Source organism: Capricornis sumatraensis, chromosome 22 (assembly GCF_032405125.1).
Source record: "Capricornis sumatraensis isolate serow.1 chromosome 22, serow.2, whole genome shotgun sequence".
Classification (NCBI taxonomy): Eukaryota; Metazoa; Chordata; class Mammalia; order Artiodactyla; family Bovidae; genus Capricornis; species Capricornis sumatraensis.
The window spans coordinates 12512314-12653580 of record NC_091090.1 but is presented as its reverse complement, the minus strand read 5'-3'; the positions used below and the strand labels follow the sequence as shown (position 1 = coordinate 12653580).

At 48.8% G+C, this 141267-nt stretch overlaps 5 protein-coding genes and 1 non-coding gene across 13 annotated transcripts; 2 read left to right on the top strand and 4 right to left on the bottom strand.

The window, feature by feature from the left end:
• Positions 1-61463: 61463 nt before the first annotated feature.
• ZBTB9 (zinc finger and BTB domain containing 9) lies at positions 61464-62875 on the bottom strand. Its single transcript, XM_068961134.1, has one exon. The coding sequence runs from the start codon at positions 62850-62852 to the stop codon at positions 61464-61466; it is 1389 nt and encodes a 462-aa protein (XP_068817235.1). The 5' UTR covers positions 62853-62875.
• A 3006-nt stretch (positions 62876-65881) lies between these two features.
• Positions 65882-94126, bottom strand: SYNGAP1 (synaptic Ras GTPase activating protein 1). 2 transcript variants are annotated; one of them, XM_068960448.1, is made up of 19 exons: positions 94060-94126; positions 90759-90880; positions 88556-88661; positions 82394-82485; positions 81871-81992; positions 79980-80133; positions 79662-79760; positions 77688-78314; positions 77409-77553; positions 77050-77194; positions 75321-75557; positions 74996-75197; positions 74637-74815; positions 74053-74094; positions 72671-73751; positions 72155-72328; positions 70838-71049; positions 69664-69754; positions 65882-66046 (listed from the first exon to the last, which is right to left on the bottom strand). In XM_068960448.1, the coding sequence occupies exons 1-19, from the start codon at positions 94124-94126 to the stop codon at positions 65900-65902; spliced, it is 4044 nt and encodes a 1347-aa protein (XP_068816549.1). In that variant the 3' UTR covers positions 65882-65899. The 2 variants fall into 2 exon arrangements, with proteins under 2 accessions (XP_068816549.1, XP_068816550.1); XM_068960449.1 differs by lacking the exon at positions 74053-74094 and having other exon boundaries at positions 66004-66046; positions 69650-69754; positions 70838-71043.
• A 2136-nt stretch (positions 94127-96262) lies between these two features.
• On the top strand, positions 96263-97784 carry CUTA (cutA divalent cation tolerance homolog). Of its 2 annotated transcripts, XM_068960889.1 has the most exons (7): positions 96273-96345; positions 96429-96480; positions 96734-96942; positions 97089-97148; positions 97257-97302; positions 97430-97479; positions 97596-97784. In XM_068960889.1, the coding sequence occupies exons 2-7, from the start codon at positions 96439-96441 to the stop codon at positions 97720-97722; spliced, it is 534 nt and encodes a 177-aa protein (XP_068816990.1). In that variant the 5' UTR covers positions 96273-96345; positions 96429-96438; the 3' UTR covers positions 97723-97784. The 2 variants fall into 2 exon arrangements, with proteins under 2 accessions (XP_068816991.1, XP_068816990.1); XM_068960890.1 differs by lacking the exon at positions 96429-96480 and having other exon boundaries at positions 96263-96345.
• A 184-nt stretch (positions 97785-97968) lies between these two features.
• Positions 97969-103279, bottom strand: PHF1 (PHD finger protein 1). Of its 6 annotated transcripts, XM_068994283.1 has the most exons (15): positions 103140-103279; positions 102230-102404; positions 102065-102146; positions 101871-101966; positions 100993-101093; positions 100750-100898; positions 100491-100586; positions 100242-100310; positions 99963-100086; positions 99790-99857; positions 99526-99630; positions 99228-99417; positions 99051-99145; positions 98699-98779; positions 97969-98553 (listed from the first exon to the last, which is right to left on the bottom strand). In XM_068994283.1, the coding sequence occupies exons 2-15, from the start codon at positions 102386-102388 to the stop codon at positions 98265-98267; spliced, it is 1704 nt and encodes a 567-aa protein (XP_068850384.1). In that variant the 5' UTR covers positions 102389-102404; positions 103140-103279; the 3' UTR covers positions 97969-98264. The 6 variants fall into 6 exon arrangements, 3 of the variants coding, with proteins under 3 accessions (XP_068850384.1, XP_068850382.1, XP_068850383.1); XM_068994281.1 differs by having other exon boundaries at positions 99228-99630; XM_068994282.1 differs by having other exon boundaries at positions 98699-98776; positions 99228-99630.
• A 1236-nt stretch (positions 103280-104515) lies between these two features.
• KIFC1 (kinesin family member C1) lies at positions 104516-114629 on the bottom strand. The gene is made up of 11 exons (XM_068960856.1): positions 114621-114629; positions 111823-111963; positions 111641-111734; positions 111067-111120; positions 110902-110952; positions 110308-110705; positions 108865-109644; positions 107528-107818; positions 107358-107431; positions 107168-107243; positions 104516-104560 (listed from the first exon to the last, which is right to left on the bottom strand). The coding sequence occupies exons 1-11, from the start codon at positions 114627-114629 to the stop codon at positions 104516-104518; spliced, it is 2013 nt and encodes a 670-aa protein (XP_068816957.1).
• TRNAG-UCC (transfer RNA glycine (anticodon UCC)) lies at positions 114436-114508 on the top strand. The gene has a single exon. It is a non-coding gene; the product is annotated as a tRNA-Gly (tRNA).
• Positions 114630-141267: the final 26638 nt, after the last annotated feature.

Below are 141267 nucleotides of genomic sequence, written 5' to 3'. Positions count from 1 at the left end.
CCTTCTCTGGGGATGGGGAATATTCCTTGATGAGACCTGGTTTTTCTCCTTCAGAGTGGCTCCCCAGTCTGTTGCAGGAAGCGAACTACTTCCAGGGCCTAAGAGTGGGCTCTTGTCTAACTATCAAAAGACATGCAAAAAAAGCAAAAGACTTTATTGCGAAGGGGTGCCCTGGGAGATAGCAGCAGGGCGAGGGAACCCAGGAGAACTGCTCTGCCACGTGGCTCACAGTCTTGGGTTTTATGGCAATGGGGTTGGCCTTGTAACAGGAGAGAAAAGGGCGGGGCACAACTTTTGAAAGAATGGCATAGCCCAAGGACACAATATAAACCGATTCGAATCAGGTGAGTCCAAGCTGCCAGACAAGTCTTTGAACCTCAGCCGGCAAGCTAATGACACGCCAGAGGTGCCACAACAGCTCCAAAAGTGAAAGTGAAAGTCGTACCCAACTCTTTGTGGTCCATGGACTACACCATGGAATTCTCCAGGCCAGAATACTGGAGTGGGTAGCCATTCCCTTCTCCAGGGAATCTTCCTAACCCAGGGATTAAACCCAAGTCTCCCACCTTGCAGGTGGATTCTTTGCCATCTGAGCCACCAGGGAAGCCCAAGAATAGTGCAGTTGGTAGCCTAACTCTTCTCCAGTGGATCTGCCCGACCCAGGAATCAAACCAGGGTCTCCTGCATTGCAGGTGGATTCTTTACCAGCTGAGCTACCAGGGAAGCTCTATGATAGTTCCAAGGCGCTGTCAAAAGACCAGGGAGTGAGTGGTGGCCCAGTTGCTGGAAATCTCTACCCCTTCCCCCAAACAATTGGAATAATCCTCCCACTTATTAGCAGATGAAATTAATTAGCCCATAAAAACTAACCATGCCACATTTTGTGGCTTCACTAGCCCTCTGCGCTGGCCCACACTGTCTGCGGAGTGTGCTTCTCTCTGAATCCGAATAAACCCACTTCTTACCTATCACTTTGTCTCTCACTGAATTCTTTCTGTGATGAGACGTCAAGAACCTGGGCTTCACTAGGGCCTGAAACCACGGGCTTTGGCTGGGTTTGCGTCCCAGCACAAGGGTTCAAGTCCCAATCTGAGGTAGGCGGTTTCAGTTTCTGGGTTGTCTCTGGCCAATGACTCCAACTCAGTGTCCTTCCTGGTGGCACGCATCACTCATCCAGGATGGAGTCCAGTGAGAATGATTCTGGGAATCTGATAAGACGTGTGGACTGGAGTCTCCTCTCCCCTTCTGCCGTTTCTTGAATGCTTCTCTTCTTGACAGCATTGGGCTTTACTTTTACCACCAGACATATCCACAACAGAGCATCGTTTCCACTTTGGCCCAGTTGCTTCATTCTTTCTGGAGCCATTAATAATTGCTCTACACTCTTCCCCAGAAGCATACTGGACACCTTCCAACCTGGGGGGCTCATCTTCTGGTGTTATATCTTTTTGCCTTTTCATACTGTCCAGAGGGTTCTCTAAGCAAGAATACTGGAGTGGGTTGCCATTTTCTCCTTCAGGGGACCACGTTTTGTCAGAACTCTTCACTGTGATTCATCTTGGGTGGCCCTGCATGTCATGGTTCATAGCTTCATTGAGTTATGCAAGCCCCATTACCACGACAAGACTGTGATCCATAAAGGGGAAATTGGACGTTGTCAAGCAGGAGATGGCAAGAGTGAACATCAGCTTCTTAAGAATCAGTGAGCTAAAATGGATGAGAATGGGCGAATTTAATTCAGACAACCAATATATCTACTCCTGTGGGCAAGAATCCCTTAGAAAAAATGGAGTAGACCTCATAGTCAACAAGAGTTCAAAACACAGTCCTTGGATGAAATCTCAGAAATGACAGAATGATCTGAGTTCATTTCCAAGGCAAACCATTCAACAGCACAGTAATCCAAATCTGTACCCCAACCATTGATGCCAAAGAAACTGCAGTTGATCGGTTCTGTGAAGACCTACAACACCCTCTAGAACTAATACCAAAAAAGATGTCCTTTTCATCATAGAGGGTCGAAATGCAAAAGTAAGAAGTCAAGGGATACCTGGAATAACAGGCAATTTTGGCCTTGGAGTACAAAATGAAGCAGGGCAAAGACCAACAGAGTTTTGCCAAGAGAACACACCGGTCATATCAAACATCTTTTTCAACAACAAAAGAGATGACTCTACACATGGACATCACCAGACGGTCAATACCAAAATCAGACTGATTATGTTCTTTGAGTCAAAGATGGAGAAGCTCCATACAGTCAGCAGAAACAAGACCTGGAGTTGACTGTGGCTCAGATCATGAGCTCCTTGTTGCAAAATTCAGGCTTCAGTTGAAAAAAGTAGGGAAAACCATTAGGCCATTCAGGGATGACCTCAATCAAATCCCTATGATTATACAGTGGAGGTGACCAATAGATTCAAGGGATTAGATCTGGTAGACAGAGTGCCTGGAGAACTGTGGATGGAGGTTCATGATATCGTACAGGAGGCAGTACCTAAACTGTCCCAAATAAAAAGAAACCTAAGAAGGCAAAGTGGTTGTCTGAGGAGGCTTTACAAATAGCTGAGGAAAGAAGGGAGGTGAAAGGCAAGGGAGAAAGGGAAAGATATACCCAGCTGAATGCAGAGTTCCAGAGAATAGCCAAGAGAGATAAGAAGGCCTTCCTAAAGGAACAATGCAAAAAAATTAGAGGGAAATAATCAAATGGGAAAGACTAGAGACCTCGTCAAGAAAATTATAGAGATAGGAAGGAAATATTTCATGCAAGGATGGGCACAATAAAGGACAGAATTGGTAAGGACCTAAAAGAAGAAGAGATTAAGAAGAGGTGGCCAGACTACACAAAACTATTCAAAAAGGTCTTAATGAACTGGACAACCACGACTGTGTGGTCACTCACCTAAAGCCAGACCAAAGTTAGCAGAGGTGATGGAATTCCAGCTGAGCTACTTTTTTCCTTTTTTTTCCTTCTATTTTGGGCTGAGCTGTTTAAAATCTTAAAAGATGATGCTGTTGAAGTGCGCCACTCCATATGCCAGCAGATTTGGAAAACTCAGCAGTGGCCACAGACTGGAAAACGTCAGTTTTCGTTCCAATCCCAAAGAAGGGTAATACCAAAGAATATTCAAACTACACTGTAATTGTGCTCATTTCACATGCTAGCAAAGCTATGTTCAAAACCCTTCAAGCTAGGCTTCAGCAGTACATGAACTGAGAACTTCCTGATGTACAAGCTGGGTTTCAAGGAGGCAGAGAAAACAGAGATCAAATTGCTAACACTCGTTGGATCATGGAGAAAGCAAGGAAGTTCCAGAAAAACATGTACTTCCGCTTCATTGACTACACTAAAGCCTTTGACTTTGTGGATCACAACAAACTGTGGAAAATTCCTAAAGAGATGGGAGTGCCAGACCACCTTATCTGTCTCCTAAGAAATCTGTACATGGGTCAAGAGGCAACAGTTAGAACTGGACATGGAACATCCTACTGGTTCCAAATTGGGGGAAAGAAGTACGTCAAAGCTGTATATTGTCAGCCTGCTTGTTTAACTTATATGCAGAGTACATCATGTAAAATGCTGGGCTGGATGAATCACAAGCTGGAATCAAGATTGCTGGGAGAAATATCAACAACTTCAGATATGCAGATGACACCACCCTTATGGCAGAAAGTGAAGAGGAACTAAAGAGCCTCTTGATGAAGGTGAAAGAAGAAAATAGAAAGAAAATGGCTTGAAACTCAGTATGAAAACCTAAGATTATGGCATCCAGTCCCACCACTTTTCAGCAAATAAAAGGGGAAAAAGTAGAAGCAGTGACAGATTTTACTTTCTTGAGTTTCAGAATCACTGCTTACAGTGACTGCCATGAAATTAAAAAAACACTTGCTCCTTGAAAGGAAAGCTATGACAAACCTAGACAGTGTATTAAAAACCAGAGGCTTCACTTTGCTGTCAGGGGTCTGTATAGTCAAAGCTATGGTTTGGATGTGAAAGTTGGACCATAAAGAAGGCTGAGTGCCAAAGAATTGATTCTTTCCAACTGTGGTGCTGGAGAGGGCTCTTGAGAGTCCCTTGGACTGCAAGGAGATCAAACTAGTCCATCCTAAAGGAAATCAGTCCTGAATATTCACTGGAAGGACTGATGCTGAAGCTGAAGCTCTACTATTTTGGCCACCTGATTCGAAGAGCTGACTCACTGGAAAAGCCCCTGATGCTGGGAAAGATTGAAGGCAAAAGGAGAAGGGGAATGGCAGAGGATGAGATGGTTGGATGGCATCACCGACTCAATGGACCTGAGTTTGAGCAAACTCCAGGAGATAGAAGAGGACAGAGGAGCTTGGGGTGGACATGACTTAGAGACTGAACAACAACAAAACTTTATCTTAGGCTTGTGATTTGAAGCTGAAAGTTATTACATAATTTGATTACATTTGTCAACAGCATTGAAATCTTGACGATAACTTGACTTCCACATGTAGACTCTTGAATTAATACATTTGGGGGAATTATTACATGATTAAGAAGATTTTTTTCTTGCTTGACTTGTAAATCTGTCCTATGAGGCATTTGAAGTGCTTGAAAAAAAAGCAAGTATATTAAATTTGTAAATGTAGTTTAAATATTTAAGAGAAGCTAATTAACTAACTTTGTAAATGGCATGATTAATGTTCAAGCAAATCTAATATGTCAAATCCACTGACTAATTGAACATTAATCAAGGAACAAGCTCTTGCTCTAATTTTTACACAAAAATTATAACATCTCTAAATAGAACATCAAAGTTAGGTAAGGTAAACTTAAGAAAATTTGTTTGTAAATTTACAACTTTAATTAATTGAAAATTAATTTAAACAGAACCAACTACAGTCTTTTCTGCTCTCAGATGTGTCCCTAGGACACCCGCCTCCTTGGCACTTGACTACCTCTGTCTCTCAGCGTTGCCCTTCGCCTGATCTGTGACAGCCCTTATTACTGGGAGCGCTTTCACTGGGCCCTGTCCTCTATGGTTATGTGACTTTTATCACGAGGCACATTTGTGCGTTTGGAGAGCAGGACTACCGTGAGGAGTTTGGCAAGTATCTGACTTTGAAAAAACTCTAAAAAAATGTGACATCTCCCCATCACCTTCATCATCTCTCTATCCGGAAGCATCCACAAGCCTCGAGAAATACTCGCTGAGGACTTCCCTGGGGGTCCAGTGGTTAAGAATCCACCTGCCAGTGCAGCGGACATAGGTTCCATCCCCGGCCCAGGAAGATCTCACATGCCACGTGGCAACTCACATGCCACATGGCAACTAAGCCCGTGTGCCCCAACTACTGAGCCTGTGTCCTAGGGCCCAGGAGCTGCCACTACTGAAGCTGGGCACCTAGAGCCCATACTCCCCAACAAGAGAAGCCACTGCAAAAATAAGCCCACAAATTGCAACTAGAGAGTAGGCCCTGCTTGGCACAACTAGAGAAAGACTATGCTCAGCAACAAAGGCCCAGCACTGCCAAAAATAAATGAATGAATAAATAAACAATTTTAAAATTTAGTTTAAAAAAAAGAAATATTCATTTAATATCTTTTATCTTGACGCAGCATCTTCTAAGAGTTTGGCTTACAGAAAAACCTTATGAGAAAAAGCACTTTATCGTCAAAAATGTTCATCTGTGGCAGAATTTCAAAGAGTTAAATATTAGAACTGTCTATTTCAACACTAGGGAATTGCTGAGCATTTTTAGTTAGTCCTTTATATAATGCTGCTGCTAAGTCACTTCAGTCGTGTCCGACTATGCGACCCTGTGGACAGCAGCCCACCAGGCTCCTCTGTCCACAGGATTCTCCAGGCAAGAACACTGGAGTGGGGTGCCATTGCCTTCTCCCCTTTATGTACTACCTTGTTTCGAAAGGGCGCACAGCGGCCTAAACCAAAGAAAAAGGTAAAATATGCTTAAGGGCATACCTGGTGGCTCAGTGGTAAAGAATCCACCTGCCAATGCAGGAGACGGGATCCCTGGTCGGGGATGCCATGTGGTGACTAAGCCTGTAGGCCACAACTGTTGAGCCTGCGCTCTAGAGCCTGGGAGCCAAAAATACTGAGCCCACATGCATCAGCTAGTGAAGGCCATACACCTAGGCCCTCTGCTCCATGCCAAGAGAAGCCGCTGCTATAAGCGTGCACACTGCAAGGAAGAGTAGCCCCTGCTCGCTGCAACCAGAGGAAGTCTGTGGGAGCAATGAAGGCCCAGCACAGCCAAAAGTAAGTAAATAAATAATTTTTAAAAAAACCCCACTGAAAACAAACAAGAAGTATAAGGCAAAAGGATAAAAAACAAAATCCACAAAATGGGAGAGGGGCTAAGACTACCACTCAGTTCAGTTCAGTCGCTCAGTCGTGTCCGACTCTTTGCGACCCCATGAATCGCAGCACGCCAGGCCTCCCTGTCCATCACCAACTCCCAGAGTTCACTCAGACTCACGTCCATCGAGTCCGTGATGCCATCCAGCCATCTCATCCTCGGTCGTCCCCTTCTCCTCCTGCCCCCAATCCCTCCCAGCATCAGAGTCTTTTCCAATAAGTCAACTCTTCTCATGAGGTGGCCAAAGTACTGGAGTTTCAGCTTTAGCAATACAAAAAAATACACGTGCTAAAGTCGTATATCCTTGATCCAGAAGACTTGCTTTAAGCTTTCTAGCAGCCAACACAACTCAAATTCAAAACTCAAAGGATCCACATGTCCAAAACTAACATATTGCTTTAGAAAAGTTAAACTCTTCTGGAAAGCTAGATAATAAGAAGGTCCACCTTTGAGTAGAGAGAGGCCAAGTAAGAAGTGGCACCATCCTCAAGAGCTTTATGGAGAAAACACACTACTGAGCTTGAGCACCAAGCAGAAGACCGGTAAACAAACTCAGTGCCAGCACTCTAAAGAAGGCTGGCACTCCCAGATCAGTCCAGGCGATCTGACACAGAATGAGTGAATAAAGGATGTTCAGCTCAGCTCAGCTCAGTTCTCAGTCGTGTCTGACTCCTTGTGACCCCATGAGCCACAGCACGCCAGGCCTCCCTGTCCATCACCAACTCTCGGAGTTCACCCAAACCCATGTCCATCGAGTCGGTGATGTCATCCAACCCTCTCATCCTCTGTCATCCCCTTCTCCTCCCGCCCCCAATCCCTCCCAGCATCAGGGTCTTTTCCAATGAGTCAGCTCTTTGCATGAGGTGGCCGAAGTACTGGAGTTTCAGCTTTAGCATCATTCCTTCCAAAGAAATCCCAGGGCTAATCTCCTTCAGAATGGACTGGTTGGATCTCCTTGCAGTCCAAGGGACTCCCAAGAGTCTTCTCCAACACCACACTTCAAAAGCATCAGTTCTTCGGCACTCAGCTTTCTTTATAGTCCAACTCTCACATCCATACATGACCACAGGAAAAACCATAGCCTTGACTAGACAGACCTTTGTTGGCAAAGTAATGTCTCTGCTTTTTAATATGCTGTCTATGTTGGTCATAACTTTCCTTCCAAGGAGTAAGCATCTTTTAATTTCATGGCTGCAATCACCATCTGCAGTGATTTTGGAGCCCAGAAAAACAAAGTCTGACACTGTTTCCACTGTGTCCCCATCTATTTCCCATGAAGTGATGGGACCAGATGCCATGATCTTCGTTTTCTGAATGTTGAGCTTTAAGCCAACTTTTTCACTCTCTTCTTTCACTTTCATCAAGAGGCTCTTTAGTTCTTCTTCATTTTCTGCCATAAGGGTGGTGTCATCTGCATAGCTGAGGTTATTGATATTTCTCCCGGCAATCTTGATTCCAGCTTGTGCTTCTTCCGGCCCAGCATTTCTCATGATGTACTCTGCATATAAGTTTAATAAGCAGGGTGACAATATACAGCCTTGACGTACTCCTTTTCCTATTTGGAACCAGTCTGTTGGTCCATGTCCAGTTCTAACGGTTGCTTCCTGACCTGCATACAGATTTCTCAAGAGGCAGGTCAGGTTGTCTGGTATTCCCGTCTCTTTCAGAATTTTCCACAGTTTACTGTGATCCACACAGTCAAAAGCTTTGGCATAGTCAATAAAACAGAAATAGATGTTTTTCTCGAACTCTCTTGCTTTTCAATCCAGCAGATGCTGGCAATTTGATCTCTGGTTCCTTTGCCTTTTCTAAAACCAGCTTGAACATCTGGATCACAGTTCACATATTGCTGAAGCCTGGCTTGGAGAATTTTAAGCATTACTTTACTAGCATGTGAGATGAGTGCAATTGTGCGGTAGTTTGAGCATTCTTTGGCATTGCCTTTCTTTGGAATTGGAATGAAAACTGATCGTTTCCAGTCCTGTGGCCACTGCTGAGTTTTCCAGATTTGTTGGCATATTGAGTGCAGCACTTTCACAGCATCATCTTTCAGGATTTGAAGTAGCTCAACTGGAATTCCATCACCTCCACTAGCTTTGTTCGTAGTGATGCTCTCTAAGGCCCACTTGACTTCACATTCCAGGTTGTCTGGCTCTAGGTGAGTGATTACACCATCGTGATTATCTGGGTCGTGAAGATCTTTTTTGTACGGTTCTTCTGTGTACAAACGATGATGATCCAGTAAATGGGCAATTGTTACTTGGGTCACAGAATGGGGTGTGGAGAAGGAGTGCTCCAGTGAAAGAATTAAGTGGGAAAACGAGATGACAAAAACACAAAAACATCAAACTATGTGTAGAATATCATCAGAGTAAAATTCACTAAGATAACATACGTTATTTCTGTATGTTAGGGATATCATTGCTGTTTTTTTAGGTGTCCAGTGGGAATGACACTGGGTAAAAGTATTATTTATGAATTTTTAGGTGTCCAGTGGGAATGACACTGGGTAAAATTATTTTGAAAGATGACTTACTTAAAATGTGACTAGGCCAAGCCTTGCAGCAGCGTCCGGGCAGCACATTTCAGGTTAAGGCCCGGACCGCGGTACTCACGCATCCCACACCGCCCACAGATTCTCAGGGTCTTCTGCGCACCCCAGGGAGGACCGGAAGTCGGCTGGGGGCGGAGCCCAAGGTGGCCGGCTGGTAACACCACGTTTGACAGCTGGCAGGCATTGATAGAATCCGTGCAGAGGACATGCTGGCTGCGTTCTACCCTCCTGTACCCACCTTGACCTCGCCTCCCAATGCTGCCTCTGTCCCAGGTGACAGTGGGTGTGGGTCCTGAGCCCCCAGGCTTGGGGTCACCGGGGTTCTGCCCCTTCGGTGGCCCCTGTCCATCTCCCACTTCTCAAGTTTCCAACCCTGCTGATCCTTGGCAAAGCAGGTGAAGGGATGACCCTGGGCCATACTGGACAAACCTCCAGTTCCAGGAGACTGACCTTGGATGGTGTAGCCATGGGCTTCAGATACAAAGAGTGGAAGCATCTGGACTCCCCTCAAGAGGCCCTCTACATAGACTTGAGGCCCAAGAATTTTGGAATTGTTATCACACTGAGTAAGGACTTTCCTCTGACCCACAGTTGGTCTAACTGGAAGGCTTAACTGCTTTTTTTCTAATGGATCTTCCTTCTGCCTTCCCCTTCTGTGCTATGAAATGTTTCAGGGACTGGAAAGCTTCCAGAATGTGTCCAAGTAGACCTCTGAGCTTAAGTTTCTAATTTTTTTTTTCGGTCTGCATTTGTTTTTTCTGTCTGTATTTCTTTTCTGCTTTATTTCTTTTTATGTCAGGCCAAAGGCTTGGAATTTGCTGGTGTCCCTTACTGACTTCCCTGGTGGCTCAGACAGTAGAGAATGTACATGCAATGCAGGAGACCGGGGTTCGATCCCTGAGTCAGGAAGATCCCCTGGAGACGGGAATGGCTACCCGCTCACTGCAGAATGTCACAACTGAGTGACTTACTTTCACTTATTGGTATAAGGGCTTCCCTGGTAGCTCAGTGGGAAAGAATCTGCCTGCCATTGCAAGAGAGGAGGGTTTGATCACTGGGGCACGAAGATCCCCTAGAGCAGGAAATGGCAACCGGCTTCACAACTGAGCACACACACACACTTACTCTGGTGAGAATGTTGCTGGCTGAAGCCATACATTTCTTGATCCCCCAGGAAAGACAGAAACCATTGAGGGGCTCTTTGGCCCTGAGGCAAGATATTTCTACTCCTCAGCTCATGTCTCCAGATTCTTATCTGTTAAAAGTGTGCAGTTTTTGAGCATTCTCAGTTACTGCCTTTCTTATACCTGCAGTTCTTTATAAACAGGATCACAGGCCTGGGACCAACTGGTAGGTTTCTAGGGTGCTGTCCACTGCAGTTGTCTTTCATGTCATCCAAGCACACAAAGAGCTTCCCAGGTGACTCACTGGGTAAAGAATCCACCTGCAATGCAGGAGACACGGGTTGGATCCTTGGGTTGGGGAGATCCCCTGAAGGAGGGCATGGCAATCCATTCCAGTATTCTTGCCTGGAGCATCCCATGGACAGAGGGCTACAGTCCTTAGAGTTAAAAAAGAGTTGGACACAACTGAGCTACTGAACGCACGTGCACACAGTCATACAAAAAAGATGTGCTCACCAGGACCACATTGGTTTCCTGGTCTCAGTATATTCTGACTCCCCAGAGAGAGCATATTTCTCCAAATTCCCAAAATATAATAGATGTATGCTGGAAACTCCTTGGCTGTCCACTGTTTAGGACTCTGTGCTTCCATTACAGGGGGCACAGTTTTGATCACTGGTCAGGGAACTAAGATCCTGCAAGCTGTGTGGCATAGCCGAAAAAAGGAAAACAAAACGAGTCCTTAGTGCCTTTTGTTACCGTAATCATGTAACAGAATGATTTAATTAGACTAGATTGAGGGGGGGACATTAAGAAGGAAGACTCCTTTGTGAGTCCCTCTTACTGTGAGTTCCCACGCCAAGAGTTGGAGAAAGTAGTTAAGGATGGAGTGATAAGAGATTCCCAGGATAGCATCTTAAAAAAGGAAAACTGGGAACTTCCCTGGTTGTCCAGTGGCTAAGACTCTGAGCTCCCAATGCAAGGGGCCTGGGTCCGATCGCTGATCAGGGAACTGGATCCCACATGCCACAACTAAGACCCAGGGCAGCCAAGTAAATAAATAAATGAAAACCAGAAATTCCGTAGACCTTTGAACAACATGGGTTTGATTCATTTATAAGCCAGCTCTTTCCTTAAATACCTCTTGCAGTACTACTTGATCCGTGGTTGGTTGAATACACAGATGCGGAACCATGGGTAGTGTGGCCTCACTCTACAGTTATAGGGGATTTTTGACTCTCAGAGAATTGGTGCCCCCAACGCCATGTTCAAGGGTCAACCATATAGACAAGACTTTATCTACCCGTTGTCTGTATTTCCATAGTGACCAGCAGAAAATTTTTATCTAAGAAGATTTTTTAGGTGAGAGTGGACGGCAGAAAAGCCAAAAACTGCAAAGTCTTCAGCTTGTTCTGCGGAGAAAGGACAGAAGGAAGTAAGTGAGTATCCAGAGCCTGCAGGAAGGAGCCAGCGGCAGGGACAAAGAGGAGGACAGTCTTCTTAACTGGGGCCCTGGGATCAGGGGGCTCCCCAGCAGAGTTGCCCTGATACCCTGATTTCTTGACATACTGACCATTTTCCTTGCTCACAAATAGGGTTTGAAGTTTATAAACCTGAAGTGTTAAGCCATTTGGAAAAAGGGGAGGCCTTGTGTGTCTGGGCTGGACAAAGAACCTGAACCTGATGGGTGAGTGCAGGAAGGTCCTGGGGCCACTGATCTGCCCTGCCTTCAACTTGAGCTGATTATAGTAATTCCAAAGCAACATGAGTTCCGTTGTTAAGGATATAGGCTCATTCTAAGAACATAGGATCCTCCTGGTTGATTTGACGATTGCCAGTGATTATCCAGCCTTTCTCTCGCAGGTCTCACTCTGGTTCACGGTTCCTACGAAGGAGGACTCAAGGCGGGGTCTCTTAACACCTTCATCAGGGCCCAATGGACTTAGGATTTCTAAGTGAGCAGAGTGTAGCATGTAGTTTTTGCGTGCTCTATTTCGAAGTTGCATCGTCAGTTTCCTTTGGAAATGGAAGCAGAGTTGAGAATGGCTCTTGGATCGAGAATCCCCACATTCTCAGAACCTCCATGTTCAAATAAGCTGCTGGTTCTGAATCCACTGGTCTCTGTTCTGACCCTGGACTGAGAATACGTGTCTGCCTGATGGTGACGGGACCTCTGACAGTCTTCCTCACCTCCGTCCTCTTGGTGAAGCTGAGGTAGAAGATAGGTGGACCCCAGGCTGGGCAGCCACAGTTTGTGAACAGATACTCCAAAATAGCAGGAGCGAGAGAAGAGCTCAGCCCCCCCCAGTTAAGAGGTGAAAGGCCACATAGTCCTCATTCTTGACGTCAAGGAGGCCTTCCTGACTACACATGCGCAGAAAGGCTCCTTGACGGTCGAAAAGGGAGAGAGCGGCACCTTGAGTAAGTGATGTCAGCCTACTCCCAGGCCTCTGCGCTGGAGTCCGCCTGGGCTGAGATGTGTGTGCACACACGGAAGGCCCCTGAGATATACTAAATATGGACTTAGAACCAGGCAAAGCAAGATGATTGCCCAAAAGAAACCTGGAAGCAAGCGAGTCAAACACCCACGAGGGCGTGTCTCTTTCTCTCTTGGCCGACCTATGTGTCTGTCTACCGGTATTTCCCACCTCTGTCTACCCTGTGTACTTCCCACACATTTGATGGGTCACGGCCTTGTCACTGACCACTGGTCCCTGTGGCCCCGTGATCAGGATCTGTCCCTCTCACTGCCTCAGCCTGATGTCAATCTCTGAACGGGAGCTGAAATCCTGTTTCCAGGGGAAGGGGAAGAGGACTGGAAAGTTCTCTCAACAGGAAAGGCTGTTTTGGCCTTTGAAGATGGAGACCTTCCCTGGCTTCGTGGAGGACCACGAGCCCTTGCCTGTTTAAGGCACTCCTGGTTGCTGAGGAGTTGGCCCTGGCTGTAGTGCAGGACAGATGTGTCCCTGTGCAGGACAGACAACTTGGGTTCACCCTCCCCACAGGTTTCCTAAAGGTGAAAGGATAACTCTAACCACCAGACATTTAACAGCTGAAGCTTTATTGCTGATAAGGTTAACCGAAACATTAGACTTACACTGATTAGACTTTGGGGACTTCCCTGGTGGCCCAGCGGCTAAGACTCCCACCCCCCAGTGCAGGGGGCCTGGGTTCGATCCCTGGTCAGGGAACTAGATTCCACAAGCCCCCAACTAAGAGTTTGCACGCTGCAGCTAAAGACTCCACGTGCCACAGCTGGAAGATCAAAGATCTTGTGTACAGCAACTAAGACCTGGAGCAGCCAAATAAATAATTAATGTTTTTTAAAAAGTGATTAGACTTTTGTTTAACAACTAAATCTAATAAAGTTATTGTTTTTATTAATTTTTGTCTCCACAGTCTTATGAGTAGAGGAGGTTGCCAACACTGACCCTTTCCTGGCTTAAGAATGAAAATCACACCTTCCAGAAAACCTTGTGTATCTGTTTAACTAGTGCCTCCAGGACTACAAATTATCAAGTAACCAATCAGAATCAGAAACTTGAAAAGTTAAAGATCACTTTCCCAGGATATATTAATAGTAACAATATCTGAAGTCCAGGGGTCTTGAAAAACTACTTAACAATAACCTTGGCAAAAGCAGCTTTACAATACTGAATAGTATTTGCTTTTCAGCAGCTATAGGAGAACAGAGAGACTTTTTTTCCCCTTGCTGAGACTTTTTCACCAGCAAAGTCAGACTTGGAATTCTGGTAGTTCTGGTAGTTAGGACAGGAGGACAGAAAAGAAAGGCAAATCTGAGAAGCTCAAACTTCACCACCAAGAAAGGAAAAGGGCTGAATAGGATAATTATCAAACGGAACGTGGGGATGTAATGGAACCCCGTTTTCCATTTGTCAAATGTGGAGGATTCTTGTTAGGTAGAACACACATCCAACTGAAGTCCCCGCTGATCCCGGCCATTCACAAGCTCTCGGGTCTGCACTCATGACCTCTTCTCTCACTGCTGTACCAGTCGGTTTTGAGCCAGCGGCTAACCCGTAAGCCCTGGGTCTAGTGAGGAAAGGGGAGCAGAGGCTGGCTCATGGGGTGGCCCTTGGCCCGCTGAGTCCATGTGGAGCTTCTGCTCAGACCCTCTCCTGCCCTCCCCCAGGCTGGTATGGGGTCAGGAATCTCAGGAGGGACCAAGGGACTGGGAGCCAGAGATCAGCTCATCTCTGTTGCCTTTCCCTTCTGTCCAGGATGTCCAGAGAGGGAGGTCCCAAACTTGTGTGCAGTCGGACCTTGAAATAGGTCTTCTGAGTTATTTACTTAAGACCCAGTGTTTTGAAGAGAACTCTTCCTGCCACCTAAGTAGACAGTTTTGGTAGAGAATATGCCTGCCAATGCAGGGGACCCAGGTTCGATTCCTGGTCCAGGAGGATCTCACATACCACAGGGCTAAGCCCAGCTGCCAAAACCACTGAAACCTCTGTGCCCTCTTGTGGAGCCCATGCTCCACAAGAGAAACCACTGCGATGAGAAACCTGAGCACTACAACCAAGAGTAGATCCAGCTCATTGCAGCTAGAGAAAGCCTGCGAGCAGCGGCAGTGACCCAGCGCCGCCAGTAAATGAATTAATTTACAGAAATGAAGAGCAAAAGGAGTTGAATTATAACATACCATTGTAAATCAACTATACATCAGTCAATCAGTCAATAAGTAGACTGAATTGAGGTACTTCTGGGCAGTCCCCCGTCCCCAGGGAGCCATAACCCCTCACCAATTTGTCCGATTCCAGCTGCTTCACTCACATTCACCTTTAAAGCCTAAACAATTGCAAATTTGCCAACTCAGCTCTAAGCTTCCTTTTCTGTCTGTTACCTGCTGTTCACAGGAGGGAGAAGCCTGCTGGTCTCTTGGCCTGGTTTGACAAGCGGGGTCCCCCCAGGTGAGACAGACTGGCATATCCGCAAAACTATGCTATTTTCATTTCAGCGCTACCCACTAATCATTGCTGAGCAACGCCCACCTGCCCCGGGCTGCTCTAAGTGAAGCATTTACCTGTCTGGATAACCTTAAGGGGGAGGTGCTTTTATCCCTATTTTACAGTTAAAGTAATTGGCACGGAGAGGTTGATTATCTTGCCTAAAGGTCATCCAAACGATAATTTTAAAAAACTTCATTGCTTCTTTTCCGATTGTAGAAGTAATTCTTGTTCATGACAGAAAATGTGGAAAATACACAAAAACAAAGACATAAATTTATAAAATCACAAAATAACACGAATCATCTCTAACTGCACCCTGAGACATAACCTCATGTTAGTAAGGTTCTACCAGGTTTTTTCTTCCCTGAGTATATATATTTTTAAACATAGCTGGGATCATTTGGTACATCTGTTTTATAACCTGATTTTCTAAACATCCTCATTTGTGAACATTTTCCCATGGCAGTATCTCCTCTTTTACGTCATGTTTTCTAACGCCTGCATTGCCTTATATATGTGCACTATAATGAATTTTGTTCTTAACTGATTCCCTATTGTTGGACGTTTATGTAACTTCCAAGCTGTTATAGTTCACCAACTTGCAGATTTACAATGAGAAATATATCTGGCAAGCAAACAAGACTATTTCTGCACGTTGGTCACACATCTTTTCCCTCTAAGAAAGTATGTGGAAAATCAACCTATATCACTGAATTCAGAAAGGGGGCTTTGGCCTTAATAAGCAGGGTCAGCAAGCCAGGTGGTAGCCTGTTAAAACCTGTTTGGATAAGACTGTCTACACTGCAGCCTTCCAAGCTACATCAAAGACCATGGATGTCAGGGTCTCCTCATCCATACCTCTGCTGACTAGTACACAGGGGTTTGTCTTCCTTCTACATAGTAGATCGTTTCCAGGTGAAGAGCTGGCATTTCCCCTAGGATTCTGTATTTCTAACAAAGTATCACATTTCAAAGGCTTTGAAGAGCTTTCTGCAAGTGGTATCCGGTGACTCCTGCTTTCTTCTCATGGCCAGAACCATACCCTGGAACCAGCTCTGACACGGGAGAGACTGGGAGATGTGGTCTTTTTATTTTAAAAATTTATTTACTTAGTTTTTGGCTGTGCTGGGTCTTTGTTGCTACGAGCAGGCGCTACTCTCCAGTTGCGGCGTGTGGGCTTCTCACTGCGGTGGGTCTGTGGAGCTCGGGCTCCAGCGTACGTAGATTTCAGTAGCTGTGGTGCACAAGCAAACCCGGGTCCGCTGTGTTGGCAGGTGGATTCCTAACCACCGGACCGCCGGGAAAGTCCCAGATGTGGTCTTTTTAGGTGAGCACTTGCTCACCCTGAATGCAATGTGTTTCTGTTAGTGTGAAAGGAGAGAGTGGTATTAGTAGGTGACTCAGATCACATTGGAAACTTAAAAAAAATTGTCCCATTAATAGTTGCAGTTCATTTTTGGTAGAAAGTGCAATTTCCACTGCCTTTCCACTATAGAAATATTTTCCCAAGGATGTTTTCCATGAAACCAAAATAACTGTAATATTAAGTGATGGACCTTAGCATTCTCCCTGGCTATAAAGTCTCTTTCCTAGAGTTTTCTATTCTGATTTGTGAAAAAAGCGGCCTTCAGGAGGGGCCAAGATGAGCTAAGAGAGACCAGCTCTTCTGCTTGACTTTGCTTATATGCTTTCCTTTTACATTCAGCCTGTAATGTTATTTTTCTTTTTTAAAACTCACCTGGATGCTTTATTTATTCTATTTTTTTCACTGCACCTCAGAGCTTGCAGGATTTTAGTTCCCTGACCAGAGATTGAACATGTGCCCCCGATAGTGGAAGTGTGGAGTCCTAGGCACTGGACCACCAGGGAATTTCCTGTGATGCTGTTTTAACTCCAGATACGAAGATCGAATACCTTGTAGATTTATGACTATGTCAATATAAAGAACAAAAAAAATCTCCAAGATCCTGATCCAGCTGCAAGAAATCTTTTTGAGATATTCTCGGTCATCAAGACCTGGTAGATGGGGACCACCGCAGAGGTCCGATGGTTGAGGCTCCACACTTGCAGGGTAAGAGGCACAGGCTCATTGTCTGGTTAGGGAACGAAGATCCCACATGCCGAAAAGAGAGAAAGACCTGGTAAACGAAATAAGAACGGCAAAATGTTTACTGCTGCAGTTAAATTTTCCATGCAAAAGTCTTTCTTAGAAGCCTTTAAAAATTGAAAGATATCCAGAACATATAAAGTATTCCTACAATCCAACAACAAAAGAGCTCCATTAAAAAAAAATGGCTAAAGGACTCCAAAAGAAGATATGCAAATAACTAATAAGCACATGAAAAGGAGCTAAACATCACTAATCATTAGGGGAATGCAAATCAAAACCACAATGAGATACCACTTCACACCCATTACGATGGCTATTAGGAAAAAACAGAAAATAACGAGTGGTGGCGAGGCTGTGGAGAAATTGGAACCCTGAGCAGCGCTAGGGCAGCTGTTGCGGAAAATGGTATGGCAGTTCTTCTAAAAAAGTAAAGATAGAACTACCATATGACCCAGCAGTTCTACTTCTTGGTAGATACCCAAAAGAACTGAAAACAGGGGTTCCAGTAGATAATTGCACACCCATGTTCATAGCACCGTCTTCACAATAGCCAAGAGGTGAAAGCAACCCAGGTAGTCAACAGGTGACTGGATAAACAGTGTGATATATATATGCATAAACCGACAAACAAAAAAAGCGGAATGTTATTTGGGCTTAAAAATGAAGGAAATTGTGATCCATGCTACAGCATGGAGGAACCTCGAGGACATTGTGCTCTTGAAATAAGACTTTCAGCTTTAGCATCATTCCTTCCAAAGAAATCCCAGGGCTGATCTCCTTCAGAGTGGACTGGTTGGATCTCCTTGCAGTCCAGGGGACTCCCAAGAGTCTTCTCCAACACCACACTTCAAAAGCATCAGTTCTTCCATGCTCAGCCTTCTTCACAGCTCAACTCTCACATCTATACATGACCACTGGAAAAACCATAGCCTTGACTAGATGGACCTTTGTTGGCAAAGTAATGTCTATGCTTTTCAATATGCTATCTAGGTTGGTCATAACTTTTCTTCCAAGGAGTAAGCGTCTTTTAATTTCATGGCTGCAGTCACCATCTGCAGTGATTTTGGAGCCCAGAAAAATAAAGTCTGACACTGTTTCCACTGTTTGCCCATCTATTTCCCATGAAGTGATGGGACCAGATGCCATGATCTTCATTTTCTGAATGTTGAGCTTTAAGCCAACTTTTTCACTCTCTTCTTTCACTTTCATCAAGAGGCTTTTGAGTTCCTCTTCACTTTCTGCCATAAGGGTGGTATCATCTGCATATCTGAGGTGATTGATATTTCTCCCAGCAATCTTGATTCCAGCTTGTGCTTCTTCCAGCCCAACATTTCCCATGATGTACTCTGCATAGAAGTTAAATAAGCAGGGTAACAATATACAGCCTTGACGTACTCCTTTTCCTATTTGGAACCAGTCTGTTGTCCCATGTCCAGTTCTAACTGTTGCTTCCTGACCTGCATACAGGTTTCTCAAGAGGCAAGCCTCACCAGTGTCCTATTCTAATAAATCACTTATCTACAAATCTGCTCATTTAATTCTTTTCTGCGCTGAGACATAAAGGACTATGGTATCAGAGCTCTTCAGAGTGCCCCCCCCCCAATGACACCCAATCAGTTTCAAGAAGAAAAAGGGATGAGAAATTATTGCTTAATGAATAAGGCATTTCAGTTTGGGAAAATGAAGAAAATTCTATCGAGACTGGATGGTGGTGATGGTTCTATAGCAGTGCAAATGCACCTGATGCCCCTTAACTGTACACTGAAACATCATTAAAATGGTAAATACATTTTGCCACAACTTTTTCAAAAAGAGTGATCACTGGTTGGGTTCAACCATGAGAAAGTCTTCTTTGGGATTGTTCTTTCAGCGTGGATGCCGTGGAGCAAAGTCATAGCCAATTACAGCCCTCACGTGATATGAGTGAGAAATCAATATTTGCTGCCATTTAAAAAGTAAATATATTTCATGTTATATTTTTAAACACCTTCAAAAATACTTATTATTTATTTGGCTGCACCGAGTCATTTGTTATAGTACATGGGATCTAGTTTCCTGACCAGGGACGGTACCCTGGGCCCTCTGTGTTGGGAGCTCGGAGTCTTAGCCACTGGACCACCAAGGAAATCCCAATGTTTTTATTTTACTATAATAAAAATATTTGAAACAAAACTTTTTTTTTAATGAATGTAATACAGGTGTTTGTTTTTTTTTTTGCCAAGCGATGTGGCTTGTGGAATCTTAGTTCCTCAACCAGATATTGAAACTGAGCCTTCAGCAGTGAAAATGCCAAGTTCTACCTACTGGACAGCCAGAGAATATCCATGAAAATAGTACAGGTTCTTTGTGTTTTTTTTTTAAAATGTTGAAAGGAAATACTTCTCTCAATCCTTTCCAGGAGTTTAGAATAAATTCGTCCAGATTTTATATATGAATATATATTTTGTAGAAGGACCAACCTGAACCTTGTTTTTCCACTTGCAGCAACTTCCTGCATCGTGAAAAGATTTCCAAGTCTTTCTATAGAGATCTACTTTATTCTCTTCATAGTGCTTGATATTTCACTAGGTAGATATGCCATATCTATTTGACCAATGGAGGTTTATCCTTTCTGATACTTTTGTTTACTTGTTTAGCGGCCCAAGTTAGGCTGGTTAGGGCGTATGCGGGTAGATTTTAAAATTCTGAAAGAGTGAAGCCTGCCTGACTTATTCTCCCACTTGAGGGAGGTGGGAGGCGTTGTCACCCTTGAGAGTTTGGTTTCTGAAGTGGGTTTGGGTGCAGTTTCAGAACTGCAGGGCTGTGCACACTCCTCCCCAGCCCCACCCCCATAAACATTCCTGCTTTGTGCGTGTGGCCCCTCCCTGGTCATGGGAGTTGGTCGGTGTACAAAGCAGGGGGACTGCTTTTTTTTTTTCATGCAAACTTTTGCTGCGGCCTCTGCCAGTCGTGACCCCAAAGTGCCCACCTCCCCTCTGGTCATGGCAGCTCCCCCCCTAGCACTTGGGTCTGGGAAGCCTTGTTTCTGTGGTTTCTTTCCCAAAACCTTGCCATGCCACTCAACCAAGGTTTGCATTCCTTCTTGTGCTTAGAATATATTTGGCTTTTGGGCCCGGTTCCTAGCAGAGAAATCTCTTAAGCGTTGGAATTTCCTGATTGATAGGAGTATCTTGTTAGCTTGAAGGGAGCCCCTTTTGAGCACACTGGAGTTTATGCTAATAAGGTGACTTAGGGTGGGGCCCCTAGATGGCCTCAGGATGAGGCTAGACCCCAGAAAGACCAAACGATTAGGTCACACCTCTGAGAAGGGGGTGGTGCTGGATCTTAGGCTTCATTAAAAACTCTTGGACAGTGAGATGTGATGAGCTCTTCGGAGCAGGTGAACAAGAAGGCACCCACGTGCCAGGAGGGCGGCTCGGCTGAGGTCTACATGGGGCAGAAGCGCCTGCACTCTGCCTATGTATCTTGTCTCTTATCTTTTAACGCCCTTTACTGTTTTTCTGAGTTTCAAGAACTGCTCTAGCAAATTAACCCAACATCTCCCCTTCCCTCTCTTTCCTCTCCTTAACCCTTCCTATCCTTCCATTTTTCTAGTCCTCCGGCCTGGACGCAGGAATCTGGTCGAAGGGCCCTCAGCCTGAGCTGAGCATTGGAGACTGATCACCTCCTCTTGGCAGAGAACTCGAATTCTGGTTCTGGTCTGGTCTGATTTCTGGTAGGGCTGAGTTCCAGTCCTCCCTTCTCTGGAGGCCCAGGGAAAAGTCCCATAACGCCTGGGCATCTGTAGGTGGCAGGAGACGTCTGTAAGGCCACCCCTTTTGCCCCTCCCCCCTCCCGCCTCCTCCCCCTTCTTGTTTCAACCTGGCTGCCTTTCCTCCCCTGAAATCTTTGATGTTAGTACTTGGATCTGAAGTTCTGTCTCTATAGGAGGTTTTCTGAGAGACTGTATTCTTGTATTTAAGGGCTTCCCTGGTGGTGCAGAGGTTAAAGCATCTGCCTGCAATGTGGGAGACCTGGGTTCGATCCCTGGGTCGGGAAGATCCCCTGGAGAAGGAAATGGCAACTCCAGTATTCTTGCCTGGAGAATCCCATGGTCGGAGGAGCTTGGTGGGCTACAGTCCACAGGTCGCAAAGAGTCAGACACGACTGAGTGACTTCACTTCCACTTTCACTTAAGGAGGGGTTCGTGGGAAGCTCAGGTTTATAGCTATTCAATCAGGAGCGCCGATGACAGACAGCCTGGACTTGAGACTGGTGTCAGAAGAGGAGGAGGTCTTCTGCGACAGAGCCCTTGACCTCTTGACCTGTCCCAAGTAGAGGAAGTGTCAGAACTGAGATAAACTGTGGGGTGAGAACTGCTTGGCACAGGAACACCCTACTCCACCCAATCCTCCCCTCCCACACACACACCTGGCGACCAGCAGTGTTGAGAACAGAGAAGGAAAACAGAATTTTTGCCTTGACCTTCCTGTGCTGTGCTGACCGCACAGACCTGACGGTGGCCCTCTCTGTGGGAGAGTCTTCCTAGACGTGAGCCCCGGCTTTTTGTAGCAGAGTTCCTCTTGCTCATCAGACACAAATAAGAGACTCAGTGCCGCCCCCTACTCTGCTGAATCTGGCTGTGCCCCTCAGGCATCTTCCCCTGGTGTGGTAGAAACCACGAGCGTCAGGATCATCTGAGGAAGTGGGGGCGTGGCCATAACCCTCCACGCATGAGGACAGGCACTGACCCCTCTGAGAAGAACCTCCATCAGGACGTGATGGAGACTCAGGGGAATGTGGTCTGACTCAGTTCATCCCTTGCTAACCAAGTCTTTGCTGCCACCCATGTGTCAGTGATGTGGTCTGAAGTATCCGTTTAGTTGGTTTAGTTTCTGACTCCTTGCAGGCGGCATGGTCCCTTCTGATGAGGGTGGGCTGTTTCTGCTTCTCCCTCGTGTTCTGCTCGGATGTTTTCCTCACTGGGGCAGGCAGCTCTCCTGTGCTCTGAGTCTGCCCTCACCTCCCTGGCACTCATGTCATTGGCCTTTGTACTGAAGACCCTGCCCCTGGAAGTCTTACTTCTGTTGGTTCCTCCAGCCACATCAGGTTCCCGCTGACAGAAGGGTTAAGGCTGGTCATGATCCATTATCTCCCCTTTCCTGTTTTCAGTGCTATAAATGGAATTTTGTGTTTTTTTTTTCCAACCTAAACTGATCATCCTCCTGGGAGAAGGGGACGCACCCTGGGTGCTACACCTGCAGGCAGCTGAGGATGGAAAGCCTCACTCACAGGTGAGGGGGGAGTCTGCTAGACCCCCACGTTGTGGCAGCTCCTTCCCTTGGGCCATTTACAATGTTGAGGAACCCAGAGTGGAGCGCTAATTCAGATGCGTCTCTGTCTCCGCTTGGACTCTAAGCCAGCAGGTGGGAATCTGATGGACACCTCCACAGAAACACCTCGCCATGCGTTCTCCTCCTCTGGGTTAGCTGCCTGCACAGAAGGGACAGTAGCCCAATCCCTGGTCAGTCTGCAGGTGGTGAAGACGCCAAGGACGCCTTTGGCTCCCAGCCAGTCTCCTTTCCTGCTGGGAGTGGACCTGACTTCTGCATATCTGCTAACATCCCTGTTTCTTCCCCATATGTTTCGTCCTGTCCTCTGTCTCCTCCCTCTTATTCTTCATGTAGCACCACTACACACTGTCTGTGGGTTCTTGGAGGTTTCCGTTTTGGCCCCATTCCCTGTCCTTACTAGTCAGGGTTGTGAAGATGCGTGCTGAAGCTGTCATTATTCTCTCTTGGTTGTACTTGATTATTCTGTTCTTCTCACATTGATTTTTGCTCAGGATCAGGATCAAGTCACGTGTTATTTGTCAGATGGTGAGAGAGGACCAGTAATAAGGCAGGGTGTTTCTGAGGACACAAGGCCTGAAGGGGAGGCATCGGGAGGACCCCTAGAAGCAAGGCCCCAGAGGGCTAATTTTGTTGAATCTCATGGATCCCAGGAAACCACAAAAGGTCTTAGAAGAAAGGATTCTGCAAATACAGTGTGTACAGTTAGGGATCCACTAGGAAGCCACCACTTGCTGCCTGGCAGAGGAGCTTCACTGGAGAGAGGTTTGTTTGTAGCTGTTCCTGCAGCCCAGAGGACTTCCACTGGCAAAGAGTCCTGTAGATGTGAGCAGTGTGAGAAAGCGCTAAGAAACAGACATGTGTTCTCACCATCCGAGTGCTCACGCCAGAGAGAAACCCCACACCTGCACCCAGTGTGGGGAATGTTTCCAGGCTAGTGGTGTGATTGTCCCCTGCAGAGTGAAGGCCTGAGAGTGTGAGTAATGTGGCAGAACCGTAGCCCTGGTCCCCAGCCTACACCATGGGACAAGTCTGAGTGCTGAAGGTGTGGAGGAAGCCACCACTCAAGCTGCCCATCCATGCTTCACAATAGAGAAAGCTCACAGGTGTCACAAGTGTGAAAGAAACTTCTGAGACATGAGGCCCTTTCTTCTCATCAATGAGCACACGGGATTATTGCTCGGTCACTCAGTTGTGTTTGACTCTTTGCGACCCCATGGACTGCAGCTTGCCAGGCTTCCCTGTCCTTCACTATCTCCCAGAGTTTGTTCAAACTTATATCCATTGAGTCAATGATGCCATCCAACCATTTCATCCTCTGTCATCCCCCTCTCCTCCTGCCTTCAATCTTTCCCAGCATCAGAGTTTTTTCTAATGAGTCGGCTCTTCTCATCAGGTGGCCAAAGTACTGGAGCTTCAGCTTCAGCATCAGTTGTTCCGATGAAGACTCAGGGTTAATATCCTTTAGGATTGACTGGTTTGATTCTAAGGAACTCTCGAGTCTTCTCCAGCACCACAGTTCGAAAGCATCAGTTCTTCGTTGCTCAGCCTTCTGGGAAGGAATATATCTGCCAGGAGGGCCTTTCCTCAGGAGGTCACTCTAATTGTTGGTCAAACAGTCCACACAAGAGAGAAGCTGAACAGAACATGAAGAGTATAGGAGAGATTTCAGAGAGAGATCACATCTCATCACACACCCATGTTCACACCCCAAGTAGGCCATGTGCATATCACAGGTGTGGAAGAGCTGTCATGTATATCATATTAACCTCTGGTCACTGCAGAGTTCACAGGAGAGAGAGGCCCCATGCGTGCAAAAGCTCCCAATGCTTGGTTTTTCTGAGTGTTCACTCTGAGGAAAGCCTTGCATGCATGGTGAGTAAGGAAAGCCCTTTGGGGATTGACCCCATGGCACTGCCCATCAGAGAATTTATACTATAAAGAAGACTTAAGAATGGTGTAGAAAAGCCCTCAGCCAAAACTGGACTCTTGGGGCCCGTCAAAGAGTCCACCAGGAGAGAATCCTGGAAGAGCAGACGTGGTCAGACACCTGCCTGATGGATCATCAAAGACTCCACTCTGGGGAGAGGCATCAGCCAAGAGGGAAGAGGGTGCGAAGGTCATCAGTAATCACGGAGACCTTCACTGACACGGCAGGACTCACGTCTCCCATGAGTTCAAATCCCACGAGGGTGATGACCAGGGAAGGGGAAGAACGTTGAACCTTCCTCTAGCCAAGAACTGATGTCGGAGACGGCAGGACAGACAGAACAAGGAGTGGGAAGCCTCCACTGTGGCTCACCTGTCCCAGAGCAGACCAGCGAGCTCAGTAAAGGGCCAGTGAGCGAGCACGCTAGGCCTGTGGGCTCTGCCATTGGAGCGTGGAAGCCGCCAGACGGTCAGTACACGGATGAGTGTGGCTGCATTCCAGGAAAACTACAGAAACAGGCAGCCAGCCAGATGGCCTACAGGTCATACTTTGCCAACCCGTGTTGTAGAGAAAGCCTTTTAGAAGCCTTAATGATCCAAAGGTGGAGTCATGCTTGACTGGTTCCTTCTGCAGAGAAATCCTACAAGAGCCTGATCAGCGGAGCAGAACCTTCCCAGAAGGGGTTCAGGGTCAGCAGGCCACATGTGGACGATCCTACCACCTGGGTTCTACCACAGAATCGCTGAAGGGCTGGTGTCCAAGGGCTTGTCAGAGAAGAGCAAGACAGGATATCTAAAAGTGCTTTCAAAGTGAATGTGGTAAACACATAAAAATGGCGATTTATGTGAAAAGACCCACTCTTCAAGGATTTTTCTCTTTTTCCAGCTTTGTTATTTTTTGGATTTTGGTTTTTTTGGCTGCAATGTGTACAGTCTTGCAGTCTTAGTTCCCTGACCAGGGACTGAACCTGAGCAATGGTAGTGAAAGCCCAGAACCTAACCACTAAGCAACCAGGGAACCCCCTCCAAGTAGTTTTTGAGCCCCTACTCTGTGCCAAGCTCCCGCCGAGGTAAGTTCGGAAGAGTCATCATGCAGATGGTTTTAGAGTCAGGGACTGGGTGCTTTTACCAAGGGCATTAAAAAAAAAAATTTACACTATTTATTTGGCTGTGCCAGATCTTTGTTGCAGCATGTGGGACCTAACTCCACGACCAAGCATCAAACCCTGGCCTCCTGCATCGGGAGTGCAGAGTCTTAGCCACTGGACCACCTGGGAAGTCTCTCACCGAGGGGATGCACGAAAGCTTAGTTGGGGACCTCCAACATTTAGAAGTCAGGATGAGGAAATGAGGGAACCAGCGTGAAAGATTGTGAAAGTGTCCTGTGGAGTCAGGAAGCAGAGTGCAGGGAGTGTCTGAAGGGTGGGGTGCTCACCCCCAAGTGCTGCCATCGAGTGGCTCAGGGCAGGACGTGGACTGGGACACCGGGTTTGTCAAAGGGTAGTATATTAGTTCCCTGGGGCCACTGTGACAGATCGCTACCAGCTGGTGTCTTAACGAGAATTTATCTTCACCATTCTGGAGGCCGGATGTCCAAGACCAAGGCGCCAGCAGGGCCGGGCTCCTGCCGAGGCTCTAGGGGATCTCACGCTGCCTCCTTCAGCACCTGGAGGCTCCAGGTGTCCCTTGGTGTGTGGCTGTAGAGCTCCGTTCTCCTCCTCCTCCTTCACAAGGCTGTCTATTCTTCCTTTCATTTATTTCTGGCTGCACTGGGCCTTTGTTTCTGTGCACCGGCTTTCTCTGGTTGGGGTGAGCAGGGGCTCCTCTTTAGTTACAGAATGTGGGCTCTAGGTTACTCGGGCTCAGTAATTGTGGGGCGCAGGCTTAGTTGCCCTGTGGCACGTGAGATCCTCCCAGACCAGGGATGGAACCTGTGTCCCCTGCATTGGTAGGGGGATTCTTAGCCACTGGACCCCCAGGGAAGTCCCAACAGGGCCCTTTCTTCTGCCTGTGCCTCTCATGTGTCTCTTGGGACACTCACCATTGGATTCAGAGATCACCCAATAATCCAGGACAATCTCAAGATTCTTAATTATATCTGCAAACACCTTTTCTTCCCCCCAATTAGTTAACATTCATAGGTTTCTGGGGTCGGGATGTGGAGGCATCTTTTGCAGGGCACCATTCAACCCACTCACTACAGGTTGTGTCAGTGCAAGGATGGTAGTGAAGCATGTGAGCTGTTCCAGAGAGAACGGGGGCAGAGGGAGTGCAGACGGCGCGCGTGTGTAGAGCTAGAGGCTAAGACTGAGTCACGCCTGCCTGATGAAAGCAAGGATCCTGTCTCACCCACCTCTCTGTGTCGGATGCGGTGCCCACACACACACACACGCGTTCTCAGGAGGAGGAGAAGGAGGCGGCGGGGAGGCAGTTGTAGCGTGGTATTCCTGTTGCACAGCCGTGGCCTTTCTGGAATCAGCCACTGCAGTGGGCGTCAGGTCTCTAGACACCAGGAACCCACACGAACTTAGCTGGGGGTTGGGGAGACAGCATTGGCAGGGCAGGTGGGCAGGAGCTAGAAGAGAACAAAGGTATAATGTGCCGGAGGTCCTGTGAGCACCTTGGGAAGCCCTGAAGCCTAAGCTGAAGGCTTGCAGAGACTATACTGCCTTCGGTACTGAGGCGGTCATCCATAAAATAGATTGCATGTCCTCCTGCAGCCACAGAGACTTGTCCTTCCAGCCTACACCCACTTCCCCGGCTTCCAGGAGAAAGAGATGGTCTTACCTGCAGGACATCTACGCTAGGTTTGGGATTCAGGGCAGTGTCCAGATCTCCAATGGTAGAAGCCCACCCTGGATCTTTTGCACAGGATTGCTTAGACAGGGACTCAAACAGTGGTGCCCTTTGGGAAATGGTAGTGTGACTCTCAGCCTTGAACAGGAGAGAACAGCAGGTCTTAAGAAGGAGCCATGGCCAGAGTAGGCCAGGTTGTGATGTGCAGACAAAGATGGTGATGCCAGGATAAAATGACTCACTGGAAAGGGATAGCACCTGGAGGAAAATGGCTTGTGGGGGAAGAGGTATTTCAAGTTGGTTGAAATGTAATCTTTTCAAAAAGATTTTCTGAGGCACACCCCCAAGTAAGTTGCATACCTTGTTCTTTCAATTCACTTGTTTGGGGCCCACCATCAGGGTTTGAAGGTAACTCCATGATGACAAGGATTGGCCACCATCCTGTCTAATACAGCTGATGGAACAAACTGGAGGAGAAAGGAAGGGAGAAACAATCGGTTTTCTTCTGCATCTTTGTTCTGAGCAGTTGCTAGGTGATGTCTAGGAGAACCACTGCCACCAGCTAGCTGCAGGAGCTGTCCTGTGAGCTCCGGCCCCTGCACAGCACTGGGCGGGGGTGGGGAGATGCAGACGGAGGGTGTCTGGCCCTATTGGACTCTCTGACGATGGACTGCATGCCATCTTCCAGCCAAAGGTTTGCCTTGCCGGTTTCTACCATCCCCAGCCATTGCTTGCCACCTCCCAGCTCTTCCCCTTCTCTGTCCTCATTCCCAGCCTGAGGGATGCCAAACTGAACAGTGTCCTTTGAGTCCCCTCTCCCCTCAGCTTTCTCTTCTGTCCCTTTCAGCCAGCCTGAGCTGAAGAAATGCTGCAGAGACTGGTGGTATGTCACCTCCAGTACCAGCGCCAGCCCCGTTACCTCCTTCCACCCTCCCATCTTCAGATACACTTCAAGCCATGAGACGGATACAAACACTTCTACTTATTGAGAAACGGACTATTTCCTGTCATAGCAGTAAACAGAGATGTCACAGTCATCAGCGCTTCCAGCCCTTCAGGGCACTCAGGAAGGAGAAGAATACCTGCGTGATCGAGCAGCCATCAGCTGCAGCCACTCCCTACGGAACTCAGGACGTGAAAAATCACAGGATACTGGCCCCAGATAGCTGAGATGCATGTGAAAGGAATGGTTTCAGTGAGCCCAGACTCTTGCATCTTCCCATATATAGAAAAGTGCTAAATTCCTTAATATTTAAGGAATATTAAGGTATCTGGTTTTCTTTAATTCATAAAAATGCTTTTGATGTTCAGACTACCTGCCCTTTGTAACAAACTTCTATATAACCTGATTCCTCCCCTCGTCTCCTGGGAGCAGTTCTCCCATGGTTACTTGAAATGCTGACTCCTGGGCTTGAAATCATAAAAATCCCCACTGAATAAAATGTAACTCTTGACATTCAGGTTGTGACTATTTTTAAAGTCAACCTCCTGTTATATACACTTCTTACTGAGGATAAGATAGGCCAGGCACTCAACTCTCATGTGTGAGCAGAGCATTAGGTCTCTGCTCAGCTGATCGTCCCATAATGAACATCAATTTCTTTTGGAACTGAATGTGACACACAAAGTCCACATGACTGGTAAAGCACAGATTTTAAAAAGATGTATAACCTATTTTTGGCTAAAGAAAGGTTGTAGAAAAATATCTATTTTTAATAGATAAATATCTAATCAAATAGTTACTTTATAAAGATCAAAGCCTAGCTCTAACCATGTCTTTTGAGAAGAAAAACAATGAGAGGAGAGTTGGCCTAAAGATATCAAGACTTTTCATGAAGCCACAAAATTCAGACAATGTTGAACTCGTACAGAGACAAATGGCCATCGAAACAGATCCATGCATATGAATGCCTGATATAAGAGGTGGTATTGCAGAGAAATTGAGGAAAGGTGAATGTTCTGGTAAATAGTGCAGGGAAGAATGGCATTCACATAAAAATAACTTAAAATGAATCCCTACCCCACACCAAACTCAGAATTAATTTCAGGTGGACTAAAAATCTAAGGATTTTTCATCCATGGATGAAAAGCAAACCTACCAGGGTCTTAGAAGACAGTCTAGGAGAATATGCTTATGATCTAGGAAGAAGGACTCATCTAAAAATTCACATAAAAGCATAAACCATAAAGGGAAAAACTCATGAATCAGACTATGTTAAAGTAAAGAATTTCTATATGAAACCAAAAAGAAAATGAAAAGAGAAGCCATAAATGAGAAAAGACAATTGCAATTCATGTAATAAAGAATGGGAATCCAGAATGTGTAAAAAGCTCCAATAAGTTAGAGAGTAAATAATTTGTTGTTATTGCTGTTAAGTCACTAAGTCGCGTCTGACTCTTGTGCCACCCCATGGACGGTAGCCCACCAGACTCCTCTGTTCATGGGATTTCCCAGGCAAGAATACAGGAGTGGGTTGTCATTTCCTTCTCCAGGGGAATCTTCCAGACCCAGGGATCAAACCCAGGTCTCCTGTAGTGTGGGCAGCTTCTTTATCAGCTGAGATACCAGGGAAGACTTCTTTAACGGCTAGTGCCACCTTGCTGTCATTCAGTAACTTAGTTGTGTCCGACTCTTTGAGACTCATGGACTGCAGCACTCCAGGCTTCCTTGTCCTTCACCATCACCCTGAGCTTGCTCAAACCCATGTCCATTGAGACAGAGATGCCATCCAACCATCTCATCCTCTGTTGCCCTCTTCTCCTGCTTTCAATCTTTCCCAGCAACAAGGTCTTTTCCAAGGAGTTAGTTCTTCATATCAGGTGGCCAAAGTATTGGAGTTTCAGCTTCAGCATCAGTCCTTCCAATGAATACTCAGGACTGATTGTCTTTAGGATGGACTGTTTGGATCTCCTTGCAGTCCTAGGGACTCTCAAGTCTTCTCCAAAGCCGCAGTTCAAAAGCATCAGTTCTTCGGAGCTCAGCCTTCTTTTATGGTCCAACTCACACAACCATACATGACCACTAGAAAAACCATAGCTTTGACTAGACGGACCTTTGTGGGAAAAGTAATGTCTCTGCTTTTTAATACGCTGCCCAGGTTTGTCATAGCTTTTCTTCCAAGAAGCAGGTGTCTTTTAATTTCATGGCTGCAGTCACCAACCACAGTGATTTTGGAGCCCAAGAATATAAAATCCGTCACTGTTTCATTGTTTCCCCATCTATTTGCCATGAAATGCCAATAGTGCCACCTGGGAAGCCCTAAGAAGACTTGATCAGATCTTTAAATATATAAAAAAGTGGCCAATAAGCATAAAGAAAGATGGATGCTGAACTCTTCAGCAATCAAGGAAATACAAAGTAAAATCATCAGATACAAAAGCACATCCATCACTTAGCAAAAACTAAAAAGCCTTATCGGAGAAGGCGATGGCACCCCACTCCAGTACTCTTGCCTGGAAAATCCCATGGACGGAGGAGTCTGGTAGGCTACAGTCCATGGGGTCGCTAAGAGTCAGACACGATTGAGCGACTTCACTTTTTCTTTTCACCTTCATGCACTGGGGAAGGAAATGGTAACCCACTCCAGTGTTCTTGCCTGGAGAATCCCACGGACGGGGGAGCCTGGTGGGCTGCCGTCTATCAGGTCGCACAGAGTCGGACACGACTAAAGCGACTTGCTAGCAGCAGCAGCAGCAAAAAGCCTTATAATACCTGTTGAATTAAAACTTTTATTATTGCATTTTTTTAAGAAGGTGTATAGCCTTGGAATATTTGAGAAGTATATATTTCATTGCCGACTGATACACCAATTGCAAAGTTTTTTCTAAGTGATGCTCCTTTGCTAGTTGGGGAGAGAGGAGAAAGTCCCACAGTCACTTTTAGGGACTTGTCTCCAGAAGTGGAGTGGACTTCTTCATAACGCAGGGTTTTGTTGGTATGATGCTGCATTCTGCATGGCCTCCAAGTGATGCCCCAGGATCCTGTGACCCTCTCAACTCATGGTACCAAATATGTGATCTGAAAATAAAAATGAGGATGGTTCCTGTTTTATATACAATTTAAGATGAAAACCCTTAAAATGGGACCAGTCCTTTTAAAAATCAAACTTTGCCCCTTAAACTTCTTAGATCGTGGTTCTGTTCCTTACTTTATAAATGCTGACATATTTGATTTTTAAAATTTTTTTATTTTTTTACTTTACAATATTGTATTGGTTTTGCCATACATTGACATGAATCCGCCATGGGTGTACATGAGTTCCCAATCCTGAACCCCCGTCCCACCACCCTCCCCATATCATCTCTCTGGGTCATCCCAGTGCACCAGCCCCAAGCATCCTGTACCCTGTATCGAACCTTATGAAATATATTTGATTTATAATGTTGCATTAATTACTGCTGTATAGCAAAGTGATTCAGTTATATATACATTCTTTTTTAAAAAACATTATTATTATTTTTTTAATGTTTATTTATTTGGGTGTGTTGGGTCTTCGTAGTGGCATGCAGAATCTTTTGTTACGGTATGTAGTATCCAGTTCCCTGACAAGGGATGGAACCCAGGCCTCTGCATTAGGAACAAGAAGTCTTAGCCACAGGACTACCAAGGAAGTTCCTATACATTCTTTTTAAAAATATTCTTTTCCGTTATGGTTTATCATGTGTGTTAGTCGCTCAGTTTTTGCCACCCCATGGACTGTGGCCCACCAGGCTCTTCTGTCCATGGAACTCTCCAGGCAGGAGTGCTGGAGTGAGTAACCATTCCCTTCTCCAGGGGATCTTCCCAACCCAGGGACAGAACCCACCTCTCCGCATTGGCAGGCTGAGAAGCCCGTATCCACCACACCAGCTGCTTAAATATTTTGAGGGGTGGTATTAAAGACTGAGTTTTTTGAAAGCAGGGATCCATTCTTAGTCATCTCGTATCCTCAGCACTTCATGTGAAGTCCCTGATTGAATGAGGGGCTGAGTGAGCCAGGAGCTTTCACGTGGGCCATAAAGCACCAACCAAGTGCCTGCTCCTGGGAGGAGGTAGGCTTCGCAGTCAGACCTTCCTGCCCGGCCGGCTGGCCGGGAGACGGGTTTCCGCTGGGCGCCCTCCAGCGCCCCCGGCCCCCTAACAGTGAGGGCGGTGCCTGAATCGAGCGGGTGCGATAGGCTGAGCGCACCTCAGCCCGCCACCCAGCACCAGGGAGCTGGGATGCTGGCTGGGAGGAGGACAAAGAAGCACCTTGAACCCGAGGAGTTGGGAGAAGTTTACAAGTGTATTAAAAGTGACCTTTTAATACAAGGATGGGAGGAAGGGCTTCCCTCAGAGGAAAAAGGAGAAAACCTAGGTTTGAAACAAAGCACTCATCATCACCCCTACCCACGTAACCAGAGGGGCCCCGGAAGGCTGATCTCCAACCGCAGACGGTGGGCCAGGGCGTGCCGGACCGCCCCTAAAGTGCAGGCGGCCCCAGCCTCGAGCCGCGGAAGAAGCAGGTTTACGAGCCTTGAAACCCTGTGAGATAAGATGATATCCATAAAATCCAGGATTGCTAGAAAGTCACAGTCTTTCTTCTCCAGACTGCCGAAAATAGAAAGTAGGAAGTGAAATTAACAGCGCTGGAAATGAGAAACGAACAAGGCCAGGCGCGCTTGTCTTTAAAGCACCTTCTGCACACATTCCATTCCAGGTGCTGAACGAAGCAGTTTTCACTTCTTGTGTCACTTCATCCTCATAACAACCCAAGGAGATGGGTGCCCCAATCTTGTTTGATCGATGAGCAAATTCTGTTAGGTTGAGTAATTTGCCCAGAGTTGCCTGGCTGACTTAAGAGGACTGATTTAATCACTATGCCAGTAACATTTAAACTTTTTGGGATGACCTTCAGTAAGAGATGTATTTTAGATCCAGAACACATATGTATAACTGAAAGGAAATTTTATGAAACATGTACCCCTGCTAGCTACAGTGCTCTCTGATTCTATCCTTTCCATGTTATGTAAAAGCAAACACTGGTCCCGACCTGCTTAATGAGTTTCATAATTCATTAAAGGCACAGGGACACCCCTCCTGCCCCCCCAACCCCTCCCAATGGAGAAACACTGTATTACTGCCTCCCAGAAGCAGAGAGGCTAGACTCTGAAGAGGGCTTTGCCAGGCTACCGATTGCTGATCTGAAGTGTAAATACCCTCCTCAGATAAACAGTGAAGACTCTAAGTCTTCTTGAATCTCCTGGCTCTGATGAATTACATCCCAGCAGAGTGAAAGAACTGCCTCAGAGATCTTGGAGGAATTGCCACCAACAAAACTGGCAGTGGATTATGAACAAACCATTAATAAGCACTTATAAAGGGGCACTGCATACATTCACAAGGAACAGGTCTCTGTCCTGGTGGAAATAACTTCTGCTGTTACTGTAGACACTTGAACTTCAGCAGAGCGTTGGACTAATATCCTAACAGCCCTCAGGAGAACATGAGAAATGTGGGATGGCTGGATTCCCCTGGAGGTCTAGTCACTAAGACTCTGTGCTCCTAACACAGGGGCCCTGGGTTTGACCCTGGGTTGGGAAACTAGATCCCCCATGCCGCAACTAAAAGATCCTGAATGCTGCAATGAAGACTTGGCGAAGCCAAGTACATAAATATATTCTTAAAAAATAAAATCAGGCTTTTCTGGTGGCTCAGTGGTGGAGAATCCGCCTGCAGGAGACACAGGTTAGATCCCTGATCAAGGAAGATTCCACATGCTGCAGAACTAAGCCCGCGCACCACACCTACTGAGCCTGTGCTCTAGAGCCTGGGGGCCGCAGCCACCGCAGCCCGCACGCCCCAGAGCCCGTGCTCCGCGACAAGAGAAGCCACGGCAGTGAGAGGCCCGGGCACCCCACTTGAGAGCAGCCCCCACCCACTGCAACCAGAGAAAGGCCTGTGCAGCAACGAAGACCCAGCACAGCCAGAAAGACATAAATAAAGTTAGATTTAAAAACAAAACATTAAAAAATAAAATCGTTTAATACACAAAGAAATGTATTCCCAGTTGGCTGCCTATCCCAAACAGGGCTCAAAAGAGATAGTCCTTGCAGGGAGTTCTGTGTAAAACCAAAAGTACCAAACAAGTGTGTTCGAATTTATATTTTTCATTTTTAACAAAAGCTTTATTTGTATATTTATTTCTGACTGTGCTGGGCCCTCGTCGTTACATGGGGTTTTCTCTAGTTGTGGCAAGTGGGGGTTACTCTTTGTGGTGATGAGTGGGCTTCTCATTCCGGTGGCGTCTCTTGTTGAGGAGCACAAGTTCTAGGCGCGCGGGCTTCAGTAATTGTGGGCCAGGAGTTGCGGCTCCTGGGCGCTAGAGCGCAAGCTCAGTAGTTGTGGCCCATGGGCTTAGCTCTTCTGCAGCATGCGGGATCTTCCCAGACCAGGCATCGAACCCAAGTCTCCTGCATTGGCAGGCGGATTCTTTACCACTGAGCCACCAGGGATGCCCAGAATGTATACCATATTTAAATGCATCTGTCTCCTCCACTAGAATGTGAACCCTCTGAGAGTGGAGAACTTATTTCATTTGCCACCTTTGTATTCTCGGGGCTTAGCCCAGACTCAGGTATTCGTTTATTCGTTTATATTAATTTTTCAAATATAGTTGATTTACAATGTTGTGTTGGTTTCTGCTGGACAGCAAAGTGAGTTAGTTATACATATCCATATATCCATTCTTTTTTTAAAGAGCAGACTCAGGCATTGAGATGCTTCTCAGTCATTCTTGGTGGAATGTGACCATCAATTGATCAATAGCTGCCTGAAAGAGAACTCCAGGGACATGGTCCAGGGCTCTGGCCCGAATCCTCTCATGTTCTACATTCTCACCAGTTACTTGGACGTGGGAATGGATGACATATTTATCAAAGTTTCAGGTGGCACAAAACTGGGACAGCCAAAGCACCGGATGACAGAATCAGGGCCCAAAAATAACTCAGCAGCCTGGAATGGTGGGCTGAATCAGGATGAAAAATAATAGAGATCTGTATTCTGCTTGAAGGTCTAAAACTTAACTTCCTAAACCCAGGATCTGGTTTAGCAGCAACACATGTGAGGGACATGGGGGCTTATGGGAAGCTAACGAATGAAGCAGCAACGCAGTGAGGTTGCTGACACTGCAGATTCAGCTTGGTCAACACTACAGGGAAGTCAGCGCCCCTCTACATGGTGCAGGTCAAAGGAGGCTGGAGGAACCGGCTTGGTCTAAACAGTCATGAAGGATGAGACAGACACAACTCTAGAGGCGGACAGTACAGAAAATCTGCCCACATCAAAATCCAAGATTTTGTTTAGTGAAGGACACCATCAAGGTACTGACTAGATGGAGGGCGGATTAGAAAAACATATATTAAACAGAATGAATACCTAGTGTATTTAAGGAACACGCGCGAATCAACAACAGGAAGGCAGGAGGCCAAGAGAAAAGAGGGCATTTCACAGAAGAGGAAACTTGAACTGCTACCAGCTTCAGAAGAGATGCTGGGATGCACCACTAATCAAAGAAATGCAAATTAGAGCAACAGGATTTCTCTTTCTGGTAATAGCAGGATAACGCTCTCCAGCCATCCTCCTGTTGAAAACAACTAAGTAAATGATTCATGGGGTCGCAAAGAGTCGGACATGACTGAGCGACTGAAAAAAAAAAGAAAAGCTGGACAAGATGTTGAAAACATCTCCTGTACAGAACTGACAAGGACAGCATCAATCTGTAGGTCACCAGTACCAAGGTAGGAGGAGCCCTTAGCAGGAAGGGCCTTTGTCCACTAAGGGAGGGCCTTTGTCCACTAAGGGAGGGCTGACCTTCCCTTCTGATGACATCTTGAGAAGAATGGGTCTCCATCATAGCCCAGGGCCTGCCCAGTGGGAAGTCAAACAGGAGACCCTTTCCCCCGAATAAGGCAGGATGAGGGTAAACTATTTAGAAGTGGACCAGTCTGCCAGAAAGACAGCCTGGTTCTGTTTACCTGGGTTACCCAGGATATCCCAAGCCTTGACTATATGTGGCTCAGTATTGACAAGGTACCCAGGCTCCTGGAAGAAGCAAAACAGATTCTCTATGGAAGAAATTACCTTCATCCTGGTGCTCAAATTATCCCTACAAACAATTTTTCCAATATAATGACTAGCATATAGTCAAAAATAACTTAGGGCACAAGGAAATCAGGCTTCAGCCTGTTGCCCTAGAAGCCCAAATTCTGCTGGACTCCAAACCAGACACCTCGGGCACAGGTGACACAGAGCGATTGGCCATCAGCAAATGTGTCCAGAACCCAGGGACTGGTGAGGGGGTCACAGTGTGGGTGCATGTGTATGCCACAGAATGCAGGAAAGTTCCACCTGGAGGAGCTGGTCAGGTTTTCTGATAATCTTCTCATTTTTCCAAAAGTGTGCTTGAAGAAAAGTGAAAGTGTTAGTCACTCGGTCGTGTCCGACTCTTTGCAACCCCATGGACTCTAGCCTGCCAGGCTCCACTGTCCATGGAATTCTCCAGGCAAGAATACTGGAGTGGGTAGCCATTTCCTTCTTCAAGGGATCTTCCCAACCCAGGAATTGAGCCAGGGTCTCCTGAACTACAGGCAGATTCTTTACCATCTGAGCCATGAGGACCACATGCTTGAAGAAGGGCCACTTTTTCTGATTTGCTTAAAGGTATCCTGTGGCCTAGGGGCAGCCCCATGCAAAGACTTTAGACATTGAAACTATCTTATACAGGCTGTAAAATAATGAAGTGTATGATCTTAAAGAAATAGGTTAAACACATCTACGAAAAATAGAAAACTAGAAAAAGAGATATGGCGGGTTTGAAAAAGAACCAAGTGGGACTTCTAGAAATGATAAATGCAGTAAATGAAATGAGAAATCATTCCAGTGAGATAGCCACTATACCAATCAGAGAGACAAGTCAGATGGGAAGGAAATATTCAACACTGGCTAGGATTCGGGGAACTCAGATCCTTGGCCAGCGCTTGCAGATATGAATAGGAAACTACCTTCTGGAGAGGCACCTGGAATGCTTCGTGCAGTGGCACATATATGCCCTGTCACCTAACAGTACTAACCCTGGGGTCAGAGCTCAGAGAAACCCTTGCATAGGCCAGTGCGTAAATGACCTTGAGGGCCACCACCCCAGCCTCACACGGGCTGCAAGCAGCTGGGATGTGGCCCTCATGCGGCTGGCGGGGGCTGTATTAAGGCAGGTGTGGAAAGCAGGTTTTCATTTGGGATAAGTGATACTATAGCCTGTAGAAATTGAAAGAGGAAGAGGCTAATTTTTTTTTGCCATGCCACATGGCATGTGGGATCTTAGTTCACAGACCAGGGATCAAACCCACACCGCTTGCCTTAGAAATGCAGTCTTAAGCACTGGACCACCAGGAAAGTCCCAAGAAGGCTTATCTTAAAGGGATTCTGACTAAATAGGAAGCCAAGGTGATTTTTTAAATTGAGATGATTACAAAATTCAATTTAAAAAATATTTTATTTGTATTGCTGTCATAGTATTAAAATCATCTGATATGTTTTGTTAAAGTCAGTACACATTTGCTATAGAAAAAACAATCCAGATTATATGGCATGGCTGTTTTAGAAAAATAAAATGTCAGTACTTTTTTTTTTTTGGAATGGTGGTTGATCTTCTCAGAGTCTGGCAAAAATAAACTCATAGCCAAAAAGGAAATCTGACCAATTAGTTCCAGAGAGTTAACCTCCCAGGACTCCACTTATTTGCATCATCTGTTTTTGCTAAATACATTAACAAAATCATCTTTCCAGTCTTCTGTGTATACATTTGCAAAGTTAATGATTAACTTTAATTATTTAGTTAATTATTTAACAGCATTAAACATTTTAAAGTCCTTATAATAAAATGTAACCTACAGCCAAATCTGAGATGTGAAGATTACATATTTAATTTTTTTTAACTTTTTCTTGGTTGCACAGCATATTGGATCTTAGTTCCTAAACCAGGGATTGAACTTGTGCCCCCTACAATGGAAGCGCAGAATCTTAACCACTGGACCACCACAGAAGTCCCTGAATCAAGTTTATATCAAATGACAAGTATCAACTGGTGACAAATAATCGGTCGGTGGATTGTTGATTAAATCCAGAGACCAAGACTAGTACCTTAAATAAACTCATACCATATATTTTAAATAGTGAATTGAGTCTACCTTATTAAAATCAAATCACCTAACTCCAAATGCTAGGTGCAATTAATGTTGACAATATTTAAAACAGTTGGTAATTCCTGAACATCCTGGCTCTTCCTTGGTAGATGATCCTGGAAAGAGCTTGACAGACAAGACGGGCAGACCCAGAACCTAACTTTCCTAGTAGGCACATCCCATTAGCCTGTCTGGGGCTGGGTAACATACACTGAAATATGTTGGCACCAATCGGCTTTAATGCTGCCTAGCTTCTTGATGTAAAATAATATATGTTGAGGCTATGTTGGAAATTCCTTATTCAGGAATTAAATTCACACTTGTTTGCTTTGTTGGGTTTGGAATGCTCAGGTCAGATATCTTTTTATTAGATTCTCGGAGCTGTAGGTATTTCTCATTAAGTAAGCTTCTTGTTGATTGCCTTTTTTTGTACATAAATGAAATCCCAAATTGGAAAAATGAATACTAATTTTTTTCTACTTAAAATGTAATTCTTTTCTAGTTTTATGTATTCTTTTCCCCTTTTCATTAACTATTTAACACATTTAATGATCCATAGGGGTAACTGGCCTGAACTGAAATTGGGGAAAAAAAAAATACATATGTATTACAAATGATTATTTTTTTCCCTAAAAATTGTTTTGAGAAATAATGGAGTGAATTTAAAAGAGCATGAACTTTACAATCATTGCGACCTGGGTCTTAACTGGGGTTCCCCAATCAGCTATAAATTAATGACCCTGTTGCCATTTCTGTTCCATAAAACGGAATATCACTGTCCTTATAGTTGTTATCAAGTGTAAAGCTAATGTGAGTAAAGCGCTTGGTGTCTGGGAGCGGGTTTTTGATATTATTCCCTTGTGTGATTTTTGCCAGGGTTTGATGGCTTAAGCATGTAACTCTAGTGGATTTTTTATTTTGTTTGTTTATTTTTACACAGCATGACCTGGTGGATCATTCTGGCCCTTTAATCTATTCTTTTCAACATGATTTCATTTTCACCTGTACTTGAGACATACCATCATGAGTTAATTTATCCAATCTTCACAATAGCCTATGAAGGTCTGTCTCAAGGCCATCAACATAGCTCACAATCCAAAATTAGAAAACCCACAAGGAAATAATCCACAGTGAATAAGAGTTTGCCTACATAAGAAACAGCAGGATTAGACTCTCAAAGCACAGACAGCAGAGTTACAAGATTCAAGCTATAAGTATGACAAAAACAATTAGTCATAAAACAGAAATCAAATGCATGAAATAAACAGAATATTATAAAAAGATTAACTAGGTATCAATGATTACAAATAACTAATATAATTCAATATATAAATATAAACTCAATGGATGGGTTAAACAGGTTAGAAGTAGCTGAGGTTAGAATTGGGCACTAGAAGATAAATCTGACCAAAGTGTCTAAAATGTAGACAAGAAAGATAAAGAGATGAAAAATGTGTAAAGGAGAGGAGGAGGCATGTGGATAGAATGAAATGTTCTAACAAATATCTGAAAAGAATTTGAGTAGGAGAGAATAGAGAGAATGAGGGGGAGTGGGGAAAAATGCTTACTTATTTACAAATTCATTCAACCACTATTTATAAGCACCTAATACGTGCCACCACTATTAATACGGCTCTTAAAACAGATAATGAGATGATGAGAACAGATCATGATTGATCATCATCCAGAACTGATTCTGCACAAGAATTCTCTCAGTCTCAGGAAATAAGTCTCAAGATATACTAAATCCTCACCCAGATACATCAGAAAGAAACTAAAGAACTCAAAGACAGGGGGATGGGGGGATATTTTAAAAGAAACAGGAAAGAAAACATGTATTCCACAAGCAATGAATCCAGGACAAATAGCAAATTTCTCAACAGCAACTATAGAAACAAGAAGACAGGGCACTACTGCCTTCCTAGGTCTCGGAGGAAATATCTGGCAACTTACACCATTACACCCAGGTAAACTACCATCTGAGAATAAAGGTGACTTGAACAAACCCCCAGTATACAGTCGACTCCTGTTCAGGTTTACCTAAATCCTTACTGATCTTTTTAGACAGCTGGAGAAATATGAATATAGATTTAGTATTAGTGATAAGGAAGTTGTGGTTAAGTAGGAAATGTCAATTTTTATAAGATAAATACTCAAGAATTTAGAGGCAAAATGTCATGATATGTGTAATAACTTAAAAAAAATCACAATGAGATCTTATTTTACATAATGATATTGGCAAAAGTAAAAAAAAAAAAAGAAAAATCTGCAAATACCGAGCACTGAGGAAAACAAATGTCTAGATGCTGGTGGTAGAGGAATAAATGGTCTAGTTGGAGAGTAACTTGGTATCAAGGTAATTTGATATAGCTGAAGATGCAATTTCCTCCTACCAAGTCAGATTTGTATCATAGAAAAATTCTCCCACCTGTGCAGAAGCCTATTCCAAGTGGTCCCAACGCATGCTAGTTAGAAGCTAAATGTATGTGCCCGCCACCTTTACCATCCATTTTTCCAGCCCTCTTCCCAGTCTCTTGTTTACTGTATCCTGACTGAAACCTATCACCCAGATCTGTCTAGAAAAAGTCTAGAGCAAATTATTAACAAAGAACACAATCTTAGCATATAACTATGTACAGGAATACTTATATAACAGAATAAGTCAGATGTTATTGTCTTCTGATAGAATATTGCATCACCTGTAATGTGATCTAGTCAATTAAGTTTAATTTAAATCGAAACAAGCCTTTGGATCTAACTTGCAGTTTAAAGGAAATCTAGAGGAAAGAGAAACATGCTACACACCCCTTTATGGAGGCAATCAGACGCAGAAAGTGGGCTATTTCATAGGAAAGCCAGCCTTGTCAATTTAGTTAATCAGTGTTATGAGAAAAGGGACAGTTCAAAACTAAAAGGAGCTTAAGGAATACAATAAAGAAACTAATGCAGTATGTGGTTCTCGATTGGATCTGATTGGAAAACCAGATATTACTGGGATAATTGAGAAAATCAGAATATGGAACGGATATTAGGTGACACTAAGAAATCACTGTTTACTTTGTTAGATATGTTAACATTAATTTGGCTATGTAAGCAAAAGTTGTTTTTAAAAGGTAGATACAAACATTTAAGATTAGAATATCAAGACATCTAAATTATGGATTTTTAAAATATAAAGTAAGTTAACTTTTTATTGAAGTATAGTTGATTTACAATATTTCAGGTGAACAGCAAAGTGATTCAGTTATACATATATATTTTAAAATATTTTTCTCCATTATAGATTATTATAAGATTGAATATAGTTCCCTGTGCTATACAGTATGACCTTGCTGTTTATGTTATATATAATTGTATGTATCGGTTAATCCCAAATTCCTCATTTATCCCTCCCCTTGCTTTTTGCTTTTGGTAACCATAAGTTTGTTTTCTATATTGGTGATTCAGTTTTGTAAATAAGTTCATTTGTATCTTAGATTTCATGGTAAGTTAATTTTTTAAGTGAGGGTGAAATAAAGTCACTATGAGAAAAACTCAATGTTTATCACTTACGCAGTCTCAGTGCAAGATTCCTAAGGGATATATTTCAGGATGAAGGAAACAGAACACTGAAATGCAAGAGAGAAGAGCTTACAAATAAGGACTTTACATTTAAACAGGTACTGACTGCATAAAGCAATAATAACATCAATATGGAGGATCTAAAAATAAGCCATATCTGAATGCTGGACAGCAATCAGAGGCCCCTTTACTGTTATGGAAAAAGGTACATAAATAACCTCCTTTAGACTGTCAAGTATGCACATTAAAATAGAAAAGAACTTACTAAAAGAATAGAAGAAATAGGAAGTATAACTTTCAAACCATTAGAGAAGTAATAAAGGAAAAAGAGAAAATACAATCATTTCAAATGCAAGCAGGAAAGCAGAAAGTAACAATTTAGGAAAATCACAATATAAAATATTCATTATAAGATAGTAACAAATCCAGATATATAACTAATTGCAATAAATATAATTTTCCATTTTCCAAGGATTGTTGTATTTAATGATTTTTAAATATAGAGCTACATGCTATATAGTAAAGATATCCTTTTCATCATAGGGGACTGGAATGCAAAAGTAGGAAGTCAAGAGATACCTGGAATAACAGGCAAGTTTGGCCTTGGAGTACAAAATGAAGCAAGACAAAGGCTAACAGAGTTTTGTTCTTTTAAAATTTATTTATCTGGCTGCACTAGATCTTAGTTGTTGTGTGGGATCTAGTTTCCTGACCAAGGATTAAACCCAGGCCCCCTGAATTGGGAACATGGAGTCTTAGCCGCTGGACCACCAGGGAAATCCCGCTAACAGGGTTTTGTCAAGAGAACACGCTAGTCATAGCAAACACCTTTCCACCCATGCAAGAGATGACTCTACACGTGGACATCACCAGGTTAATACTGGAATCAGGTTGATTACGTTCTTTGCAGCCAAAGATGGAGAAGCTCTATACAGTCAGCAAAAACAAGACCGGGAGCTGACTGTGGCTCAGATCATGAGCTCCTTATTGCAAAATTCAGGCTTAAATTGAAGAAAGGAGGGAAAACCATTAGACCATTCAGATATGACCTCAAATACCTTATGATTATACAGTAGAGGTGACGAATAGATTCAAGAGATTTGATCTGGTAGACAGAGTGCCTGAAGAACTATGGAGAGAGGTTCATAACACTGTACAGGAGGCGGTGACCTAAACTGTCCCAAATAAAAAGAAATGCAAGAAGGCAACGTGGTTGTCTGAGGAGGCTTTACAAATAGTTAAGAACGAAGAGAAACAAAGGCAAAGGAGAAACGGAAAGACATACCCAATAGAAGGCAGAGTTCCAGAGAAAAGCAATGAGAGATAAGAAGGCCCTCCTAAAGGAACAATGCAAAGAAACAGAGAAAAACAATAGAATGGGAAAGACTAGAGATCTCTCCAAGAAAATCAGAGATACAAAGGGAATACAAGGATGGGCGTGATAAAAGGACAGAAATGGTAAGGACCTAAGAGAAACAGAAGACATTAAGAAGAGGTAGCAAGAATACGCAGAAGAACTGTACAAAAAAGGTCTTCATGACTGGGATAAACATGATGGAGTGGTCACTCAACTACAGCTGGACATCCTAGAGTGTGAAGTCAAGTGGGCCTTAGGAAGCATGACTACTAACAAAGCTAGCAGAGGTGATGAAATTCCATCTGAGCTATTTAAAATCCTAATGTTGTTAAAGTGCTGCACTCAATATGTCAGCAAATTTGGAAAAGTCAGCAGTGGCCACAGGACTAGAAAACGTCAGTTTTCATTCCAATACCAAAGAAGGACAATGCCAAAGAATGTTCAGACTACTGTACACTTGCACTCATTTCACATGCCAGCAAGGTTATACTCAAAATCCTTCAAGCTAGGCTTCAGAAGTACATGAACTGAGAACTTCCAGGTGTGCAAACTGAGTTTCAAAGTGGTAGAGAAACCAGAGATCAAATTGCCTACATTCACTGGATCAAGGAAAAAGCAAGGGAGTTCCAGAAAAACATCTATTTCTGCTTTATTGACTATGCTAAAGCCTTTGACTATGTGGATCGCAACAAACTGGAAAACTTAAAGAGATGGGAATACCAAACCACCTTACCTGTCTTCTGAGAAACTTGTATGTGGGTCAAGAAGCCACAATTAGAACCAGACATGGAACATCTGACTGGTTCCAAATTGGGAAAGGAGTATGACAAGGCTATATATTATCACCCTGCTTATTTAACTTATATGTAGAGTATATCAAGTGAAATGCCAGACTGGACGAATCACAGCTGGAATCAAAATTGCAGAGAGAAATATCAACAATCATAGATATGCAGATGATACCACTCTAGTGGCAGAAAATGAAGAGGAACTAAAGAGCCTCTTGATGAGTGTGAAAGAGGAGAGTAAAAAAGGTGGCTTGAAACTCAATATTCAAAAAACTAAGATCATGGCATCTGGTCGGTATCATCATGTCATGGCAAATAGAAGGGGAAAAAGTGGAAGCAGTGACAGATTTTATTTTCTTGGGCTCTGAAATCACTACAGACAGTGACTGCAGCCATGAAATTGAAAGACGCTTGCTCCTTCAAAGGAAAGTTACAACAAACCTCAGTTCAGTTCAGTTCAATTGCTCAGTCGTGTTTGACTCTTTGCAACCCCATGGACTGCAGCACGCCAGGCTTTCCTGTCCATCGCCAATTCCTGGAGCTTGCTCAAACTCATGTCCATCAAGTCAGTGATGTCATCCAGCCATCTCATCCTCTGTCGTCCCCTTCTCCTCCTGCCTTCAATCTTTTCCAGTATCAGGGTCTTTTCCAAGGAGTCATTTCTTTGCATGAGGTGGCCAAAGTATTGAAGCTTAGCATCAGTCCTTCCAATGAATATTCAGGACTGATTTCCTTTAGGATTGACTAGTTTGATCTCCTTGCAGTCCAAGGGACTTTCAAGAATCTTCTCCAACACCACAGTTCAAAAGCATCAATTCTTCGGCACTCAGCTTTCTTTATGGTCCATTGGCTATATTCCTTGTGTTGTATAATATATCCTTTTAGCTTATTTATTTTAGATATAGTACTTTGTACCACTTAATCCCCTATCCCTATCTTGACCCTTCCCCCTTCCCCCTTGTCACTGGTAACTACTAGTTTGTCTTTGTGAGTCTGTGTCTTTACTAGAGTTATTAGTTTTATTTTTCAGATTCCACATTTAAGTGATATCATATAGTATTTGTCTTTACTCTGTTGTAAACAAAAGTGCTGTCACCCAGGCTTTGTTATTCCATTCATAGAGCGTAGGTAGAAAAAATTTAGCACAATACTTAAGGGCCTTATGGTTTTTAGAAGGGCAAATGAGCACTGGCTTCAAATTAAAGTCACCAGTTGCACGAGCCCCTAACAAGAGTCACCCTGTTCTTTGAAGCTTTGAAGCCAGGCACTGACTTCTCCTCTCCAGCTATAAAAATCCTAGATGGATTTCTTCTTCCAGTGTAAGGGTATTCGTCTACACTGAAAAGGCTATTCATTTAGCACAGCCATTTCTATGAATTAGCTAGAGCTTGTGCAGATCTTCCTTCGGCTTCTACATCAGCACTTGCTGCTTCCCCTGGCACTTTTATGTCATGCAGATGGCTTCTTTTCTGAAACCTCACGAACCAACCTCTGCTGGCTTCAAGCTTCAGCTTCCTCACCTCTCTCAGCTTTCACAGAACTGAAGAGAGTTAGGGCTTTGCTGAGGATTAGGCTTTGGTTTAAGGGAATGCTATAGCTGGTTTGATCTTCTGAGATCACTAAAGCTTTCTCCACATCAGCAATAACGTTTATCATGTCCAGAATTACTGGACTCCTAATTGTGCACCAATATGATACCCTTGAATCTGTATTTAGTTAATCTCTTCACTTCCTGTATACTTGTATCTTATGACAGCGTCCAGGGTACTTCTTACTCCCTGGTGTAAGATGGTTTCAGTTTAGAGGATCAGTATAATATTCTGGAGAATATCCAGATAATCAAGGTCATGTTAGCCTATATTGTGACAGAGAGAGCATGAGGGGGTGCAAGGGAGGAGCCCTGGGAAGGACCACGACTGGACACCAAAGTCTATTCTATGTGAATGTAAACTGTTTCTGATCTTCCTTGCTGATAGAGATAGGAAAAAATATAATTATCAGGTCAAAAGCCAAATACTAGGGCTTCCCTGGTGGCTTAGTGGTGAAGAATCTGCCTGCCAGTGCAGGGGACACAGGTTCAATCCCTGATCTGGGAAGAACCCCACACGCCTCAAAGCAACTAAGCCTGTGCTCTAGCGTCCAGTAGCCACAACTATTGAGCCCACGTGCTGCAACTACTGAAGCCCTTCCACCCTAGAGCCTGTGCTTTGCAACAAGAGAAATCACTGCACTCGAAAGCCCGTACACCACAGGTAGAGGGTAGCCCCTGCTCTCTGCAACTGGAGAAAAGCTCGCACAGCAACAGCACCGCCAGATCCAGCAGAGTCATAAATAAATAGAAATACTTAAAGATAAAGGCAATATACCAAGAGCCAGAGGCGATGTTGGATTATCAAACAGTCCACCACCATCCGCCATAATCAATCTGGTTTTTACAGGAGCCATTAAAGTTACAATTCAGTTGCTCAGTCATGTCCAACTCTTTGCGACCCCACGGACTACAGCACGCCAGGCTTCCCTGTCCATCACCAACTCCCAGAGCTTGCTCAAACTCATGTCCATCAGTGATGCCATCCAACCATCTCACCCTGTTGTTCCCTTCTCCTCCTGCCTTCAGTCTTTCCCAGCATCAGGGTCTTTTCCATGAGTCATTTCTTTCATCAGGTGGCCAAAGTATTGGAATTTCGGCTTCAGCATCAGTCCTTCCAATGAATAGAAACAACAGAAGTGAAAAAAATAAAAGGAAATATAACCATATAACCACCACATTCTTTGAAGTTATTTGAGGACGATATTAATCTCTGCCACTCTATGTAGGATGCAAAACTACTTCTAATTGATCTTGGCTTGTTGGGGGTAGACGATAGTTTTGGGAGCTTTTAGTTGTCTTTTCCTACCATTATGGCTCTTACTCCACAGATCAGGGAACTCCTAGGAGGGTTCTACCAGAGTCTAAATAGGTCCTTTCTAACTATGCTTTTGGGAATTACTGATATCATCAGAGGATTTTGCCACAGACCCATGAGACTTACTGTGAGATATACTTAGGCCAGGACTCCATTTATTACTCAGCTTCCCTATACCACTTACTACGGGTGCCATGATGTTGCTTTGGTATCTTAATACCACTGTTAGTTCAGATTCTAAAATCCACATCTCTTAAAAGATCCTGTTGTTCCTCCTTTTTCCTATGTACAGTTCCTTTAATAAATTACAATAGGTCCCATTAGGACTAGAGGAACTTCTAGTATGTTGTCATAGAGTTTTTCCTCAAGATAATTCAGTCTTCTCTGGGTCTGAGAACTGGCTTTGATCTGTCAGTTGAGTGAGGGATCATGATTCTTCTCTTCAGCAGCAAACATCAGCCTTTGGCTCATTCACTCTTGATCTTTTTGTCTTGGCTGTGTAGGCTGCGTAACGTCCTACCTGACTGTCTGCCTTGCAGCTGGAATACCCTGACCTATTAGCTGTTGACACAGACCTCTATCTGCCTCTTCCCTCTAGTTCCCAACATGCTTTGCTGCCTATCATGGTAATTACACCTGCCTTGCCCCTGACAATTAAGTCAGGGCCTCTACTCTTTCAAAACTGTATCTCTCTATTGACACTAGGGACTCCAGTTCCACATCAGCCTCCTCTGGAATGAATCCTAGCTTTCAAAGAACAGTTACTACCGATAATCTCAACAATGTCAGTGCTCTTCTCTAGCAGATTTCTTATTGCTTTATTGAGGGGAGTGGCCTCTGGCCTCCAGGAAACACAGTCAACTGATGAGTTCTTTTTTTAAATTTCCATTTCTGATTGCTGATAAAGCAGTGCTTTTTTGTTTTATTTTTGACCATGCTCCATGGTATGCAGGATCAAACTTCCCTGACCAGGGATCAAACCCTCCCCCTGCACTGGAAGCCCAAAATCTTAGCACTGGACTGCCAGAGAAGTCCTACATTCTCTGACAGTAAAGCAAATTTATTCTAGTATGTCTACATTTTAACTTTTCCAAGAAAGTTCTAGCATCTCCTCCTCTCTCACTATGGGGTGTTGCCTTCCCGAGTCTTCAAGGAGCTTTCTCAGTGATGTACTAGGATCAGTTCCAGGTGTCTTTGCCAAGATATTAAATCCTAAGTCACAGGACAGTGTTTTTTTTTATTAACATATCATTTATTATCCAGTCTTATATTCCAATCTTCTTGTTTCAGCACCCTTAAGATCCCCTTTCCTTGGTACATGCTCCCAATTCCTACTGGTATGTATTAGCCAGGTTCTGCAACTCTTCTGGTGAAGAATTTCCTTTCTTCCAAAGTAGAGTCAGTGTTTCCCCAGCTGGGCCATAATAAAAGATCCAAATTTTTAGCCTAGAAGTCATGTAGGAAATTGCAGGGAAATCTTGAAGAGGGCAGGTATCACTTACAAGGCGCCTGTCTCAGATGCTGAAAGTGAAGCCTAAGAAAGAGTTGTAAATGGCCTGGTTAAACACTGAAGTTTTCTCAAGACACAGCCAACCTAAAAAGACCTAGATGGTAATTTTCATTTTCTGGTTTATTTTTGTTGTTGTTGTTACCCATAATTATCAAGGTACCCAGTTTTCAGAAGTTCCCTGGAAGTCGAGTGGTTAAGACTCTACACTTCCAAGGCGGAGGGCATGGATTTGATCCCCGGTTAGGGAACTAAGATCCCACCTGCCTGCATGCAGCATGGCTGTGTGTCTTTAATGTATTGTTTCACTGTTCTTACATTACTGTGCACATTTGTTACAGTTAAAAGGAAAACATGATTTGTACCCTAAAGGTTACTGCACAAAGTCATTAATGAGTTAATTCAGTGTTGAACAATTAGAGAGCTGGTGTTTTAAAGGCTTCATCTTTAGCAGAAAACCTGGTTGATTGTTATATACATATATGTATTAGAGTGTTTCAAGCACTGAAAGAAACTGGTTGGGGCTTCTAGATGTGCTGGGAATATACAGACATATATGTTTTTCTGTTTAGAACAATGATGTACAGACTCCCCTTGCCTAAAAATTCACTATCTAACATGTTTTTAGGAATGAAGTAAATCCTCTGAGGGAGGCCTCAACTAGAATACGATACTAAGAAGAATAAAATCATACTGTTATTACATTGCTGTGAATATTGCAGTCCATGAGAGACGCATGCTCAGCCACTAGTGATACTAAGATTGATCATCTGATATACAATTAATGCTTTCCCTCTTGAGATTGAAAAGTTATCTCTGTAGTGGCTCTATATGAATGTTTACTACAATCAATCATCTGGTTTTAAAACCAGTTGATAATCCTTGCCTGAATCAACAATTTCATTGGAGTTTGTTAAATTATGTTTTTCTGATTGTTTCCTTCACACTGTTTACAAGAATTCTGTGAAGGTTTTCTTCATTAACTGGGACTATGTGGTTTTCTTAAAATAAACTTTTACTGGAAGAGCAAAATAATGCTTAATAGTTTCCCTTTGGACTTCCCACGTGTCTCAGAGGTAAAGAATCCACTTGTCAACCAAAAGATACAGGTTTGATCCTTGGGTTGGGAAGATCCGAAGAGAAGGAAATGGCAACCCACTCCAATATTCCTGCCTGGGAAATCCCATGGACAGAGGAGCCTGGTGGGCTACAGTCGATGGGGTTGCAAACAGTCAGACATGACTTAGCGACTAAACAATAACAATTTTCCCTTTAATTACCAATTTTCAAAGCAAAAGTTTTAAAAGTTACCCCAAATGGCAATGAGTGAAGAGTTCTTGATTTATTCTCATTTTGAGTATTATCATAAAATAATGAATTTCATTCAACCAATGTGTTCAATTTGATCATTATTCTTTTAGTTACTGAGATTGTGATAACTTTGTTCAGTGGGGACATGTTCATGTAGGCTCCTGGGTTCTTCTGACATGACAAACTTTTATCTTCTAAAGTTTTCTTGCTTCCTAACATAAAAAGGTGTCCCAGGTGCACTTTGAAAAATGCCTACTTCTAGATGTGGAAACAGCAATTTCTTCAACAAGCCATGCTTTATTTTAGTAGGCACTAGGGTTGCTCATTGTTTCTAGTCCATTTCAGTGGACAAGACCAGAAAAGATATATTTGGAAACTCGTAATTTCCTCCTGATTTTTCATTTTAAACATTATTACGTTTTCAGTGGGTTTCCTTGGTTATATAATTGTGTATCTTTTCTCTTATACTAAAAGCATTGATTCCTCAGGGGCTTCCCCAGTGGTCCAGTGATTAAGAATGCACCTGCCAATGCAGGGGACATGGGTTCGATCCCTGAAGGTATCACATGCTGCAGGGCAACAAAGCCCAATTTCCACAACTACTGTGTGCCTACAGCCTGTGCTGTGCAACAAGAAGCTGCAGCAATTAAGAATCCTGGACATTGCAAGGAAGAATAGCCCCTGCTTGGAGCAACTAGAGAAAACCCTCACACAACAATGAAGACCCATCATACCTCAAAATAAACAAATAAAAACACTGATTGTTCCTACTTTTAATATAACCATGTCTTTTGACCTATTTATTGGAAAATACTTTATTTTTTAAATTCCTGTATTGATAATACTTCAAACAACATAATTTCAGAGACAAGTTTAAAGCTTAAGAAAAATTCACATTCAAGGGCTTAAAAGTTTAAAATTTTAGTTAGGGATTTTTTTGTCCTTAAGAGTACATCCCATTAAGAATGGAAAGTCTTCAGAACTAACTCTCTTTGTGATTATATTGCCAAGTTGAGATGGTTCAGTCCATTTGTTCTCAAATTGAAAGAATTAAAAAATTTTTTTTGATTAGGTAATTAAATTACATAATTCAAAAACATACAGGCACTTCCCTGGTGGTCAAGTGGTTAAGACTCTGGTCCAGTGGTTAAGACTCCATGTTCCCAAAGCAAGGGGCCCAGGTTCGATCCCTGGTCAGGGAACTAGATCCTGCATGCCAAAACTAAAAAAACAAAAGAAAGATCCTGCATGCCAAAACTGAAAAAACAAAAGAAAGATCCTGAATGCCACAGCTAAAACCCCATAGAGCAAAACAAAAGCAAAAAACCCCAAAGTACACCTACAGGAGTCTTAAAGCACATATGGTCATTTCTGTCCTTACCTCAATTTCTTTCCCCATTTTTACTGTCTTCTTATCCTAGGAGTGCTTATTTTTGCAAATATAAGCAAATATTATACCTTTCTTATTTTTATTTCCTCTCATTTCAGTTCAGTTCAGTTCAGTCTTTCAGTCGTGTCCGACTCTTTGCGACCCCATGAATTGCAGCATGCCAGGCCTCCCTGTCCATCACCAACTCCTGGAGTTCATTCAGACTCACATCCATTGAGTCAGTGATGCCATCCAGCCATCTCACCCTTGGTCATCCCCTTCTCCTCCTGCCCCCAATCCCTCCCAACATCAGTCTTTTCAAATGAGTCATCTCTTCACATGAGGTGGCCAAAGTACTGGAGTTTCAGCTTTAGCATCATTCCTTCCAATGTACACCCAGGACTGATCTCCTTCAGAATGGACTGGTTGGATCTCCTTGCAGTCCAAGGGACTCTCAAGAGTCTTCTCCCATACCACAGTTCAAAAGCATCAATTCTTTGGTGCTCAGCTTTCTTCACAGTCCAACTCTCACATCCATACATGACCACTGGAAAAACCATAGCCTTCACTAGACGGACCTTTGTTGGCCAAGTAATGTCTCTGTTTACTGTCTCTCGTATAAAACATAGCATGTTATGTATTAATATACTGCACTTTGCTTTTTACACTCAGCAATATATGCTGGAGATCACTCTAAATCAATAAAGAGAGCAATGAATTATTTTAAGAGTCAAGTAGAAAGTTTTATTAACTTTGACCAGAATACCAACCAGAATGTGCTTGTAAAACAAGATTCTTGACTCAGTTCAGTTCAGTCACTCAGTTGTGTCCAACTCTCTGCAACCCCATGGACTGCAGCATGCCAGGCTTTCCTGCCCATCACCAATTCCCAGAGCTTGTTCAAACTCATCATCAAGTTGGTGATTGATTAGATACTCTTAATGTGCATTAACTATTTCCAAATTTATTTCTCAATCTTCAAAAAAAGTGACTATATATACAAAAATTATAATTAATACAATTCTCTAGAATGCATATGTATATTTGGCATTTTTATTCAGTCTACTTCTATGGATACATGCATTTTTCTGTAAATAACCAAAGAAAGGGCTCCCTCTTTTATTAAACTCACAATACCATTATCACAACTAAATTTTTAACAATAATTTCTGATATCTTCAAACGTCAGCTGTCTCATAAAGGTGATAATATATTTTTTTAAATCTTAAAAATAAAAAACCATGATCCAAACAAGGCCCACACATTACGATTAGTCTTTTAAAATCTTTTAAACCGCAGGTTTCCTTCCATCCCTTTTTTCCCCTTGCAATTTTTAAAGAAAACTAGTTGTCTAATCCCCAGAGTCTTATACAGTCTTAATTTTGCTGACTGCATCACTGTGGTATGGCTTAACATGTTTCCCTGCCTTCTGCATCATCTGTGAATTGGTAGTTGTATCTTGAGGTTTGATCATATTCAGGTTCCATACTTTCAGTTAGACTAATAGGTGGTGGTAATGTTCTCCAAAAGCAGCATATTATACATATATATGGAATTTAGAAAGATGGTAACAATACCTTATAGGCGAGACAGCAAAAGAGACACATATGTATAGAACAGTCTTTTGAAAGTGAAACAGGAGAGTGAAAAAGTTGGCTTAAAGCTCAATATTCAGAAAACTAAGATCATGGCATCTGGTCCCATCACTTCACGGGAAATAGATGGGGAAACAGTGTCAGACTTTATTTTGGGGGGCTTCAAAATCACTGCAGATGGTGACTGCAGCCAGGAAATTAAAAGAGGCTTATCCTTGGAAGGAAAGTTATGACCAACCTAGATAGCATATTCAAAAGCAGAGACATTACTTTGCCAACAAAAGTCCATCTAGTCAAGGCTATGGTTTTTCCAGTAGTCATGTATGGATGTGAGAGTTGGGCTGTGAAGAAAGCTGAGCACCGAAGAATTGATGCTTTTGAACTGTAGTGTTGGAGAAGACTTGAGAGTCCCATGGACTGCAAGGAGATCCAACCAGTCCATTCTAAAGGAGATCAGTCCTGGGGTTCTTTGGAAGGAATGACGCTAAAGCTGAAACTCCAGTACTTTGGCCACCTCATGCAAAAAGTTGACTCATTGGAAAAGACTCTGATGCTGGGAGGGATTGGGGGCAGGAGGAAAAGCAGACAACAGAGGATGAGATGGCTGGATGGCATCACTGACTCGATGGACGTGAGTTTGAGTGAACTCCAGGAGTTGGTGATGGACAGGGAGACCTGGCATGCTGCAATTCATGGGGTCGCAAAGAGTCGGACACAACTGAGCAACTGAACTGAACTGAACTTGGACTCTGGGAGAGGGTGAGGGCGGGATGATATGAGAGAACAGCATTGAAACATGTATATTATCATATATGAAACAGTTCGCCAGTCCAGGTTTGATGCATGAGATAGGGTGCTCAGGGCTGGTGCATTGGGATGACCCAGAGGGATGGGATGGGAGGCGGGAGGGGCATTCAGGATGGGGAACACATGTACACCCGTGGTGGATTCCCGTCAATGTATGACAAAACCACTACAATATTGTAAAGTAATTAGCCTCCAACTAAAATAAATAATTTTTTTTAAAAAGCAACATATTTTTACTGTCTGGTTGTTTCTTTTTTTACGGTATTAGCCACCACTGACGCTCAATGTCTAGATCCATTAGCTCACTAAGGGTTCATTTACTTTTTATTGTGGCTAATATACCTAACAAAATTTACAATTTAAGCCATTTTTAAGTGTACAGTGGCACTACATAATTCACGTTGTTGTGAAACCATCACCACTATCAATCTGCAGAACATTTCTCATCTATCCAAACTGAAACTAGGTACCCATTTAACAATAATTCCCCTTTCCTGCTCTCCCCAGCCTCTAGCAACCACCGTTATACTTTCTGTCTCTATGAACTTGACTGCTCTAAGTCCCTCATATAAGTGGAATCATTAACAGTATTTTTCCTTTTGTTCCTGGCTTATTTCACTTAGCATAGTGTCTTCAAAGTTCACCTATCTTGGAGCATGTGTCAGAATTTTCTTCCTTTTTTAAGGTCAAGTAACATTCCACTGTATATAAATACCTCTTTTTGTTCATCCACACATCAATCAGTGGACAGGCTGTAGACGTGGTACCATTTCTTAAAAAGCAAAAAGAGCTTATATGGAAATCAATAAACCTCAGCAAAATCATTAAAGTTGTCTGAATTGCAGGTAGAGTCAAGAACAAGAAGCAAGATCTCCATCCTCACACAAATTTGCAACAGATACATATTCTGAACTCAAACTATGGTTTCAGCAATATTTTTCAGACCTCAGTGCAAGTGCAAAGGAAATTCCTATATTTTATTTAACTGTACAGTTGGAGAGCCTCCACCTATCCTTCAATTGGATGTGCTTAATTGACAATGTGGAAAACAGTGAAAAATTCTTAAAGAGATGGGAATACCAGACCACCTTACCTGCCTCCTAAGAAATCTGTATCCAGGTCAGGAAGCAACAGTTTGAACTGGAATTGGAACAACAGACTGGTTCCGAATTGGGAAAGGAGTATGTCAAGGCTGTATATTGCAACCTTGCTTATTTAACTTACATGCAGAGTACATCATACGAAACGCCAGACTGGATGAAGTACAAGCTGGAATCAATATTGCTGGGAGAAATATCAATAACCTCAGATATGTAGATGACACCACCCATATGGCAGAAAGCAAGGAGGAAATAAAAGGGCTCTTGATGAAAGTGAAAGAGGAGAGTGAAAAAGCTGGCTTAAAACTCAACATTCAAAAAACTAAGATCATGGCATCCAGTTCCATCACTTAATGGCAAATATATGGGGAAACAATGGAAACAGTGACAGACTTTATTTTCTTGAGCTCCAAAATCACTCCAGATAGTGACTACAACTGTGAAATTAAAAGACGCTTGCTTCTTGGAAGAAAAGCTATGACAAACCTAGACAGCATATTAAAAAACAGACATTACTTTGCCGACAAAGGTCCATATAGTCAAAGTGATGTTTTTTCCAGTAGTCAAGTATAGATGTGAGAGTTGGGCCATAAAGAAGGCTGAGCGCTGAAGAATTGACGCTTTTGAACTGTGCTGTTGGAAAAGGCTCAAGTCTCTTGGACTGCAAGATCCAACCAGTCAATCCTAAAAGAAATCAGTCCTGAATATTCATTGGAAGGACGGATGCTGAAGCTGAAACTCCAATACTCTGGCCACCTGATGCGAAGAACTAACTTACTGGAAAAGACTTTGATGCTGGGAAAGATTGAAGGCAGGAGAAGAGACAACAGAGGAAGAGATGGTTGGATGGCATCACCAACTCGATGGACAGGAGTTTGAGCCAACTCCGGCAGTTAGTCACGGACTGGGAAGCCTGCTGTGCTGCAGTCCATGGGGCTGCAAACAGTCGGACATGACTTGAGCGACTAAACTGAACTGAATTGACAATGTAATGATATGAAAAAAGGCAAGTATCTAGAGAATATAAATGATAGAACTCTATAAATGCCTTTCAAGTCATGAATATGCTCAATTAAAATCACATGCTCTTAGACTGATACCAGTTCTGGCAGTATTACCTGTGTCAAGACATTTTCAAAGATCAAATATAAAAAATCTCATTACAGATCAGCACTAACAGATGAACACTTGCAGCTGATTATAATGATAGGAAACACTGCTTGTAATTTTTTTTTTAGCTGCACCATGCAGCACATGGGACCTTGGTTCCCCAACCAGGGGTTGAATCCATGTCCTCTGCACTGGAAGCACAGTCTTAACCACCGGATCACCCCGGGGAAGTCCTAGGAAACAGTAATTTTGATCCCCAATTAAGCAGCTGACTTGTACAACAAAAATTTGTACTCAATTATTATTTTGAATGTTGTTAATAAATACAAATAAATTGTGGAAATTTGTTTTCCTTAATTTACGTACCTATATATCCTTGATTTTGCCTCTTGGCATGTAAAGCCTGCTATTTACTATGCAATCCCTTATAGAATAAGTTTGCCACCCCCTTGTCTAGAAGAACACTTGTCAATACATCCAGCTGCTTGTGATCACTCCCAAGTTCTATTCCTGTCTCCCACTCATTAAATGGCCTCTAACTCAAGCCAAAACTCTAGAATTCATCCTTGGTATTTTACTTTCCCACAATCTCTGTATTAAGCTGTTAAAATGCTGTGTGTCAGTCCTACCTCGAAAAATAGTAACTTTAATCCATCTCCTTCTCTCCGTATTTGCTTTTACTCACTTCTTGTCTGCACTAATGAAATAGCCTAATTGGTCTCCCTGCTCCCGCTCTTGCCCTCTGTATAAAATTTATTTTTGGCTTCATTGAGTCTTCGTTGTTGCATTCCGGCTTTCTCTGAGGTGCACAGTCTTCTCATCGCCGTGGCTTCTCTTGCTGCCGAGCGCAGGCTCAATAGTTGTGGCACACAGGCTTAGCTACACCGAGGCCTGTGGGATCTTCCTGGACCAGGGATGGAAGCCATGTCCACTCCATTGGCAGATTACCACTGGACCACCAGGGAAGTCCAGTGAAAGTGTGAAGTCACTCACTCATGTCCAACTCTTTGCAATCCCATGGACTGAAGCCCACAAGGCTTCTCTGTCCATGGAATTCTCCAGGCAAGAATACTGGAGTGGGTACTCATTCCCTTCTCCAGGGGATCTTCCTGACCCAGGGATTGAACCCGAGTCTCTTGCACTGCAGGCAGATTCTTTACCATCTGAGCCACCAGGGAAGCCCATCTCTTTAAAATGTGAAAAGATCATTATTTCCCTACTTTACATTCCTTATTGCCTTCTCAATGCATTTAGGATCACATCCAAATTCCTTATCATAATCAAGGCTCCATATAGTCCAGTCCACCTCTTCAATCACATCTGCAATGAACTGAATGTTTATGCTCCCCAAAATTCATATTAAAATCCTATCCCCAAAGTGGTGTTATTAGAAGGCTGGGCATTGGTGAGATTAGGTCATGAAGGTGAAGACCTCATGAATGGGATTAGTGCCCTTATAAAAAAGAGACTTTAGAGAGCTCCCTTTCTCTTTCCACTGTGTGAAGATACAGCAAGATATATGAGTCAGGAAGCAGGTCCTCATGACACCAAATTTTCTGGCACTTGATCTTAAGACTTATAAGCTACCACATCTGTGGTACTGTTAGAGATGCCAGAATGGACTAAGACAACATCTCATTCCTCTCCAGGTCCCCACTCTCATCAAATACACCTCCTAGCTCCTCCTTGGCCTTTACATCTGCTGAACACTTAACTGGAACCACTCTCCTTGGCCTGTTTTGCATGTCTGGTGTAGTGGGAATTCCTAATAATGTACTTTCACAGCCTTGAGAAATTTCACAGAAATAGTACCTGGAAAAACAGCATGTATTAAGAAACTATATTGATGATTATTTTTCATGTCTTTCTTAGAATTACAGCCTTGTTACAAACCCCAGGGTCAGACCTAGAAGGGATTATGACTGGGATCGTGAAAGCATGGACCTTGGAACGCCTAGTCCGCATCAGGCATGAACGCTGCCCGTGCACTTGCTAATGGCTCCCGAGACCAGGAAGGGAATGGCCTGGGGTAAACACAAGGAGATCTGGACTGTGTCAGTGTAGTCCATGATGTTTAGGAATATGTGATTGATACGGCATGTGTGTTGAGAAAGATAAGATCTGAGAAAGTCTTGTAGTCTGCAGTTACGAATAAAAGCTGGACTGACAGTAGACTCTGCACTCAGTCCAGTAGAGGCCACAGGTCCCCTGACCCCTTGCACCAGATTTCATGGTCTGTCTTCATTCTTGTCACTCGCTCCTGGACCATTAGGGCAACAGTCTGGGTCTTTCTTTTGCTTTGGATACTAGGTAAATATGTACAGTATACCTTCCTTTCCTGTTGCTCTCCATCTTATTGCCTGTTGTATTTCATCTATGAAGTATGTGCACAATGGTTTAAACATCTGTCTCTTAAAGCGAAAACCCAGGCCCAAGTCCTTGTGATACTTTCTGCTTTCCTCATCAGTACCCAGTACACAGTAGACGCTTATTGTTGAAGGAATAAAGAGGGAAGAATCTAAGTGGTTTGGGGGTTAGGAAAACTGGATATATAAAACTAAGGGTCAGCAGTATTTAAATGCTTTAACTCAGAAAAGTGGATAAAAATCATCCAGGAGTGTATCAAGTTAGAAGACAGGGGAAGAGCCCTGAAAAACTAGCATTTATGAGAAAGGCAGTAATTAAAATGATAACATCTAATCCTTACTGAGTGCTGTATGCCTCATTTCCCTTTTAGTTGAAAACACTTTCCCTTTATGGATGTAAATGCTCCCTGAGAGAACTGATCCCTGAGTGTGGGGAACTGACGCTCTCAGTCTATAATAACAGCTGACATTTATTGAGTTTACTAAGTTCAAGGCACTGTTTTAAGCATTTTACATGTATTAATTCTCACAATCCCATGAACATATTAACTATTAATGAGAAACTAGAGAAGATATAGAATAGAGAGGATAATTAAAAGAGCAAAGGCTCTGGCAAGGGGCCTAGCCATGGACAGTAGAAGGGACATGTCCTCCACTATAAAAAGGATAAGACAGATGCAGAGAAGTGCACGTTTAAGTGAGTTTAAACCAAAACCTTTCATCACGGAACTCAATTTCTCTATAATTCTAATAACTTGATAAAAAAAATTCTAACATGGAGTTTTAATGGGCTTCATAGGAAGTAATAAAGAGCTGTGAGGAAGAAGGAGCGGGAGGAGGCAATTCTGTTGTATGTCTAGACATCTATCAAGTGCCAGGTATACCTGAAGCTTTACAGATCCCGAGATGGGCAACATGTGGAGACTGTATGGGTGGACCTCTGTTCTTGGGTGGGCCCCCTTCCCCACTCTTCTGTCCCAGAACTTCAATTTACCCTTGAGGATTCCAGGACTTGTTGCCTCAGTGAAATGCATGGTCACGGTGCTCTGGCCGGAGGGTGGCCCTGAGGCAGAGTCCACTCCTGGAAATTTCATCTTAAGACGAGAGACACGAGACATAAGACTGATTGGGTCTTCCTAAAACATATGACCTGAAGAAACCCCCCGTTTCTGCTCCCTGAAGCCCCGGAGCTGACCCAGGTGTCATCCTTCCAAAGGCTGGTCTTTTAGCCCTTCCTTCTGTTCCAGGAGCCACTCTACATCCTTCAGACTCCTGTTTTGATAAGGCTAGTCAGAGCCAGCTTCCATTACTTGCAATCCAAGGAGCCTGGCCAACAGATACACCCACTTACAGAATGTGCGCCAAAGAATGACAGGTGGGTGGCATGGCAGTAGATCCAAGGGTGGCAGCCTCCATCCCTGACCCTGTACCCAGTGTGGTCACAGTCCTAATAGTGGGGATGGCTCTTTAAAAAGACTGACAGATCCCAGCTAGAACTCACCTTCTCAGCCACAGTCACAGTTTTAGCCCCTTTAGGCTCCATACCTAATAACTTCCGAGGTACCTGCTTTGGCAAAGGCTGCCAGTCTTGCCTCTACAGTTCTCATGCTCACCATTTCCACATCAATTCGGCCACCTATCCCCACTGCCACACTCTGGCAACGGAGGTCTTTGTGAAACCTCTGGTGATCTATAATAGGTTCTTTACTCAGCTTCCTTTGTGCCACTACAGTAGCCTGTACTGTCCCCCATCATGGACTTACTATACCACACTGTCATTATGTCTAGCTTTGGTAGTAGCTGCAAACTCTTCAAGGTTAAGAGTGTAAGTCAGGGTTGAGTACAGTGCTTTGCAATAAATGCTGAACAAACCAAACAATACACATAATATATGAAGTCAGGAAGCAACATTATAAAATCATGTGAACAATCTCTAAAATAATAAACAAAAAAACAAAGAACCAGTTAGAAGGTACATAACACCCCACCCCTCAAAACAAAAAAGGCAGGTGAGGACTGAGAATCTGGTCCACCAATGTCCAGGATTGTGTTCTCTGCATCAGCATGAAACAGGTTATCTGATTCTTCCCCCACTGACATAACCCAGCTGCATAAGGAATATATCCAGGTCTTTGCAACTCTTTTCACATGTTCTCTCCCATATAAATGACTCAATTCAGTTCATAGTTAGCTTAGATTTCATGGCAAAGTTTATTTGAAGAAATAAGGAAAACTATGACAATCTCCCCATTCCAATATCTACCCTTCTGTGTGTGGACCACGGGGCTGTAACGTGGGTGAGGATGGACAGGGAGGAGGTATGGTCCCGCTGTGCAGTTATTTCTCTAGTTTTCAGCATGTGCCATCTCAGCCCTGAGCCCCTCTAACCTCGGCCTCTTGTTCAGAGCAGTGGCACTACCCTGAGAGTATTTTATTTTTAGGTCAGTGGCCATCTCCTGAGTTCACTGATCACATTTCAGTCCCTGTGATCAATATGAGTGATAAGTGGTGGTCAAAGGTAGACAAGAGGCACAGACTGTGGAGGGAATACCTCTATTAAAGAGGGTTCTAAGTGACTCACGGAATTCTCGATTTGTTAAAGTGCTCAACTACAACATACAAAATAAAGGTGTTGAAAAAGTACCTACTGGTGAGAAAGTAATTTATAGACTGAAGGGTTTCCAGAAAATCATAACAAAAGAAAAGTATATAAGAAGACCTTTACTCATAAAATTTCAGCAATGATGAGGGAAAAGTAAAGCTTAGAGCTTAGTCTCTGGATTACTAGAACTCTGAATCAAACACATCTCTAGATGGAGACCAGCTCCCTTAACTTCTCATAGAGACTGAATTAAACACTTATCATAATTTTTCTTGCTCTAACTCCTCTCTCATCAAATAAAACTTCTAATCTGAAATTTAATCCAGTTTCCTGTATGAAAGGATCAATTACAGGCAACTGATCAGTATATCTAGGGCCTGTAAACCAGTTTCCCGGAGGATAGTTAGCAAAAACCTGGAGATGAGAAATCAAGTTTTCAAATCTGTCAGGTTGAGGCCCACACCCAAGAAGAGATCCATAATATATCTATCCTTGTGGAATAATTAACAAGATACGACGTTGCTGCTAGTCCAGTGGTTAGGACTCTGCACTGTCTACTGCAGGGGTGCAGGTTCAATCCCTGGTGGCATGCTACGAGGTATGGCCAAGAAAAAACCACCAACACCAACATCAAGATACAGGATTAGGGTACTGTGGTAGTGAGGGGTAATAAGTATCCATCAGCAGTAGTGGCTCCCTTGTCCTGAAAGTTAGCGTATGGCCTTAGCAATCACTTGTAAGTCCAGTGAGCAGTGGCCCAGCCCTGACCCTTGCAGAGGTCCCTATGGCGAAGGAAACAGGCATGGACTCTGAACCGGCGACCACAGTGAGGACAGGCATGTAGGGCTCCAGCATGCGTCTTCATATGCTCTGTCAGATGGTGCTTCAGCTTGAAACGCTTGTTGCAGATGCCACAGCCAAAGGGTCGAAGGCTGAAGGTCAGCATGATGTGCCGGTCACGCTTTGGCTTCACTGCAAAGCGTTTCCCACACAAACAACCAAAGCGTTTTCCATCTGCAGGGGGTGCACCACCTAGCTTCACAGGCCCATGCACAGCCTGCCCTGCTCCCCCAGGTCCCCCACCCCCTGATAGGATTTCATTCCCATGAAGATCCACTGGTTTCCAGGATGGACCACCTCCTCCAGATGTTGTCCCTGCTCCTGAGGGAAGTAGGAACCCTAGTTCTCCATTCTCTTCAGTGTTCCCTGCTGGAAACACTTTGGTCTCCTCCTTTGCTCCTACAGACTGACTTCCACCTCCAGCTATCTCCTCCTTGGACTCAAAGGGTTCCTGCTTGATGTAGAAGATTTTGGGGGGCAATGCAGTATGAGGAGCAGGAAGCTCAGGTGGGGCACTCTCGCCCTCTGGAAGTCTGCAAGGAATAGTGGATGTGGGCAGGGGGTGGGATACAGGAGGGCGAGGAAAACTCCCTGATCCTCTCTGAGGCTGAGGAGTCTGACAGGGTGCTGCTGACCCTTGGTCCTCCTCATCTTCTTCCTCATCTTCCTCTTCAACCTGAAGCTGTAATATATCTCCCAGTTCACTCCCCTCCCCTCCAATCGAGCTCTGGTTAGAAGCAGAAGACTGTGCCGGGGTCTGGAAAGGAGAAGAGCGGATGCACCAGCCTCCTGTGGTGGAAAGAAGTGTGTGGAAAGGGGCTGCTCCTCGGGATGAAATCCCACCACCTGCGTTTTCCAGTTCTCTAAGAATCTCTGAGCACTGATCTACCACTTGCCACATCTGCAGGCCACTGGCCACAAGAAGGTGCGCAGGGAGAGCATCCAGGGGCAGACGGAGGTGCCCCGAATAAATGAGCTGGAGCAGCCCCTCGAAGGCATCGGCTTCGATAACGCTGGGTAGGGTGAGACGCGGTGCATCCCCCAGAAGTAGTTTGTCGTGGAAGTAGGGAGAAGCGGCGGCCAACACTGCTTTGTGGGCCCTCAGTTCGCGGCCCTGCACCAGGAGAGAGACGTCACAGAACTTTCCCTCCAGCCTGTGGCGGTTCAGGGCCTCCAGCAGCAAAGAGCTGTGCTGAGGGAACTCGATCTGGATCGTCCGTGGGGCTGGGTTGCAGGCTGGGGAGGGGGCTACAGGAGGCAAAGGCGTCGAGGTATCCATGGCCTCCTGGGGAAGAAAGAGACCCCAGAGGGTCGGGTACAGGAGGTGAGAGGGCGGGGGAGAGCCCCTGCGCGACGAGGGCTGTGGAGGAAAGAAGGGGTCACAGAAGCTGTGGATAAAGACAATCGTATCTCCCCAAGCAACGTCCGCCTCCGCTGCACCCCAACGTGTGGAACTTTTCGGTAGCCGGTGGTTCGGGCAGAACAGTCCCACACACTCCCCCGCCAAGAAAACGAAAACAAACCACAACAAAACACCAACCGGGGATTGAACTTGAAGGGCCTGTGGCGAGGAGGAGGTCCTTCAGCCGCGAGCCGGATCCCGCCGGCCCGGTCGGCTTCTTCCCACCGTTCCGCTCCCCAACTCACGTGCCCGCAGAGTCCAACTCCCTGGCAGGCACCCGGGGACCGCGAGCGCCAGCCACTTGGCCCTTCCTGCCGCCACGCCCCCACGGGTACACACGCGGTCCTGCGTCCCGAGCGGCTCTGCAGCAACCGCGCCGCCTCGGCCGGAAGCCGCCTCCTCCCCGCCGGAAGCGGACCCCGGGGAGTTGGGCGGGGCCAGGGAGGCAGCCAATCGGAGGGCGCCGGCCTACAAGCCTCACGTCGATTGGTCACGCCGGCGAGAAGGCGGTCCTGGCGGGAGGCAGTACACCCGGCCGGGGCCGCAGAAGGGATGAGAATGCACAGGCGATACCGAGGGCGCGACCAGTGAGCCGTGCCAGTGATTAAATGTAACGCCTGCCCCCGATAGGTGCTGAGGCTAGAGGGCACTTAGCGTATTAGGTATTGTTCGCATCACCTTCTATCCCACGCCCCCTCCCCCGACCCGCCACCAGCGAGGTAGGAGTTCCCATCGTTTCCTCAGGGGAAGCCGAGACGGCAAGTGCTGGCTCAGGGGCCGACTCCACAAGGCTGAGGGACCAAGTTCTTTCCTCCGTTCCGTACGGGAGCGCTTTAACCAACAATGAAATAATCTTCACTTCTAGGTAATTGTCTTTAAGGGACATGTAGATGTACACTTGTAATTTTTTTAATCAGATATTACTGTTCCTTAACCTCTTTTCTCTTGGGGTTAAGTGGCGCACTGGTGAGACACATGGGGGAAATTTGGCCTGTGCAAAAACCCCTACTCAAAACAATCTTGCTAGTTGGGAGAGCGATATTCTAGGGCCAAGACTATGGCGTCACACAAGGATACAGAATTTCTCCCAAGCTGTCAGCTTCCTCTCAAAAAGCAGTTCCTGTCACCATGCTGATCCTCCCGGAGGTCCGAGACTAGGAAAGTCAGCACCGCGATAAAAGAACAATCTCCGTTTATTAAACATGATTTTTCTGTTTCACCACACACTCCAGAAAAAAAGGAAATGGGGCTGGGAGTGGAAGAAAAGGGGCAGTGGTGGGGGAGAGAGTAGGCTGGGGGTGGGGTGGGGTGGGGAGGGAGAACGAGAAAACAAAATAAAACAGGTAGGAAGAACATCTCCCTACCCTTATTGGGGGAGAGGGAATCGTGGTGGGGAGGGGGCCAGGAAGCGCTGTACAGAGGGGTTGCCCCCAGCCCACACACACACACCCCGGATATGTACAGTACAAATCCCAGATAATTACAACAGCCAAAGAGGAGAGGAAAGGAGGTCCAGGGGTAGGGTCTGAGGTTGGGAAAGCAAGGAAGGGCACAGGGATAAAATTTCACATATTTACAACTTTTATATAAGTATAAATTTGGCCCCGGCTGGGTGTCTGTATGTAGGGGTATGGGACTGAAGGGGAACTGTCCATACAAAAGAAAGAAGGGTGGAGTCCGAGAAGTCTCAATACCAAACGCAAGAAGGGATGAGGGGGCAAGGCTGGGTAGAGGACAGCAGTCAGGGAAGAGGGGGTGCCAAGGAGGACCTTCTCTCCTCCTATGACCGACCCACCCCAAACCCCATCCATCCTACCTCCCCTATCCCGCCAGAGAGCTATGTACAGAGAAACACCGAAAAATTGTGGAGCTGGCGCTGGCGGGAGGGAGAGACATGGAGGGAGATTGGGGAGGGGGGAGGATGAGAGGGAAGCCCAGCCCTGTCCTACCTCCCCCAGGGGACAGAGTCATGGAAGGGGGCCCCCAACACCCCTCCTCCAACACAGGTCCCCCTGCCCTGGGGGAGAGAGACATGGCTTTTCCTAGAGTAAGTTCCCCCCTCCCCCTGGGAGTAGAGACCAAGAGGTGGGGGGCAGGGGGGCTGTGTGTGTCAGGGTAGGGCAGATCAGCTAGTCTGTCCTCCCCAACATACACCCCCCTCCTAAACCCTAACCCCTCCCCTGAACCTCAGTTCCACCCCACCCAACACACTGGGGGAGGGGGGGGCCTGAGCCCCCTCACCCCGCTCTGGGACCAGCCAAGAGCAGATCAGGTATGGGAAGAAAGGGAGACAAGTCCCATTCCCCCTTTGCCGCCCCCTCCCTGCCCGGTGGCCCCTCCACCCCATCTGGGTTCTGGGTGGGGAGGGAGAGTATTTGAGAGTGGTAGGAGAAGGAGTTTGTGCGTGCTGAGCCCCCCCAGACGCTCCTGAGAAATCAAGGGGTAATAGGACCCCCTCACCTGGGGCCCCTCCCCGTAACAAGGGGGACAGGGGAGGCCAAAATGGGGCGGTGGAGGGGAGTTAGATTGTCAGCTCTGGTTACTACTAAAAAATCACCCTGAAGTTGAAAGTTTGGAGGTGCCACACCCCCAGGGTGGGGGTGAGGGTCTGTCCCCCAGTGCTCAGGGGAACGATGAGGCAGAGGATGGGGATAGCACCCCGGAGTGAAGGGGTCTGTGTCCTGGGGCAAGGGTCCTGGGGGTCACAGGGGACAGCACCCCAGCAGGAAGGAAAAGGGGGCAGCTGAGGGTCCCCGCTTTCCCTCCCAGAAATGGTGCAGTGCGGGTGGGGGACTGGTGCCCCACAAGGAGGCGTGCAGGGAGGCGATCCCGCTGTCCCTCGGCGACGTCCAGTCCTGGTGGTCGGTGCCGTTCCAGGGTGGGGTGCACAGGGAGGGAGGAGGAAGTCTGAGATGCTGGGTGGGCTAGTGGTCTGCGGTGTTTCGGAACTCGCCGTTCTCAGTGATCTGCAGCCGGGGTGGGGGAGGTGGGGCTGGGGGGGCCAGGCCGTTCCAAGGTGGGGCCAGCGTCACACGCGGGTTTGTTGGACCCAAGGGGGGAAGCTGCCTCTCCTGCAAGATACCAAAGAGGAGAGCGCGGACTTATTGAGACGCTTCGCGGGGGCCTGGCTGCCAGCCCCCAAGCAGTGGCCTCCCCCAGAGCTGGCCCACTCCACCAACTGTCCCACCCCCTTCCCCCAGGAGACCCCTCCCACCCACATCCTCCTCATTTGTTCTCACCTGCAGGAGAAGGTACATCTTCTGGAATCAGGGAGAAGAGACTCTCACCCCGACTCCTAACTGGGGCCTTCAACCCCAGGAGTCACACCAGGAACCCATTTCAAAAGAGGTCAGTTTCCTATCTCACCCCCAAGCTAACCCTGGCACGTTCCGCTGCCAGGGCCCCCTCCCAGGCCACCGCCAACCTGAGGTGGGAACTTAGTGCAGAGGGAACAAGGAAAGGCAGTACAGCAAAACCTCATTAATCCAAACCCCCATGGACTGGAATTTTTTCATAATTTGAACAAAAACCGGGCTTGAGTTTTCCTTTATCTGTGAAGAAAGAATGTGCTAAGCAAATTAATAGTAGAAACATGTCTGTGGGAGGGAATATTTAATCTATACCAGAAAACAGGCTTTTCAATCCTATCCACTCATTAACACATGCTCCCTGAGGGCCTGGAGTGGAAAAGCCTCGTCCATGGAGTTCTACTTACTGTATATATTCTGAAGACATGCATTTCATTAAACAGATACTGTCATTCGGTTTTGTCACTTATTCAGAGTGGCCATCTCCTCAAATACAACATTCTAAATTAGAGAGGTTTAACTGTACTGGGGTGAAGGAACGGGATTCAGGGAAGTAATGTGGGAAGGGAAAAATACTGTGGGAGGGCTGCCTCTCTCTCACGCTGATATCAGAAAGGAAGGACCAGGAGCTCCTGCAGAGACACAGCATGCCCCAAGCTCTGCGTCCCCAGGAACCAGAAGGACATCGTTCCTCTCCACCCCCAGGTTCCTTTCGTTCCCTCACCCTGGGCTCCCAGTTAGAGGGTGAGGGGGACTCCCACCCCTGGTCCTATTCTACCCCTTCCTACCCTTCCTGGACCAACTCCTGTCTCCTCCCCTCAGCTCTGGCTTCTGTTCCTCTGCTGGGAGCGGAGAAGAACACCATGTATTCTATGCTTCAGGTCGCTCATTTGGCTTTTAAAAATACAGACATAAAATTAATTTTTATGTTAATGGTTGAGTTGCAGAGGGACCAATACCTGAAGGGGGTTTAGAAAAAGTGTCCAGATTATTTCCTAGGATATAGGGCATTGAAGCCTAGCAACCAAGCTGTGTCTGACCAAATCGCTAAAGACGTTAACAACATTCCAGGCAGAGGCTCCTGGATTAGTTTTCCTCACCTCTCAAAGGTCACCCAAACCCAAGATTTAAGCAAAGCTGCCCTCTTAGCTACTGAGTATCTCCCACACTTTTCCAGGAGTCAGTGAGAGAGGAAGTCACCTGCAGTAGGGCATCCTGAGTGTGGCGGGAGAGCAGGGGAAGGAAACCTCAGACTCCCTTCCCTCTGCTTGTCTGCATGCCCCCTACACCCCCAGGGATGCAAATTTAGAAAGGAGATAAATTAGGGTGCCATTATTCATTTTACAAAAGAATTCACCACAGGAGTCCTTTAAATGGTGAGGTCCCCTGGTGCCTGGCAGCATCTGTTTTCAGCTCACTAACTAATTTGACAGAGAGGCTGGGCAGGCAGAGAGTTAAAATTACAGTGTGAGAAGCCACTGCCCACTGCAGATCCATCCTGCAGAAAATAAAGCCTCTCAGAAGTGATGTCACTGGTTGACAGGTTCCCGTTTACTGGCTTTTCAGGTAGGATTCTTTGTCCGGGTAGCAGGAGAAAGGGAGTGAATGGCATTAGTAGCCCCCAACCTAGCATCTCTGCCTGAAAGCAACACGGCTACCAGCCCATGATCTTATCTAAGAAGACATCTCCTGCCACTGCCAACTCCCACACCATGTGGGCCGGTCCACATCCTAACATCCATCAGGGTCTCCTTTCTTGATCCTTCTCCTTGCTTCACTCACCCTTACTGTCTTGACATCTGAATGGCACCCTTTCCAAGCCCCCCAAAGTCTCCCTGCATTAACTACACACTTAACTCCCACCCAGCAGGGCTGAATAGGAGCCCCAGATGCTGTCTGTCTCACAGATGTAGGGAAGGAGGAAGATCAACAGGTGAGGGATGGAAGGAACGAGGGCTCTCCACAGAACCAGAGGGAGGGAGAAGGAAGAGGAAACCCCAGCCTACCTGCTGCAGCCATCACAGCCCCTTTAGCCAGCGCCCCCCTAACCCAGCATCACCACCCCTCCTTAACAAACCCTACCCCCAACATCCCAACCCCCAAGGACGCTTTGGTGAAATGGGGGGTGACAGACATACACTGGAGAGGTTAAGAGGAGGAGGCAGGTCAGGGGGAGGTGCGGGGAGGTTGTGTGGGGAGGCGCTGTGATCTAGGGATGTGCAGGCGTCTAGGGTAAAGCGCTTGGTAGCGGGCAGGGGTCCCTGAACAGTTCTGGGAGGCGGCAGGGAAGTGCTCTGGGGCAGTGCCTGGGAAGATGGGTCTGTGCAGGTGTCCGGAGGGTCGCATCTGGGGAGGTCCTCAGGTGTGGGGGGCAGCCGTGAACCGGGGAGGGGCTCTGGAGAGTCAGAGGGAGTGGGCTTCACGACCAACCTGCAGTGGTCCGGAGTCACCTCCCCCTGTGTCCTCCGCCCGTGGTCAAAGCGGAACCAGGAGAATTACCTGATGAGGAGCTGCAGGGGGAGAGAGTGGGGTCAAGGGGTCAGGAGCCTTGGTGGTTCTGGGGGGGAGCCTGGAGGTCAGAGCAGAGGAGAGAGAAGCATGGGTGGGCAAGTGAGCTGAACTGGGGGGGAGGGAAACAAGGGGTTAGAGGGTGGGAGGGAAGTCCTAAAAGCTGGCTGGGGTGAGAGAGGGCGGATGGCGGGAGCTGCGGTGGTCGGGCAGGTGTGAGGACCAGAGGGGGAACAGGGCCAAAGAAGGCAGCCTGGGCTTTAAACAGAGGCAGGAGGGGAGGGCTCAGAGTGTGGGACCGGGAGGTGGGCTTCAAGATCCCAGGAGCTGGGAAGAGGCCTAGCGAGCTGTCAAAGACAAGGAGAAATGAGGGGCCCAGGGAGCAGTGGTGACGAGCGCCCCCAGGGCACCCGCTGGAGCCCGGGACACAAGCACCCCTAGCGCCTGGGGCTCTGCGCTGGTGAAGCACTGCCTCCGGCTCCCTGGCCTGAGAGGCGCTTGGGGAGACCTTGCTCTCTGACTTACACGGGGGCCAGCCCGGAAGGGGCCGGGGCCAGGGCCAGGACTCGGGCCTGGGGGCAGAGAGGCTGAGGTTCTGGATGGAGGTCCTGAAATGCGGCCGAGCAGGGGAGGCAGGGTGGGGAGGCACGGGGGGGGGGGGGGGTGGGGGCTGACGCTGCTAGGAGTGACGAAGGCACAGACGATGGGATGAAGATGGGGTCACGGGGACAGCCGGGAACGGCCGCCGGACGAAGGACGACGGGAGAGACGGAGGCGATGGGGCCGGGGTGGCTGGCGCAGTGACCTCACGAAGGACAGTGGGATGGATGGGGATGGGACACGGAGAAGATAAATGACATTGTAATTTCCACCTGAGCGTCGAGCAGCCTCTTCTTGGGTTCGGGTAGCGGCTCAGCCATGGTGGGGTGGTCCCGGCGCAGCTCCTCCTCCACCAGCATCAGCCTGAAGGGACGGGCTTCAGTGGGGTTAGTGGCGGGCACAGGCGGGGAGACTGCCCAGGGAGATCCCAACCCTGGGAACCCTGCTACTCTCTCGAGAAGCTTTGGCACTTTTCTCCCCTGCACTCAGAATCCCTCCATTCCTTCGATCCCCAGAGACTGCCCATCATTCACCCGGTTTCAGGAATGCTTGCATCTCCCTGCTAAGGATGGGCCTCTGTGCCCCGGGGACCCCACCCACCAGGCACACAGCACTCAGCACTCTATCCATGAGCAGGCCCTTCCACAGACACTGCAGCTGAAGATCTGGCTTCATTCCCTATGCCACCTCACGGAACTGAGACTGCCTCCAGGGCAGCCCCTGGACACCCCTGGCCCAAGAGGGGTCTCTACAATCATAATTCCCAGCTTCTCTCTCCCTTCAAAGAAGGTTCTCAAGGTGATTTCTCATAAAGGATATCACAGCAGAGGTTTTCAAAAAAGTTTCAAGTCAAGCTTTTCTAGTTAATATTCCTGAAAAATACACTGAGAATGGATGGCAGTGGAACTGGCCCTGGTTGGAGTGGGGTGTGGGGTCCTACCCAGCTCTCAAGCTAACGGACCCCCTTGTTGAGACACTTCCTTTGGAGCTCAGGGCTTGGCAGAGCGCAAGGGAGAGTGAGCATCGTTCACTCCAGGATGGAACACCTCTCCAGGATGGGAAGGTCAGGGGCCACTGTGGCTAAGGGACCTCTGCTTAGATTTGGGGTGAGCATCATAGGCTGACTTGAGAATAACCAGTGGGGAGTCCCAGCCTAGGCCAGTCCAGACACACAGAGATGGTTGGACAGTAAGAAGTACATTTCTAAGGGCTTCAGACATTACTCTACTAGGAGAGAGAGCAAAGTTTAGTAAAGGGACATTTAACGCACTAAGCATGAGATTTCTCTCCATCTGGTAAATGGTAGAGGAGGTGGCATCCCTAGGAGGGGGTGGGCTTTCTTCCAGGTGTCCTGAGCTGGGGGAGTGGGTGGGACTGGAGGCAGGGTTCGCTGACCGTCTTCAGCCTCAGGCTTCTCCTCACAGCCCTCCCCGGGCCGCTCCTCACCTGCCGATGATGCTCTTGATCTGGGAGTCCTTTTCCACCTGCTGCTGCCGTAGCCTCTTCTCGCTCTGCTCCAGCCGGGCCTGATACTGCATCAGGATTTTGCTGGTCTGCTCTTCCTGGGACAGCAATCTCCGCTCATATTCCTCCAGCTTCCGGTTGGACATGTGCAGCCGCTCCTTCAGCGAGTGGATCTCCTCCTCATACTCCTTCACCTGCCCGCCGGGCACAGGACCCCGCACTGTGAGGGGGGCTGGGCCTGACCGTGTACCCAGCCTCTACCCTGCCTGCTAAGCACAGCACCGTGTGGTGAGGGATCCTCACCAGTCTCCTCCAGCCCTTCCCTGGCCTCTTGATCTCCCTCTCTCTCTCACACACACAAACTTTTAAGAAAGTCATCCCATGGGGCTGAGGCTCTGTCAAGATGTAACAAGACCGTGGACTCCCCCATCCTAGCGGTATACACGTGCCCTCACGTTGGCACCTGGACTCAGGAAAACCCACACAGGAGCCTAGCCAGACTCATGGACACAGGTGGAAGGCATTTTGTCCTTGGTTTGTCAAATGGTGCTGGAAATAATTTATAATAAGGCCTAAAGACATTCTCTTAGCTCAAGTCTATCTACATCAATCCCAACATTTATCTTTGCTCAGAGACTACTTCTCCCCAAAAACCTCTCTGCTCCTCCAGTTGGAATCATGTGTCCTATATGTATAATTTAACCCTGCAGTCACCCTCTTCTTCAGGGTCCTTGTAGCAATGGGTCCCAAACAGCTTCCTGCTAAGTGAGTAAAGACCAGAGCTTCGGCTGACTTTTGCTTGGGGCCACCGGCAGCTGAGAATCTGGACAGTCTTCCCTACGTGCGCCACTTCCCTGCACTAGACCTCTGATGGCTACCCCTCTGTCACCGGTGCCTGTGGGACAATGACTGGGGAAGCCGCGCATGGCTCATGGTATAACTGCCCTGCCTTTGCCCAATGGATCAGCTCCCACTGCTGCTGCAGTAACTTCCCTCCTGAGAAGTCACAGGACCCAGGGCTTACGCTCTCCCTGGGGAGGAACATGGATGCAGTCTAATACAGAGCATGCCTCCCCCGACAATCTACCATGTGTGGAACCCACAAAACAGAGCTGAAAAGGGCTTTTCAATGGACTGATTGTATCTTGGATCCCCTGAGAGACTGAGGGCTTCTCCGAAGGGATCGGGTCTTTGTCCTTTCTTCTCATAACTACTTGGCCCCAGGTGTTGCCCTTGGAAGGGACTAGAAGCCTGCCCTGTGAGTAATGACAGGGCTCGGGGCAGGGAGGGCCCCCATACCCTGTCCAGTCGGCTCTCATCCATAGACTTGGAGTACTCCTTGAGTTTGTACTCTTCCCGCTCGATGTGGGCGCTCTCGATGTCAGCCGATAGGTGAGGCATGTTGGAGACCCAGGCCACCGTTCGCTCGGAGGCCGGCATCGTGGGGTTCAGCGTGGACGGCGTCTGGGAATGCTGGGGCAGGAGGGGAGAGGGAAGGCGGAAGGAGGCGGGCGCTTTCAGAGGCAGGGAACACGGCCCAAGGAGACTGGAGTCCCCCCACTGATCCCCTCGTGAATGCTGTTCTCATCACCTCTCTCCTGGGAGCCCCAAGAGGGCAGGGAAGCCTGTCTGTTAACTGACAAGCACACAGTGCCCAGAATAGCACGAGGAGCAAAGCAGGCCCCGTATGCACTTTGTTTAATGAACGAAAGGTGAGAAAACTGTGACTTCAGACCACAGACTGTCGTGCTCCCCTGGAGCCGTCTCCTCCTCCCCTCCCGCTCGCCACCCCACCGGCCCTCCCACCTGTCCTACCTGCTTGGTGATGGAGGGCTTGAGTCCCCCGCCGCCACCGCCGCCGCCGCCGCTGCCCCCGCCACCCCCGATGCTGCCCTCCTTGCTGAGGCTCTGCTGCCGTGGGCGGGCAGGGCCATAACTCGGCTCTGGCGACTGCAGCAGGTTCCCACTGGACGGCCGAGGTTTCTGGGCAGCACTGACTGTCAACTGCTGAGACTTGCCCCTCTGCAAAGGGGGCGGCTGGCCCCCACCACCCCCGCCACTGCCCCCACCACCGCTCCCGCCTGCAGGCCCTGAGGGGACAGGCCTCTGGGGACCAATGGTGATCTGGGGAGGGGACAGCATGTGCTGCAGGTTGTCCTGGAGTGAGAGCTGCCGACGGGTGAAGTCAGTGCCAGAGGGTCCAAACTCATCACTGTAGCTGTGGCTGTGAAGGATGGAAGCGGCAGGGGGCTTAGGGACCCCTGAGGAGAGGTCCTCGCTCTTGCTGTAGCCATGGAACGGGGCAAAGGTGTCCCCTGGGGGCTCTCCGCCTCGGTGGTGGTGGTGGTGGTGGTGGTGGTGGTGGGAGGAGGGTGGGCCGTGGCCGCCGCCCCCTGCGTGGCCCCCTGGGGGGCCTGGCCCATCAGCGGCCATGTGGAAGAGAGGATTCTGGAAGGAGAGGGGGATGCGCAGTTGCTGGGCAGGGACACCGTCTGTGGTGACGCCCATCTGGCTGAGGCGCATGCCAGCCGCCGTGATGGACGAGCCGCTCCCCTGGGAGAGGCGGCCAGCAGGCGCAGGCCGCAGACCCAAAGCCGCGGTCAGGGAGGCCTGGCTCGAGTGCAGCAGGTCCCCAACAGCCGCCAGGTTGGACACGCTGCTGCTGTTGAGGCGGCCGCCGGGCCCATCGCCCTGCAGGTCCAACATGGAGACGCTCTTGTTGACACTCAGCATCTTCTGCTCCGGCTCCGTGATGTCTGAGCTGCTCGTGCAGTAGGCGGGGGAGGACCGGGCCAGGGGTGGGCGGCTGACATAGAACAGGTCTTTCCCCCCACCAGGCGGTGGTGGCGGGGGCTTCTCCTTGGTTGGGGAAGGGAGGCGAGCCATGTCCATAGAGCTGCGGGAAGGGAAGGGAGCACACGAGTGGGAGGTCGGAGTGGGCCACCGGCAGATAAGCCTCTGTGGTCAGCAAAGGCCTGGGGTGAAGAGGGGGCCACAGGGAGAGAGGGCGGCAGGCGGGATGGCAGAGGTGCGAGAGAAACAGGGTGGGACGGGCCTCCAGCAGCGGGGGCAGATGGGGCAACAGGAGGAGGGATCAGGTCTGGGCAGACGTGGGGGAGATGAGGGTGCATGGAGAAGGCTGGGAGTGGGCGGCAGACGGCAGAGAGAAGAGGGCGGGGGAGCGCAGAGCCCCTCACCTGTTGAGGCCTCGAGCCATGAAGGACTGAAGGTCGATGGAGCTGGAGAAAGATGCAAGAGGGGCGAGCACAGGCAGAGAAGGAGAGAGGGGGCAGAGGTCGGACGCGTGGAGGTGGGCGGGGTGGCGGATGGGAATGGTGTCATGGAGAGGAGGGGCAGGGCGGGCAGTGCCCGGTGGCGGAGGGGAGGCCCTGCGAGGGGGGGCCGGAGCAGGCAGGGTCTGCGGGGTCCTGGCGGGGACTAGGACAGAACCATCTGAACGTCCTGACACCAGGTGGCTGGTCCCAGTGTCCTGGCTGAGCCCCAACCTGGGGCAGGCCTGGGCAGGCCGAGGGCCCCCAGGCTGACAGCACGTGGAGCTGAAGGGATGCTTTTGGCAGGGGGTGCTCTGTGCGGCTGGCTTCCTCTGACTTGAACAGGCTCTAGCCTAACCACTGACTGGACCTGTCTCCTTACAGTTTTCTCTAAGAAATCGCTTCTCTTTCCTTTCTTTCAAGTCCTCGAGAGAGGCACACGGACCCAGGAGTGTATCTGGGACAGACGTGTGGACTCTACGGCACAGCTGGGGACTCCCGGGGCTCACCTGTTGAGGTCCCGCATCATGTAGCCCTGCATCTCGGCCGAAGGGCCCCGCAGCACCACGGGCTGAGGCCGGGGCCGCTCGCTCTGCCGGCTCGGCTGCCTCTGGATGTTGGGGTTCCTCAGTGCCGTGCTGATGTCATTGAGGAGCCGGGGCAGCGGACCCAGCTTCAGGAGGGCTTCCTAGAAGGGAGAGGCTGTTACCCGGGGGCCTCAGAGTTCAGAAGGGGGAAGGTGTCTGAGCCCGGGAAGTGGCCGTGACGTGTCCAGGATTAGAAGGGCGGCAGAATCTGCTCAGGGGATGGTCTCTGGGCCACAGGAGCCTCTGGAGACCTAAGGACCTGCCAAGGGGCCCGTGCTGACCTTGCTGAGCTGGGGCAGCACCTCCCACAGCAGGGCATGCAGCGTGGAGAGCTCTCGGCCCAGGTCGATGTAACCCTCAAAGCTACTGCTGTTAGTCAGCGTGTCCAGGTTGGAGATCTCGTACAGGAACTGCTGCATGGAACCCCACTCCAGCTCCAGAAACTCGTTCATGAAGCCCAGAAAGTCCTCCTTTGAGGTAAACCTGGCCAAAGCATCCAGAAAGTACAGGTCACACCCAGAAGGCCCCAACCCACGCCTCACTCTAGGGACTCAGGAGACCCTTCCTGCCAGCCCCACCCGATCCCCAGCCTGAGGCTTCCCTCACTTGGAAAAGTTGGCCAAGTTCTGGATGACCTTGGCGATGAGCGTGAGGGTTCTCGAGGTTTGCTCATCTGGGTACTCCTGCATGAGCCCGAAGAGGCTGGGTGACATGATGGCCGGGCAGAGGAAGCGCAGGAAGAGCGAGGCGCTTATCAGCCGGTCCGCAATGTCCTCTCGGCCCCTCTCTGCACAGCGCAGTCGCCAGGACGCAAACACCTCCTTCAACTCCCTCGGGAACACGCTGGCAGGGAGGGGCGGGGAGACAGAGAGAGAGAGAGAGAGAGAGAGAGACCGGGACTGAGCCCCAGAGACCCTCAGCTTCCAGGGAACATGCTGAGGGAGGTGGTAGGAGGTGAGGGTGCAGAGACAGAGGTGAGAGTGACAGGGCATGAGGGAGGGCGCACAGGAGGAGGGTAGGGGGCTGAGGAGGAAGAGGGCTGCGGCAGGGGATGGACGGCGGAGAGAGGACTGGAGGGAGAGGAGGTGGGGGACAGGAACACATGGGAGAGAGACAGCGCATGTGCCAGAGAGACGAGAGAGCAGGAGAAGAGAAGACGACACCGGGAGAGACAGAGATGGGAGAGAGATGGAGGGTCACTAGAGGTACAGGGAGCTCGGACCCCCCAACTCTTCTGGATTCCAGGGAAATGGGGATGGAGGCACCCCAGGCATGGCCCCAGTCCCTGGAACAGCTCAGCGTTCACACCCCCCACCTCCCAGGCCCTCCTCTGCAGTGTCCCATTGACACCTTAAACTTCGAACCATGGAAAGTAGAGCTGAGCGTTGCTCCCACACCTCCAACCTCTGCTGAGTTCCCCCTCTTGACTCCCTGGTTCTGTCAGTGAGGCCACTGGTCACCCAGCCACCAGCCTCACGACCTCAGGACCCCCACAGACACAGCCCTTCCTCTCCAATTAGCTGAGGACACCCACTGATCCTCTCCGCAGAAGGTCCTTACAGCGGCCCCTTTCTACTTTTCCTGCCAGATCCTGACTCAGGATCTGATTTCCATGCCTGACACAGTAACAACAGCCCCCAACTAGCCTGGACTTCATCTCCCTATCCAGCTGCCTCTGCACCCACCTCTACCAAAGGCCTAACCTTCACGGTCACAATACTGCACACCACCATAGGCGTCCCCTGACCTACTGAGAACTCAGGCTCCCTTACCGGGCAGCGAGGCCTTCACACGCTAACTCTCCTCACCCCGTCTGACCACGTGGCCCTCCGTTCCCCACTGAAGTGAGCCACACGCTCCACTAAACCACTTCTGCCTGCTGCCCCAGGACCTCTCGCCCTCACGCATGGGTCTCCTCCACAGCCTTCTCCCGAGGCAGCTTTTCAACCCACCATGTTCTATAGGTCAGAACCTGGCCCAATCTTCTAAGCTCAGCCCAGGAACACCTCTCCCATGAAGCTGCCTCTGCTCATCTCCAAGCTCTGCCTTCTCTGACCTTATGTGTGGAGGCAGGATGGAGGGTCCCTTCCTTGGAACTTAACATATACTACACTGCCCCTTGGATTTCTGCATCTCTGATATCCCGCCCCCTCTGGTGCAAGGCCTCTGAGGGCAGAGGCCAAGCCTCGCAGCTCTCTGTCTGCTCTATAGTACTGAGCACAGCACTCTGCCTACAACTGGTTCTCAGGTCTCTTTGAAGATGGACAGATGGATGAACAGATGAACACACGACTCCCCCAACCCCGGCCCCCCAACCCAGCGTTCCCAGTCTCACCAATGGGAGTTGACCACCTTGCACAGGGCCAACTCACAGCACATCCGCAGGTTGGCCTGGTGCTCAGCCAAACTGGACGCCGTGCACTTGATGGGGTCCACCTCACAGTTCTCCTCCGATTCATACAGAGCACGGATGAATTCCCCTGCAGGGTTAGAGGCACAGTGGGGGTCAGTCACACTTTCAAAGGGCAGAGACAACTGGGGTTTGGGAAATCTCACAATCAGGCTAGAGGCTGGGGACTCTGGGTCTGGGAGCATCAAGCTGAGGCAATGTGGACTTAGGGTCTGGAGGAGCTGTGTTTAGGGTTGGGCCGGGTGTCTGTAGGTTTGGGGAGAAGGCCTGTAGGGGGGCTGTACCGATGGCATCCTTGAGGTATTTCTGACCAATCAGTCTCATGTACTCTTCTATGGCTTTAGTGGCGAGCGTGTTCTCGCGGAATATGAGGTGTTCTCGTTCCATGAACCGGTCCACCTCGGACATGGCCATGTCTGAAAGGAAGTCCTGGAGTCCAGGAAGAGACAGGGGTCAGCCTCTGTTCAACCCAAGCTCATGAAGACACACATGCCCTTCCCTTACTGTCCCCACAAGCGAGTGCCCATGCCCAGGTCGCCTTGTCCTGAGGGCCCAGCACTCACCTTGGCCTTGCCCGTACTCTGCAGGATGTGAACCAGAGCACTGGCGACCTCCTCCTTGCCCTTGACATTCAGGGCGGGCTCCAACACCGCACAAAGCATCCGATAATGGTTGGTGACGTACTCGGCGAACTCCTTATACAGCTCCATGGGCAGGATGCTCATCGTCTGGTAACGCGCCTTCAGCCGCACCGCTGGGCAACCTCCTTTGCCCTTGCCCCCTGAGCCACCCCCAGAGCCCCCTCCCCCACCCGATCCCCCCATACCCCCAGAGCCCCCGCTGCCCGTTGGCAGGGTCACAGGGTACCACTGCTCTGTGAAGTGGCGCCCGGCCAGGGTGGCCACAGGCACAGTCACCAGGCCGACATAGCCTGCCTTGTCCTTCTTGCGCTTTTTGTCTGAGTCACGGTATAGGTGCAGCCGCAGGGCCCGGACGGCCGGCAGGTTGTTGAACTCGAAGTGCTCACCCCAGAAAACGGTGTCCCCCGAGGCCGAGCGGGGCTTAGAGGTGGTGCGTGCATACAGCATGTCATCCAGGCAGAGCTCACAGTAGTACCGCTTCTTGGGGGGCAGCTCCCGAGCCTCTATGATCCACAGCTTCAATACATTGTCCACCCGGCGGCTGTTGTCCTGGCAGGGTAGGGTGGGTGAAGGGGAATGGCCAGAGAGCCAGAGACACCAAAAGAGGAGAGACAGTCAAAAACCCAGTCTCTGAGACCAGCAATCACAGGGTTGAGAATGTGTGTGTGGAACTGAACCTTGTCTCCCTCAAATTCGGTCTACTCGGAACCTGGGAATGTGACCTGTTTTGGAAATACGGTCCTTGCAGATAAAATCACATTGACATGTGGTCAATACTGGATTAGGGTGGACCCTAGATCCCATGACTGGGGTCTATGTGGAGAGGGAAATTTTGAGACCAGATATACACGGAAAGGAGATGAAGATGGAAGTAAAAATTTTGCAGATGGAGCTATAAGTTAAGGGATCCTGGAGACTTCTGGCAACCCCCAGACGGTATAAAGGGGAAGGGGAGGATTCTTCCTAGAGCTTCCAGAGGAGCAAGGCCCTGCCAACACCTTGATTTTTGACTTCTGGTCTCCTGACTACCAGAGAATAAATTTCTGTTATTTTAAGTAGCCTAGTTAGTGGTAGTTTGTTACAGCAGCCAGAGGAAATTGATATAGACTGAGCTCATATATCAGTTGATAGAATTTGTATTGGGAAAAGATTTCTAAAGTTATAATAATAAACCGATAATATTAAGGTGGAATTTGAACAGGAGAACTGAGGAGTCTTTCAAAGACAATCAGAAGTTAACTGGAAAAAAAAAAGGCATAAATGCAAAAGGTGAGAATCTACAGTTAATGCAAAAAGGACCTGGAAGCTGACGATGACCAGTGAGGTTTCAGTGTGAAGAGCCTGGTATCTGGACTCTGCAGGGGGAAGACTGCAGCATCTTGGGTCTAGCTTTTAAGGAGGACATTGACAAACAAGGGTCTCCACAGAGGAGCTCACTGGAAGCTGGGACACAGAGAACAGCAGATGGGACTGGGAGCATTTCTCCTGGGAAGAACACAGACTCACAGAATTTTTGAGCCAGAGGGACCTTAGAGATATTCTACTTCAACCCCATTCCTACCAGTTGTACAGAGAAGAAACCATGGTCTCGAGATTCAGCTATGTGACCAATCTATGTGTCCTACAGAAACACTGCAAGCGGGGGCTGGGTGCCCACCTGTCAGAGTATTAGGGGGACATCCCTGCTTGCAGGGAAGATGCACTGGAGGACATTCCAGAGCCCTGTCAGCTCTCAATCTATGATTTCTATGGAAAGGAAACATCATAAGGCAGAAGAAAACAAAAAGAGACAGGGGGACTCCTCCTACTCCTCCACCTGCCCCCCACCCCTCTCACCCAGGCCCCCGGCCCCCTGGACATCACCCCGCCCCGTCTGGAGCCCCAGACATGCAGTACCTTGTTGGGCTTCACTGCCCGCTGCAGGTTCTCGATCCATTTGTCCCTTTCAGCGGCAGAACGACAGGCAAAGCATTTTGTTCCTGATGATGTTGTTACCTGAAGAGGGGTGTGGGGTCAGAGGGGCTCTAGAAGGGAGAGGACTCCCAAGGCTGGGATCACCCCACCATCTCTTCCTCCCGGCCATTCTTCCTTCCTCCCAGCCCCAGAGGCTTCTGTTTGCCTGACATCCCACCTCTGCCACCTTCTCCAGGCCTCTCTGCCTCCCTCTCCTGGACCCTGACCCTTGGGCCCACCCCAGCCCCACACACCCAGTACCTCAAAACAGAACTCCTGGCCCAGAATGGAGCTGTGCACTGGCTTGATAATGGAGTCTTCATCCAAGTTGAGCTCCAAGGCCTCGGCCGCACTACTAGGACTCAGCAGGGACTCGTGAGAGTGCGACTCCTTAAAGCTCTGCATCAGCCGGGCCCTGGCAGGGTGGGGGTCCAGGAGTGGGAATCAGGGCCCAGCCTGCTTACAAACCCAGAGGGCTTCATTGCCAAGTGGGCTCTAGGATGGACGGAGACCTGGGGAAAGCGCTCCTACACCCACTTCCCACAGACACAGAAACCCAGCCTGTACAGGGAAGGACACAAGAGGTGTGAGACAAAGCCCCTCCCCTCAGTCCACCACCTAAGGGGTTTTGAATACTGGGGACACCTAGAAATATCTCAAGCCAGAAATGACCCATGGCAGGGAAAAAAGGAAACAGGTGGGCTTTGGACAGTTCTAGATGGGACTTCTAGGTGATCACCCCTCTAAAAGACCCCACAGCTGTGGGAGTCTTGATTCCTGGCAGTCAAGAATTAGAAGTACGAAGATGTTGTTTTGGGCCTGCCACACAGGTACTACCTAAAAAGCACTTAATAAATCCAAGAATGAACGAGGTAACAGAACACATTTTAGCAAAACTGAGGGAACAAGTGAGGGAAAATAGTAAGAAATACGAGAAGGCTGGGGGCAGAAAACAGAACAGGAGCACCGGTCTGGGGACGAGAACTCTCGGGAGGGAGAGATGGGGAAAGGAGAAGACGAGGAGGGAAAGGGAAGAGCAGGGAGACTGGGCGGCGGAAGGCGAGCACGGGCGCCGGAACGCGGGCTGAGGGCACAGGGCGCAAGCAGGGGGAACTTGGGAGCACCCCTCAGGAGAGCAGAGGCCCACGCGCTGAGGCTGAGGGGAGTGGAGGCCGGAGCCACAGGACGCAAGCTCCGGGAGCCAGTGAGGGGCTGAGGAGTAGAGAGCAGTGGGGAAGGGAGGGGGAGCTCGGGTGTGGGAGCCTCCGTGGAGCTATTTATAGCAGCCCCGTCATCTTGGGCTCCATTGCCGTCAGCGCGACGCTCCCCCGGCCCCCCGCCCCCGCGGCCAGGAATACCAGGCCCTCACCCCCTGCCGGCCCCAAATCCAGCTCCAGGGACACGGAGGGGGAGGGGAAGGTGTGACTCACCTAGCCCAACTCCCTACCTGCCCTGCCTCGGGGGCGGCCAGACGGGGGTAAGGAAGGACAGGTTTCTCCCCTGGGAGGAACCGGGTGAGGGGGGAACCCAAAGAGGGACCCCAAGAAGCAGACCCCAGGGGCAAACGAGGTTTCCTTCCAGCCCAGCCCTGGCGACGGTGCCCTCTGGCCTGTCTGTGGCCTTCCTCCTCAGGCTCAGTCGGTGATGAACCCTCCAGCCACCCCCGCGCCCCCGCCCCGCCCCGGGCTGTGGACCTGCACACCTGTGCTGCCTGCCCTCCTCCACACACGCCACATGCACCTGCCGCCCCGCCCCGTCCCGCCCCCCTTCCCTGGGACCCTCCACCCAGGATCCTCAGGTCCCTCCCAGCCCACCGCCCCTTCCCCATCCTCTCCCGGGCTGTCACTCCATCTCTGTCCTTCTGTGCAGCTCAGTCCACCCCAGCCTGGAGCCCATCCTTTCCCCGGCCAGGAGAGCCCCTCCTTGGCTTCACCTTCATCCCCTTTCCAGCCCGCTCTCCGTCCTCCCCCCCACTCCCCACCTCCTGCTGCTCCTCCATTCTGGCCCCTGCCCATAACACCTCTCAGTCAATCTGAGGCCATCAAGCTCTACACTCTGATAGCCCCCACAGAATGGGCAGTGGGTACTCCAGAGCCCCCTACTCTGCATCCAAATCATCCCACCCTGGTCCAGCCCACTTCAGACCCCTTACCGGTCATGGTCAGCACTTCGGAAGCGAGGCAGGATCTGGCGGAAGCTGCTGGTCCGGTCAAGTTTGGGTTGTGACTTCGTGCGTTTGATGGAGCTTTTTAGCCTCCGGCTCAGGAAGCCTTGCTGGGTTGGGGGAAATGGGGATAGGGGTGGGTTGGGGTAGGGTCAGTTCCACCTGCTCACTGCTCAGCTGGTAAAGAGCCCCTGGATGAAAGTGGGATGGGGGGAAAGGGAAGTCTCCAGGGTGAGAAAAAGGGGACAGGAGCCCTGCTACCAGTTTGTCTTCCTTTGCTCCGACGGGTGCGAGTGCACACACAAACACACACACACCAGCCTAGAGAAGGTGGGAGGGCTGGTCTGAGAAGCAGGGGGGGCAGAGCCAGGAAGGGGGAAACCAAAGAGGTGGGGGGACACGCACGCACAGACTCTTCCTCTCCTGCCCCCTTTCTCACAGTACAGGGGCTCCAGCTGGGACTGGCGGGGAGGGGACCAGCTGAGCCACATCTGGCAGGGCCTTCACTCACCGAGGGCCGGAAGGGTGCGGCGGGGGCGGCCTCCATGCTGTACTGCTTCCCCCCTGGGACACTCTTCCTCCTCGAGCGACCCAAGTGGTATTCTGGAGGGGAGGAGAGGGCCGGCAGGGATGTGGGAGGGGGTCACTGCAGCCCCGGGTCCACCCTGGCCCCAGCACATCTGCCCCCTCCCTCTGCCCCTCAGCTCCAGCCTCACCTACCCCCCGGGAAGCAGCAGGAAGAGCAGCGGCGGCTGAGAGGCTGGCGGCGGGAAGGAGGGGGCAAGGAACCTGAGCCGGAGCCCCCAGAGGGGGACGGGGTGGGGGGCCTCAGGCCCATGACTGGGGTTGGGGATGGCAGTCAGCAAAGGGGAATGGCTGAGAGCATCAGTAAAACTCCAGGAATAAAGGACACCAAAGAGCCACGGAACCTAGGTTCTTGGTGCCCACACCCCCAGGAAGGGGTCAGCTGAGGGGGAAGTCGGGTTAAAGGTCATGGGCCAGAGGCAGGCTTTCCTCCTCTTTCAGCTGGGCACATCTTCCCCTCGACCCCACTCCTGGAAGCCCCGTCTGTCTGGAGGGCCAGGACTGCCTCCCATGACCCCCTCCCTGGCCTGGAGGGGGAGGTCCTGGAAGGGACCTGTGCGGAATGGAAGCGGAAGCAGCCTGGGGACAGCAAAGGGCAGGGGGGAGGGGAGAAGGGGCTGGCTCCACGTGCACTGCAGAGGCAAGGAGTCAGAAGGGAAGGGGGAAGGGGAAGGGGAAAAACGCAGGGGAGCGGGGAGAATGGGCAGTGGGCACTCGGGAGACTCCCAAGTGAGGGCAGGGCGAGGAGGAGGAGGGAAGGTGAACGCGGAGGAAGCTCGGATGGCTCTGAGTCTGGAGGGGTGGCAGCTCGGAGGAGGGAAGCTGAGGCTCTGCTGCCAGGGAATTGAGAGGGGCTGAGGAGCTAGAGGAGAATGAAAGTGGGGGGATGCCAAGCTCGGGCTCCAGCTCCAGAATGGCTGCCCAGGCCTGGGCTCCCCCCTCAGCCCCACAGTCACCACTGCAGCCAATGGGGGGGCAGGTGCTGCATCAGGGGCGGGGCTACCATCTCCACAGCAACAAGAAGCTACAGGCTGGTGGGGGGGACCGGAAGAGCCGCCTGTTAACCCTCTAGTGTCCAAAACAAGGGAGGGCCACAGCCACAGCTTCACTGTCAGCTTCCTGAACTGCAAATCGCCTGCTAACTGCCCGGCTTCCCTATGCCTCTAAAACCCAGGTGTTAGGAAATCTACACACAAAAATGTGGATCCCATGACATGGAAACCCTTGTCAGTCCCTCAGCAACACATGTGTGGAGCACAGAAACATACACTGAGCTGTGTGGGGAGGGGGACACATATACATGATAACCACAATACGAAAAATAAAGAGGAATCTAGGTGCTTATGAGACATGCAGAGAATGGTGAGTTGGCGGTGCCACAGGTCTGCATCCTAAGGCCCTGGGGCCCACATACCCCACAGGACACATGCTTAGACATATGTGAGCACTGCAGCAGGGGAGTGCATACTTGACCCTGACGCCCATGAGAGCTGCTGGTGTGGACCTGGGGCAGTCATGTAGGCAGCACATTACAGAAAAGGACATTTAACCCAGAGACCCACACAGGGCCCCCACACAGGGGAGGCCACTTTAACCTCTAAGACACATGCTTTTGTAAACCATGATTCTGACTGCATCAAGGTACCCCCATACCCCCAAAGCACAAGCATCCTTCATTCACAGGAAAAGTACAACCACACCACTCTATTTCAGGACAACCCCTTCTTCCCCAGCCCTTTCCTGACTCCAACACAGGAGTCCCTGGTTGCTACCAGAATAAAGAAAAATCAAGGAACTAATGCATTAACTACCCTTCTGTTACATACTCAGCAGTGCATCTAAGGGTTCAGGGTATTTCCTTCCTAAGTCTTTGCTTTTCTCAGGGTCTGCTTGCCTCATTCTATGCCAAATAATGCAGTTCAACCATTATGTTCATATAAAAGATCTTGTAATAAAGGCAGAAAGTCTAACTTCAAATCCACTAAAATTCTGCTTTAGAACTAAAGAATTAACAGAAGGAGAATGGATTTGCTAATTGGTTTGCTTGATTCTTGGAAGTAATGTAATCTTACACATATAACCAAGTAATAAGAGGCACAAACTCATATTTAAGTCAGAGGTACACAGAGACCACATACGCATATGCTTACAAAGACCCTCACTGCCACAATGAAAAAACAAACACACACAGGATATCCTGTTCTTACTGCTGCATGCAGTGACATGTTCAGAACACATGCCATAGGCCCATGTCCACGCAGACAGCAAACCTGAAAAGCACACATTGAGATCCTGGGCCTCCATGTCCCATCCCTGCATGATGTATACACGCATGCACACGCATAACAGCCACCTACACAGACCCGTAACACAGGCATTGTGCACACACCCACACATGTACACACCCTGTATACACACACAATTGCACTCACTCACACACACAGCAAGGGCTTGCAACCTCTCTAATCTTGTCATCACTCACAGAATCTCCCCCAACCCTCCAATCCCCCAAACCGTTAACCTTCCCTTTGGCCTTTCTCCCCTGTCACACCACACTGGCAGCTCTCAAGGGGAGCCCCGGAGGAAGGCTGCCAAAGCAGGTGGAGGAACAGAGCTGGAGAGGAATGGGCACCTCTACCAGCAGGTCCTGCTGTGCCAGGCCTCCCTGGGAGCCGGCCTCTAGGATGGCCTCTCCTGAGCCAGCCAAGCCCCATGCTACAGGCCCACACAAGCCCCAGGCCCGGCCGCCACTGTCCTCTCAGCAACCGCTTCACAGAAGGCCTGACTCTCTTGCCCCTGCGCTGCACCCCCACTCCCAGGCCCCCTCCACCAGCTCCAGCCACTTCCCCACCTCCTCTCTCCTCTGTCTCAACCTGCCGCCACCAAGTCCCACCTGCCCAACCCCTCTTCAGCCACCAAGTCCCACCTGCCCAACCCCTCTTCAGCCATTCCCTCTCCTTGCCAAGCCTCTCTCAGTCCTCCTCTCCCCCAACTCCCCCCGCTTTTCCTTTTTACCCCACTCTTTCCCTTTTCAGCTAGCTTTCCTGTCTCCACTCCTTAAGGGAGCAGGGGCTCACACCTGCTAGCCCAAAGGTGTTTCATACATGGTAAGATTCCAAAGAACACACTCACACACATTTACTCTCTCCCCCCACTTGCATACCACCCACATCCAGACACGCCCTGGACACCCATGCTGGGACTGACACAGATACCCAGGCCAGTGATGGAACACACATGCAAAGACACACACCTGCCACCAGGGACACAGAAATCCTCCTCATACAGCCACACATCCCCACACACAGGAGACTGACAGAAGGCGAGCCCCAGCCGGGGACATGCGTTCTCAGGGTCAGAGGTGACAGGGACCAGTACGGCCAAGGGCTGCCCCCCAAGCCGCGGGCAGCCCAGCAGAGCCCTAGGTAGGAAGCAAGCCGAGGGCAAGACAGGCTGCAAAAGGCTGGCTGCACATGTGCACGCGAGGAACGGGCCTCCGTGTGCACATGGCACTAACCCACAGGAGACACAAGCCTGGACACCGACACACACGCGGACACTGGGGCTGCCGCCTCCACCGAGGGGCTCCAAGACCACCCTACACCGGCCGCCCCCGCACGCTCCGGAGACTGGCCCCACGAGGCCAGTTTCCGAACCCCCCCTCCGCTGCCCCCCGCCAGTTACCATAACTCCCCCCACTCGGCAGATGCAGCGAGAACATGCGGAGGGAGCAGCCGCCGCCGCCGCCGCCGCCGCCGCCGCCGCGGCCTCCCCACCCCCGCCCCGCGCCCACGCACACACGCGCCCCCACGCACACACGCGCCCCCACGAGCGCGGCGCACCCCCCACGCGCTCCTCGTCCGCCCGGCCCCGCCCTTACCTCGCACCGCCCCCTGGGGGGGTCGGGGGGGGGTCCCCGGCGCGGGAGGGGCGCGTGCGGCAGGAGAGGGGGCGGCGCGGCCCGGCTCGTGCCGCCCGGCGCGGTGGGGGCGGCGGCGGGGCCCGGGACGGCCGGGACGGCCGCGCGGTGACGGCCGCGGGAACGGCTCCCTCCGCCGCCGCTCCCGCCGCTGCCGCCGTTGCCCGGGCCCCGCCGCCGTTGCTAGGCGACCGCTGCTGCCGTGGCCGCCTCTGTCACGAGCCCCGTCGCCCGGAGACAGCGCGAGAGAGACGCGGGAGGGGGGCGAAGGGACCCCCAAAACCAACCGGGCCTCCCACCATCCCTTCCTGAGCTGGACCCCCCATCCAAACCACGGCGCAATGAGGGGCGGCGGCTCCACCCAGGAGAGGAGGAGCCCTGAATGCCGATGCCCCTTGAAGGTCCGGCGACCTCTCCTGGGCTCAAGAGTCCACAGCCTCTACACAGACCTTCTCGGACCCAGGCCCCCAGGGTCCCAAAACTTCTAGGTTCCTTGCATATTCTCCACTCCCTTTACACATTCCACGTCCCCTTGAGAACCCCAAACGTTCACCAGCTATCAACTCTTTCACTAAACACTCCCCCCAAATATATATACCCCTGGACCCCATCCCAGCCCCTACTGAACTTCCAACACAAACACCTCCACACACCATCCCCAGTTCCAAACATACATGAGTGCCCTCCTCCCTAACACACAAGAGACCCACACGAGAGACCCCAGACCCTGAGGAGTGACAGTAAGAAGATAGAAGGGGAATATATGGGCAGAGACGCCCACCAGCAGATATCTAATCAACATGCCCCATAAGCAGGTGACCATTCTGGCCTGGACACACAGCTATGCACACATGGACAGAAGCCTCTCCCAGGCATGGACACGACTGACTCTCTCTCTCTCTCTCTCTCACACACACACACACACAGATGTGACAGACATCACACACATTCCCTATACACATTCCACCACCACCAGCAGCACCACCTGGCTTTGCCTCACAGAAATGTGCTACCCACACGCCCCCATGGTCAGAAGTTTCCATGACAATGACACACAGCCCTGGCCAGCGATCCACCCAGGGTCCCAGAATTGGCCCCCAAGAGCAGTAAGGCCTGAGCCTATCAGAGAGAGCTGAGGGGAGCCAAGGGATAGAGACAGGCCACTGGCTCTACGGAAGAGAAACTGGAAGCCTGGATCCCTGAGGGGAGGGGGCTGTTGGTAGAATAAAGGGGTCACCAGGGGTTGAGGGGATGAAGGACCTGGACCCTTGGTCCTGGAAGGGGGACACAGTGGTAGGGGGCAGTGACAAGGGGGCTTTCTGGGGGCTGAGGGCGTCTCTCTGCACCTTGGCTGCAGATCTCTGTTCTCTGCCTTCATCTCCCCTCACTGTTCCCATGGAAACCTTTTAAGCGAACTTCTCAGGAAGACAAAAATCTTTTTTTAAATGACTAAAGAGGGGGGTGGAGGGGGGGCAGAAAGAGGGAGGGAGGGGAAGAGACAGATGGAGAGAGGGAGAGTTGGAGAGACAGACTGAGCACACAGCTCCACAGACAGACAGAAAGGAGATGAGATGGGGGTCTGACGGAGTTCCACCGAGAATACAGGGGAGAGGCAGACGACCCAAGAGCGACAGAGAAAATAAGAGAAATCAGGGAGGAAACCGCAAGAGGGTGACAGAATTGCAGAAAAATAAAAACAGCTGATGAGAAAAAGAAAAGGGGGCAAGAGGGAGGGTCCACAGGCCAGAAGGTCTGGGAGAAGAATCAGGAGCATGGGGGGTGGGGCAGAGGTCTGGGGGCAGGGCGGGAACTAGGTCATTCTCTCCAAGATCCCAGACCCAGGCCAGGGATGGGCAGGGGCAGCCACACTCGGACAGGAAGCGAAAGATCTAAGCAGACTATTTTTACAAGCACCGGGGAAACAGTCAAACTTCGCTGCTGGAGAAGAAAAAGAGAGCGAAACAGCGAGGACCGCTGAGGCCTCTCACCCACAGCCTGCGTCCCGCTCAGACCCTACACGAGGGCGCCGGCTCCGCCCCGGCTCCCACTCGGTGCGAGACTTCGTCTCCGCCTCCTCCCGGCCCCGGACGCCCCCTCCCCTGCACCCAGGCCCCCGCAGCCCCCTCCCCGCGCCTGTCCGGGGCACGAGAGCCTGCTCGGCCACCGTACCATGCTCGCCGTGGGGCCGCCCCTCCACCGGCACGGAGACCGTGCGTCTCAGCAGTTTGTTGCGACTGGACTCGCTCCTCCGGTCCCGGATCAGAAGGGGGTGTATCTAGGGGATGCGGTGGAGGGGGGGCGTCAGACCTCGCGGGCCCAGGCCGTCCCTCTTCTTTCTCTTCCCCACCGGAGTAGGACAAGCCTCCCTTCCCACCAGTCTGACCACCTGCCCCCGCCCCACCGTACTCTTTTTAAGTGTCTCGGGGTGAGTGGATTTCTCATTGCCTTCTCTCTCCAAGTCTGCTCCCTCATCCCCTCCTGTCCCACCCTCCTCTTTTCTTCCACCATGTCTTTTGAAACACCCTCCAGGGAATCCCCGCAACCACACTGGTCTTTGCTGTTCCCCAAATCCACTTTCCCCTTGACCTTCAGTTCCTCTATTCTCCCTGTTTTCCTCCCAACCTCCCACCGCCCTCACCCCCTTCCCTCCCTCCGTGGCTGTCACGGGGGTAGCAGAAGCTGCATTTATAATCAGGATCCACAGCTTGTCTCCCTCCCACGGCCAGGCTTGCGGCCAGAATGGGACCCAATCTCCCCACCCCCTAGAGGGCCTGGTCACCTCCCCCCAACCTTCCATGGCCACCCCTTCAGCCTAGCTCACCTCCCTTTAGCCATTACCTCTCCCTAAGCCTCATCCCCAATTCTGCCTGGCCACCTCCTTCCTAACCTTCCCCTCTCCACCCCGCCAGTCTCCAACCCTTCAAGAACCACCCACCCCACTAGTCCCAGCCTGGGCTCCACAACCCAGCCAATTCCAGTTCCCTGTGGCCCTGCACACTGCCATTCCAGGACCCCCTCCACACCCTTCCTACCTCAGTTTCTAGCCACCAGTCCTCTGGCCCTGTCTGTCCCCATCTCTTTCATTCCTTCATTCTCCCACCCACTGTCCAACCTCTTCATTCTCACACAGTCTCCAGTTTCCCCCATTCATCCTACAGACCCCAAACGCTTGGCCACGACTAGTGACCGTTCAAATCGGCCCCCAGTACCTAACACTTGGACTCCCTAAAGCACCTTTCCCTTGAGTCACCATGTCCTCCCTGGACGAAGCTTCAACTTGACTCTGTGCCTGGGAAGCTCTCTACCCAGGCCTCTCTCCACACTCACTTGCCCCCCAGATTCCTCGAAACTCTGGTTAACCTCAACTCCAGTTCTAACCCTGCCTCACTACACCCTTCCCGACAGCTTTTGGGACATATCTCTCACCACCTCTCTGGTCTTGCAGGTTATCCGATCAGTCTCTAAAGCTTACCTAAGTCACCCCCACCGCCTGAATCACACCTCTGGGGATCCACTCTTCATAGTCACATCTTCTGTTTCCTCCGATGGATGCTCTACTGCTGACCTGACTCCAAAATCAGAACCCACACTCCCCTGGGCCCCCAATCACACTGCATGGCTGCCACCTCCCACAAGGATGCTCTTCATTTCACATCTTCCACTTTGGCTGGTCCTTGCCTCTATCCCACTCTGACTCCTTTAGACAACGTCCCATATTCCCAGTTCCCCTCACCCCCCAGGCGTCTCTTCCCTCATATTCCTTCCCTGTGTCCCTGGCAAAAGTCCTCTCAGCATCTCTCTAAACCCTGATCTCAGGCTTCCCTGTCTTCACCACCATCCAGGCCCAGACCTACTGCTATCATCTCTCCTCGTACCCTGCAGCCCCTTCCCATTCCCTCAGAGACCCCACTCTGAGTCCATGCACTCTGCCCCATGCCCAGGAAAGGACGGGGAGTGGTCAGTGATTAGGCTTGCTCAGTATGGAGAGAGGAGAGGGAGCTGTTCCCTCTAAAGTGATCCCCGTGTCTTCACCCTCCTCCAAGCCCTTTTGTTTCCCTTTCCTAGCCTAACCTATCCCTCAGTAGGAGCAGGGTGAAAACAGAAGGCACCCCCAAATCTTCAGAACCACAGCTCCTCCCCCCATCACTGCACATGGCCCTCAAAGACCCCCTAGCCAAGGGGAAAGAACCCCTGCCCCTTCTGACATCTCAACCCAAGTTTCAAGGCCACCCTCCTCCCACCACTTACCAGTATTTTCCCCTTTGCCATCTCTGTGTCTCATGTCCCTTTGCAAATGAAGATTCTCCCATCCTTCTCTCACAGTTTCCCATGCTACCCAGAGGTCTCTTCCCAGCCTTCCCAGCCTGCTCACCTCGTCCTCATCCAGCATGAGAAGCTGGTTCCCCGAGATGATGCAGAACCGAGGGTTCCAACCAGGACGATCATACGGGGAGTGAACGTATTGGGTTCGGTGCATAGGGGGTCCCCGTACATCTAGGGGGCAGAGATACACAGAAACCGTAAGGGAAGCTCTATGCATTCAGGGGACAGAAGAGTCCATAAAGGGGAACAAGGGGCCCCCACCCACCTTGAGGAGATCATAGAAGGGGGTGAGGCCCCTGGAAACTATAGAGGAACAGAAGATAAGCTTCTCTGGCTGGGGCAGTGGGAACTGAGAGGCTCAGTAGACTTGGCAGAAGAAATACAGAGGAGTGGTTCAGAGGGGAATGATATCCTGACAGAGAGAGTATGAGTTTGGAGGCAGAGAAAGGGGAAGGAGCTCTCCATCCACCTCTGAAAAATTAAAAGGCTGAGGGTCCAGCAAAACTGGCAGAAGAAAAATACAGCGAGGTTGGTGGCAAGTGTCTCTGGGAAGAGGGAGAGCAACCAGATAGCTGCAGAAGACAAGGATTTGGAAGGTGGCCCCACCCATCTGCGAAAGAGTAAGGAAGCCTACAGAGCTGTGGGAAGAAGGATGAAGATGTAGGAACATTTGGGTCATGAGACTAAAAGCTAAATGTCTAGAAAAGATAGGGAGTGAGGAGCTGACTTGTTTCCAGGGTCAGAAACCTGAGAGGGCCTCCTCTCCTGCCTCTCTGTTTTCCTTCACTCCCTCCTCCCCAGTCCAGCCGTGCTTATCCTTCAGGGAAAGAGCTGCTTCTGCTGGTGGGAGAGGAAGGATGGGTCTTGTTGGTATCTGGCTGTGGAGGGGTTGGGGACTGAGGAGGCAGGAAATATGCCCTTGTTTGCATGTATATTGAGTTGATCTCTTCTCCTACTCCATGCCCAGAGGTCAAAGATTCAATACTGTCCCCCTATCCCACCTCCCCAGTCTCCATGGACAGGATGGAAGCCAACTCCTCAAGTAGGAACCTCCCTAAGGCACCGTGAGAAGCCTGAGGAAGGAAGAGGGGAGGGCAGAATGAAAGATCCAGGCCTGGGACATCGAGGCTGGGGACGGGGACAAAACTTCCAAAAGTAGTAGGCTAAGGATCTACTACAGTAGACGAAGGGCCGCCCCTCCCGATTCTGCTGTCCTTCCACACCCCTGTGCATGCAAAGTGCCCCTCCTTTAAACCCCAGTGCTGCACACCATCACGGGGACATGTGGGCAGGCCCTATAGAAGTCAGAGAGAAATCAAATTGATGACATCAGCGTGATAGAAAATAAGCTTAAGGAATGAGGGTGACAGAGAGTTTAGAGGAAAAAAGATCAAATCCCCTTACCTTTCCAGGATAATTAATCATGGGAATATTGCAGGAAAAGAACTGGCCAGTGAACTTCATTCCAACTAAAAGCTATGAGTAGCAGAGTATTAAAAAATCTAGCCCCTTTCTGTCTATAAACATGGTTCAAATTTACCCAATCTGCAGGTCAGAGACAAGAGGTGAACTCCCTGAACACAGGTATGCAAAAGCCCCAATACTCTTCAAACTCTGTGTCAGTGCCACCTCAGAGACATACCTTTTAGATAAAGAGATCACCAAAACCTAGGCTCTGAGACTGCAGATACTGCAGGAAACATGCCCACTGCAGTCAGACCCTGAGGACTCCCAGAGGGGACATCTGTTGATTCACATCATCATTATAGGAGGGACTGGGTCAGACAACAGCCACAGGGAAGACAGTTAGACTTCAGGGGACACCCTCCTCCTAGGAGGGGGGAAGGACACGGGGAACTTCGCTTAGGAGCAACTCTGGAAATGCACACATACACAAACATTGCCTGGATGTAGGATGATTCTGGGAGGCAGATGCAAGAGACAAACAGACACAGTTAAGAAAGAGGAAAGATTTACTAGGATGAACAATTCCATGGGGCTCAGATGGGGATCTCTTGTAGGTCCTGTTCCAACTGTCAAAACTGGTGTCTTTGCTCCCCAAATCTCCAACAGCCCATGAAGGAGAGGAGACAAGAAGAATGGGTGATAAGAGATGGGGTCTTAGGGGAAAGTAAGTAGGCACAGACTTGTGGTGATAAGATAGGGAATGAGGTGGGGAAGAAGGGATGGGGTGGAGAAGAAATAACAGGAATGGATCTAAGAGAGGAAGAGTCAGAGATGATGGTAAATCTTTAGGGACAAGGGAACACACCAGAAGGGCCCAAAGGAAGTGAGGGGGACATAACAGGGAGACTAAGACGAGGGGGCCAAGGAGGAGAGGGTGAAGAGGTGGTAGAGATATAAAGGACTACCAGGTGGAAGAGAGGGAGAGAGAAGGGACACCAGAGCAGGCACTGATACAGGGGAAGGACACAAGGGGGACTCATATAAGGAACGGACACCGTATGTGGGGAAAGATATAGGTGGTGGACACCAGAGGGAGGGGGAATGGAAATAAAGACTGGAGGTGGGGGAGGGGTGAAAGTGGTGAAGTGAAGGAAGTGGATAAACCCCCAGGGATTAGGTTTCAGTGCTCAAGGGCCTTAATGAGGGCCTGAGTCTGGGGCAGGGTCTTAATCTGCCCCCTACTCCCAGCACTCAGTTTTACTTGTATTGCCCCCCTCCCCCTCAATAAACACATACTTAATTTGGCCCTCCCCCTGCCCTGGTCTCTCCTCCCCCAAACCCATTCCCCATTCTCTCTCCTCTCTTCCCTCCATCTGGACCCTCCATTCCCCGCACCCCCCCCCCCCACTGCCTCCCTCTCTCTCCATCTGGCCCCCTCTCCTCTCCCTCCATCTCCTGTCTTTTTTACCCCCTACCATACTCTGAGACCCCACCAAATCCTACCCCTCATCTTCTTGGCTGCTTTTTTTACCCCTATGTTTTAATTTTCTTCATTTTCCCCTCCTAGCCCCTCTCCTAAGACTCTGTCCTTCTGTTTCCTTGATATTTTCCTCATCTCTCAGTTCCCACCTCCAAATTATTTCTGCAGCTCGTCCCCCAACCCTACCCTTCTATCTTCCCACCTTCTCTGGCGATCTCTTTTCCCTTCATCATTTCCCCCTCAGCCCCCTTCAAGGCCTGTTTCTTGGCCCCTCCGGTCCCTATTTACCCCTATCCTCCAATCCCTCCTTCCCCATTGCTCCCATCCCTGCCTTCCGAGTCCTCCTCTCTCTTTCCATTTCAGCTGCTCCCCTCCCTGGCCCCAGCTCTGCCCAGCCCCCCCTCCCCTCCCCTCCCCCCTTCTCTCCCCCAACTGGTCCTCCCCCCACCCCTCACCACCGTACCTCTGAAGGGGGCATAGGACATCGCGGGGATGCTCCCCCGATGGATGGAGGCGCGAGACCTGCTCATCAGGCCTGGGGGGGAGGGGGCGGGGGGGGCCGGGGGAGAAAGAGAAGAGAGAAAGAGGGGGAGAGAGAGGGGGAGAAGGAGGAGGAGGTGGAGGAGGAGGAGGAGAGAGGAGGAGAGAGGAGCAGAGAGAGGCAGAGAGGAGGAGAGAGAGGAGGAGGAGGAGAAGAGGAGCCAACGGCAGCAGCGGCAGCCGGGAGAGGGAGAGAGAGAGAGAGAGAGGGGGGCGGGGGAGCGAGCGAGAGGAGAGCAGGAGGAGGAGGAGAGAGAGTCCCTGCAGCCCCCACCCCTACTCAGTGAGAGCCAGGGAGGGAGAGACCCCGACTCAAAAACTCTCCCTACAGAAAAAGAGCGGTTCTAAGGATGCAGACCCCAGACCCTGATATGGGGAGGCTCCAGACACATAAAGATACCTTGCCACCTGGGGTTGGGGGGGTGGTGCAGGGGATAATTTGAGGCACAAACCCTAAGTCTAGAGGAAAAGAGGCCCCAATCTCAGAAAACAGATCCCAGACCACCCCCACCCCAAGATGGGTCAAAGGTCAAAATCTGAGCATTCAGTCTCAAAAAGGTTCTTCATAGCTACAGAAATCTTAAAGACACCAGACTTAAACAGTGATTTCAGGGACTGAGATCTAAGACCTAGACTCAAAGGAAAAGATGAGACCAGATTCAGAAAGAATCCAGACATGAAATTAGGTCTTTGAGAACTCAGACCCACTGAGAGATATCAGAGACCCCAGACTTAGATCTCAGAGAAAAGAAACTGCAGACTCAGAGGCTGATAACTCAGACACAGAAACTCCAGACCTTGGTTAGGGGGTGGGCAAAAAAGACACTCTACTAGCCCAGAGATGAACTCAGAGACCCCAAACACATAAAAAAGAATTTTTAATACCTCAGAGAGAGGGTGATTGCAGACCCAGAAACCTCCCCCTGCAAACAAGAAACAAGGACACGCAGTCCTAAAAAAGATACAAATACCAAAAGACCCCATAGAGATCCCTCAGAGACAAACTCCAGAGACAGAGATCTCAGGGAGACCGCCAACCCCAGAGTGGTATGAGAGAACTCAGCCTGGGAAATGCCCAGTTGTACCCACCCAGCAGACCAGAGACCCCAGACCCAGGAAGGAGGGGGAACACTAGGTAGGGAAAGTGGCAAAGCCTTTTTCTCCCTGCCTCCTCCCACCTATTTCTCCTCTCATTGGCCCCTCCATTTTTGGGTCACAGGATGTGCTTGGGCCCCAGGGAGGTTATGTAGGGCAGGTCCTGGCTCCTAGGGGGATGGGTTAAGGGAAGGAGACCCAAGGCTGAGATGTAGACCAGACCCAGAGAGTGAAATAGGAAGGGGGTAAGGGATAAAAGGACCATCACTACTTCCTGGTGTCTTCTTCATACCCCCAACCTGCAGCCCTCCTCTCCCCCACCTTCTCTATCGATTCACAAGTCTGTCTGCAGTTTTGGGGCTTCAGTTAAGGCTGAGGCGCTCCATTTTAATCCCTGTCTATCCCACTTACAGGGTCTTAATCCGTTCTTTTAAAAATGCATCTTTCCACCTAGCCGTGGTCTTGCCATGCCCTGCCTGCCTAATCACTTCCCCCTATAACCAGAGACAGTTGGTTTCTCAGATTATACTTGTGCATTCCCCAACTCTTAACAATCTGTCAGTCCTAACCAAAATGGCAGGGGGCGCTCTCTTCACCCTCCGGCCCTGAGGTTCAATCTCCTAAGACCCTGTCATTTCTTAAGGCCTCAGGAACAGGGCTGTTACTAGGCACATTCCGGGGTTTAAGGATGAGCCCCCACTCCATAACCTGACGCATCGACTCTGCGGGGTCTCCAGCCCCCCTTTCCCAGCGCCAGGGCTCTCATCATGTGGCCTGCGGGGCGGCCCCGCGATTGGTCTCTTCGCGTAGTTCATTGAGGTACCGCTGCCTGAGGGGACCCGCCCCCTCACGTGACAGTGGAACGCCGCTGCGGCTCTCCTCAGCCTGCAATTGGCCGTTTCCGGTTTACACGGAAACGGGCGCTCCATTTCCGTGCACGTCTGCAGATCCGGGTGTTGATTGGTTGGATCCTTCTTCGCCCCTCCCGCCCCCCGGAGGCGGGACAAACCGGGCCACGTGGGAGCGAGGATTGGCTGGCTTTGGAGGTTAGGGTAGTCCGGCTTCTACTGTCACGTGGTCTGCGCTGTTTTCTTATCACGTGGCTGCTGCCCAGGTAAGAAGAGGCTGCTCTTCTTGGCTTTGGGGTTCTTTCTCCGCGTAACGTGTGGTCTCTGATATTCAACCCTCCTCTGCCAGCATAGGCTGCATGAGGCGGGGGCGGGCTCCCGCATTCCTGCTCGGCGGAGGGGTGAGTGATCGGCCCCGCCCCTTCCGGTCCTCGAAGCTTCCCCCATGACCCGTACCGCAAAACCCAGAGGTTGGCCTCCGAGGAGAGAGTGAAAACCGAGTCTTTGCCTTAAATTTTCCAAGCTTCTCTTGGTTTCAGTAATGTTTTTCTTCGGGATGCAGAAGAGGGCGGTCCTGTTTATGCAAGCGAAGTGTTCCCGGGGTGCAGTTTGCTGGGGTGTTTATGAGACGCCGAATCCACCCCCTGCTCTTAGGCCGCTCTGCTCCTGTCGCTGTTTTGGATGCCGACACTGCTGCCTGCAGCCTCTCGCCTTCTGTTGCTACCCCGAGCCCTGCTGTCCATGGCTTCAGGAAGTCCCCCGGCCCAGCCCTCGTCGGCCTCGGGCTCCGCCTATGTCCCCGGCTCGGTCTCTGCGGCCTTTGTCACCTGCCCCAACGAGAAGGTCGCCAAGGAGATCGCCAGGTGGGACTTCATTGTGAAGCGAGGAAAGGTGCTTATGAAGGGAGAGATGGGGGAGCGCCTCCCGCTGCTGCCTGCCTGTCTCTGGGCTGCCAGTGCAAAAATCCGGGTCATGGGGCCTTTAAAAGGTGCTCTCTCTTCACCTTCAGGGCTATGGTGGAGAAGCGCCTCGCAGCCTGCGTCAACCTTGTCCCTCAGATTACATCTATGTGAGTCAATTAGGGGTTGGAGGGTTAACCTAACTCAAAGAACTGACTGGCAGTCTTACCTTGAGGGAAATCTTTGCCCTCGCAACACTCTCTTCCTTACCTTTTCAGCTATGAGTGGAAAGGAGAAATTGAAGAGGACAGTGAAGTGCTGATGGTGAGAAATGTTTCTTACCCGACAAAAACTTAATTCCCTGACTATTTACTTTGACCCCTATCCCTCATCCCAGATCCTGGAATCAAGTTCACCCCCTGATTCAACCATGTTTGTCTTCACCCCTCAGATGATCAAAACCCAAAGTTCCTTGGTTCCAGCTCTGACGGATTTTGTTCGGTGAGAACTTTGATGTGGGTAGAGGTGAGGGTGTAAACTGTGGGGTGAGCCTTCCTGGGCAGTCTGAGGGGACGGACTCCTTTGGGTAAGTCTTTGCTCCCCTATCGTTTCCACAGGTCTGTGCACCCTTATGAAGTGGCCGAGGTGATTGCATTACCTGTGGAGCAGGGGAACCCCCCGTACCTGCAGTGGGTGCGCCAGGTGACAGAGTCGGCTCCTGACTCCAGCACAGCCCCGCTGTGATGAACCTTTGTTCTTGCCATGGTTTTCCTCATAAATTTCAACACTCCTACCTTGTGATGACTGGACTCTTAATAAATCCCATTTTTAGCTCTCTCTTCCATTTTACTTTTTCCTTGTCAAAAAGTGAATTTGGTTGGGAAGATCAGAAGTGATTCTAGTCCCTTCTCGTTTTTTGGAATGATTCAGGGCTGCTAAGTTTGTTTATTTATCTTTATTTCAATGATACAGAGCCCAGGATCTGTTCTCCTCCCCTCCTCAGTCTCCGTCCCCAGGGGTTAAATAATTTTTAAAAATATTTAAAAAGCTGTAACAAAATAACATCAAAGGAAATGAGGGAATGGTTGGGGGGAAGGGTCAGGAACCGTGAAGGGAGTAGAGGAGAGCGAGCCTCTTCCCCAACCCCCAACCTGGATTCCAGCCTGGACAGTAGGGGGACATACCCCGCTAGTGCCCCAGGTACATCCCAGCTGTAGGTGAGGTCAGAGGTCAGGGTATGAAAGTGCCGGTGTGTGTCAATGGGCAGTTGGGCAGAGGCAGGCTGTTCAGAAGATGCCCCCACCTCCCCACTCAACCAGGTACTGCACAGAGCCATCAGGCCGCACTCTCCGAGCAAGGACCCGGACGGGATCCCCACGGGACAGGTAGCCGACCCCACCTCGGACTCCACCCCCAGCCCCAGGAGACAAACTACGGCACAGGGGAGAAGGGGGTGCTGAGCGTCTGGGAACACCTGGGGAGGGGGCTGGGACTGAGGAAGATGAGGCAGTCATCGAGTGGGGGGCACTTTTAGGGAGGTCTGTGGGGAAACCAATGTGAAGTTCCAGGGGTGACCTAGGTAGAGAAAGCAACTGTCAGTCCAGATGGAGATAAAGACTGACCAGAAATGGAGGCCGTGTGGGTCAGAGGAACAACAACGTTTAAGGGACCACAAAGTGAAGAGGCCAGAGGCATCACAGGCAAAGGAGTAGAATCTCACCTGTCTGGGGGCTCACCATCCCCAGAGGCCCCTGCGGTGCTGGCAGAGGGGTGGAAGGAAGCGAACATCCGGATGGGACTGCTGGGGTTGGGAAGGAAGAAAGTCAGGACCCAAAGCAGGGGAATAGGACCCTCTCCCCCTGGGAAGGGCAGAGCGCAAACACTATCCTCAAGGAACCTGTCCCTAGAATACTGGAGAGCAGACCCTGGTTCTCGAAGTCTCTAGGTAAAGAAGTGGGCAGCCAAAGGGGAGAGGGAAAAGAAATTCGGGTGAGGAAATCCAGAAGATTGTGGGCAACTGGAAGAGAGGTTCCAAGGGAGTGTGTCTGGTTGGAGGGAGGAGATGCACTGACCTGGGCAGGCAGCGGGCATCTGTGGGCCTGAAGTTGTAGCCGCTGCTGCCCTGGTAACTCTGGTTAGGGCTGGAGGGTGGTGGAGACACTGAGGCCTAGAAGGAGCAAAGGACTGAGAGATCATCCTTGATTCCTTCCCACACCACCATTTGCCCACGGGTGCCCCTGCCCCTGTACCTGCAGTGCCCTTTGCAGACGAGCCCGCTCCCTCTGCTCCTGGGGCTCGGGCTGGTTGCGCACTGCTGAGGGTGGCCCCAGCTCCTCCATTTTCCCCTTCTGCCTCCTCCTCAGGGGCTCTGGCTCCGGCCTCCGGCGCTTCCCCAGGGGACGTGAGACCCCTCCCCCAGGGCCCTGCCCTGAAGGGAAGCTGTAAGAGGCCTCCTTATCCCCCCAGCCCCCTCCCGGACACCCCAAAGACCTCCCTGTTTCCATACATACACCCTGAGAACTTCCCCATCCCCCCTGGACCAGTGACCTGGTGGGGGCTCCGTCTCCAGGAGGGGGCTCCACAGGGGGAGGGATCCGAGCATGGAGACCAAACAAGCATTTCCTCTTCTTAATCTCCCTCCCTGAAATGAAACTGGGATGAGGAGAGAAATGATACAGGGTCAGTGCTGGAGAAAAGGGACCCTCCTATGCTGTCAGTCCTCAGAGGGCATCTGCCAGGTGAGCTGCAGCCCCTCCCTCTCAGGCTGCGTCTCCACGTCTCCATCTCCTCCTGAGCCTCCCTCCAACTCACCGGTCCTTGTGGCTGTTGAGAGCAGAGAGGAGCTTTGAAGACCGTTCTCCCTTGGGGGTTTCTGAGAGCTGGGGGAGAGGATAAGAAATGGGGTCAGGAGAGCAGTGATTCCCTCGCCCATTTTTCCACATCTCCCTCGCCACCCTGACCCCGAGAGGTTCACCACCCCTTACCTCTCCAAGGAGCAAACTGTCCCAATTCTCAGAGGTGAAGGGGAGGATCTCACGGTCAAAATCAAAGTACTTTTTCTTACAGCAAACACTGAGGTGGTAGAGGACAAGATGCGCCACATCGACCCTGGAGAAACACTGGCTTGTCAAGGTGGTGAAGCATTGCAAAAGCCGGGGGCAGGCAGGGGTGTCCCCCAAGTAGGGGGCTGGGGCCTGTAAAGTGAGAAACTGAGGGTGCCGAGAGAGGAGTGATGCTGAGATCGTGCCCCATATCCAGCTCACCAGCGAAGCTGTAGCCTCCGGACCTTCTCAGGGCCCCCCCGACACACACAGCACTCAAACTCATAGAACCTGGACGTAGGCAAGAGGGAGAGAATACACCTTTTACAGGAAACTACACCTGCCCACGGGGGTGGGGTGGGGGTGTTCCGAGCAAGGATGGGGCTAGCCGGTAGGCAAGGCTTCAGAGCTCAGGAAGACACCTGGTCTGGGATGGGGGGCAGAGCTCCTGGAGGGTCTGCCCAGGCTCACCTGTCCCCGTAAAGGAGGGGCTTGCTCAGACACTGGGTGCAGGCCTCGTGGAACCACTGCAGGCAGCTCCGGCACTGCAGCATCTTCAGGTTCCACCTGAAGCGAAACGGGACCAGTGACCCCCCAGACACACCCTCCTTAACTGCTCCAAACCCTGCTCACCACTCTCCCCCACCTTCAGCACTCATGCCACCCTGCCATTCTCCTTTGTTCCCACCCCCATCACTTGTTCCCTAGCCCCCCGCCCCTCACTACTCACTCCCCAGGGCCACCACAGTAACAGTAGCTCTGCTGGCGGTTGCTCAGATGCCCAGCGTCCCAGTCCAACCCCTTCAGTCCATACGGCAGGGAGAGCTTCATGCCCAGCATGGCCCGGGCGTAGGGGCCCTTCTTCAGCGCACCCCCCCTCTGCAGGTGGAACAGACAGGTGGCCTCAGGGGTGGAGGAAGGAAGGGTTCAGGAGAGGCTGAGGGTTGGAGGTCCCACAGGGAGGGGCCCTTACCTTGGTGGCGATGGCAAAGACGCACTGGCGGCAGACCCAGGATGCGCCCTCTCCCTCTCCAGGGGCTGGGGCCCTTGGAACGTGGCAGTCCTGGTGATAAGCTGAATAATGAGAATATTGACAGTAGACCACTTATTGCATTGCGTACCTGTGTGCACTAGGTATTGGGACAAGAGTCTTAACCCCATCTCATTTTGTTCTTGACCATGGTCCTGCTAAGGTGGGTGTATTATCTTTATTTTAAAAGCAGGTGAGGCAGCTGTGATTCTTAGAAGTTTAGGGACTTGCCCAAGGTCAAATGGTTAGAAAAAGCCGTACTGGAACTACCCTCTGCCTGCATTTGGGGCTTCCTTGATAGCTCAGTTGGTAAAGAACACCTGCAATGCAGGAGACCCTGGTTCGATTCCTGGGTCAGGAAGATCCCCTGGAGAAGGGATAGGCTACACACTCCAGTATTCTTGGGCTTCCCTTGTGGCTCAGCTAGTAAAAATTCCGCCTGCAATGTGGGGAACCTGGGTTTGATCCCTGGGTGGGGAAGATTCCCTAGAAAAGGGAAAGACTACCCACTCTAGTATCCTGGCCTGGAGAATTCCATGGACTGTACTTTTCATGGGGTAGCAAAGAGTCAGACACAACTGAGAGACTTTTGCTCACTCACACCCTCTGCCCGCAGAGCTCATACATCCCATCCCAAGGCCGCCCCTCCCTGTGCTGGCAGGGAGTGAGGTTACACGCTTGTGGAGACTGCCCAGAGCAGTGGCTTGGGGAATCAGACCAGGACAGACAGTATAAGGACCAGTGCTGGAGAGAAGGATCAGAAGCACCCTGGCAGACCTAGGGCAAGCTAGACCATTCAGGTGTCCTGCCCTCTCACCCACCATGGCGACACTTCTCACAGCTGACCAGTCGGTTCCCAGGGACCACAGTCTCAGAGCGACATACACAGCAGAGGAGTTCCTCCCCAGGGAGGGCCGCTGTGAGAGAACAGAGTGTCAGAGGGCCTGTCCTCCAGCCCCTTTCTGTCCCCCATGCCAGGCTTGTTTTCCATTGGATCCATTCTCAGGCTTCTCACCAGGGCTAATGTCTTTCCATAGAACCAGGAACTGGGAATCATCCTCAAATTGAACCAAACACACCTCCCGAGCACTGTCCACCTGGAATGGGTGAGCACAGAAGATGGAACAGGAATCAGACTAGATAAGGGGAATGCGAAAAGGTGACAGGTCAGAGGTCATACCTTTTTGATGGTCCCCAAGTATAGCAGCCCATCCGTCCATCTGGCCAGCACATCTTGACCCTCCCAAAGTCGAGGCCGGGGGCCTGAGGTGGGAGCAGGAGAAGCTGGGTCCCAAAGTGGGGGGGCACCAGAGCGGCTCAGCCGGGGGGGCTGTGCCATTGCATCCTGGGGGGGCCTAGTCAGAAGTGAGACGGTAGGAGAAAGTTACCAATATTGAGGAACTAGCCCCCATTTTCTTTGCCTGTTTTTCTGTCAAAGACTTGAGCAGGTGTGCCCAGCCCCCATTTCCCTGAGACACCTGGGTAGGAAACCCCTGGGCACCCCTTGGGCCTTCCTGACTCCAGCTCTCCCAACAGTCACCACTGGTTCTCTTCTCCCCACTGTCCCCCCACCCCACCAACCTAGTTCTCTAGTTTCCCAGCTGCCAGAGCTCCCCTGGGACGTTGTATCCCGGCCTTGAGATTTTAGCAGAAAGGATGGTTGCAGAGGCAAAGGTTGCCACTCAGTTTCTACTGTCACCTTCTACCGCTGTTTATAGAGGTATTACAATTGGGGTTCTGTTTCCCAGAGACGTGTTTTGGGAGCTTTTTCTGGAGATGTTTTCGAGTGGAAAAGGCTGCCTCCGGGGCCCCCGTGTCTCATTCAGAACAATCATCTTGGTGCTAGGTTATGTTAGGTCACCCTCAAATTCGGGTCTCCCTGCCCCCGGGTTAGAGAACTTCCCTGAGTGCCCCGGGAGGGGGGCGTGTCCCAGTCCGGGTCTCTTCTCCCCAGGACGGCGAGTCGGAGAGGGGACTTGAGTCGGCCCAGCCCGACCCGCCGCCCGGGCGGCGCGGCTCTCCCGCCCGCGCCCTGCGCGCCGACCCCCGGCTCCCTGCCCCCCCACGGGCGCCTCCCGCCGCCTCCTTACCAGTGACAGCTGGGGCCGCCGGGAGCCGGGCAGAGGCAGACGTGGGAGACTGAGGTGAAACCCTCGCGCGGGGAGGGCACGGCTGGGCGTCGGGGGGGCGTGCAGGCAGAGACCGGGGGGTCCCCAGGCCCAGCCCCTCCGTCCCGGCGGCTCTGGGGCGTATGACGCAGCAGCCAAAGCAGCGGCAGCGGCAGGAGGAGGCGGCGGGGGGAAGGAGGGGAGGGGAGGGGAGGGGAGGGACAAACCGGCTCGGGGGGAGGGTGGAGGGAGGGGAGGGCGGGGGGAAGGAGGAGCCGGGGGGGCGGGCACCTCCTCACCCCACCTCCCTCACCGCCAGCGGGCCTGGAGGGCGCGGAGCGAGTGGGAGCGTCTCCGTGGATGGGGCGGGCGGGCTCGCGGACCCGGCGGGAGAGGGAATCCCCGCAGCCCCTTCCTCCGGAGAGAGGCCTGCCCTCGGGGCAGGAGGGAATCCCCCGCTAGGCCGCCGGCCGGGCCGCCGCCCCGCGCCACATCCGTTAACTGCCCCCGGCCCCGCAGGGTCACTCCGGGCCCCGCCCCGCGCTCTAGTTCACGACCCCGCCCTCCATTCACCCGTCCCATGGCCCCCGCCCCGCCCCCGCCCCCGCCCCGCGGGCTCCGCCTCCTCCCGCCTTTGCCCCGGCCCCGCCCCCCCGGAGTTAGATGCCCCCGCCCCGCCCACTGTCGCCGCGCCTCTGCGCACGCGCGACCCCTCCCGCGCGCGCGGCACCTGGGAAGACCCAGCCCTCTGACGGGGCGGCGGCCCTCGGCGCTTGGCGCGAGGGAGTTAGCCCATGCGCCCCGCCCCGCGCGGCCGAGGCGGGTGCACCGACTAGGAGAGCTCGGACCGAGGCGGTGACGCCGCCGAGAGCCAGCCAATGGCGGCGGGCGGAGCTAGCCCCGGCGGTTCGAAAGGGAAGAAAAAGAGCGGGAGGAGAGAGCCCGCAGCTTGTGGGCGGACGCGGCGGCCCCGCCCCGGACTCCCACCTTTCCGCACTCCAGAGTTCCTGCCCCGGGCGAGGGTGGCCTGTGCCGGAGGAAGCGGAACTAGTGACTGGACGCCTGGTGCGCACAACCCCCCGGACGTGGATAGGGACGGGAGCAGCGCGGGGGCCACCCTGACTCTGGAGTGACCCGTTAGAAAAGCCGAAGCCTTGTCCCCGTGAGACACAGACGTTTGGCAGAATGGAAGAGCCACAGCTCCCCCCTTATTGGACAACCGCTAATAAAACCTTTATTTAAAAACAACAACAAATTCTCTTCTTTATTTGATAGGCCCAGGTATTAGCGCCCACTACCCCCCCCCCCCCCCCGCCCCGTGTGTCTCACACATACACACACACAATCTAGATCCATCTTCATTTCTTGTTGGCCTGGGCTGTGCCAATAACACACTGGTTCACCTGCAGGCAGGGGATTTAGACAAAACAGGATAAAAAAATTTTCAGAGCAACCAAAAGTTTTCCCCAAATCACCTCTGAACCCTCAGTGTTAGGGCTGCCCTCCAGAGTCCTGAAATAAGGGCTCTGAAAGCAGGTTCAGGCTGGTCTCAGCTCTCCCGCGCCCACTGTCCACACTAGATCTGGAAGAGGAGGAAAGGCCAGAGAAGGGACAGAAGCCCCTCACAGGAGCAGAGAAAGGCACTTCTAGACACCCCCAAAGCCCTCCTACCACTAGTGCTCAATAAGCTAGATAACACGTCATCATAAACGTAGGAACCAAAGCTCCTTAGAAAATTAATGATCTTCAGTCTAGGGCAGGAAATGTACAAGATGAATCTGGAGAAAGGACTACTGGGAACTTGTCTAAAGGGCACAGGAGCCAAGTTGGAGCTTCCACTGACCAAAGGCGGGCAATTTGAGCATCAGAAAGAATAATGACTTCAAACGACATATACCAAAAGTACAAGATGTTACCTCCTGGATAAAAACTCACTGGTCACCTTTGGAAGTTGCCAGGATACCAACTTATAGTGAAAATTGATGAAGAATATAGCATTTATCCCATCTTACCTATATGGATTGAATTTCAGAATAACCAAATAGATGACAAGGGACAGTTCTCAAGAATTGTGATTAATAAATGTAGAACAGCTGAGAAAATTAGAAAATCACAGAGGCCTGACGTGCTGCAATTCATGGGGTCGCAAAGAGTCGGACACGACTGAGCGACTGAACTGAACTGAATAATAGATCTGGGGCTCCCACGGTGGCTCAGTGGCAAAGAACTGCCTGCCAATGCAGGACAGGTGGGGTCGATCACTGAATTGGGAAGATCCCCTGGAGAAGGACATGGCAACCCACTTCAATATTCTTGTCCGGAAAATCCCATGGACAGAGGAGCCGGATGGACTACAGAGTTGGACATGACTTAGTGACTAAACAACAACAAACAATAGATCTAGATAGCGTCGCTGATAAAATCATTAGGGGAGAAAGTTGAAGGGAGTTTTTAAATGGACAGATTGGGCTGACAATACCCAGATGCAATGATCAATTTTTGTATCATTAAAGGTGAAACAACTAGGGGGAGGGGGAAAAAATGGAACAACTCAATACTAGGTGCCTCCTGATATGATGCAATAAAATGTATCATACCATTTTCTTGCCAAGAAATTAGAATCTGATTCAAATCAAGCCTCCAAACCTAATTAGAAGAAAACAAAAATTGTGGAGGAAAGAGGAAACAGCCAAAATCTAAAATATGATATGTTCTATAGGACAAACCACCCCACTTCAACAAAAAATGTGGGGGTGAGATTATTACAGATTAAAAGAAACTCAAAAGACCATGTCAATGAAATTAAAAGGGTGGTCCTTGCTTTGATCCCAAATGGAACACATCCTAATGTATAAAAGGCATTTGAGACAGTCAGGGGAAATTTAACATAAACTGGGTATTAGAGGATCAAAGAGTTCATGTTTTGGGGTATTAATGATGTTGGTAGAACTTTAATTGAACTTGTAAGGTAGCAAGGGAAATCCTGATTAAAGTAGAAGACCACGGCAGGCCGCTAAGGTGGCTGATTACTTCCACAGCAGCAAGAGTGCACAAGAACACCTGCAATCCGAGGCCCTGAGCAAAGCCAGAAAGCATCTCAAGGCTGTATCCTCAGGAAAATGAGTTATCAGAGGAATGTATTACTCTCCAAGGCAGTCTGTAAAGAAACTTCCTGACTTAACTCTTGTAGAGGGAGCTTAGTTTCTTAGAGAATTCATAGCCTGAACACAGCTGACCCTTGTGGGGACTGGAGCCTGAATTCACGCTGTGTCTTTGGAATAGCCTGAAAAACCTGTATGTCTTTGATCCAGGAATTCCATTTCAAAGAATCTCTCTCTGGATAGTTAGATGTAACCAAGCAAATATAGAATGATATGTACAAGGTTAGTCAACATAGCCTTGTGTGTAATAGTAAAAGGGTGGAAAGAATCCAAGTGTCCAGTAGAGGGAACTGGTGGATAAACTTTGGTGCATCCACACAGTGGAGTCCTAGGCAAATGTAAAAATAATGGGATGATCTCTGTGCTGGTGGGGAATCATACTAGGGCTGTCTGATTTTTTTCTTTTCCCCCTACTCTCCCTGGCCACCACCCCATCCTTAGGGCTGTCTTGTCAATCAAAAAAAAAAAAAAAGGCAGGACAACATATAATACATGAGAGGGGAAGAGATGTCTTCTGTAAAAAAGAGGGAAATTCCATGCATATTGCTTGTATTTGCAAAAGAAACACCGAGAGGAGAAGTAAAAGGATAAAACATGAGAACAACTACTAGGACGGGGGGAGGATGTGGTGGAGGCTAAATCTCACTTGTATACAGCTTTCTACATAGTTCTGACCTTTCAACCACCTAGTTTTAAAAACTTAATTCAATCCCCCCAGAAGTCAATAGTTAAATGCCTGGCAAATATACATCCTTTCAGGATGCACGTGCCGCTGGCCCCAAGGACCAGGGTGCAGATGCCTACAGTCAGCAGGAAGCCTGACGGGGACCGGGCTGCTAGTGACCGCACCTTGGAGGCGAAGCGTAGGGAGTTGAGGGACTCGGAGACGTTCTCTTCTAGGGGAGAAATGTTCACAAACATGAGCCTGTGGACAGAGGAGAGCGGGGCAAACCCCAGAATCAGTGTCCAGGTCTCCACTACATCGCTGCCCCTACCCTGACCCTGACATGGTGGCTCCCAGCCCTCCCCTTCTGCTCACATCTTGGCACTGCCACCCAGAGAGTTCTGCAGCAGGTAGGTGAGCTTACTGTTCCGGTAAGGCACGTGGGACTCCTGCAGGGTGGAGAGGGACAGGCGGTTAGGACAGGGCTGGGGACAGCCAGCACCAGCTGCTTCCCAGGGCCCACCTGCCCCCACCCCCATTCCTACCTTGTTGCTCAAGGCCATGATGACCAGCCCCAGCGTGGACAGGCTGCTGTTAATGGCCTGCGTTTCCCGAAGGCGTTCCCGCTCCCCAGGGCCGAGTGCTAAGCCAGGGTCTAGCCGCTCACTCCCAGCCAAGTCCACCAGGCTGAGGGGGGCCGTACACTGCAGGCCTCGGCCAGCATGCTCCCCAGAGATCTGCAGCTGGAACACACTGTGACTACGCGACGAGCGCTCATTCTGGGCTGTGCGGGCCACAGCCCGGTTCTGGCGGGCTAGATGGAGCAGGGCCTCCACCTGGGGATAGGGCGCAGCAAGAGGTGCAGTCAGGCAGTGGTGAGCACGTAGCCAGGTCAGGCATGCATGCATGCCTGCATGCTCAGTCGCTTCAGTCAAGTCTGACCCTTTGCAACCTGTGGACTGTAGCCCACCAGGCTCCTCTGTCCATGGGATTCTCCAGGCAAGAACACTGGAGTGGGTTGCCGTGCCCTCCTCCAGGGGATCTTCCCAACCCAAGGGCAAACCCCCGTCTCCTATGTCTTCTGCACTGCAGGCAGATTCTTTACCCACCGAACCACTTGGGAACCAACAGGTCAGATATGGCAATAAGCAAGACCCAGCACCTGCCTTCTTGGTGCTTTTTTCTAGTCAGCAAAAGACTAAATAATTAAAATACACAGTATATCTGAGAGTATCAAGGAATTAAAAATAGAAAAGCAGTGTGTGATGGTGAGGGTTGCAATTTTAGAAAGGATAACCAGCAGTAATTTCCTGACCGTCGAGTGGTTAGGACTTGGCGCTTTCACTGCCAGGGCACAGGTTCAATCCCTGGTTGGGGAACTGAGATCCCATAAGTCATGCAGTGCAGCCAAAAGTTTAAAAAAAAAAAAGATTGTCAGGGATGGCCTCAACACCTTAAAATCTTTAAGGTGGTGAGGGAGCAATCCAGCCCTGCTGGGAAAGGAAGGTAAGACCATGTCAGGCAATGGAGAGAGGAGGTACAAAGCCCCGATCCAAGGGTATGATGAGCAGGCTGAGGAAAAGCCCGGAGGCCGGCAGGGATGTCATGAACCAAACAAGCAGCATGGGCGGAGATGAGCCTGAGGTCGCTGTGTGGGGCCCAGGGTCACCTGCCTTAGGAGGCGCACCACTGCTCTCCATGCCTTGGTTCCGTGAAGGTGGACGCACCTCACAGCCCGCCAGCCAAAGCTGAACATCTGATCTACCGTCGCCACTCGCCCTTCCTCATCCTGGCCCGCTCCCCCAACCTCCGTCCTGCGTCACTCTGCCTGCACCCCAGCCCTCCAACCCCATGGCCAGGCCTAGTGGCCCTCAGCGCTTACCTCCCTCTCACAGGAGACCGGAACGTAGCGCGCGTTGGTGACAGTGAGCTCCTCGCTGCCTGGCCCTGCCCGGCGAATCTCACACTCACCCCCCTGGCCCTTCCGGGTCCCAGTGGCCAGCAGGTCTCGGACAGTCTCATTGTAGATCTCTACGTAACTTGCCACAAAGCTGTAGGTCCAGCCCTGGCCACTTAGCTCCTGGGCCACAGCAAAGAGGTGTCGCAGGGCCCGAGGGATCAGCCCCTCCATCTGGGGGTCTCCCCCAGGCCCACCCTCCATGGTGAAGGTCTTGCCACTGCCTGTCTGGCCATAAGCAAAGATGCACACTGGATAGCCATCCAGGGCTGACTGGACAAGCATGGAAATCTCCTCAAACACTTCATCCTGTCCACTCCCTGGTGGGAACACTCGGTCAAAGGAGAAGTCATGGCGGGTAGGGCCAGCTGGCGCCCCACTCAGGGTCCCACGCCGCTCATCAGACCGGGAGAGGCTGAGGCGGGTTGGAGGATCAGAGGGTCCACAGGGGCCAGAGGGAAACTGGAGGAAGCCAGGGGATGGGGTGGACTCCCCTGGAAGGACGGGGCGGACCCGGCAGAACACACGGATGTTGCCTTTGAGTTCCTGCAGTTGGTTGTGTAATCTCCGGCGCTCCATCTCGAGCCCGTGGAGACGGTCTTCCCGCTCAGCCAGTACGGCTTCCCGGGCTGCAGCCTCCTGGCGCAGAGACGCCACCTCTTCCTGGCTGTCCGACAGAGAAGCTTCTGAGGTCTGCAGCCTCCTCTGTCCAGAACAGAACAGACATGGATGGTGAGACCCAGCAACCAAGAGTAAGAAGTCATAATGGGACTGGGGGTGGGAGGTGGGCTGGCCCCTGACCCCAAGGACTTCAGAGTCTGGTAAAGAAGAGATAAGTGAATGTTAATCGTAGTATTAGAATAAGGAGTACACGGAGCACCAGAAAGGGCACAAGGAAGAGGATATCTAGGCTGACACCCCAAAGCGTGGGAGTAAACCAAGAAAGGATGGGGTACAGATAGAATATTCCACAAAGAGGGATGTGCACATGCCAAACGCCCTGAATTGAGAATCGAGTCATTTGAGAGACTGCAAGTAACTCATTCTAGTTGGTGCTCACCAAGGAGCCAAATGGATGATAAGCAGGAGAGAGAATGCACGGGGACCTTTATCAGTGAAGATGGACAGAAACAAGAGGTGGAGACGTAGAAGAGACGCAGATGGGAGAAGGGAGGGTTATAGAAACAGTCAGAATGGGTTGAAGTGGGGCAGGAAGCAAGACAGTCAGAAGTGCGCAGAGCGGGGACGAGCAGGGAGCAGGGTGGGGGACGGTGCTGCTGGACAGAGGCACTCAGGACTTCAAAGCCCCAGGCGACTTCTGGGCTACCTAGAGAGAAGGGTGGCGTTAGAGGAGAAGCCAGCCCTCACCTCCTGCTCTCCCAGCCGGGCAGCCAGTCCCGTGCGCTCCTCCTGCAATCTCAGCTGTTCCTTCTGGAGCTCTTGCACTAACCCCTCTTGCGTGCCCAGCCGCTCTTCCAGCTCCAGGACACGGGCACTCAGGTTCCCCAGCTCCCGCTGGCCCTGCTCAGCCTGGGCCCGCACCCTGGTCAGCTCCTCTTCCAGGGACCTGCGCTCTGCCCCCAGGGCCAAGGCCTGTTGCTGGGCCTCCTGGAGCTGGTCCCGCAGCTGCTGGTTCTCCTGGTCCAGCACCTGCTTCCTCTCACGGCAGCATTTCAGCTCTGCGTTGAGGTCACATAACTGCCCCTTTAAGTCCCAGGCCGGACGTTTGGGTTTCTTCCCTCCCACCATGGGAGGTGCGGCAGTCGCTAAGATGGACACAGAGAAGACAAAGGTCAGGGCAGCCCTAGCTCTGTCTCCCTCCTCCCTCCTCGCCTTAGGGCCTCCACACCTGAGGCTCCGTCTCCTCCTTCAGGCAGGGAAAGGACCAAAAGGACTTCTGTGGCACTCACCACCTCCTCTCCCCAGCCCAGCCTCTCACCCAAGATCTTATTTGTCACCTACTTCCAGGCTTCTGGGCGGGAACAACAGGACCTGGCTTCTGAGTCTTTAGCACTAGAGAACCAGGAAGGTGGCATCAGGGGCGATAACACCAAGGTCCCTCCACCTCTACCCGCCTCCCTTCACCCCAACCCCTTCTCAGCCCTGGCTCTCAGACACTATTATTACCTGGGGCAACAGCCGTGGAACATCGGGGTGCTGGCTTCCTGGGAGCTTTGGGCACTGTTGGGAGACAGGGGAGAGGAAAAGCAGTCATGACTCGCAGGCCTGGGAGTGTGTCCAAAGACAGAGGAGCTGCTTCTTCAGAAGATTAGAAATAAGATAACCTTCCTCTTCCTCTAAATCTGACCAACTCCTAAAGATATTCTTCCTAGGACCAACATGCCAAGAAACAAGTTGGACCAAGACAAGGGAAAAGAGCAGGGCGGGGGGTGGCGAACGATGTGTGAAGTATGCAAGTATGTGTGTAAAACACACTGGGGAGCACGCCCATATCTGCTTGCAGACCCACAGAACACCCCTGGAAGGACTCGCAGCTGCCCCCAGGGAGGGCGCTGGGTGGCTGGGGAACAGAGGCAGGAGGGAGGCTTCTCACTGCATAAGAACTCCTGTGCCTTTGGGACTTTGAAACCAGTGGAGCGTGTTACCTATTCAAAGTCAGCTAGGATTGAAAGAAAAGACAAAGACAGACGTGAGCTGAAGAGAGCTGTGGGCCAGCTCTCTCTCCAGCCCTGGAGCCCACCTGCGGTCTGGCCTTGCGTCTGTGGCGCGGAGCTGAGGGCTGCTGCTCTGGGGTGGGTCGTGCTCACTCTGGTGCCCAGGCCTCGTGTTCTTTTCTGGGGAAAGACAAGGGTCGGGTGGGGTCCACAGCTCCGTCCGTGATGGTTTCACACACACGTCCATGGATCTCCAAACCCAGCTCACCTTTTCCGGCTCCAAGGCTTCCTCCATCTGGTCGGGCCCCCTCTTCAGCCTGCGTCCCGAGAGAGGCAGCCGGGAAGCAGCCTTGGCTAGGGGTCTCTTCGGCTCTATGTTCCCCTTCACTTCCAACAACGGGGACCTCTGCTGGGAAGAGAGAGGCCCTTCAGACCACACCCTGAGGCCCAATGTCCCAGAAGTTCCCCTTTATGGCCCCCAAGCCTGACTGTCAACATCATCTCCAACAAGCATTAACTCACTACCCCTGGGGCCACACGCTGGGGCTCTCAGATGAGGTGCCAGCCAGAAACCATGGAGGGAGGTGGGACATGACACAGTCCCTAAGGGACAGGACAGACAGACACATGCTGGACTTCATCTAACTTCAAGGGGAGGACCTAAACAAGCAGCAAAGAAACCCTCCTTTTGGAAGGCAAAAACGGCCTGCACATGGCATGGCTGAGAAACCGATAAACTCTTTTAGTGAGAGCTGACAATCATAAACAAGGGAGTGACTTAGAAAAGAGACCAGGCTGAAGGCTGGGTGGGAGGAGTAGGTAACATTTATTAGGAACACTTTCAAACGTTTTATCTGTATCAACTGACTTAAACCTCCCAGCAGCCCACCCAGGAGGTGCTATTATTAGCCCCATCTTGGAGATGAGGGAAGGCAGGCTCTGGGAAGTAAAAGAGCTGCTCTAAGGTCATTGATGAATAAAAGGCAGAGCTGGGGTTAGAAGCTAGACAGTCTGGTTCTGGAGGCTGTGTTTTTAACCACTGGACACCACAGTCTTGTAGGGCATTGATGCCACGCCATGGAGTTTAGGTTTGGGCCCTGCATGCATGGAGAGTCAGATACAATTTCTGATCAGGCATGTAAAAAAATATACGAAAGACATTATTATAAATAATAATAATGAGGTGGAAGTAGGCTGACTGGCAAGGGGAAGATAAGAAAGCAGCAGCATGACCAGTTTGGAGAGCACCAAGGGCAGGGATGCAGTGGGGGTAAGGGAACGGAAGAGCCTCTCCTCTGAGCAGCCCAGCTCAGGGTCTGGATCGCGTCCAACCTCTGCTTACTCCTGCCTTGGGAGACCAACCACCCGGGTTTGCCAAGGACTGGCGTGTTTCTTGGGACACAGGACTCTCAATGCTAAAACCAGGTCACTCCCATGCAAACTGGGACACATGGTCACCCTCTTCTTATCCCCCCTCAGGAAAGCACCACGGATAGATCAATTTCTGATTTTCACTATGGATAACTATTAATTCCAAGGCCAGTTTCTCTCTGCCCTTCAGTTTACTTCATTCATTCAATATTTACAAAATGCCTATTCAGTTCAGTTCAGTAGCTCAGTCGTGTCCGACTCTTTGTGACCCCATGAATCACAGCACGCCAGGCCTCCCTGTCTATCACCAACTCCCAGAGTTCACTCAAACTCACGTCCATCGGGTCGGTGATGCCATCCAGCCATCTCATCCTCTGTCATCCCCTTCTCCTCCTGCCCCCAATCCCTCCCAGCATCAGAGTCTTTTCCAATGAGTCAACTCTTCGCATGAGGTGGCCGAAGTACTGCAGTTTCAGCTTTAGCATCATTCTTTCCAAAGAACACCCAGGACTGATCTCCTTCAGAATGGACTGGTTGGATCTCCTTGCAGTCCAAGGGACTCTCAGGAGTCTTCCCCAACACCAGAATTCAAAAGCATCAATTCTTTGGCACTCAGCTTTCTTCACAGTCCAACTCTCGCATCCATACATGACCACTAGAAAAACCATAGCCTTGACTAGGCGGACCTTTGTTGGCAAAGTAATGTCTCTGCTTTTGAATATGCTATCTAGGTTGGTCATAACTTTTCTTCCAAGGAGTAAGCGTCTTTTAATTTCCTGGCTGCAGTCACCATCTGCAGTGATTTTGGACCCCCAAAAATAAAGTCTGACACTGTTTCTCCATCTATTTCCCATGAAGTGATGGGAGTGGATGCCATGATCTTCGTTTTCTGAATGCTGAGCTTTAAGCCAACTTTTTCACTCTCCTCTTTCACGTTCATCAAGAGGCTTTTGAGTTCCTCTTCACTTTCTGCCATAAGGATGGTGTCATCTGCATATCTGAGGTTATTGATATTAAAATGCCTATTACATGCCAGGAAATGATCTGGATTCTGGAGTAACAGGCGTGGTCCCTGTCCTCAGGATGGCCACAGGACGGTAGGCAAGTAAAACATAGAGATGATTAAATCTTACTGAGTGCTATCAGAAAAGGATCCTGAAGGAGGGAGTTGGCATCCAGTTTAGATGGGGAGAGCGTTAGACACAATCCTACAAAGTATTTTTAGGCTGAGCCTTGAGGATGAGAAAGAGTTGGCTTGATGGGCTTGGGCCAAGGAGGAGCATTCCAGGCAGAAAGGAGAGGGATGTGCAAAGAATGACGGATTATTCTTTTCAGCTGAACACAGGGATGTGCAGAGAAAGTGGGCAGAGGAGGGCAGAGGCAGGAGGGAAAGACTGCAGCAGCTGGGATGCCAGCATGGAGTCTGGGGTCTACTGAAAGCAAGAGGCCTCTGACATTTTTAGTCAGAACAGTATGATTCAATTTGTACTGAGAAAGTGAACTGTGGATTTCCCTGGTGGTCCAGTGGTTAAGACTCTGTGCTTCCACTGCAGGGGGCTCAGGTTCGATCCCTGGTCAGGGAACTACAATGCTGCACACTGCACAGTGCAGCCAAAGAGTAAAGAAATTAAAAAGGTTTAGGGGCTTCCCTGGGGGCTCAGTGGTGAAGAGCCCACCTGCCAGTGTGGGGGACACAGGTTCCATCCCTGGTCTGGCAGGCTCTCACAAGCTGCGGAGCAACTGAGCCCATGAGCCGCAGCTATTGAGCCTGCGCTCTAGAGCCCGAGCTCCACAAGAGAAGCCACCACAATAAGAGCCCCCACACACCACTAGAAAAAAACCCGAGCAGCAACAAAGACCCAGCACGGCCAAAAATAAACAAATAAATACAATTATACAAAAAAAAGATAAACTAAGGCATATTTTTAAAGTTTTTTTTTTTTAAGCGAACCGTGTCCAGTGCAAAGAATGAATGGAAATAGAAGATGACGGTCATCACAGCAGAGGAATGGCATCATTCCCTCATCCATCCATTCATCATGGGTCTGTCCCACTAGGTTTGTTGAATGGTGCTCTGAACCAGATGCTGTTCTAGGCCCTGGGGCAAGAGTAGCAATGTAAAGTCCCTGCCTGCCCATAGCTTACTTTCCAGGGCAGCCTTTCCAAACTGGGGTACAAAAGAAAGCTCTACAGAAAATGAACAGTCTTCTCAATTTTCCCAAGAATGTAAACAGCTCTCACCATTCTAACAGCTAAACAGAGACGTTAATTCATTAGATACAAAGATGCCTTAGGGCATTAGAGCTTAATTCCCGAGGAACTCAGTTGCGAGGGGATATTCTAAGAGTCTGAGGGCTAAGCAGAGGTAGCATGGGGCTGGGGAGCAGAGCAGGCAATGAAGGAGTCGGAGTCTGGCCGACTCCAAGAAGCCTGCCCTGCTTCCCAAGATCACAGGAGGAAAAGCTGTGCTTGTTTTTCAGTAAAACTTCTCATTTTTAAATATTGTTGATTCACATGCAGTTGTGAGAAGTAACACGAAGAGATCTAAGAGTATGTGAAGGCTAATTTTAAAGAAATGCTAAGTTTAACTTCAGGAAAGTGAGGTTGAACTACTTGTGATACAAAGAGGTTCACGGATGCTCAGGGAAAACTCTGAAACAATCTGATTTCCTGTTTCTTTTTTAATTTTAAGTTTATTGGTTTATTATCTTTCTTTACATTAGACTGTGAGCATCACAAGAATATGTCTGTTCTGTTTACAGCTACAGAACCAGAGTGCCTACCACAATGTCTGCTATATGGTAGGACTCAATACAGTTTTAAAGGAATGAAATTAGATGGCCATTAGCAGTGAAAGTGAAAGTGGCTCAGTCGTGTCTGATTCTTTGCGACCCCATGGACTATAGAGTCCATGGAATTCTCCAGGCCAGAATACTAGAGTGGGTAGCCTTTCCCTTCTCCAGGGCATCTTCCCAACCCAGGGATCTAACCCAGGTCTCTCGCATTGCAGGCAGATTCTTTACCAGCTGAGCCACAACAGAAGCCCAAGAATACTGGAGTGGGTAGCCTATCCCTTCTCCAGCGGATCTGCCTGACCAGGAATCGAATCAGGGTCTCCTGCAATGCAGGTGGATTCTTACCAACTGAGCTATGAGGGAAGCCCGTCCACCAGCAGGGATTCAAACTACTGGCTCATATACAAATAAAAACGAAAAAAAAGAGGTTGCATTCTCTTTTTGCTGCCACTTGCAGAATTTTGCACAAAGAATACGGATTTTAATTTTTTAATTAAATGTAGTATGAAAATTAAATTTTTCTTTTCAGTATTTCAAGGTCAAACTTTCAATTTCTTAATCAGCCATGCCCATTGTTCTCCCTACACTAATATAGTGGATCACCGAAAGACCTACCTCCTTGGAATTTGTGTGGGTTCAGAAAATGTGTTCAAAGGTTTGTTTACTCAGGACAACTCCAAAGAGCACAGTATTTAATTTTCTCCCAACTTTACACAATAAGCTCCTTCCATAATATCACCTTCCATAACATAAAAACAGATTTTCACTGACCCCTCCTATACCACTTCCCGGTTTGGAGGTGGGCACCCTACTGCTAACTTATCCATGTGCACGTCTGCTCCCACCCCTCACCCACTCAAGAGCACCCAGGCAATCCTTCCTTCTCCATACCATCACTTCCCCTTTCTCCTGGATCCTTCCAGTCAGTATACAACACACGCTGTTACTGCTTCCAACCAAAGAGTTTTTCTCTCCTAAACCCAATCAGGATTTCAGTCCCACCATTCCACCAAAACTGCTCTCAAGGCCACAAGTCACCCTGTGTTGATCACTCCCTCTTACTAAGTTCACTTAGCTCCTGGGAGACCATCCTCTCCTGGTTTTCCTACCTCTCTGGTAGATCTTCTTCATCTCCCCAAATTTTATCAGTGGTCTTTCTAATCTCTATGTTCTAGGCCACTCCTACGGCTTTGCACACCACTCATATGCTGCCAACTCCCAAGTTTACATCTCCAGCCCAGACTTTGACTCTGAAGTCATACTGCCTTCTCAATGTCACCACTTGGAATCCTAGTAAACATGCCAAACTCTGACCGCCTGACATCTAATCCTTTCAACCTTACAGCTTCCTCCATCTCAACTGATATAACTCCCTTTCAGCTGCTCAAGCAAATACATCTAAAGCCCTCTCATTCTCTTATATACCACAAAGTCTAATGTCAGCAAACATGGCCAACTCTATCTTCCAAATAGATCCAGAATCGGACCACTTGTTACCACTTCCCCTGCCGCTCCCATGACTCAAATCACCATCATCTCTCACCTGGATTATCACACTCCACTGGTTCTCAGCTAGGGATGACTTTATCCCCAGATGTGTAACAATATCTGGAGACACTTTGACTGGCATGATTAGGTGGGGTTTGCAACTGTCACCTAATGGGTAGAAGCCAGGAATGCTGCTGAACATCAGCCAATGTATACGACAGCCCTCCACCCCCAATAAAATGTCAATAATGTTGAAATCTGAGAAAACCTGCCCCATTCCTAACAGCTCTCCTTGTTTCTATCCTTGCTCCTTTACAGGCTAATCTCAATGCAGCTGCTAGAATGGTCCTCTTAAAATGTAAGACAGATCTTGTCTCTCTTTGCTTAAAACAATCCAGTGATTCCCCACCTCACTCAGAGAAAAAAAAAAGTCTTCACAGTTGCCTGTGCAAGACGTCTGTTATCCGGCTTCCCTTACCACAACACTCCCTCTTGCTCATTTCAATGCGGCTTTGCTATACAACTCTAGGGACTTTGCTCTAGGGGATTCCCTCTGCCTGGAATGATCTTAATAACCCCTTGCCTGTTTCCCTCACTTCCTCCAAGTCTTCATTCACCTCTCACCTTCTGCATTGGGAGCTTACTAAGACCACCCAATTTAATTGTCTATCTTGCCAGCTGGCCTCCTCTCTTCCCCTCTTAATCTGCTCAAACTTTTCCTTTTCTCGGTAGCCCTTAAAACCTTCACAGCATTAGACGATTTACTTATCACATATTGTCTGTCTCCCCAAAGAATGGCAGCTCCATGACGACAGGGATCTCTGCTGCATTCCAAGCACATCGTTAGGTGAGATGTAAATATGTGATGAATAAATATGAGAAGGCTTCTATTCTTTTTCACTGTCACAACACACTACTCCACTCTCTGGCTGGCAGGATACAAAAACCATCTCTTTGTAGCAACTTGACTTTGGGTAAACCTGAATGCCAGACACTAGTAAACAGAGGATTCTTGCAGAAGCCCTTTTCTGGCACCAGAAGTGAACCCACTCTCACTGTCACAAACACACTTCTCTCCGCAGGAGGGAAGAGGCTGCAGGAGGTCGTGGGGTGCCGCAGGGCACTGATGAGAGAAGACTAAGTTAACCGGTCCCACTGAGCAGAGATCTCTGCAAAACCTGGGGAAGGAGAGATAATGCAAAGTCCTTCGGTTCAGAGTAGTACTCCACCCCTCTTCCCTTCCGATGCCCACAAGCGGCTGCAAAGAGAGAGAGGACACGGAAAGGCATTAGCAGGGATTCGGCTTCAGTCACCGTTTCCCCAGGGCTAGAGGCCATCTCGGAACTCACACTGAATGAACGGGAGGGAACGTGTTCAGACAAGCCTGAAGATTCGAAACGGGAAATCCTGGATACATGAAAGTGAGGAAGGGTGCTGGGGCTCCCTGAAGCTGCAAGAAGGCAGGCCAACGTGCCCCCGCCCTCCGGGGCCGCTGCCTGCCTTCTCCGCTCTCCACTCCGCATCACTCCCACGGAGCGGGCCACGCGGATCTGGGCCCCGCCGGCCGGACCGAGGGCTCCGGCCGGTCAGCGCTGAGGGGTGCGGCAGGCGGCTGTCGTCTCCGCGCCGCCCGCCACTCACCTGCGGCTCCATGTCCGGCTCGGGGCCACTCACGCCGGGCAAGCGCGGTGAAGAGGACTCCGAGCCGGGGCTCTGGGCACCCGCGTTCTCTCGCGCGCTCGCGACACGGAGTACGCGCGCTCCGGAGCCCTGCGCTGCCGGTCCCTGCGCTGCCACACCCGCCACTTTTGAATTTCAACGGCCGCCACCCGGGCTCACCTCGCTCGGCCCGCAGGGGCCAATCGTCGCCGTCGCCACAACCCAGAGCCAATCGCAGCGCCCGCCGCCTCCCGAGGCCACACCCCGCCTTGCCGCCACCGCCTCCTTCCTGCTCCCCCCGCCCGCCGCGGCAGGCGACTAAGCCCCACTTCCGGCACCACTTCTTTTTTCCTCACCCCACCCCTCCTTCAGCGGGAGGCGCGCGGCGCTTCCGCTCGGCTCCCGGCCGCCGCTCGCAGCGTCAGGAATGACCAGGAACGCGCCGCCCGAGCGTAACTCGGGTGGGGGCGGGGACGCCGGCTCAGGGAGGCGCGCCTGCGCAGAAGTACCTGTGCGGGCCGCGGGGCCTGACCAGCGCCTCCTAGCGGCGGCGGCAGTAGGCAACGGATGCGCGAGCCAAAAACTGGACCGGAGGCGTTGCGGCTGGTGCGCGACGTCTCCAAGCCGCTGAGAACTGATCCCCGAAGCCGGATCCCGCTTGCTGTTGTCAGAGTGAATGATTCTGCTCATTTCCCCGGTCCCTTTGGCGTTTCTCACCATATTTAAGGACCTTGAGTACTGCTGGCCGCTGCATGGAAGCCCGACGGTGGGAATTCGAGGTACAGAGGAGGAGGATTTTTCTCTGCGGTCACCCTTTTCGCCTTACCTCCTCTGTGTACCTGGGCGCTGTTACTGGTGCTGGAGAACTGACTTGAGTGTTTCCGAGGCTAGAACCCACGGCGGATTTACTGCTTCCGTTTATGGAATACTTTAATGCTTTTCAGATAAATCGCTCCATTTACTGGGCTCTTAATATGTGTCAAGTGCTTTCCATTTCTTATCCGCAAACCAGAAAAAGGAGACAGGTTCAGAAAGGTTAAGTTGACAAGTGCACAAGTAACGAATCACACTGCTGATCGGAAGTGTGATTGAATCTAGATTCCACTAGCTTCAAAATGCAAGGTATATCGCTTATCTCAAAATACTTCTAATATTCTTAGTAACAGCAACAACCCCTGACCTGTGAATAATTTGCAGAGTGTTTCTACCACCCCCTACATCCTGGGGGTAGGCTGGACAGGGATTTTATTTATGAGACTGCAAGCGGATTCCTAAGGGATTTGTCTTATGCATAATTGGAGACACAGTTCAGTTCAGTCCCCCGGTTGTGTCTGACTCTTTGCGACCCCATGGACTGCAGCAGCCAGGCTTCCCTGTCCATCACCAACTCCCAGAGCTTACTCCAACTCATGTCCATCGAGTGGGTGATGCTATCCAACCGTCTTATCCTCTGTCGTCCCCTTCTCCTCCCACCTTCAGTCTTTCCCAGCATCAGAGTCTTTTCCAATGAGTCAGTTCTTCCCATCAGGTGACCAAAGTACTGGAGTTTCCTCTTCAGCATCACTCTTCCCTGAATGAATATTCAGGACTGATTTCCTTTAGGATTGACTGGTTGGATCTCCTTGCAGTCCAAGGGACTCTCAAGAGTCTTCAACACCACAGTTCAAAAGCAGCAATTCTTCAGCACTCAGCTTTCTTTAGAGTCCAACTCTTATATCCACACATGACTACTGGAAAAATCATAGTTTTGACTAGATGGACTTTTGTTGGCAAAGTAATGCTTCTGCTTACTAATATGCTGTCTAGTTTGGTCATAGCTTTTCTTCCAAGGAGCAAGTGTCTTTTAATTTCATGGATGCAGTCACCATCTGCAGTGATTTTGGAGCCCCCCAAAATAAAGTCTCTCACTGTTTCCATTGTTTCCCCGTCTGTTTACCATGAAGTAATGGGACCAGATGCCATGATCTTAGTTTTCCAAATGTTGAGTTTTAAGCCAGCTTTTTCACTCTCCTCTTTCACTTTCATCAAGAGGCTCTTTAGTTCTTCACTTTCTGTCATAAGGGTGGTGTCATCTGCATATCTGAGGTTATTGATATTTCTCCTGGCAATCTTGATTCCAGCTTGTGCTTCATCCAGCCCAGTGTTTCGCTTGATGTACTCTGCATATGGGTTAAATAAACAGGGCAACAATATACAGCCTTGACTTACTCCTTTCTCAATTTGGAACCAGTCTGTTGTTCCATGTCCAGTTCTAATTGTTCTTGCCTTGAGAATCCCATGAACAGTATGAAAAGGCAATTGGAGACACCAAACTGGAATTCAAGCCACCTATCTTATAATTCAGTGCTTTGACTTGAATTCAAACTTGTGCTTGTGGAGGGGAGCAGACTGTGTGGAAACACAGTGTCTCAAAACCCTGTCATCATCCCCCAACCTTTGAAATCCTAGGAAACCTACACGAAGAAGGAGCCTGAAGAGTGAGCAGTGATGAAGGAAACCAGAGAAAACCAACAGTGGATGGGTAAAGAGGATAGGATGCCTGATGAACTATGGACGGAAGTTCGTGACATTGTAGAGGAGACAGGGATCAAGACCATCCCCAAGAAAAACAAATGCAAAAGAGTAAAATGGCTGTCTGGGGAGGCCTTACAAATAGCTGTGAAAAGAAGAGAAGCGAAAAGCAAAGGAGAAAAGGAAAGATACACCTATTTGAATGCAGAGTTCCAAAGAATGGAAAGGAGAGATAAGAAAGCCTTCCTCAGTGATCAGTGCAAAGAAATAGAGGAAAACAATAGAATGGGAAAGACTAGAGATCTCTTCAAGAAAATTAGAGATACCAAGGGAACATTTCATGCAAAGATGGGCTCGATAAAGGACAGAAATGGTAGGGACCTAACAGAAGCAGAAAATATTAAGAAGAGGTGGCAAGAATACACAGAAGAATTGTACAGAAAAGATCTTCATGACCCAGGTAATCATGATGGTGTGATCACTCACCTAGAGCCAGACATCCTGGAATGTGAAGTCAGGTGGGCCTTAGGAAGCATCACTACAAACAAAGCTAGTGGAGGTGATGGAATTTCAGCTGAGCTATTTCAAATCCTAAAAGATGCTGCTGTGAAAGTGCTGCACTCAATATGCCAGCAAATTTGGAAAACTCAGCAGTGGCCACAGGACTGGAAAAGGTCAGTTTTCATTCCAATTCCAAAGAAAGGCAATGCCAAAGAATGCTCAAACTACCGCACAATTGCACTCATCTCACATGCTAGGAAAGAAATGCTCAAAATTCTCCAAGCCAGGCTTCAGCAATACATGAACCGTGAACTTCTAGGTGTTCAAGCTGGTTTTAGAAAAGACAGAGGAATCAGAGATCAAATTGCCAACATCTGCTGGATCATTGAAAAAGCAAGAGAGTTCCAGAAACAACATCTGTTTCTGCTTTGTTGACTATGACAAAGCCTTTGACTGTGTGGATCACAACAAACTGGAAAATTCTGAAAGAGATGGGAATACCAGACCACCTGACCTGCCTCTTGAGAAATCTGTATGCAGGTCAGGGAGGAACAGTTAGAACTGGGCATGGAACAACAGACTGATTCCAAATAGGAAAAGGAGTACATCAAGGCTGTATATTGTCACCCTACTTATTTAACTTATATGGAGAGTACACCATGCAAAATGATGGCCTGGATGAGGCATAAGTTGAAATCAAGATTGCCAGGAGGAATATCAATAACCTCAGATATGCAGATAACACTGCCCTTATGGCAGAAAGTGAAGAAGAACTAAAGAGCCTCTTGATGAAAGTGAAAGAGGAGAGTGAAAAGTTGGCTTAAAGCTCAACATTCAGAAAACTAAGATCATGGCATCCACTCCCATCACTTCATAGCAAGTAGATGGGAAAACAGTGGAAACAGTGAGAGACTTTATTTTTTGGGGGGTCTCCAAAATCACTGTAGATGGTGACTGCAGCCATAAAATTAAAAAAAGGCACTTGTTCCTTGGAAGAAAATCTAAGACGAACCTAGACAGCATATTAAAAGGCCGAGACATTACTTTGCCATCAAAGGTCCATCTAGTCAAAGGTATGGTTTTTCCAGTAGTCATGTATGAGTGTAAGAGTTGAAGTCTGAAGAAAGCTGAGTGCTGAAGAATTGATGCTTTTGAACTGTGGTGTTGGAGAAGACTCTTGAGAGTCCCTTGAACTGCAAGGAGATCAAACCAGTCAGTCCTAAAGCAGATCAGTCCTCAGTTCATTGGAAGGACTGATTTTGAAGCTGAAACTTCAATACTTTGGCCACCTGATGCAAAGAGCTGACTCATTTGAAAAGACCCTCATGCTGGGAAAGATTGAAGGTGGGAGGAGAAGGGGACGGCAGAGGATGAGATGGCTGGATGGCATCACCGACTCAATGGACGTGAGTTTGGGTGGACTCCGGGAGTTGGTGATGGACAGGGAGGCCTGTTGTGCTGTAGTCCATGGGGTCGCAAAGAGTCGGACACAACTGAGCGACTGAACTGAACTGAAAGAGGACTGAGAAGGGAAAGCTGAGAAGATATTTGCATCAAAAGACATTTATCAAAGTTTAAAAACAAAATGTTAGAGTAGGAGAGATATGGACATTAAAGAGGAAAGAGTTTACTTAATTGATAAGTTTACTTATCTTAATCAAAATATTCAACATCCATTGATATTGAAGAAAAAACCATAACCCGATAAAAAATCTTCAAAAATCCAACAGCACACATCACGATAATAATAAAATATTGAAAGCCTTCCTTTTAAGATGAGAAAAAAGGCTAAGAAACCTGTTCTCAATAATCCTAGTCAATACGATAATGAAAGTTTTAGCTAGTCCAATAAACAGTGACAGCAAATATATAGGGATTGGAAAGAAACAAGAATATCAGTATTTACAGATGAAATTTTTTGTGTGTAACAACCCCAAAAGAAAATTCATGTAGAATTGGCAATTGAGTTTAGTAAGATTTCTAGTTCAGAAAAAATACAGAAAAAATATATACATAAAATTTTTGCATTTCTCATCAGCAACCATCAGTTAGAAAGTGTAACTTTTAAAATATACTGTTTGGTTACATGACTATATACATATATAAGAGTCAAGCTCTGCAGCTGACTTTGTACTCTATGTTATACTGCAATAAAAATTTTAATTAAAAATATACCATTTGCAATAGGAACAAAAATGCAATGAACTTAGGAATAAATTTACCAATAGGAATGCAAACCCTTTGTGGAGAAAATGATAAAACCTATTGGAAGATGTTCTAAATTAATGAAAAGATACATGATGTATTTACAGAGAAAGACTTGCTATTATAAAGATGTCAGTTCTCTCCAAGGCCTTGGTGTTGGGCCAAGGGGGATGATAAAGCCTGTGATACCTAGTCCTGCTAGAGTCTGTCCCATCTGAGTACCGCAGGAGGAGGCTGAGTGGGACAGCCCTTGGCAGTCCTTTCCCTCTCCTCAGAGATCCTTCCTGCAAGCTGAGGAGGATTTCTTGCTTTGGAAATCACGTTCCTGAACTCCACATCCCCTCCTCCCGCTGCTTCTTTTCCTTGCTTCTCCGAGGGATTTCTTTCCACCTGCCAACCCATTGCAGACCTCTTCGCAGGTGGCAAAGTGTGCAGTGAAGTTACCTTATGGTTACCAAAGGCGAAAGCTGGGGAGAATAAGTTCGGAATTTGGGAGCAACATATCCACTCTACTATATCTAAAGTAGATAAACAACATATCCACTGTCAGTTCAGTCGCTCAGTCGTGTCCGACTCTTTGCGACCCCATGAATTCCAGCACGCCAGGCCTCCCTGTCCATCACCATCTCCCGGAGTTCACTCAGATTCATGTCCATCGAGTCAGTGATGTCATCCAGCCGTCTCATCCTCGGTCGTCCCCTTCTCCTCCTGCCCCCAGTCCCTCCCAGCATCAGGGTCTTTTCCAATGAGTCAACTCTTTGCATGAAGTGGCCAAAGTACTGGAGTTTCAGCTTTAGCATCATTCTTTCCAAAGAACACCCAGGACTGATCTCCTGCAGAATGGACTGGTTGGATCCCCTTGCAGTCCAAGGGACTCTCAAGAGTCTTCTCCAACACCACACTTCAAAAGCATCAATTCTTTGGCCCTCAGCTTTCTTCACAGTCCAACTCTCACATCCATACATGACCACTGGAAAAACCGTAGCCTTGACTAGACGGACCTTTGTTGGCAAAGTAATGTCTCTGCTTTTGAATATGCTGTCTAGGTTGGTCATAACTTTCCTTCCAAGGAGTAAGGGTCTTTTAATTTCATGGCTGCAGTCACCATCTGCAGTGATTTTGGAGCCCCCCAAAATAAAATCTGATACTGTTTCCACTGTTTCCCCATCTATTTCCCATGAAGTGATGGGACCAGATGCCATGATCTTAGTTTTCTGAATGTTGAGCTACTATATATAAAGTAGATAAGCAACAAGGTCCTACTGTATAGGGAACCATATTCAAAAGCCTATGATAAACCATAATGGAAAATAATATACAAAAAAATATATATATGTAATAACTGAATCACTTTGCTCAACAACAGTAACTGACAAAACATTTTAAATCAACTATATTTAAAAAAAGAAAGAAAAGAAATTTTAGAGGAAAAGAAATCATTCTTCTAGCCATGAAAGCCACTGGGTACGGCCTTGCAGCCTTTTTTCTGTATGTGTTGTTGCCTAGTTGAAATCCCAAAGATAAGAACAAAACAGAGAAGCACACAAATGAAAAAATGCTTAAGACTCTTCAGATAAAATGTAGTATATCTATAAAATGGACTGTTCTTCAGCCATAGAAATAAAGTACTCATACATGCTACAACATGGATGAACCGTGAAGACAACGCTGAATGAAAGGAGCAGACACAAAAGGCCGCATATTGAATGATTCCATTTTTATGAAATGTCCAGAAGAGGAAAATCCATAGAGACAGAAAGTAGATTACTGGTTCCAGGGACCAAGGGAGGGAGGAATGGTGATTGGCTAATGGGTTTCTTTTTGTGATGATGAAAATTGTTCCAAAATTATATAATGGTGATGGTTGACCAGCTCTGTGAATATATTAATACTAAAACCCAATGAATTATACATTTTAAAAGGATGAATTTCATTTCTCAAAGTTGTTATAAGAGGGTCGCTCGGTTTTCAAGTACAGCTCATCATTTCTTTTTTTAAGTATTTATTTCTGTGCTTGTTTGGCTGCACTAGATCTTCACTGCAACACCTGAGATCTTCAGTCTCTGCTGCGACACGCAGCTTCCCTTGGGGCTCAGCTGGTCAAGAATCCGCCTGCAATTATTTCCCAGGAGACTTGGGTTCGATCCCTGGGTTGGGAAGATTCCCTGGAGAAGGGAATGGCTACCCACTCCACTATTCTGGTTTGCAGAATTCCACGGATTGTATAGCCCATGGGGTCACAAAGAGTCGGACACAACTGAGTGACTTTCACTGGTCACTGGTGGGATCTTTAGTTGCAGCATGTGGTATCTAGTTTCCTGATCAGGGATTAAACCCTGGTCCCCTGCACTGGGAGCACGGAATCTTAGGTACTGGACCGCCAGTAATTCCCCAGTTCATCATTTCTTAAGTGCCCACTCTGTCATGCCTTGTGCTAGGCTCTTGGGCAACACCGATAAAGGAAATAAACGTCATTTCTTCCCTCCCAGAGCTTCCAGTTTGGGAGTGAAGGAGACACAGACAATAAAATGTTACCTACCATGTGGTAGAAGAAAGACAGGCACTGGAATCAGATCACCTTGCTCAGAAGTAAGGAGGTAAAGAGAGATTTCCAGGGGAAGTCCTCATCTCAGGTGGGAGCAGCAAGATAAGTAAGAGTAAAGGGAAAAAGCAGCTTCCATTTTGCAGGAGAGGAGATGTGGGTACAGATCAGGGGCTGAGGTCCTCAAGACGGGTCTAGCTGTATGAGCCCAGGAGGAGGCTCTTTGAGTCTGAAAGGACTCAGCCAGAGGTGGTTGATCCCACTTCCCCCCGCCCCCAGATTTTTCTCTATCCCGGATAACCAAGGCATAGGTAGATACTAGTCCTATGACGGGGAAGCCGTCTCCCCCCATAGATAGTTATAGAGAGCAGTGGGCCTTGTGATATATTCTGGAGAGGAAGACTACTGCCTCGGGTCTGCAGACCCAGTTGTCAAGGAGGCTTCATTCACCACCACCACACCCTCCACCTGTGTGGACCGGCCTCCCAGGACCTTCCCAAAAGTTGAAAGTCTAGGGAAGACACCCGCTTTAAAGTATGTGTAGGGAGAAGGCAATGGCACCCCACTCCAGTACCCTTACCTGGAAAATCCCATGGACGGAGGAGCCTGGTAAGCTGCAGTCCATGGGGTCGCTAAGAGTTGGACACGACTGAACGAGTTCACTTTTCACTTTCATGCTTTGGAAAAGGAAATGGCAACCCACTCCAGTATTCTTGCCTAGAGAATCCCAGGGACAGAGGAGCCTAGGGGGCTGCCGTCTATGGGGTTGCACAGAGTCAGACACGACTGAGGTGACTTAGCACCTTAGCAGCAGGGAGCCATCTTCCTTTGTTGGGTCTAATGCTCCTAGAAAAACTGAGTAATACAAAAGAAAAATCAGTTCATTGCTTCATTTTTTTTTTTTTTTGCAAGATGCAGATTCAGTGTAAAAAAAGCTTATCATGGCCAGTTGTAGCATGGAGCCCGGGGCTCCTCCAGCATGCCACACTGTGCTGGGTGCTGAGAATACAGCGGTGGATGGGACAGACAAGGTCCCTGCCTTTTCTGAAGATCTTCCCCAGTGAGGAACACAGTAAGTCCCCTACATACAAACGAGCTCTGTTCCAAGGGCATGTTGATAAGTCCAATTTGTTTGTTAAGTCCAACAAAGTTAGCCTAGGTACCCAACTAAGACAGTCAGCTATGTAGCACTCTGCTGTAATAGGTTTATGATACTTTTCACACAAGTAATACATAAAAACAAATATGCACAAAGAATAAAACATTTTTAATCTTACAGTACAGTACCTTAAAAGGCATGGGTAGTACAGTACAACAGCTGGCATACAGGGACACGGTGGTGTCTTTGAAAGTTCACAACTTGAAGGTTCGTATGTCGCAGACTTACTGTCACAGACAGAGGAGCAGAGAGGCAATGATAAAACTGATAGAGGAATGTGACCTCCTTAGCGCAGCATGTGCAGCAGTGTTGGTTACTGCATCACTCCAGGCAGGGAAGGCCACAGCCAGGCTCTTCAAGTGCCTGGGACTGAAAAGGGCTGGAGCAGAGAGCAATCTGGGGAGATGGGGCTGGAAAGGGTAGCAGGTGGCCTTCACCCTGCCTGTCCCTGGCTGCTGGCATTGCTCCACGGGCCCTACTGGCACTGAGGAAAGTCACCCACCTGCCCTACAGTCTCCACTTCATGCCAGGTTGTCCCTTGGAGGTGGCTCTGTGCCGGGAGCCAGCACGGGAGAGCCCACCCACGACAAGGTCATGCAGGACTCGAGGGACTCCCTGGGCCATCTGACCCATGACAAGGTCATGCGGAAGAGTCCTGATAAGCAAGGCCTCAGGACTCAACGGACCCCCTGGATCTGCTCGAGCATCTACCCCCAAACCAGAATCTGTCTGTCTTATTATTTTATGTCTTTCACCAGCTCTTCTGACATTAGCAGGGGGCTGTCCCTGACCAAAAGAGTTAACTTAGGGCTCTAGTTGATATATCTCCTGGGCATGAAAGGAGTGTTTCAAACCCTCTGTTAGCATTCTAGCTTACTTGGCAGGTTTATCCAGACTCTTGCAACATTGTTGAGCCTATGCTTGCTGCCAAGTTCTCACATCCCTTATCCATTGTGTTCCTGGGAGTGCATATAGTTAAGATATAGAAATAATAAGCAGCAGCTTTTACATTAGCAACATTAGACTTTGAGTTAATAAGTTCTTTCTTTGCTGTAACCTGCTGAATCTTTGCTCCATAAAAATGTAACTCTGTACTTTAAGGGTGACGCAGGCTAAGAATTTAAGAAGAAACACTTTAAAGGAAGATTATTGTTCTGGCTGACCAACATTTATCAAAAAGAGGTCATGGAATATCAACAGGCCTCCGGAACAGAAGATGATGTACAGAGAATAAGACTCTTACAAGAAGGAACCTGATATCGATAAAAGTTATTACTGATGGAATGTTGAGTTGACTCTGCATTTTTCACCTTACTGTATGTATAACTCAGGGTATAAAAGCCCCGAGAAGGATAAAGTAAAGGGGCCTCGCTCACTAAAGCTTGGTCACCCCGTGTCGTTCTTTATCTCTATATCTTTCTTCATTCGCCGACGTCGTCCATCCTGAGGGTATCCCTAGACTCTGCTGAGGCTGGACCTCGGCAGCTCTGCCTGCCTCCTCCTCAGACTTTCAAGACCTCAGCTCTGCAAGCCAGCCGGCCCTTCTCTTCAGCTGATGTGGCCGCCTCCCAGGTTAGTCTCTAGTCACACAAGCAGCTCAAAGGATGGACTTGTGCTTAGTTGCTCAGTCGTGTCTGACCGAGAGCACACGGGCTGTAGCCCACCAGGCTCCTCTGTTCATGGGATTCCCCAGGCAAGAATATTGTAGTGGGTTGCCATTCCCTTCTTCAGAGGATCTTCCCAACCAAAGGATCTAACCCAGGTATTGTGCAATGCAAGCAGATTCTTTAGAGTATAAGCTACAGGGAAGTTACTCAAAGGATGAACAGACCTCGTATTCTCGCTGCTTCCTGCTGGTGACTGTGTGTAAAAGGCAGGGGTGCCATATCCTTGGGAAAAAAAAAAAAACAGATCACATTCCAAGGCAGTGATTCATGTCCTAGACAGCTCAAGAGAATATATGGCTGAAACATGGGTTGATGTATGTGCACATTATCAAATTTCAAGTGATCAATGTAACATGGCCAGGAAACAACCCGCCTTTACTTTTCCTGTGTATTCTGAGTGAGGCTGTGAAGCTCTGTAGTCACTCTCCAGAGAGTCACCAGAAGCCAGGAGTCAAACATGATGCACCTTGGGTAACGGTGCACTACCACTAAGTATGGGGGATCTGAAAGAAAAGAGATCTATACTGTTCCAAGTCAAACACATCCCAAAGAGCCATGACAGTGTGTTTCCTCGCAGTGGTGGGAAGTATAAAATTATCCAGGAGCCTGGGTTTCCCTGGCGATCCAGTGGTTAAGACTCAGTGCTTCCAAGGCAGGGAAGAAGGGGGTTTTGATCCTTGGTCCGGGAACTAAGATCCCACATGCTGTGTAGGGTGGGCAAAAAACTTATCTAGGAATAGCACATTGGACAATGCAAACCAAGAAACAATGATTCCTGGATGGAATGGGAAGAGATGATGTCTGGAAACCACAAAAGAAATCTTCACATGTACAGGTTGGACAGTTTTAAAAAAAATACATAAGTACATTTTTTTTACCCATTAATATAAATTTTCATCAGTATGTCACTACGCTTCACTTGGGCTTAGGTCTTTTGTGGGTGTATGCTGTCTCTCAGTCATGTTGACTCTTTGTGACCCCATGGACTGTAGCCCACCAGGCTCCTCTGTGCATGCGATTTTCCAGGCAAGAATACTGGAGTGGGTTGCCATTTCCTCCTCCAGGGGATTTTCCCCACCCAGGGATGGAACCTGAGTCTCTTGCATCTCCTGCATTTGCTGGGCGGGGAGATTCTTTACCACTGAGCCACCTGGGAAGCCATGTATTTTGTAGCAATTTTAGAAGTCAATTTGTTTATAGATTTTGCCCGCACACTTTAGGCATGACCCTGCCTTGACATGTCCAACTGCAGCTTAACCTTCTCCCCACCACCTGCTACTCATTTTGCCCCTGTCTCCCGCTTCCATCAGCCTTGCCAGAAACCTAACACTCTCCCTCCAACCACCCTCTCCCCACCACCACTGCCTGCCTCCCGTCTCTTCCATCTCCCTCTCCTGCAGATTCTACCTGCTGCTCATCCTTCCTCACCTTCGACCTCTCACCTGGACCACCACAACTGCATCCAGCTGCCTCTCCCATCCTCTCCTATTTCCTGCTGACTCTCCATTTGGCAGCCAGTGTGATCTTTCAAAAGTGCAAATACTGGGACTTCCCTGGTGGCCCAGTGGTTAAGACTCCAAACTCCCAAAGCAGGGGGCAAGGGTTCCATCCCTGATCAGGAAACTAAGATCCCATATGCTGCACAGTATGGCAGAACAAAACCAAAACAACAATAAAAATTAATTTAAAAATAAAATGAAGTGCAAACTCCTCAATAATGACATGAAAAACTCAGGATTTCTCTGGCGGTCCAGTGGTTAAGAATCTGCCTGCCAGTGCAGGGGACATCGGTTCTATTCCTGGTTAGGGAAGATTCCACATGCTGGGAGGAAACCAAGTCCATGCTCTCCAGCAAGAGAAGCCACCCAATGAGAAGCCTGCATGTCACAACTAGAGAAAGCCCACACGCAGCAACAAACACTCAGCACAGCCAAAAATAAATACAAATTTTTGAAAAAGAAAGTCAAAGCAACAGCATTGTTCTGTGTTTGAGTATGGGGAGGGAACTTTAAGAATCCACTTGATTTAACATGTTATGGGATAAATTGTTTAACACCATAATCACAAATTGGTATTTTTATTGTTGAATAAACTGCCCCTTTGGGAAAAGTTTTGTAAGCTCACAGATGCCCTATTTATCTCAACTGATACAAATTTTGAACCATCGTTAAATTTCACAGTGAAAATTGTAATTTATCTAAACAATATGTTGTAAGAATTTGGAACAATTAATCACATAATAAAAGGTCTTCACAAACTTACTGGCCCTAAGAGAATTCCTATTTTCTTCCCTTTGGATGCCAGAATCTTGAGCGCAGTTTATGTGCAAAGTCAAGATGCATTCACTTTGAGACCTGTACTTAGCTTTCCAAAGGTTTCCAAATCTAGTTAGTGAATCCTTTACTGGTTACAAATGACTTCCATTCTTCGAAGAAAACTTCATATATCTGATCTTACATTTTCTTTAAAAAGACCCTGCATATTTTTTGCTTTCAACATGGCATAACCAGTCTAGTGTACCAGCTCATCACGCCCACCTGGGCAGATTTCTTGGGGGCAAATCCATCCTCACTGTAAAATCCCACTAAGTAGTTTTTTTGGCCACTCCGGCCATGTGGGATCTTAGTCCCCCCAAGCCATGGATTGAACCTGGGCCCTTTGCAATGGAAGCACTGAGTCCTACCCACTGGACCACTGGGAACTCCCAGAAGCTTTTTTAAATGCCTCACTCAAATGTCACATTCTCTCTCACATCTCGGTCTTCATATTTAAGGCTTCCAACAGTGTTCTCCCTTCTCTTTCCTTCTTTTTCAAAGTGATGAAATAAGTACAGAACTGCAGAGCATAGCCATAATGAACCTCACAGAATTACCACCACCTTCTTCAACGCTATTAATCTGCTCTATTTTTCAATGAGTAAAACATGAAAGACTCAGTGGAGTACCCTGCATATGCCTTCCTGATCCCCTTCCTCCTCCCGCAGAGGGAACCTCTAGCTTGAATGCAATGATTATCACGCCCATGAATGTCTTCGTACTGTTTCTATGTATCTGTGAAAACATTGGCAACTTTAATCGGGTCAAACTGAACTTATTAGACAACAAATTGCAGTTTAGTTTCAAGTTCACACTGTGTTTGTCTGTTGCCCTTTTCCTTTATAAGTTATCTCAGAACTTTTTGCTCACACTTAAAGGCCTTCTCTTTTTCTGCCATGCTACACAGCTTACAGGAGCTCAGTTCCCTCAAAAGACTTTCATTCCCACATGAAACAAATCAGAGAAGTGAGCGAGATCTTGCTGTAGAAGTTTCAGTACAGTCAAATTTTGCATTCTGTGGAAAGTAAAATACCACAGAGAGGAAACACAAGGTTGCTTTTTTAAAAAGATAATCTGGTAGATAGGTTTCAAAAAATAACCAAGAAGTATGATTTTGCAAAGCCCAAACAAACTTCACTTGCATTGGGCCTTTTACTTGAATTGATTGAGGCCAGGAGAATGAACTTTATGGTATTTGAACTGATGACACAATAGCCTGTTTCGAAACTGAAAAGATGAAAAAAAGCATCTGTGAAGTCTTTCAGCCACTTCATCCCTCACCACACACTTCCTGTCTCAATAGGCAGTGCAATCAATTTCTTCCAAACTGTTTAAATGGGACGATACTCTAGGTGTTCTTCGGCAACTTGCTTGGTTTCTCCAATCAAACTTATATTTTTGAGACTTCTATATTTTGAAACACTTTGAAAATGAGATAGCTCCTTTTATCTGCTCTATAGCAGTGACGTCCAATGGAACTTTCTGAATTTTGGAATGCTCTCTATCTGCACTGTCCAATGCTATAGTACCCAACAGCCACATGTGGCTACTGAACATTTGAAGTGTGGCTAAATTTGATAGAAGAACTTAATTTAAAAATTTAAATTTAAAACATAGAATTAATCAATTTTGGGGGGTGAGGGGCAATGCCTTGCAGCGTGTGGGGTCTTAGTTCCCTGACCAGGAACTAACCTGCACTGGAAGCATGGAGTTCTAACTACTGGATGGCTAGGGAATTCCCCTAAAATCAATTTTATTTTAAAATTTTTCCTCTAGAATTAATTTTTCCCCTAGAATTAATTTTAACAAAGTTAAATTTAAATAGGCACATGTGGGGCTTTCCTGGTGGTCCAGCGGTTGAACCCCCCCTGCAGTGTGGAGCTCATGGGTCTGATCCCTGCTCTGGGAAGCTCTCACATGCTATGGAGCAGCTAAGGCCCTCACCACAGCTACTGAGCCCACGCTCTCAGCCTGAGAGCTGAAACTCCTCAGCCCATGCACTGCAACCACTGAAGCACACGCGCCCTGGAGCCTGTGCTCCGCAACAAGAGAATTCACTGAAATGAGAAATCGACACACCGAAACAAAGAGTAGCCCCTGCTTGCGGCAACTAGAGACAGCTCCCACACAGCAGCGAAGACCCAGCACAGCCGAAAGGACTGAATAAATAAAAATGATATTAAAAAAGACACATGTGGCTAGTTGTCACCATATTGGACAGCACAGCTCTGTAACCTGCAATTACATAAATAGACCATGAATCATTTTTCCCTTCTTTCATTTTTGGATGCTATTTCCAACTTCTTCCTTTTTTTTTTTTTTTAATATATTTACACTGAGATACCTGACCAGTTATTTTGGGACAATTATGTCATAGTCTGTGTTCGGGTTGGAAAGAATTTCCAGACATGAGACAGAATGAGAGGGAAATAAAGTTTTTTAGAGTTGAGAGACGCTGTTAGAAGAGCAGGCTGGTTCGAGGGAGAGCTGACCGCAACTTATTTCTATATAAGAAAATGCTGCAATGAGCATACTTTCCTATGCCTTCTTATGCAAATATGGGAGAATTTGGATATAAGTTTATGAGTGGAATTATACTGTCAACTCTACTAGATAATGCCAAATGATCTCCACAGTGGTTTTTCCAGGTTACACTCTCTTACAATGTAAGAGGGCCCCTATTGCCCCATAACCTCAGAAAGGCTTGATATTACCAGGCTTATCTTTGCCAATATGATGGATGGGAAATGTTACCTCGCTGTCGTTGTTTTTGCGGGCGGTGGGTGGGAGTATATTTTGGCTGTGCTATGTCACTTATGGGATCTTATTTCCCAGACCAGGGATCGAACCCACACTCCCTGCAGTGAGGATGTGGAGTCTAATCACTAGACTGCCAGGGAATTCTTTCCTGTTATTTTATTTTTCAATAGTTTATTCATTATATTTCTAGGTTAGACATATAACACAAACAAAATGTTAAAATTGTATTTCTTTAAAGTGCAGTGGGGGGGAAAGGTAGTAGGGAGATGAACACGGTCTCAGGATAGTAAATCTTTGCTTTGGTGGAGAAAGCAGCTGCTCTAGAGGCAATGAAGTTGGTTCGTCTTAAAGTCCAAGGTTTTGCTCGTGAAGGGCTTTTACTCGCTGAAGTTATCATTGACTTTTTTCACAGGGGGACACCGCTGTGGTTCAAATGAATCTTTCAGTCACACTTGATAGCTGAGTTATTAATATCCCTCTGGAAGTCAGCAACGCAGCTTCCATTTTATTTTGCATTTTCACGGAACCTACCTTTAGTCGCCTCAGCTCCCCCGTAGAGAAGCCAGCCCAGACCTTTGCCGAGGGCCTCGGCTTGCCAGCACAGCTAGAACATCCAAAGCTCAGAGACCCAGCTGCCAAGAGGACCACCCATGTACCCTGGGGTTCTCCCCCTCACTGTTACTTTAACTTCCATTTTCTCTTTCTTCTTTGAAAAATTGTCTTTCATCCTGTCTTCATTTTTCTCTTTGGTTGATTGTCTTTTTCATACTGGTTTGTTGAAGTTCTTCATTCTAGATTGTAATTCTTTCTTGGTTATATGCCTACATATGGTGTCTATCATAATATGCTTTTGATTATTCATTTAATTTTTGGAATAGTAATATATTCACAAGAATTCCAAAAGGTACACAAAGATAAGCCGGCAGACTACCATGAGGGTGTGGTCACTCACCTAAGCCAGACATCCTGGAGTGTGAAGTCAAGTGGGCCTTAGGAAGCATCACAGTGAACAAAGCTAGTGGAGGTGATGGAATTCCAGTTGAGCTATTTAAAATCCTAAAAGATAATGCCGCTAAAGCGCTGCACTCAATATGCCAGCAAATTTGGAAAACACAGCAGTGGCCACGGGACTGGAAAAGGTCAGTTTTCATCCCAATCCCCAAGAAGGGCAATGTCAAAGCATGCTCAGACTACCACACAATTGCACTCATTTCACATGCTATCAAGGTAATGCTCAAAATCCTTCAAGCTAGACTTCAACAGCACGTGAACTGAGAACTTCCAGATGTTCAGGCTGGATTTAGAAAAGTCAGAGGAACCAGAAATCAAATTGCCAACATCCGTTGGATCATAGAAAAAGCAAGAGAGTTCCAGAAAAACATCTACTTCTGCTTTACTGACTATGCCAACACCTTTGACTGTGTGGAACACAACAAACTGTGAAACGTTCTTCAAGAGATGGAAACACCAGACCACCTCATCTACCTCCTGAGAAACCTGTATGCAGGTCAAAAAGCAACAGTTAGAACCGGACATTAAACAATGGACTTGTTCAAAATTGGGAAAGGAGTAAGACAAGGCTGTATATTGTCACCCTGCTTATTTAACTTTTGTGCAGAGTACATCATGAGAAATGCTGGGCTGGATGAAGCACAAGTTGGAATCAAGATTGCTGGGAGAAACATCAATAACCTCAGATATGCAGATGACACCACCCTAATGGCAGAAATCGAAGAGGAACTAAAGAGCCTCTTGATGAAGGTGAAAGAGGAGAGTGAAAAATCTGGCTTAATACTCAACATTCAAAAAACTAAGATCATCACATCCAGTCCCATCACTTCATGGCAAATAGATGTAAAAAATGGAAACAGTGACAGACTTTATTTTCTTGGGCTTCAAAATCACTGTGGACAGTGACTGCAGCCTTGAAATTAAAAGACGCTTGCTCCTTGGAAGGAAAGCCATGACAAATCTGGACAGCATATTAAAAAGTAGAGACATCATTTTATCAACAAAGATCAAAGTTATGCTTTTTCCAATAGTAATGTACAGATGTGAGAGTTGGACCATGAAGGCTGAGTGCCAAAGAATTGATGCTTTTGAACTGTGGTGTTGGAGAAGACTCTTGAGAGTCCCTTGGACTGCAAGGAGATCAAATCAGTCAATCCTAAAATCAACCCTGAATATTCATTGGAAGGACGGATGCTAAAACTGAAGCTCCAATATTTTGGCCACCTGATGTGAAGAACCGGCTCATTAGAAAAGACCCTGATGCTGGGAAAGATTGAGGACAAGAGGAGAAGGGAGCAGCAGAGGATGAGAGGGTTGGATGGCATCACCAACTCAATGGACATGAGTCTGAGCAAGCTCCGGGAGATAGTGAAGGACAGGGAAGTCTGGCATGCTGCAGTCCATTTGATGACATAGAGTCCGATACAACTTAGCAACTGAACAACAACTCTTATGGCTGGATCTGATCTCACTCATACTCCCTGGCTATTCCAACCTCTCTGTGGCTCTGGAGAACCCAGTGGACTCCCTGAATGTCTCCTATATCCCCCACCTAGCCCCCAACCCAAGCTGTCTGAACGTTACACCTCTGCCACTCATTCACCATCTTGCTTGCACACCACGCCCATGGCAGGCCCACGGCTCTCAACTCAATACCATCAAGGAAAGAACTAAAAGTGCAAACTACTCTCTGTCTCCCTACCGGTTCACCTTGATTTGCCCATGTATCTACACTGGACACCAGTTTGTACCGACTTCAATGAGTTCTTCTATTTTCTGGCAGTTTTGAAGCCATTTCCCCACTCCCAAGGGAAGCCTCTTTGATGTCTATCTCACTGTCACCTCCTGGCTTTCTTCTTCAATCCCCAAGACTAGAAGGGGTGGCTTCTCTTGCGTTCCTTTCATATCATACCCTTGATTTCTGGCTCTGGTTGCCACTTCAGAAGACAGGAGCCCCTTTTGGAAGCCATCTTTTGAGGTAGATGCTATGATTGCCATCATGAACAGGTGACGAAATCAGAAATCAGAGATTAAATTACCTCTCCATTTTGTAGAAACTTGGACATAGAGCTCGATCTTGATTATATTAAATAGGAGCTAAATAAATACAGAAAATGATTTCTCTGTGAGTGCAATTTCAAGTCTATTGTCTTGCTGAAAAATCCTATTTTGAATTTCAACACATTAGCTCTTTTCTCCTCTTTCTGTTCTTTCTGAAACAATCTTAATCTTCTCACAAGCAGGATAATGCCACAGCCAAGGAAGGAGGAGGCCACTTCGTTGCTGAGGGCAAAGAGAAGAGCACATGAATAGTTTCTTCACACAGTCCGCATCCCAGCTCCCCGGTTCCATCTGACTTCCCATCTGCAGAGTCTAGTGAATTTTTACATAATCCTTTGATTTTCTGCACGTACACGTGTGTCAATATGTGTATATGTATGTGAGTGTGTATCGTATGTGGGACAGCACTGAAAAAAATGAACTCTCTAATTATTTTCCTAAAACTTTTTTTTTTGAGACTTTGGCTTTTAAACCCCAAAGTCAAAAACTGAATAAATGATCATCTGCATTCTACTCTTTTCCTTTCCTGAGATACTAAAGCCAGGACCTTTGTTTTTGCGATGGGAGTAGGGACACACATAACAGAAAATATGACAATAGGTTCATGTATTTAACACCTTCCGCCTCCGAGATTTAAGTCAATGGCAAGAAGCTTGGAAAAGAGAACAGTGGTGGTGACCCAACCCAGCTCCCATGAGCTGTCCAGCCTGCTGTTTTCTCCTTCAGCTTCTTTGAGCCATCACCTGGGCTTCAATGACCTCTGAATGCAGCAAAATGCAGCCAAGATATTTGAGTCTCAGCCATATGCCTGGCAATGTTTTATGCACTTTCATATACCTTACCTCATTTTTTCCTCGAATCAATCCTCCAAGGTATTGTTACCAAACCAAACTTAGGTCCATTTGCCCAAAGCACAGCAAAGTCAATCTACCGACTTGGGGTTGTAATGAAGGAAAGGACAGCATTTGTTGCAAGACTCCAAGCAAGGAGTATGGACAGCTCATGCTCAAAAAACCAGCCTCCCCCATGGCTTTCAAGGAAGGGTTTTTTAAGGCAAGGGGAGGAAGAGGGCTGTGGGCGCCTGATCAGCTTGTGTACATTCCTCTGATTGGTCAGTGGTAAGGTAACAGGGTGAACTTTCAAGAATCTCAAACATCAACCTTCTGGTTCCAACTGTTCTGGGATCTATGCTCTGGTGGTCAGTGAACAGTTAACTTCTGCCTGGTGGGGCTTTAGTATCTGCCAAACAACTCAAGAGTATGGCTCAGGATAGGATTTATAGCCCCTGAAGAGGAAATAAATGTCCTTGCTTTTGTATTACGGATAGAGTGTTTATTACCTTGTCTTGCTCTACAGCTTTCCTTTGTTTCTGCTTTTTTTTTTTTTAATTTCTCTGATGAAATCTGCTGTCTGAGATTTGGGGAAGGTCTAGGATGGACAGGGAGGCCTGGCGTGCTGCGCCAGGGGTCGCAAAGAGTCAAACATGACTGAGCAACTGAACGACTGAACTGAACTAGGAGGTTAAGCCTTTTTTTTTTTTTTTTTTTTAAACAAATAAGAGGCAAGGGACACAGCAAGAGGTAGGGGGTGGTATATCCCCAGGAAGGCCCTCCAGGGTCCTGCTTAGTTTCAGTAGATATTACTAGTCTTAGTTTTTAATGATGAGGGAACCTGTGCTCAGCCTGAAAGATGTCAAATAACTTCTCCAGAGCACCACAGCTTTGAGGTGGGGAGGGAGGTTGGATTCAGACCCTATCCTCTGTGATGACAGACCTCACCATTCCTTCCCTACATTAAAGTGCCTCTTCAGAGAATGGGCTGACACCACATGGGGAGAACTCCATAGAGATGAGTAATTTCTTCCTTGCAGAACTTCTTTTACATTTTACTTTTATGTATTTGGAAGAAACACAAGATGGAATCAAGATTGCCAGGAGAAATATCAATAACCTCAGATATGCAGATGACACCACCCTTATGGCAGAAAGTGAAGAGGAGTGAAAAAGCCTCTTGATGAAAGTGAAAGAGGAGAGCAAAAAAGTTGGCTTAAAGCTCAACACTCAGAAAACGAAGATCGTGGCATCCGGTCTCATCACTTCATGGGAAATAGATGGGGAAACAGTGGAAACAGTGTCAGAATTTATTTTTTGGGGCTCCAAAATCACTGCATATGGTGACTGCAGCCATGAAATTAAAAGACGCTTACTCCTTGGAAGAAAAGTTATGACCAACCTAGACAGCATATTCAAAAGCAGAGACATCACTTTGCTGACTAAGGTCTGTCTAGTCAAGGCTATGGTTTTTCCAGTGGTCATGTATGGATGTGAGAGTTGGACTGTGAAGAAGGCTGAGCATGGAGGAATTGATGCTTTTGAACTGTGGTGTTGGAGAAGACTCTTGAGAGTCCCTTGGACTGCAAGGAGATCCAATCAGTCCATTCTAAAGGAGATCAGTCCTGGGATTTCTTTGGAAGGAATGATGCTAAAGCTGAAGCTCAGTACTTTGGCCACCTCATGCGAAGAGTTGACTCATTGGAAAAGACTCTGATGCTGGGAGGGATTGGGGGCAGGAGGAGAAGGGGACGACCGAGGATGAGATGGCTGGATGGCATCACAGACTCGATGGACGTGAGTCTGAGTGAACTCTGGGAGTTGGTGATGGACAGGGAGACCTGGCGTGCTGCGATTCATGGGGTCGCAAAGAGTTGGACACGACTGAGCGACTGAACTGAACTGCGCTGGGTCCTCATTGCCGCGTGTGGGCTACTCTCTTGTTATGGGGCTCAGCCTTCTCGTTGCAGAGCGTGAGCTCCAGGGCCCCCGGGCTTCAGCAGCTGAGGCATGTGGGTTCTAGAGCTCGGGCTCAGTAGTTTGATCCAGGGGTTTAGTTGCCTTGTGGCATGTGGAATCCTCCTGGACCAGGGATGGAACCTGTGTCCCCTGCATTGGCAGGCACATTCTCAACCACTGGACCACCAGAGAAGTCCAAAACTTATTTTTTCAAACAAGCATAAAAGTGAGTTCATTTAATATGGTTGTAAACTAAAGGGATCAGATTTCAGCCACCGGAAAAAAACACTGAGGCCCCAGCTCCCTTGCCGTTTGTTAGAAGGAGCTCATACTAGGATGGGTCCAAAAGTCACCCAGCCTGGAGGTACTTTGGGGAGCATTTCCTATTCTTCTTTTCAAACTTAGGTTTTTGAAGCATATGAGTAAAGAAAACAATCCTTATTACAGATTTAAAAAATTCTAATATGTGTGTTTCCTCCAGACCAGTGCATGATTTTAACTGCCTTACAGGTTTCCCTCTTTTCAAGTGCAGTTTCAATGCTGTCAGACCTTATTGGTCTGGAGAGGAGGTCTCTCAAACATTGAGAACTCAAAGTTCCTCTTTTGGTTCAGTTTTGGTTTTCTGTTGATATATAACAAACTGTCCCAGAACATGATGTCTTACAACGGTGACCATTTGATTGCTTCTCACAATTCAGTGGGTCAGTTCTGGCGGGTCACAGGTCCCCTGCCATCCCTGTGGTGTCCATGGGGCTGGAAGGTCCATCAGGGCATCTTCCTCTTGTGTTCAGAGTCTCAGCTCAAGGGCTTCAGTGGCCGGGGATGACTGGAACTGCCCACCTGTGGTCACACCTCTGAGGCCTCGATTCTCAGTGCTTT

Excerpts from the sequence above, each read along its gene's own strand:
- PHF1 (XM_068994281.1), bottom strand. The coding sequence starts at position 102,388 with ATGGCACAGCCCCCCCGGCTGAGCCGCTCTGGTGCCCCCCCACTTTGG. Across the intron at positions 102,147-102,229 it reads ACTTGGGGACCATCAAAAAG|GTGGACAGTGCTCGGGAGGT; the intron begins GTATGACCTCTG and ends CACCCATTCCAG. Across the intron at positions 101,967-102,064 it reads ATGGAAAGACATTAGCCCTG|CGGCCCTCCCTGGGGAGGAA; the intron begins GTGAGAAGCCTG and ends GTTCTCTCACAG.
- CUTA (XM_068960889.1), top strand. The coding sequence starts at position 96,439 with ATGAGGCGGGGGCGGGCTCCCGCATTCCTGCTCGGCGGAGGG. Across the intron at positions 97,149-97,256 it reads GTCCCTCAGATTACATCTAT|CTATGAGTGGAAAGGAGAAA; the intron begins GTGAGTCAATTA and ends TTACCTTTTCAG. Across the intron at positions 97,303-97,429 it reads AGGACAGTGAAGTGCTGATG|ATGATCAAAACCCAAAGTTC; the intron begins GTGAGAAATGTT and ends TTCACCCCTCAG.
- ZBTB9 (XM_068961134.1), bottom strand. The coding sequence starts at position 62,852 with ATGGATACCTCGACGCCTTTGCCTCCTGTAGCCCCCTCCCCAGCCTGC.
- SYNGAP1 (XM_068960448.1), bottom strand. The coding sequence starts at position 94,126 with ATGAGCAGGTCTCGCGCCTCCATCCATCGGGGGAGCATCCCCGCGATG. Across the intron at positions 78,315-79,661 it reads GGGCAGTGAAGCCCAACAAG|GACAACAGCCGCCGGGTGGA; the intron begins GTACTGCATGTC and ends CTACCCTGCCAG. Across the intron at positions 75,198-75,320 it reads AACTTGGCCAACTTTTCCAA|GTTTACCTCAAAGGAGGACT; the intron begins GTGAGGGAAGCC and ends TGCTTTGGCCAG.
- KIFC1 (XM_068960856.1), bottom strand. Across the intron at positions 111,735-111,822 it reads AAGCCTTGGAGCCGGAAAAG|AAAAGAACACGAGGCCTGGG; the intron begins GTGAGCTGGGTT and ends GTCTTTCCCCAG. Across the intron at positions 107,819-108,864 it reads CGGTCTCCTGTGAGAGGGAG|GTGGAGGCCCTGCTCCATCT; the intron begins GTAAGCGCTGAG and ends CCCTATCCCCAG.